Genomic DNA, 109,182 nt, shown 5'->3' on the forward strand with positions numbered 1-109,182 from the left:
GCAGCGACGAACTCTGTTCAGAGATGATGGTTTTCACAATTGTTCTTAAGCTGTGATTTCCACTACAGATCTGTGGCTGGATTGTTAATGCAGCGCCGCCTGAGGGCCCGAAGATCAAAGCCATCTAATATTGTTTTTTTAGTGTTATCCATTATGTACAGAGATTTACTTGGATTCTCTGAATCTTTTTCTGATATTATGTAACATAGATGATAAAATCCAGAAAATACTTCTAGATTGAACCCCTCCACATCCTCACTACTGAGAGACACTGACTTTGATGCTGTTTTTCCCAATCATGTTACTGATCTGTTGCCAATTAACTTAATAAGTTGAGATGTTCTAACAAATATTTTTTTTTTGAGAATTTTTCGCGTCTTTATTGCCCTTGTACAGCATTTTTTGTTTACTTTTTGCTTTCAACAAATTCAAAATGGGAATATGTTTTTCTTAAAACAATAACATTTCTTAGTTTCAACGTTTGATATGTTGACTTTTTTCTTTTTAATTAGATATGGCTTTACATTGCAAATCATTACATTGTTTTTTACGTCATATATTAGGGTTGGACAGACTAACCTCAACCAGGAGATTAGTATCTCATAAAACAAATGCAGCAGCACTCCCGATTCATTTTCATTTAATTCTACTGGTTTGAATAAGAAATCAGCAAAGGAGCTGGCATGCACTCCCTGACCTGACCCTGTGTATGGTGACCGCCTCCAGAAGAGAACCAGCAACATCTGCAAAGACATCACACACCCAGGACATTGTCTGTTTGTTCACCTGTTATCAGGAAAAAGATACGGAACAATCAAAACCCGGACAAACAGGCTGAGGAACAGCTTTTTCCCCATAGTGCCACGTTGTTTTGTTCACAATACACAGTGTCACAGTTTTTAGGTGATTAGGGTTGGACAGACTAACCTCAGCTGGTAGATTAGTATCTCATTAAAAAAAAAAGGCAAATGCAGCGGCAGCAGCACTCCCGATTCATTTTCATTTAATTCTACTGGTTTGAATAAGAAATCAGCAAAGGAGCTCGCCTTTGCCAGAAGAGACACGTTGACAATACACTGCTTTGCACTTTAAAGTTGCTGATGCCTGTGTTTTATCTTTTATATATTTACGACACTTATTTAGACATCTATTGTTGATTTCCATGGCGATGTCACGTTTCATTTTTTATTTATTTTTTTTTTTTTCATTGCTGAGCTGTTAAGTTACCAACTTCATTTTGTTGAATTTTTACAACAACAATAAACTGCCTTATGTCCTTATGGATGTTTTGAAATGCAAATAAGTACATTCAAATTGACCTCAGCAGGTGTAATTGCCAAAACCCAACTTCTCATGTCCAATGGTTCATATCTCAACCTTATCATTTCATGAGTCTTTTCAGAGAGTAGCTCTGGATGTGTCTCAACTTGGTTACTTTGTTAGAAAAGCAAAGAAAATCAGTGCAGAACACCTTAAGACAGTTTTCCATTTTGCCTCAGTCCATCTAAATGAGCTTGGGCCCAGAGAAGGCAGTGGCACTTCTGGATCATGTTTAATTATGGTTTTATCTCAGCGTGGTAGTTTTAACCAGCATTAGTGGATGCAGCGAAGAACTCTGTTCAGAGATGATGGTTTTCACAATTGTTCTTGAGCTGTGATTTCCACTACAGATATGTGGCTGGATTTTTAATGCAGCGCCGCCTGAGGGCCCGAAGATCACAGCCATCTAATATTGTTGGTTTTTTTTGGCGTTATCCTTTATGTACAGAGATTTACTCGGATTCTCAGAATCTTTTTCTGATATTATGTAACATAAATGATGAAATCCAGAAATTACTTCTGGATTGAACCCCTCCCCATCCTCACTACTGAGAGACACTGCCTTTAATGCTGTTATTTTACCCAATCATGTTACTGATCTGTTGCCAATTAACTTAATTAGTTGTGAGATGTTCTAACAGGTATTTTTTTTTAAATCATTTTTCGTGTCTTTATTGCCCCTGTCAAGCATTTTTTTTTTAACATTTTACTATCATCAAAATAAAAATGAGAATATGTTTTATTAAAACAATAATATTTCTCAGTTCCAACATTTGATATGTTGTCTTTTTTCTGTTTTCAATTAGATATGGGTTTACATTGCAAATCATTACGTTGTGTTTTACAATATACTGTGTATTGAGGTTGGACAGAATAACCTCAGCCGGTAGATTAGTATCTCATAAAATTAAGGCAAATGCAGCGGCAGCAGCACTCCTGATTCATTTTCATTTAATTCTACTGGTTTGAATAAGAAATCAGCAAAGGAGCTCGCCTTTGCCAAAAACGACACTTTAACAATACACTGCTTTGCACTTTAAAGCCGCAGATGCCTGTGTTTTATCTTTTGTGTATTTATTACACTTACTTATACGTCTATTGTTGATTGCCATGGTGATGTCTTGTTTGTTTTTTCATGACAGACATGTTCACTGGTCACAATGTATTGATTTTAAAAATCCAAATGAACCTGAAGTGTGCACTTTGACACTGGATGAACCAAGAAAAATACAAGTATTGGATCGGGACTTAGTATCAGCAGATATATCATATTTAATGACTTGGATTGGGATCTGGAGCCAAAAACGTGATCAATACATCCTTAGTATTTAAAAAAAAAAAAAAAAAAAAAAAAAAACAATGACATCCGTTATATCGTTGTGCAAATTAAATTTTAAAATGTAACAATCTGTTTGATTCTGTTTTAGTTTGACATGGTGGTATCAAACTTCTGATGAACCCAAAGTTTCCCTACGTAAATCATCTATTTTACCTTTACCTTCGTACTTGCTTTCCAATATCCACAGGAAATTGATTAACATTTTTATTTGAATTTTATATCAGCTCAAAGCCATATCTGAGAGCTATGAACACTAGACCAAGTCTAAATCCATATTTGGGCTGTTTCAGATTGTTTGAGGGTGGACTTTTGCTATAATATCAGCTGTACTGGTATGTCCCGGGTCTTATAAAATTTATCTATTCTTTTTTTCAATTTTCATAAAAATGAAATTAATATGGAGCATTTGGCTTTTGCCTTCTTGAGTTACGACTGCTGTTACAGAATTTTACAAACCATAGATGTGAACTATAAAGGTGTGTCAGAGAGCTGATTCACAGGAGGGCGATCTACTCGGTCTTCTGAAACTAAATGTGTGTTTGGAAACATCACCATCTTCACACAACCAATGCTATGGTTCTTCTGACACTAACTTTACTTTTCTGTCACTGTAGCTGCAAATCTTTTGAGCTAGAATACTTGTAATCTAATTATCAATGTAGTGACATGGGAGGATGCCCAGACGTACTGCAGAACACACCACACAGAGCTGGCTGTGATCGAGAATGATCAGGAAAACACACAGGTGATGTCATTTAACTCTATACATGATTTGTGGATTGGTTTGTACCGGGTACCGTGGAGGTGGTCGGACAAGACCAACAGCTCCTTCAGAAACTGGATTAGTGGACAGCCAAATAATTACGGAAACCAGCACTGTGTAACTGAAAATTCAGACCATGGTTGGCTTGAAGAGAACTGTAACAAGGAACACTCCTTCTGCACCAGAATTTAAACAATCGACACGTGTCCAATGTATCTCCAATGTTTATATTTCTTTTCACCTTTATAACACCTATAAAGGTGAAAAGAAATATAAACATTGGAGATCCATTTTTCTCATTTTCTTTTGCAATGCAATAATGACTCTTTCCTTGGTTTGTGATCACGTGTTTGACCGTCCAGATCTAAGAGTGAAGACGACCATGGTGAGGATGAAGATTCACTCTGCTGCTGACCTTTCAGATCCAGCTACTAAAGCTCAGATCCCAAAGCAGGTAAAGGTCATTCCCATATTCTCTGGTTCCACAGGCCTCAGACTTCACGTTTACACCTCAGGTATCAGAGTATCAGATCCGAGATGTCAGAGCTGAAGAATCAGATTGAAGTTACTGATGGCAGGTATCACGTGACCTCAGACAAATGTGTACTACATTAACATAAAACAAAATGATCAAAAAGAGCCTTGACTATGTACTCTGGTAACTCCCAGTCCTCAAGTGAATCTGTGCAAAAATAACATGAAATTAATAACATTTTAATTGTACGTTATGTTCCATTAATACGATTTATTTTCTGCTTCCTGAAGTTAGATTCTCCAAACACTACTGTCACTTTTATTCCTTCTCAGCTAAGTGCAGTGCTAACCAACAAGGGTTTACTGAACGACTTCAAACTGAGGTGGACGTTTCAACAGCAAAAAGAAAACAAGGAGCAGACCGAGATGAAGCCAATGGATGAAGACATCTCTTGTAACTGATAATATTTACAAGCTACAAAGATAGAACACATGAAACTATTATTAATGTCGGTAGAAAACTTTGTTAACCAAATTAATTTCTGAAAAACAAAACATGTTGTCATCTTCACTTGTGCCTTATCTGTATACCTGACTCAAATGTTGCTCACAGGAAAGAAAAATAAAAAAACACAATTACTAATATCTTCCAACTCCAAAAATCCTGACCTTTGCAAATCTGTCTCTGCCGTTGTTTTCTCTGCGTGTCAAACATTAAACTTACTTAATTCATTCAATACAAGATGCTCATTGTTGATCTATGGAGAGACTGTTTGCTCGTTGCTTCTAAAATGTTTCAACTGTCTTTTCAAGACACCTTTAGGTATCTTTGTACAAAAGGGTTTTTAGTCTCCTTGGGCACAACACAGGTGCTCACAAAGCGCAATATGGTGTGGCCAACTTGTTTGTTATTTTGATGAACATAAATACAGGTGCTGCTCTGTTACATTTTGCTGGAGATGCAAACTTCTAACATCATTTTACATTAAGTAGAATTTCATCATTTTCTTATAATGTTAGCTGATGGACATTTAATGTTATATTGAGCTTGTTTGTCGAGTGGAGTTCAAATGAAAATACAGATGACTGCTCCATGCGTGTTTTTTTTTTTTTAAATGTATATAACAATGACAAGGAATTATAATGTATGTAGCTCAGGATTTAATGTTTGCTGGTAATGGTAAACATGGACGGAGGAACATGTCATCGTACCGTCATAAAAATGGCTATTTGGATATTTAAATATGGTCATGCAAAAATGTTGCAGTGAAATACTGGAAACTTTTGAGATCAGCAGACAGTTTGCGTCGACACGACTGACTCCAACTTCGCCTGATTTGCCACTGCCATGAGTTAAAATGACAGACTTTATACATGCAAGTATATCTTCTATTATTATTGATTTCACTGTTATCTTGTTGCTTTTAATATAATCATCATTGTTCTTATTTCTGTTAGTCATAGAAGTGCAGTGACAATTTTTGTACTAATAGTAGTAGCAGCAGCATTGAAACTGACCTGTTTTACCTGCAGTTGCAACAAATATACTATCAGTTATATTTTCAATCAACGATATCCAAAGTCTTTCATTAATATTAATTTACCAAATCTCAAATTCTCATAGAAATGTATTTTAGATTTAAGTTGTGTAATTCCAACTTTTGGCAAACATCCAGTTTTCTGGCGTGAACATTCAATCTCACAAAGGAATTTTGATCCTAGAATTTCAATAACTACAAAAAAAAAACTAATTTTATTTCAAACTCATATCACCTCAGAGAATTTATGAATACTAGACAAAGTTTAAAACCATGATCAAGTGGAATACAAATTTTGTTTATGTATTAGTTTTAAGGTGGATTTTGATTGAATGGCTGCTGTCCAGGTAAATGTGTTGTTCTGTTGTTCTTTCTTTTAGTTTTCAGTGACGTCATCAGTGCATTTGACTTTTGTCTTCTTGGGTAAGAGTCAAAGTTCCTTCACAAAACTTTATGGTGATGGTTGTTGGTTTGTAGAAATCATATAGTTCAGAGTCTTCCTTTGAATTATAGAGCTGAGAAAGACCGGCCCGGAGGAGAAAGTACATTTACAGAAGTGCATTGAACTCACCCAAAGTCTAACCATTAACCTCATTCATAATTTAGTGCTGATTTAAAACCTTGGGAGGATTAATTATAGATACAAAGCACATGCCTATAGAAACCCTCAACCAGTTCACATTTAAATGTGTCTTCAGTTTAGAAAAACATTTTGTCTTCACATCCATACCAGAGTCGTTGAGATACGGCGCGTGAAATTGTCTGTAAACATATTCTCACATAAAGTTGTGTTTATTCAAATGACCACAAACTACAACATATTATGATTGGTTATGGCTTGGGAGGTCTGTTAGCAGTTCACAGTGGGAAACTGGTGGCAGTCGGGTATATATACAGACGATCGTAAAGCCTTTTTATCACGTTAATCCAGCCATGGTCTAAGGACAAAAATATGGTGTTTTAGAACGACTTTGTAATACATGATTAAAAAATATTGTATGGCCACGCTGGAATAGTGGCTCATATTTTCAGAGAAAAAGTTAAGAAATATTTAATTTATTAATCTTTTTATTTCATGAGTGTACTCATTGGAGACCGTGATTTAGAACACAGCAAATGATAGTGTTGCACGGGGTTGTGTACTTGGAAATACCTCAAACAGTAAAGTACCGTAATTTCCGGACTATAAGCCGCTACTTTTTTCCCACGCTTTGAACCTCGCAGCTTAAACAATGACGCGGCTAATTTATGGATTTTCCCCGCTTTCACAAGTTTCATGCCGCCAAAAAAATGAGCAAAAAAACACATTCTGTGACGGTGCTCAGTTTTTTGGTGGCATGAAGCTTTCATTAGATCAATGAAATTGCCGAACGGGTTAAGGTGAAACAATGTAACTTTTTAGTTTACTGTTTAGATTAAATCGAGCGCGCTCAAACTTCCCATCATTCTGATTATGGTAGTCATTTTGTCACCCTCATCATGGCAAAGACACGAAGAAATGCACATGATGCAGCTTTCAAGTTGAAGGCGATTAGATATGGCTGTTGGAATAGGAAATAGAGCTGACTCAACACAGAGAGAGCAGACGGCCGAGGTGTTTCAACTGTGCAGATCCGACTGAAAGCCAAAACAATCGCCACCGCAATGAAGTTTGAGGATTTTAGAGGTGGACCGTCGTGGTGTCTCAGATTTATGAGACGTAAAGGCCTGTCCATCAGGGCACGGGCGAGTCTGTGTCAGCAGCTCCCTCCCGACTACGAGGAAAAAGTTTCAAACTTCCGCATATTCACTGATGCAAAGATAGCGGAGCATACCATTGGCCCGCACGACATCATAAATATGGATGAGGTTCCTCTGACCTTTGAACTGCCTCTCACTCGGACTGTCAACAGGAAATGCGAATCATCCATCACGCTGAAATTTTTATTTTTGTTACAAGCCGTGTTTCGTTAAAATCTGTGTAAAGTTCATTTGTTTCAATGTACCAGTAGGCACCTGCGGCTTATAGACATGTTCGGCTTATTTATGTTCAAAATAATTTATTTTTTTTAAATTCAGTGGGTGCGGCTTATATTCAGGTGCGCTCAATAGTCCTGAAATTACGGTAATATATCATAAACATATTAGTATTTTTAAATAAAGAGGATTTTAAAATTATTCAGACGAACCATTCAGAATACGATTTTCAGTGTTTCACAGTTAAATATGCTCTCTATCTTCAACCTCTAGGATTTGGCCTCACTTCCTGCTCTCCTGACAACTTTCGTGAATACCACCATGTCAACTCAAAGATGAACTGGAACGACGCACAGCAATACTGCAGAGTGAAACACACCGACCTGGCGACCTTTGAAAACATGGATGACATTAACAGGTTAAACAGGCTGAGTTATGAGAACGGATATGCATGGATCGGACTGACTGATGACCCAAAATCCTGGAGAGGAGTTATGGGAAATGATGCAAACTCCTGGAGATGGTCGGGGACTGGTAAAACAAGTACAACTAGTTACCACAAGTGGAGTCTATACCAGCCAGATAATTATCATGGAAATGAAGCCTGTGTCATGATGTATGGCAATGGAACATGGAATGATCTTAGTTGCAAGACAACAAGATATTTTGTTTGTTACCAAGGTAAGAAGCATTTTGCATTTATATTATGTTTCTATGAAACTGCTCTCTGTTGCTGAAAGTTTTGAGATTGTTTGGATCTGGTCAAAGTGAGTGGTATATAACACCTTCAATGATATCACGGTATAATGACACATTATACTTAATTTCAAGTTAAGCATACAACATATAGTTGATAATGGCTGATTCTACAAAGACAGGAAGTAACACAATGTCAAAAGTCCTATTTTTTTTTTTTTTTTTTGCTCTTTATGCCTGCACACTGCTGATCAGGCTGTTTGTACTTAAGTACTTCTGTATGATCTTAATGTGAAAATATAATTTCATAACCACTCATCTCCAGATAACCCAAATGTATGTTTTCAAACACCAACAACTTCACACAACTACTGCTATGGTTCATCTCACACTAGCTTTACTTTTCTTCTGTTGCAGCTGTAAATTCTTCAGGCCAGAAAACATATACTCTAATTTCCAATAACATGACATGGGAGGATGCCCAGACGTACTGCAGAACACACCACACAGACCTGGCTATGATTGAGAATTATCAGGAAAACACACAGGTGATGCCACTTATGTCAACAAATCAAGTGTGGATTGGTTTGTACCGGGTACCGTGGAGGTGGTCGGACAAGACCAACAGCTCCTTCAGATACTGGAAGAGTGGAGAGCCAAATAACTACGATGGTTTAGAGTCCTGTGCAATGGAGGGTTTAGACCATGGTTGGCATGATACAAACTGTAACGCGGAAAACTTCTTCTGGTGCTATAAAGGTGAAAAGAAATATAAACCTTGTTAATACATTTCTCTAATTTTTTTTTTTTTTAAACGCAATAATGACTCTATCCTTGGTTCGTGATCATGTGTTTGTTTGACTGTCCAGATGTAAGAGTGAAGAAGACAATGGTGAGGATGAAGATGCACTCGACTGCTGATCTTTCAGATCCATTTATTCAGGCTCAGATCCTACAGAAGGTAAATCTCACTCCCATATTCTCTGGTTCTCTCATGCAAAATCACAGAAACAATTCTGGACCATCCTCCAGACTTCCACATCAGATGATAGGATTCAGTGTGAAGGTTTCAGGCGTCATGTTTACACTTCATACTGTAGTTGTCAAGTTTCAGATATCGGACTTCAAAATCAGACATCAGACTTCTGTTCTGCTCTTCTGCTCCTCGTTTTGGTGCTCAATAATAGACAAATAAGAATAGTAATAATTTCCTCCTATTAGGAATGTGATTGAAATGTTGTCATAACCAGGGTATGAATTATTGAGTTTTGGTCACAAGGGTGTTTAATGAGGTCACTTCGCTCATGAGTATGAGTCAGTGTGAGGTGACTGTGGCCTTGACCTTTGACCCCCAAAATCGTATCAGTCCATCCTTCAGTCTAAGTGAATGTTTGTGCCAACCTTGAAAAAAGCCCTTTAAGATTCCTGAAATATTACATTCACAAGAATGAGGAAGACGTGAAGTCACAGTGATCCTGAGCTTTGATGTCAAGTGAGTAATTGTGTTATATTTGAAAAAGTTCAATTCAGCCGTTTCTGAGATATCCTTTTAATGATAATGGTTCGAATTGGGTTTACAGTAACCTTGACATTTAACCTCCAAACATCTAATCAGTTCAGCCTTGGTACCAAAAAAAACTTTTTTTCTGAATTTGAAGAAATCCCCACAAGTTGACAACGGGAGGGACAGAGGGACAACCCGAAAACATAATATCTCCAGCTTTGACTATCACGGATGCGGAGGCATAACAATCAAAACAGCCTTGATTATTTACTCTAATAATTCTCATCCGTTACGTAAAACTGTTTTCTAACAGCAAAAAATAAAAGGACATAAACAATGTATTAATTGTACATTATGTTACATTACTCCTTTAATTAGTTTCTGCTTTATGAAGTTAGTGTTCACTTGTGTCATTTTTATTCCCTCTCAGCTCGGTGAATTGATAACCGACAAGACTCTACTGAATGACTTCAAACTGAGGTGGAATATTCAACCCAAAAAAGAAAACAAGGAGCAGACAATGATGAAGCCAATGGATGAAGACATCCCGTGTGATGGGTAATATTTACAAGCTATAAACGTAGGATACATGAAACTATGATTAATGTAGCCAGATGACTTTGATATTCAAATCATCGTCTTGATAGCTTCGTTCTCCCGGAAAGATTATAAATAAATGAATAAAGAAACGCTGAATTTGATCGAAGATACTTGGCCAGCCGTCAATATACCTGGGTGACCCGTTCAAGAAAGTCTATATACGAGATACACTGCATGTTGTTTCAACCTTCCACAATCTACTCAGAACTGGGTTGTGGGCTACTGGTAGTTCACAAGGTACAGGTTGGAGACCTCTGACTTTAACAGTACTGTCACTTTTATTTCCTCCAGCTTGGTGCAGTGATAACCAACAAGACTCTACTGAATGACTTCAAACTGAGGTGGAAGATTCAACCCAAAAAAGAAAACAAGGGGACGAGAATGATGAAGCCAATGGATGAAGACATCCTGGGTGATGGGTATAATTTACAAGCTATAAAGGTAGAATACATGGAACTATGATTAATGTAGATAGATGCTTTTGATATCCAATTCCAGTAAATAATACTGTAAAACAAAACATGTTGTCATCTTAACTTATCTTAACCTCAATTGCTGACTTGACTCAGATATGATATAATCAGGGTACCAACTTGGCTTTTCCCATTTGGTAAGAAGTTGTTTCTTTATAAAATGCTTTAAAACGTGCTTAAAAAAACTTGTAACTGCTGTTTTGTAACTGCAACATACACATCACATGCACATATGAACATACACTCTCATCCATCATCAAACTCACATTTTTTGCTTTTCTATTGATATTATTGTTTTTGATGTTGTTGTCATAAACATTTGGTTTTTATTTGTTTTTCATTAGTTTAATGTAGTCATGCTATTTCTGTACTGTATATCCTTTGTGTTTTCTATAAGTTTGTGAACTTTAAACATTACCTGGGTGGAGGCTTTCAAGAGGCTCATTTATTTTTTTGCCTTTCTCTGCTCTGTATGGTATCTTTTTTTCATCTTTGTAATATTTGTCTTTTCAAAATTGTGCAAAATGAATCTTGCTCATGAAAACAATTAATAAAGTGAACAAGATGATATGGCACTCTTGTGAAGAATTACATGAAGTATCTTGCACAATTGATCAGTAACTAAACTTCAGACAGAGATGTAGTGTTTTGCTGCCCTCTGGCGGAATGACCATTGCCAAACTCGTTTTTGCATATTTAAATATGTGCACAATGAAATACAGGAAAAAAAAAAAAAAGAAGATTGGCAGATATGAGTGAATCTGATGATGGGAAATATGCTGCTAACAGTTGAAACAGTTGATTTTAAACCTGAGTATATCTTCTATTTCTATTTATTTAGATATACTAAAGGAGGACTGCACATGAACATAAATCACTCAAAACATTCACGTCAACATCCAATCACTTCACTAGTTTTACCTTTTCAAAGAATTATCAGATATCAATAATCCTTCTGGCATTTCTCAAAAATAGCGATCTTCCATTCTATTCCTGAATTATGGCATTGGATCATTAGATAGCTCAGTGGTACAGTAAAGTTGAACTTTGACCTTTTGGATACAAAATGTAATTTTAGTCTATTAGACATTTGATGGAAATGTTGTTATAATTAACGTATGAATTTGAGTTATGGTCACGTTTTTTTTTTTAAATATTGTGTTATAAGAATAGCACAGATGTGAGATCACAGTGTCCTTTGACCCCCAAAATCGAATCAATTCACCCTTGGGACCAAGTGAATGTTTGTGCCAAGACCGAGGAAATACCCTGATCTTAACAAATTGCGTTCGCTGAATCGGGATGGACGGATTAAAAAAAACCTGAAAACATAAAACGTCCGTCTACCGTTGTCCCGACATAGAGGCATGAAAATACTCGGGCCACTGTCCTTGTATTCGGTCAGCTTGCCTGTGTTATTTTTTTCAAACACTTGAGCTATCCTGTTCAACCTGAGGTACATTTTCCTCTTGCATCCATGAAAACGAAGTTTAGCCACCGTCCCGTTGGCATTAAACAACCGAATTAGCAGGTGCAGTCAGCAGAATCAGGCTGTGTGGAGATGATACCGTAGCCTTTATTTTGAACATGCTTGGCAGTTATCTTCTCCTTCATCTCCTCAGTCAACACACCTCACCTGTGTGCTACTTAAAGACAATAGTTTGCCTGAAAGGTCACTGAAGCCATTCTTTATCACTACTTCTAAGAGGTATTAATAATTTTGTCTTAGCTATTTTAGAAGATCTTTGTAGATTAAGTAAGAATGCAGCATGGGGAGGGAGTGCTAATATCCATCTTTTAATTTCAACACCTTAAAAGAAAAATGTGTTGTTTTAGGAAAGTGGAAGGCCACCAATACAAACACACCATTTCCCTGGGGATAATAACGTGACACAACATTTGATAAACAAACATTGTAAAAGTCACCTGTGCCAGGTTCATCATTTGGATATTTAAACTAAGCATGCAAAAATGTTTCATGACAGTCCTGGATAGTTGAAGTGAGAAGACACGTGCAGATATGAGTGACTCCAACACTGATTAATATGCTGCAGAATAAAGTTCAAATGCTCGAGTATTCATCTGTTATATTTTCTGTTAACGTTCATCCTTAAGCATAATAATCATTACCATTATTTTTACTGTTGTAATAGTAATATTGTCCCCATGTGGAGCCTATTCTCCTAAACAAATGTGTTTCATCAAAGTACCACAAACTGCGACATAAGAAGTATTTGTGCAGCGTGGGAGGTCTGTTTGCATGGCACTAGAAAGATACCTGAAGAACGCCTTGAGGAATTTTTTTCTCACGTAGCACAGTCAATCAGTTGGTCCAAACAATGAACTGATTAGATTTTGGGACGTCAAGCTCACAGTGACCTCAAATAGACCTATTGTCGTAAACCTGATATCTTAGGAACGTTTCTCGGGATTTACTTTAAATTTGACAACAACGTTCATTCGGCCTAAACGATAAAATTATTAGAATTTGGTGGTCAAAGGTCAAAATTTGGGGTCACTGTGACCTAATATTCTTTCCATTTGTCCGTCCAATTCTCGAGAACATGATGTGTCAGGAATGCTTTGAGGGAATTTCTTCAAACGTGGCACAAACATTTACTTGGACTCAGGGAGAAACTACCTAGATTTTGGGGTTCAAAGGTCAAGGTGTCTGTCACATCACAGTGACTCTTGATCGTGAGAGTGCCATATCTCATGAATGGCTATAAGGAAGTTCTTTAAATTTGGGAAAAATGTTGGGTTAGCCACAAAGAATTGCAATTTTTTTGGCCAAAGGTCAAAGGTTGAGGTCACTGTCACCTCATATCTTTGACCTTCTTGTGAATGCAACATCTCAGGAATGCGGAATTTCTGAATATTTGGTACAAATATTTACTAATGGATCAACTGATTCAAATTTGGTGATCAAATGTCACTGTGGGCACGTAGGCTTTGTGTCCATAACTTGAAAATTTCACAACAGGATCAAGTAGGATAAAATGATGAACATTATATATTTAAAAGATCACCTAACTGTGACATCAAAATGGAATTTAAAATGCCTGTATATAACTGCAGCGAGTAGTCAGCAGGTTAGCAAATTCAGAGAAACTGAATACATGAATGGTTACCTGAATTACCTTGGTTGTAAACGTAGATGAACACGACACACTAAGGTAATTTAATCACAGATTGTTTTGTTGTCCATCATGAATAATCAGAGTGGAATTAATAACAGACCCATAAATGTCTTGATTTAAGAAAGGCATCATTTTTCATGTCTAACACATTTGTTTTTATAATTTCAGGGCACGTCATAGTGTATTACTACTTATCCTTTTGGGGTTGTCTGGCTGTAGCAATTAGGACCATTAAACTGTAAATATTTTTTCTTGGAAATCTAGTTTATTGCAAATGACATGTCGTAACTAGCTAACATTAGCTGTCTCAGCTGTCCAGTGCTGCTGTAAATAATTGTTTTTCATTCTTACCTCTAAAACTTTTCAGCAGTGTTTTTTTGTTGTTTTTAACTTTAGGTTCCTTGGTTTAAACGGTTTTGTGCCAATTTGTAATGAAATTACTTATGTTCAACTGGCAGTAAACTGGGGTTGTAAAAGTTGCACATACTGTATTACTATTCAAGTAATGCGATTTAGAATCACCTATTCTGTTGCAATAATTTTTCATTCCCTTTGAAGCTCATCTTCAGATTAAGGCCAAACCTGGGTCTACACAGAAAGTGTGACATGAGCAGGAATTTAGCAGAGCAGCAGCCGCAGTTCCAGTGATCCATGTTTGTCTACGAATATGAGGTGGTCAGGCACAGGATTGAAGTTTGAGTCCAGACTTCGTTTTTATACTATTTTACATATTTACTAAAACAAACAATGCTTTTGATTTTTATTGTACAATTATTTAAAATAAGACAAAAAAGGAAAATGGCATTGACAAAAACACTGGGACCCTTCACCTAATGTAAGGTCAGCTTCTATGTCTTTTCATGTTTTTCTTGGTTCTTTCTCAACCACTTGAATTATCCTGTTCGACCTTAAGGTCCATTGTCCTCTCACATTCATGATCATGCAGGTAGGCCACAGTCCCATGATCCTTAACCCTCCAAATTATATTAGCTGCTGCAGTCACAGCCAGGTTATGACAGTTGAACAATGGCCAGACAAGTGTTTTTAAAGAAAAAGTAAATGTCACAGTAAAGATGACCTTTAACCTTTTAGATACAAAATCCTCGATCCATCATTTTATTATATTAGGCATTTGAATGAGATCTTTGATCACCAAAATGCATTCTTGAGATGTTGCGTTCACAAGTATTAAAATAGAAAATGGGAAAACCCAAAATCAGAATGCCTCTGGAGGCATTCAAATACTGGGATTACTGACCTTATATTAAGTCTGCTTGTCTGTGTTTTGATGTTTTTCTCTGTTTTTTTAGGCCACTTGGACTATCCTGTTCAAGCTGAGGATAAGTTTCCTTTTGCATCCATGACGAGGAAGTTGGGCTATGGTTCCATGGACCTTAAACATCTGAATGATGTTAGCAGGTGTTTAACATTGAATACATGATGAATGAGAAACCAAGATTTATTTCAGGAAGATGTGATGCCAAACATACAATAACATCAAATTTCCAACGTAATCTCTTTAGTTTTCCAAACACCCCAGGTGATAAAAACGTGACACAACATTTGTTAAACAAACATCGTAAAAAATTGTCACCTTTATCAGATCCTCCATTTGTATATTTAAACTAAGCATGCAAAAACGAATCATTTCTGCACTGGATACTTCTGGTGAGCAGACATTTCCTGCAGATATGAGTGACTTGACAGGCGGATTGATTTGCACCTGCAAAGAGTTTAAATGCTGGATACTGTGAGTACATCTGCTATTTATATTCATCTGTAATAATAATAATTAATACCATTATTCTTACAAGTTCTAGTAGGAGCAATGAATTTTACTTTTTTCGCTTTTCTGTTACAATAAGTAAACCGTGAGTTCAACTTTGTGAAATTTAGTAATCTATTTTATTCTATTTTAATAACAGTGTGGAAGTTAAACCATTGATGAAACTAAAGTTTCCCTGCATCCCTTTTCATACTTGCTATTCAATTACCCAAGGAAAATCCATTTATTTGAATGGGATTAAAATGCATATGGTCTCACAATTATATCTAAAATCTACTTTATTAATTCTGAACCAACTGTAAAGATATAGTCAAGCTGACTGATTGTTTCAAGGTGGATTTTTACTGTAACATCCGCTCTACATCAACTGTTTCAAATTTGTCTTTTCTTTTAGATTTTAGTGAAATCAGAAATGGATATGGTGCATTTGATTTCCGTCTTCTTGGGTAAGAGTCAAGACTACTTTTCCAGAATTTCATTGTCATGGTTGTTGGTTCGTATGCACCACACAACAGTAATACATGATCTTCTTTTAAATCATAGAACTGAGTAAAAAAGTCATGTTACAGAGTTAATTTAAGGGCATTGAACTCATCAGAAGTCTTATGATCAACCTTGTTCATAATTTTGTCAGAAGAGGTTATCCATACCAGACTTTATAAAGATCTAATAAGGAGTAATTTCTCTACAAGATGTACAGTGCTGCATGTACTAAAACTGCAAGAACACACAGAGGAGTAATAATTATAGCTACAGGGTATACATAAACCCTTAACCAGCTCTCGTTTAAATCTGTCTTTAGTTTTGTAAAAGTATTTTTTAAAGGTTATCCATAAAAGTCTTATAAAATGATTAGAAAACATTGCAATCATTCATGTGCTTAAACTGCAAGAACAGTTTGTTTGTTTTAGGATATTAGCCAATTACCTGGTCCCGTCTTCTGGAGGGGGCTTGTGTTTTAGGACATTTCCATTTATTTTGTCCTCATGTGGAGCATATTCTGAAATACCAAAGGATGAAGACACGCCGTGTAACTGATAATGTTTACACGCTACGAAGGTTGAACACATGAAACTATTATTAATGTAGCTAGAAGACTTTGTTATCCAAATGAATTGCTGTCAAATAAAACATGCAGTCATCTTCACTTGTGACTTATTTGTATACTTGACTCAAAATGTTGCTCCGAGGGAAAAAAAAACAATTAAAACTGCAAGCAGTGATAACGGGCCCTCGCACTCTGTGCGCCGCCTCCCCAAAGCCGGCTCCCCGACGTGCAACGTGCGAGGGACCGCATATCCCCGCTTAAAGTTGCTATTTTTGTCTCGTTTCCTGTCTCCAGCAGGGGGCGCTACAACTATGACGGAACATTGCTATCAGGTGTCTTGAGGGCGGGACTGCTGTCAAAGATGTAATGTTTGAGAAAGATTGGAATATGTACATAAAAGTTACGGTCAGTTGCAGGTTCATGGCAAGACGCTCAAAATGGCCACCACGACACGGTCACACCGATCAACAAAAACAAATTCATGATGCCGAGACACTTTTTGGGACATCTCAGTGTGATACACAAGTCCAACAAATTTGGTGCACGTAGGTGAAACTAGGTGCCAGAGCTGCAGTTTAGGGGGCGCTGGCGAGCCAGTTGGCCACGCCCACTCGCAAAACACATCACATGTATCGTCTCACCACACCGGATGTATGTGACACGTTTCGTGAGGTTTCAAGCATCCTTTGACCTTAAACATCAACTTCCTGTGTCACGGCGAGACATCAAACTTTGCCGCATCGTCACGGCGACGCCCATTGACAAAGTCGAACGAACGTCTCAATATATCATCGACTACATGTTTAGGTTATTGTGACCCGACTTTACGTTCATGTGATCAACCAGCTCGACGTAGAATGTGAAAGTATGAAAAGTGTCATTTCCAGTGGCCAACAGGGGGCGCTATGACTATGAGCGAATATTACCACACGGGGGTCTTCAGGGCGGGGCTGTTATCACTGACGTCACTGTTGGTTGCGGCTTGGTCAAGACCCAAATTTGTCCTTTGTCAGTAAAGGGCTTTACTCACTGGGTGTGTTTTGTTTGTGATAAATTCATACGTTAATATATGCTTTCGAACCGTGGAAATATTGTGAGGGGAAAAAAGCGACATTTTAGACTTTTTCTCATTCAACTTAATTTTTCATATACACATCCCCGACCTACAACCTTAGATTCTATACAAAAATGTTGATTTGTTGATATTAATATTTTAACATTGTTATTTTAATGTAGTCATCTATTACTCTATTTATACCTATTTATAACCCTATAGTTGTAAAGTGAATAACTAAGTCCTTTATGCTGTATTTTTGCTTTCCATACATTTGTATACTACTATTGAATCTTGTTCTAACATATTCTTAGCATTGATATTTTAACGTGTCAGTCTTTTATTTCATTCAAAAATGATTTTCCTTCTGACAATAATTCCATAATTATTTAGATATTAGGTATGTTTGAGGGCAAACCTGCTTTGATTGACATGCCTAAGGTGCAGTCAGGTTTCAGGTAGAGGTGGGTGGGCAAAGTGGCCTTCAGTTCTTAATCAGATCCACCACTTGTCAAAATCTGGTCACTTCTGGCTTTAAAAAAAGACAAAATGGCAATGGCCAAAAATGTTAGTTCACTAACCAATGGGTGATGGATTGCCGCTTGCCTATGATTCACCTCGTGGCCCCAACCCACCATTTAAGAACCACTGGTCCAAAATATATCAAAAGTACACAGTTTGGCTATAGTTTATAGCTGTTATTGTTTACTTAATAAAGTCAATGTGCTGCACACAATTTGCTGATGATTCGTTCTTGTGTCACGTATTTTCTTCGTCTCAACTTATTCAAGTTGTTAGACTTCTGGCAAGCTATGAACCAGCAATTTGGAGGGTGGGTTAAAACTTCCTACTTTATCATGTTTTAATGTTTGGGTTTTATAACAATAGCCAATAGAAAAACATTGACCTTTAAAACATCCGGGAAACCAAACACCATTACAACCCCACTGGCTATATTTATTATCTTCTGGTAATTTACAAAAGTTATTTAATATTCTGAAGAATTTATACAGTATAATATCCAGAATATTTGTGCGGCTTCCCAGAAATGTGGCTTTTGTTTTAAATGGATGGAGAATTCCATGTTACAGCTGGATTTATCCTAAATTTTCACAAGGACAGTAAAAATGTGGCGAGAGTTAAAACACTTAAAATTACACATGGTTTTTATATTAAATGTCAGTCAACCTTTGCCAAAGTGAATTTTGTATATGTAAATATGTGTACGCTCAAACACAGAGCAGCACTGGGTGCTTCTCAAAAACAACCCTAAAACACCGGTACATATTAGTGATTCTGACTTTGGGAAATATGCTGCCAAGAGTTGAAACATTTTATTTTAAAGCTATGAGTATATTTTCTATCAACATGTCTTTTGTTATAATAAAGCAGCACTGCAGAAGAATATACTGTAAAGCATTACATGATTATGTGTGAGTGTCTCATTTAACTGTTTTCCCTTTTTAGAGAATTTCTGAACAATGGCTTCCACTTCTGTTCCTAAGTTATGGATTTAGATAATGGCCAGAGAAGTGTTTTTGGAGAACATTTATTCCTCATCTCCTCAGACAACTCCCTTTACTTGAAGACAATGGTTTCTTTGAAAGCTCACTGAAGCCACTTATCACCACTTCAATGGGAAATCAACAATGTTTTTTAGACATTTTAGGAGCTCTATATATAATGAGCAAGTATTCAGCATGATGGATGAGTGCTAGTATGAAAGTATTTCAACACATTCCAGGAAAATCAGAGGATTGTTTCAGGAAGGACTGAGGCCACAAATACAAACATAACATTTACAAAGTGCTCACCAGGGGATAAAAACGAGAACACAGCATTTGATAAACAAACATCGTAAAGGTCACCTCTGTCAGGTCCGCCATTTGGATATTTAAAACTAAGCATGCAAAACTGCTGATAATTGTGAAAGTTCACAGAAAGCTGAATTTTCTGTGAGGATCAAATACAGTTTCAGTGCAAAATTATTCAAATTCAATGTTTACCATTCTTTTTTAAGTTTATTGAAGTTGAGTTTCAAATTAGTAAACTCAATTTCAACTTATGCTTTTCAGATTCATTTTCTCTTTACATTTATTCAAGTTAAACAATATGAATTCAAATTATGATATTCAATTTCAGTTTTTTAAAGCAAATATTCAAGTTTAGCAATTCAAATTCAGGTATAAATGATTCAAATTATTTTTTTTATTGACACATATTTCTGCCCATAAGAACGGTTCGAACAGATGGACAACCCGGAAACAAAATACCTTACGGCTACGGCTGTCCCCGGCTTGAAGGCATGACAATACTGGGGCCACTGACGTTACATTAGGTTTGTATTTGTTTCTTGTGTTTTTATCAGTTCTTTTTTGACCACTTGAAGTATCCTGTTCAATCTGAGGTCAATTTACCTCTTGCATCCATGACAAGGACGGTTGGCTATGGTTCCATGGACCACAAACATCCAAATATTATTAGCGGCTGCAGTCACAGGAACATCACGCTTTTTAGAGATGGTCCTGTTCCCTTTATTTTGCCAAAGCTTGCCAATTATTTTTCTTCTTCGTCACTCCTCAGAAAACTCTGAGGTACATCTGTGTACAACTTAAACACAGTGGTTAAAACTTAGTAGTAGTAGTAAAACCCTAGTAGTAATAAAACTTTGTAAATTAAGTAAGAATTCAGCACAAGGGAGGAATGCCAGTATTTTACAGAGCTTGTAATCTTAACATGTTTCAGGGAAAACAGAGCATTGTTTCAGGAAGATGTAAGGCCCCACATACAAACACATAAAACGACCAAAGTTCACCCCAGGTGACAGGGACGTAACACAACATTTGATAAACAAACATCCCGTGGATGTATCGCTTTGAATATTCATGTCCTCTGTTTGGATATTTAAAACTAAGCATGCAAAAAGTTTGTATCACAGTGCTGGAGACTTGAGGTCAGAAGACATTTCCTGCAGATACGAGTGACTCCAACACTGATTGATTTACTGAGAGCAAATTCTGCATGTTGTGAGTATTTCCACTATTAACATTACTCTGTGATTATAATCATTACCATTGTTATTACTGGTAATAGTGGTAGTAATGAAATTGCCTTATTGATTCTTTAGTACTGTTACAAAAAGTATACCATGGTTTGTAGTAGATATCAAGTTCAATAAAATGTAAAAATCTATTTTAATCCCATTTACATTGTGGAGTTTAAACTTTGGATGAATCCAATGTTTACCTGCATGAATAATCTCGCAGCAACTTTGCATTCTATTAAAATCAGCTAAATTGACCAAAATTAATTAAAACTCTTCACTACATATATTATATGAGTCTGGACAAGCATGCATGTAAATTGCAGATTCTGACTTTGGGAAATATGCTGCTAAGATTCAAAACGCTTTATTTAAAACCTGAGAATATGTTCGATTAACATTTATTTTGCTGTGAGAGCAAAGATGGAAAACAGGAGAATAAAGGACAGTAACATAATTTACATCAATTTCCTGTCACTTCACCAGTTTTCCTTTTTTATGGAATTTCAGACATCTGGCATTTTTCTGGCAAGAATGCATACTGAAGTATTACACTGGAAACACAAATCTGATACTCTAAATTTATATTCTGTAAGCTAAAGAATTACTGGCTAAAGTTGAAAATTATATTTATTCTATTAAGTGGAAATTAACATATTCTAATGAATATAGTTTCAAATTATATTGGATGCTTAAATTGGTGTTTAAAGTAAATAGATTCTATTTGTAAATAAAAACAATTATATTTGTATTTGCAGTGAAATTGGAAATGGATTGGAAACTGACTTTGATATTCATCTTCTTTGGTAAGAGTCAAGATTGGTTTGTAATTGAATCTTACGGCTGGCGGTTCCCACTTTGAATGCACCACAGTTAATGAGCTTTGAATCATACAGCTGAGATATTTAACTGGAAAAAGACAATAAGTTCACAGGTCGGTAGGGCTCAATTACTCAAAAAAAAAAAAAAAAAAAAAAAAAAAATCTGTGGAGCTGCATAACTCCATCAAAACTCAATCAAATTGCTCCAATTAAAATCTGGCTTTTTTTTAGTTTTGAAAAAAATAAATAATAATTCAGGTAAAATGTTGTTTCTGCAAACTCGTGAAATAATTTTTAATCTAGATTTGGTCTGAGGTTATGGGAACATTTCCATGACTGCAATCACTTCTAATCTCTATACTTGTCATTTATTTTGGTAGATGACCTTTAAAATCAAAATATTTCCACCTTATTTCAAGTTATAATACTATTATAAAAGTTCATGCATAATCAGTGCTGAGTAATGTTTGGATGTTTGAACGGACTTATTTGAATTGTATATTTAAGATTACTTCTCATATTTTAACAGGGTAACCTATGAGATTTAAAAAAAATAACAGTCTCATCACTTCATGTGATTTATCATAATGTTAACTAAAAGCTACAATACATCACACTTTAGTGGTGATCTGATATGTGAAACAAATAATGTTAACAGGGTTTTTAGTTTGTTATGAAGAATTTTTAAAAAAGCTTGAAACAGGAGCATTACTTTATCTATAATAATGTTTGAGTTAAGCTATTTGAAAAAAGTTTATTTCTATTTTCAATGTGAATAATTCATGTAAAACCAGAAGGTAATGCATTTTTGTCAAATTTTTAGGGGATTGAAATGGAATAGTTGTGACACGTTGAAAATACTGCAGTAAACAATACCCGCAAAGTTTCTATTTTTTAATGTCTTATTTCATTAATCATCAGGATTTGGCCTCACGTCCTGCTTTCACCTCCCAACTCGTAAATACCACTATGTTGACATCAGAATGACCTTCTACGAAGCTCAGAACTACTGCAGAGAGAAATTCGATGACCTGGCAACGTTTACAAGCAAAGACGATACGAACAAATTTGAAAGACCTAGTTTGGTCACAGACCCGGCATGGATCGGACTGTATGATGACCCGAAGTCCTGGAGGGAAGCTCTGGGTAATGATACCAACTCTTGGAGATGGTCAGCGACTGGTCAAACAAGCAAAGACGGTTATTCTGATTGGTTATCAGGTGAACCTAACTTTGGAGAAGGAAAGGAGACATGTGCGAGAATAAACAGCGCTGGAACATGGGAAGATGGCTCATGTGACAGGAAAGACATGAGTGTTTGTTTTGGTAAGAAAAAAAGAATATTGTAAAAGGTTTGAACTGTCACGAAAAAAATAGTGAAACTAATTCTGTGTGCACTTACCCTTACACACACACACACACACACACACACACACACACACACACACACACACACACACACACACACACACACACACACACTAGCTAAACCACATGCCAAGCTTCGGATCCGTCCATGTGCTGAAACAGTTTGCAGCAGGTTGTGGTGAGACTGCATTTAAAAAGTTTAGACGGTGGTGTCAATTGTAGTATTTTCAAAACCAGGAACATGAAAAAACAATTACACTGAAATGTATCAACAAATTGTATTTCATCTTGAATATAAACTAAAACTGTTCACGTATCCAATACGTTCTGCGATTTTTCGGTGAGAATTAAAAAATATCAACGTTGCGCTCGTCACTGTCACCAGTGAAGGAGGGGCGGGACAAACGCAATTTACCACCAACGCTGGTTGCTGATTGGTCCGCGCTTTCGAATGGTTGCACTTTTACCACTTTTTTGTAATTGCTGGTATGTGAGCATGGCGATTTCTCCATTTTATAAAAAAAACAAAAAAAAAACAGGTTAAGCTCGTTACCTGCTGTGCCTTTTTCAGTCTTGGACAGTGACATTCTGCCCATCTTGAAACGTGAATGCCACACAAAACAGCTCTCCAGGCTCATTGCCACATTGCTGTAGGCTTTGAAGCATTTCAGGGATTTGCGTTGCCCATTTCCCGAGTTTGAAACAAAATTTGATTTGGCCATGGCCATGTCCGTGAAAACAAATCATCCATGCGCACAGACTCGTGAACAAATTTGGAAGACTGACTCACAAAGAGGATATCTTTGATCCCCCCCTAATATTTCAACATCTTAACAACAACATTTTGCTGCCAGGTGGCCAACAGTTTAAAAAAAAAGAAAGAAAAAAAGTCACTTTTCTCTTCATGCGCCTCTCACCCATAAACCTGTTAGCAGGAAAATATTCTCTAAATGTTTGAAGCGTTGCATGCGGAAATAAAATGAGCATTATTTCTTGAAATAAAGAATGTGCTATATTTTCATTTGCAATGATATTTGACATATGAGATTAAACTGGGAATTTTTTTTTCACCTCTTACTGTTGTAGATGGAAATGCAACTGAGAAAACCTATGTGTTGGTCACAACTCCACGATCATGGAAGGATGCCCAGGCATACTGCAGACAGTTCCATACAGATCTGGCATATATAGAGAACGCTGAGGACAGTAAAGCCCTCAAGTCCTCAGTTTTTTCATATTTTGCGTGGATTGGTTTGTCCCGAATGCCATTTACTTGGTCAGACCAGAGCAACAGCACCTTTAGATACTTTGACTTTGATTCTCCAGATAACTTTGCACACAAAGAGCAATGTGTGGCTGACTCTCAAAATGGTGGTTGGAATGACCGAGATTGTGAAAACAACCTGCCAGCAATCTGCCAAAAAGGTGAGGCGCACACAATGTTTTGGGTTTCTTCAAGTCTCATTTGCACTTCATTACGTATAATTATCATGTCTCTCTTTGATTGTATGTGTATTGGGCTCACAAGATGTCAAAATTATGACGACGATGAGGATGAGACTGAAGATTCAGACTGACGCTGACATGACAGATCAAGCCATCAACACCCAGATCTTCCAACAGGTACAACTCCTTCCCTTCTTCATTGTCTCTCTTCCTCCATTTTAAAGCTGTAAAATCATTTAACTGCTCCAGAAAACCAAAAAACTAAAAAAACGAAGATGTCTGCTACATATGTGCTGATGTTTTATGGCAAACATGCTCATTCAGTCTAGTAAATCATGAAGTTTATTTGGATGTATCGTAAAGGGTAGCAGTGTTTTATTCAACCTCGTGTACTTCCCGTCAATGCTTTCTATTGTGGCTCTATGCGTTAACGTTCCACTCTCCAACTCATTGAGATTAAAGGAAATGTGAAGTTGCACAAAACAATAATAATAATGACATATTTAGCATGTTTTTTAGTTAGAGCAAAAGTATAGCAGAAATAAACTGCCTGGCATCGGCTAACTGCATTAGAAATCTCTGCGGGGTCACTTCTATCTATAATTTACATCATAAATTCGATATTCGGTCTCAAATAGGGGTATGTTTGATTGACAGGCCTGCGCTGCAGTCAGGTCTTTGCTATAAACGGGCGGGCGTAGTGTAGGTTCCTAATCACATCACATCAGATCCACCACACTCCTCCCCATCATGTGCAAATATTGTCACTCATGGCTCTATTAAAGTGATTAATTAGTGTGTTACCAGAGGATTTTCTACAAATAGAGATTTGAGAATCTTTCTTCTCCTTCAATAGATAAGTGAAAAACTGAGGAACCAAGGATTGACTGATTTCAAGCTGCACTTGAAGATCCAGTCCAGAAAATGAGAAAAAAGAATGAGAGTCTTATATAGTCTAATGGTGTGAAATAAAAAGCTGTACGTTTTCATGAGTCATAGTAGTAGTAACAGTGTCATGAAATTAAGTAAAAGGTAATGTGCACCTGTAATTTTTGGACTTAAATAGCCATTTTAAAACTGATAGAATTCAATTAAAGTTTGTGTATTTAAAAAGTGTGATAAATACTGGATTTCTGTTTAATATTTACATTTATACATACATATATTTACAATAACATTTTAAGTTAAAGTTGTTTTCTGGAAGACTAACCCACTGTATCATTTTGCTGCAGAATTTTGCTTTTATTTACTTATTATTAATCAATTATTTTAGAAAGAAGTGAGTGTGTAGAGTGTGTGTAATATTTTAAAATAAAGGACTTTCATTCAGTTTAAATTCAATGAGTCGTTTTATTTTACATCCACAACTTTGTAAGATGATTACATTGGCTTGCTTCCACTACCTCAGACGTTCAAAGGAGGTAAATATAGGTCCTTTGTAAGCATTTGCAAAGACAGGAACATAATATCAGTCAAATCACCGATTTGATTTACCTCCGGCCACCAAAACCTCACCTGTTGTGTCTTACGGAGGTAAATTAGACATTTGCAAATCAGATTGCCTTGCACATCTTCAGTGAAAAACCCTGAAACCTAAAGCCAGACGGGAGAAAGAACTGTTTTACATTTCTAAATCTTAGAACTTAATGTCACCTTGCCAGCAGCAGAAGAACAGGATTTGAGTCTTTATTTAGGTCGATGAATTTAAAAAAAAAAATAATTATCAGGCTTGCAGAGCTGGCTGGCTTCTGCCAGAGTGTTTAGCTGGGCAGCATCATGACCACGGTCAAATCTGGAAGCAGCGTTGGAGTGTCACTAATCAAATTTACTCAAGTACGAATCATGTTACACGCAACATTAACACTTTATTTTCTGCCTTATGAAGTTAGATTCCCTAAAACACTAGTGTCAATCATTCCCTCTCAGCTATGTGCAGTGCTAACGAAAAAGGGTTTAATGACCGACTTCAAACCGAGCTGGAAGATTAAACCCGTAAAAGAAACAAAGGGGTTGAGTATGATGAAGCGAATGGATAAGGACATCCTGTGTAACTGATGTACAACCTGCAAAGGCTGAATGCATGAAACCATAATTTATGTAGCTAAATGACCTTCTTAACCAAATCTAGTGATTTAAATACTCCTTTCATCCTCACTGTGCCTAATCAGCATAAGACAATATCAAGTGTTAGTCAGAAATAAAACAAAAAACAAACAGGCACACTTGCACATTTCAAGTGACTAAACACCAGATTGAAAAGTAGGTTTATGCTGCCCTCTTCAGTTGAAAAGGCTGTTTTACCTCTGACATCTAAAGTCACAGCAGCCAGAAGTCAACAAGTCACCAGACATTAAGGCATTCATCTCTAAACAAGCTATTTTCCTTTTTTAATATGCCATTATTTTGCCATAGAAACTTCTGCGATGTGTGAATATATAAATGGTTACCTGTTTTACGTAGTTTTAAACTATTCTATTTGGGTCTGGTTATAGGCTAGTGCTATAATCTTCAGTGGAGGGTTGCAACCGTATGAGTTTTTCACAGTATAATAACCGCCTCAGAATATCACGGTGTGACAGTATCACTACATATGGCATTTTATTAATATAATTATTATTATCAGTTACATAGTTGAAATGCCATTAGGATTGCTGTAAACAATTGTCAAAACAGTTGACAGGTCACAGAGCTTTTCCTGAACTTTTTTCAGGAATTTCAGATATAAATAGCTCCCATTTGAATCTGGTTTTTATCGTCTTTGAAGAACATTTTTCCTCATCTTAAAAACTAATTTTAACAAATTTGGGAAGACATGACTGGAGGAAATATGTGTCCGAGCTTCCCATCAGGTTCGGATTTTGAGTGGGTGGTTTAAAAAGCTTCCACACAATACATTTACTATTTCAACATATTCTCAACAACAACACCACCAACATTTTGCTTACAGATTTGACAACAGCGTGGATAAATTTGAAGATTCGGAAAGTGAATTCTTTTAAAACTTAAAAATGTGTTATATTTTTAGTTACAACCATCTTTGACGCTTCGGATTAAACTGGCTAAATTGGTTTTACTTCTTTCTGTTGGACAGAAATGCAACATTAGTTGCTATTAGTACGTCACTGTTTGGCCAGTTATGAGTGCAAAACTCCTCTTACCCCCCTGCAGGTCAGGGTGTCAGGCTGGTTGCAGGCCAGATAATCTAATTGGCTGTCTTACTGTCCTCATATGTTCTATATTAAATAAATCAAGAATGTCTTTGTACTTCAGCTTTTTAATAGCACAGGGAAACCCTCTAGAAAATCAAACACCACTTCAAAGAGAGCCCTTACAAACCTGTCCAGCCCCCGTCATCCCGTGTGACAGTAAAAATCAAAAGATATATTGCGCTAATAAATAACCCCTCCATGGTGCCAAGCTTGGAGAAAGGTTTACAACTGGTTGTAAAAAAAAAAAAAAAAAAAAAAAAAAGCAAAAGGAAGGCTAATGATCTGTAAAATCCCTCTTACCATTTGGTGCAATCCTATATTTGGACTCAATGTTGGGGGACACATAAATGCAGAAAATTAGTCTCATTCACTGTGTGGGAAACTGTCCCAAGCTGGGCAAAGGGATACAGTCAGACCGAATTCAAACTCCCAATTCTCAGAATACACCAACTCGGGTACTGAGCCCAACAGTAACTTGGAGAGATATTTTACTTTACTCAGATATTTTCATTTTTATGCTGCCAGCCACAATTTGCTCCATAATGAGCAACTACGTACTCATAATGCTGCTGATATTAAACAATTATTGAATAGTGTATAAGACATAATAACATTAGGTAAAATTTACATGAATTTGTTATACACAAGAGCTCCGCTGTCATTGCAGGTTTCTATGGTTACCATTGCTCTTCATGCTGCCCGCCTGTCTCTCAGCGTTCATCTGGTGCCACCGTCCGGCCAAAATGTATACAGTTTCCACCTCTTTCGCTGTAAGCACCCAAACCTGTGACGATGTTCCTCACCAGCAGTATAAGGTGCATGCTGTACTCATAGTATACTAAAGCAGTGCACTGTAACAATAGGAAATAACAGGATTGTGTGGGACACAACTTAACAGCAAAAATGCCTCCGATTTTTTTTGCCAATAAACTGCTGGGCATAACTAATAAGTCTTTTGTCCCTGTTTAATCATTTCTCTTGCATGTAAGCAGTCTGTCAGATGGTCGATTGGCCCACTTTGGTTCAGACTGAACTGTTCCAATTACTCTTGGAGGGATTTGTTTTTAATGAAATGTCATGCTGACATTCAGGGTCAATAGGGAGCTCACTGGCTTCGTTTCCTCTAGCTCCACCACCAGGTCAACTTTCTCTTAATCTAATACACACAGTCCTTCTCCTCACAGGATTAGATATAACTGTGGTGAGTTCCTGGCCTTTCGCATAGAGCGCCACCGTCAGGCCCAAATGTGTCCGAAACTTTGGTTTAATAAGATCCTGATGAGCCTTTGCTGTACAATGCCATTTAGCAAATGTTATCAAGCAAACACGCTAATGGTGAACACAGTAAACATCACACCTGCTTCACAACAATGTTGGCGTGTTTCAAAATGCCTCTTTGCCAAAACACCGGGCTATTAAGGGGATCGAAGCATCGTCTGGCGACAAGGTAAAGAGCTGAAAATATTCTAAATATAACAGATAATTGATTTTTTTTTTTTTAGGTGGGAAATATATATTTTGTTGTTGACCCAGTCCTCAGGAGTCTCTAACTTCCATGCCGGTACAGCTGCCTGCCTGCAATCTACTGTAACACGTAGTATAGATAAAAGAACCTCACACAGCCCCACTTCAAACTGTCCTTTTAACATGCCTGCAGACTCTTTTTTTTCTACTACTTCAATGCAAACAGATAAGTGTATCTCGACCCTCTGCCACATCCCAAAAAAATAAATAATAATAATTGAGGAATGGCTGAATTCACGCACTGTAAGAAAATACAAATAAAAAAAACGACCTGATTGAATTTTGAGACCGAGTGAGCAAGATGGAGAGCAAGAAAAGTAAAAAAAAAAAAAATGCGAGCGATGGTAAATGGGACAGAGGAAGGAGGCGGAAGACGAGGAGCCGGGGAGGATGGATGAAGAAAGAGAAAAAAAGGAGGGCAGGGGGATGACTGAGCTGAGGGAGGGAGGTCCGGCAGCAGCAGCAGCAGGCTGCAGGAATGTTTCACATGCCTGTCCTCTGCATGACCTCGCCTCCCTGGAGTGTGGGAGATACTGGGAGTAATTAGCCTCTTTTAACATTGGAGCTGCGCCTCCTTTCCCCCCTCAATGGGGTTAGCAGTGGCATTGAAAGAGATCAAGTGTATTTATATTTTCAAACAAAATAGCTTTAGTCTCCTTCGTTGGCAGTACGGGCCTTTAGCACACCGTGTCTTTTCCAAGGATAATCTTTAGACGATGCATATGCAGATTCTTTTGTTGTCTTTTTTTTTAAGTTGTTTCCAGTCATTTTCAGTTGAGAAATGCTGCAAATTACCACTGTTAATATGAAGTGGAACAGATTTCACCCCCTCATCCCACTAACACATCTTGCAGCTGACCTACTTTATATCTCCCACTTGATTTAATTATAGATTCTCCTAACTGCAAATATTTCTCACTTAGAGTCAAACATCAAGAACCGAAGTGGACGTGAATGAAGAGAAACAGAGCCTACAAAGCATTGATTTTGTAAAAGGCCACATGGTTTTAATCATGAAAATGCCAATAGTGGGAAATTAGTGTTATCTATCTCGCTTTGATGCCATTTACTTAAAACAGATGAGTTTCCCCTTTTAAAAACCTGACTGTTCTCCAGCGCAGTTGCGCTAAGGGAGAGGGAAGAGTATTTCACTTTAACCACGTTTCACATTGATATCATTCACATCCAGCAAAAAAAGACCAAGCTTATTTACTTGTTTTGCACGTTTAAAAAAACTATTACCTATTATTACCAACTATTATTATTGTATTGCCGAGGTTTGGTAAATAACAAATAGATCCTTTCCATAAACAAGTTAAAAAAAACCTGTCATTTCAGCATAAAAAACACAAAAAAGGGAGTGTTACCTGCTTTTTGCCACGGCACGACCGGTGGTACATAAAGCATTGACTTGAATTGACTGAAGCTTTTACGCTTCAGAAATTCCGAAAATCTTGAAGCTTTTACCTCCATATTAAAACCAGGTGTTGTTACTGACAGCCCAAACTGGCAGACTATAATAAATTAGTAACACATAGTACTTAACATAATATGTTGTGTATATTTATATTAGTTTCTTAGCTGTATATATGTTTATTTATGTTTTATATGCCTATTTATGTCTGTCTGTTTTTTTGTTGTTTTTTTGCACGCTGAGAAAGAAGCTACAACCGGAGGCAAATTCCTTGTATGCGTAAACATACCTGGCCAATAAAGCTGATTCTGATTAAGTCAGCTGACAAGACCATGAAACTTCACAAATAAATATATTCCTTAAATAACGATGGACAGTTTGGATGCACTCGTCTTAAATCGTTATGAATTACTTTTTAAAACAGTCTTACATATTAAAGCAGCTCAAAAATTACAGCGCATCGTTTGATAAAAAAAATCCTGTGACAAATCTCTAAAATGTACATTCCTCAGAGGCTTCAGTCAACAAAAACAGCGTATGTTTATCTTTGTTTATGTATGTTTATCATATCACAAACTGAGAATCCTGCCTTTATTGACAGCTCTTGTTTGGATACCTCAACACTCCTTCAATCTAGCTCTACTTAAAAGGAATAGTTTGCTACAAACAGACTACACAAACAATATGCGTCAGCCTAAATAATGAGGTTCCCTGTTGTTGTTTTTTTTTAACATTGGAAAAAGCCAGGCTAGTTTTTTCTTCTTTTTTTTCTTGCTGCTTCCATATTTTGAGTATACAAGTGTGCTAAGCGCTCTTACTAATGTTAAATAAGTTGTGTAAAGCTTTTTTTGTGGCTCCAAAGGCTCCAATAATGATGCAACTTTGCAACTGCTGTCAACCAAAGGGAAGTTAAAAAAAAAAAAAAAAAAAAAGTGAGCTTACCTGTCCTCAGTAGGCTGCTTCTGGTCTCCAACGGAGGCTGATAGCGTTTAGTTTATTCAGCTAATATCGCTGCATTCGCTGTAAGTCAGCAGAACAGGAAAAAAAAAATGTATGAATGTATTCCTTGTCATTGTAGACAGTTCAAGTATCTAAATTAACGCAGGCAAAACGCGGCGCCTACATTACCCACAATGCAACTCGACCGTTGGTTTGTCCACTCAGGTGCTCAGGTTGTGTTTAAACTAATTAGGAGGTGAGTGGTACATTTTTTTTTTTTCCCCCAAATATCGCCATAATTTTATCAACCTGCGTGAGGGATAGTTGAACGCAGTTGTTTTAAAACCACATTAATTTTAATAGCACGTGTGGAGGGATTAAGTTAAATTGCAGCAAAAAAAAAAACTTTAGGAAACGGAACAAAAAGGAAACGAATTACGGGCTCGAGTTGTTGTAGTCCACATTGGGTCACGCAATGCACAGCAATGTGTACTTCCGGTTTATTTGTAACATCTGTTTGTGTCAATTAAAACTTAAAATCTTTGATGTCAAAATGATCCAAAATAGTTTGTTGGAAAATAAATAAATAAACGTAAATCATACCTCCAAATTTAAAAAAAAAATATATATATATATACGTATATATACAGATGTTAAAAAAAAAAAAATACAAACCGGGCTCCAAACGCACCACCATAGGCAGCTGGTAGCTTATCAAAATAAAATCCAATATTAACACACTAAAATGTGTTTTTTTTGTTTGTTTGCTACATTATTTTAGTGAAATCCTAATCCTAAATCTGTTAAACCAGGCATGAGAGTTTTGATGGCTTAATATAAAAACTTACGTAAACAAATATTTTCCGAACTGTTTTTCTGCCTGATTAATCCTACTTGTATTTTTTTAGCGGATATTTTTAGTGTTTTTTTTGTTTTGTTTTGTTTTGTTTTCTCAAGTAAAGGGACTTGTTTCCAGCGCTGCTGCTGTGATGTCAGACAGCGGCTGGGTCATATGAAGGGCAGCGGCGGAAGGAGGTTCACCGAGAGTTCACCCGCATACATTAGGTAACGCCATCGCTCGCTGTGACATAACGAGTATGGAGCAGGTTGAGTTGAGACATTCGTCAATAAAGAGGAGATAAGAGGAAGAAGAAGGAGTCCCGCAACAAACTTTGTTATGCAAAACAGCCCCGCAGACCTGGATGTGCTTGAACCGCGCTGCGTTGCGCTTGGAGGAGTCCAAACGCAGACACTTTTTTTTTTTTTCCTGACCAGTCTGTGGAGAAATATAGATCTGTTCCTGCGCGCACACGCCCCTCTGAAGGCAACGCAAGACATGCTTCTACCGTTAAACACCGTTTGCGTCAATTAGCCTGCAGAAACGATTGCGGTGCGTGACGGGTTTCCCACGCGGACAACGTCTCCACACGGACCTGGATCATGTTCGACTATATGGAATTTCAAGCTTTCGGTCCCGGAGAAATCGTGGACTTCTACACTACTTCCAGCCCCGCGTGCACGCTGCAGGAGCAGGACGAGGATCTGGCAGCTTTCTTCCCGGAGCTGATCGAGTCGGATTGGCAGGAGCACCGGTGCTCGCAATGTAGGTGGAAACTGATGACGGTGCCAGACTTTTCATGCCTCGTCCTTATTTGATCAGATACTAGTTTGCGCTGCGTTATAAGAACCACCCTTGCACCATAGGATGCACTGATAAGTAGGTCCATTGTAGATAATGCATGTATAGTGGTAGAAAACAAAAATAGATCTGGACCGTAAGCTGTGGGATAAATCTGCTGAATCAATCAATCACTGCAGTCGAGAATTGTATTAATAAAGCACCTCTCATACAGGTTAATGCATACAGATGAGTGACAGTCTAATAACTCGACAGTGTAAATGTAAACAGTAAAACAATTCGTGTTGAGAAGTAAACATTTCAATCTAAAAAACAAAAACAAAAATACAGAAATCAATCAGGAAAGACTCATGAAATAGATAAGAAAGAATAGAGCATCTTAAAATTACAATAAATGAGTGAATGACATAAATAGTGGTCATTAATCCTTCTCATCAAAATCTGAATCAGGGAAGTTTTTCAATAAACAGAAAAAAATAGAATGAAGCGCTTTAAAAAAATGTTTTTAATGTATTTCAAAGTGAAACTGATGAGCACTTTAAAATAGATGTAATACATTATGCTCTTAGTTGATGATCTCTAGACTGTGTTGCAATCCAGAAATTCATATTCACATATATAAAATGACTGAAAAATGTTTGTTTATTCGGTTAACTTTCCCACACCTGAATGAAGCTCCTGAATTTTGGTTCAATTTCACTGGAAGTCTGCTCATATGGTTTATAATTCACACAAAAAAGAAGTCGTAAGGAGATAAAAGTATTTAAATCACGCACAGATGTAATCATATGAAATGGGTTTTCCGTTGCAAATATCATTTTTTTTGCACATTATAGTGCGTTAGAAACTTTTTTTCTTAAAGTGTGTACCTGCTGCTTCTAAATACTGAATGGCTTGAAGTCATTCAGTGCCCTTTGTCTACACGCTGCCATGCTTTTCAGGAGCTTCCTTTCATAACAGCCGAAGGATCTGCTGAGAAGCAGGAAGCAGAGGAAACTGTATTAGAGTCCACGAGGTGGTCTGCGTTTGGGACAGGGCCGGTCAGTTTGGGGTCACCACGGGTTCACCGGACGGTCACCAGCTCAGGAGGTCAGAGGAGAGCCAGACCGTTGCCAGTGGTGGAAGAAGTACTGTTGTTTTGTTTTTTTTTACAAAAGTAAAAGCGCCACAGCAACTGAGAAATAGGGATTATTAACAGCAGAAGTACTCAGAAAAACTGGTTATATTATTATATCTGACATCATTAGATTGTTTGATTGATTAAAAGAAGGGGAAAAAAAAGTTTATTGGGTTGTTTGGGTCTCAAACAGTTACCCAAATGAAACTATTTCAGAAGTTTAGAGAGAATCGTGACACAGAGCCCCAACTAGACTTTAATTACAGCAGTCCGATGAATAAAAAAGCCAATATCTTCCCTTTAAATTGTAGTGGAGTTAAAGTATCAGGTAATGCTCAGATAAAGTCCAAGTACTTCAAAGTTATACTCTGTGTGTTGCTGTTTCTATGTCTCAGAGTCCAAAAAAAGTCTGTTTTTTAAGGGAACGAACCCCCAAAAATGAAATCTGCTTCTCACGTTTTTGACTCGCTGAAGGTACTTTTTGTTTTATTCCAAGACGACATTAATGAATGAATGTTTGGGCTTTTGTTTTTCCAACAACCTGAGTCATTCTTTTAAATGCTTCATTAATTAAACGTACATTAGTGTCTGAGGGGGACAAAACATTTTTTTTAACCAAAGACATAAAATAACAACAATGATTAGACTGCTACTGAACTGATAATCAATAAATTGTTTGTTATTTGTCAAGCAAAATAAGTTCCAATTTGTCAAATGTTAGTTTTTAAATGCTTCTCTTTATTATATGCAACACTAAACTAAATTGGTTTTGAACATTTGTTTGGTTCTGTTTAATCTGCAGATTAATCACTTCTCAAAATAATTTGGGATGCATTTTCTTGGTTGATTGTTTGGTATAAAATAGTAAAAAAAAAAATCCATAAAATTTTTCTTTGCTGACTTTTTCAAAAGTTTTGTTCAAGCAAAAGTCTGAAAACCAAAGATATGAATCAAACAATGATATAAAACAGAAATAAACTGCAAATCTTCCTGCTTTCCAGAAGCTGGAAACTGAGATTTTTTTTGGGGGGGTCATGTTTTGTTTAAAACATTTTTTTTTTTTAAGCTAATCCAAAAATAAATGTTTTCTCCTAATGAATTGTGATTTGTGGGGTAAGTGAGGTTAATCTTTAAAACTAGAGGCCAAATCTTCACTTTTAGTAGCAGCACATAACTAAACATAAAAACATAGCATATAGGTTTCTACATTTCTACCAATAGCAAGCTAAACTTTTACTTTTTTTTTCAACAACATGTCGTCTTATCTCTCAGCCTCTACAAAGTTTAACACCCTAAAAAGTCTGTTGATTCGATGTTTGACTCACACAATGCTTTGTGGCATACATCAAACAACACCACCTAAATTGGGATGGGAAGAGGGGGGGGGGGGGGTAACCCAAATCACTTAACGCCGCCCCACCACACACACTTTCTGCTCCTCCGTCCTCCCAATCTCGCTGCCTCTCATCAGTCAGTTGGGCTCGTGGCATGCTCCCGCATTGTTTTGTGTCCTCGTTTGACCAGCACGAAATCCAGGTTCAACCAGAGGCCGCGGGTTCAAGGGGATGGAGATGAGCACATTTTTCTCTTTTTTTTTTTTTTTTGTCCCCTTTTCAAAACAGCTTTCTTCGTTTTCTGTCAGGGGAGCCCGAGCGGTCGGTGGAGGTGATCAGAGAGCCCGGGGGGGTTGGGGGGGGGGGGGGGGGGCAAAGAGACTGGAGCAAATCTCCTCTCTCAAAAGTGTCTCTTCAAAGTGGGGAGGGTTGCGTGTTGTGATTGACGGAGTGAAATGAAACTGGAGAAATTGGAGGTAAAAAGCCGGGACGAAGTGGGTCACTTTGTACCTCGACACGAGGAAAGCTCAAATTTGACATTCAATTTGAGACTTTTGAATTCGAGCCCAGATTTGACTTTTACGGAGAATCGAATCTGGTATTTTAAGAGACATTTTTGGAGAATGGAGAATGTAATGATACATAACATCATTTCATTTGGGAAAACTGAGCAGTGCGAGTCTGAATCATCGGGGGTGGGGGTGGGGTGGGGGGGTGATGCCTTTGACGAGTTTGAGATAAAGGGTGATAAGATCGGTGTAGATTTACATTGAAATCCCTGCCCAGTCAGCAGTAAAACAGTGAACGGGAGGTTTTTCAGAGCCAACCTCTAGTGGTCCTCGGCGGTATTGCAGCCTGTGACGACATTCCCCGGTAAAAAGCACATGCGTCGCACAGTTAGTGACGCGTTCTCCGTCGTCCAGCAGTGGTCGTTCAGCCAGAGAGGGTGGGCGGAGCTAACGCAACAAAACTCGCCTCCTCAGATGCCAACTAACAGGTGACGACGACAATGTTTTGGATTTCTGGGAGGTGAAGTCCAAAAATACACCTGCAATTTCAGCTAAGTGCCACATGGAGGCCGCCAGTCTGTCATTTTCATGACAATGTGATTTTGAGATGTTTTCTATTTGTACTTTCACAGGTGTACGTTAAAGCCTGAGGAAAGGTTCAAAGGTCATAACAACATTACAACTCATCCTTTTCGAGATGCGACAGGTTTAAAGATAATTTCACGTATGCCAAAAAACTAACGATTAGCTCTGATTTTCATTGGGTAACAGATTCTACAAAGTGTCAAAAAAAAATAGCTGTTTAAACATCGCTACAACAGCTTATGATCACATATTACAAATAAAACAAGCCAATCCTTTGTTTTCAAAGTTGCAGGAGCAAATAATTGTTGAAAAAAAAGGACCCGAACCTTTCAAATCTGTCGGCTCGAAATCGTTCACGCGGTTCCTCTCCCTGCTCTGACTGTGTGTCCATGTTGTGTGTTTGCAGCCGTGGGAAGCCGGAGCTCCAGCTCCAGCTCGGACGACCTGTTCACCGGCCCCCCGTCCCCGCCTCCGCCTCCACGCACGTACAAGCCCTGTTTCGTGTGTCAAGACAAGTCGTCGGGCTACCACTATGGAGTCAGCGCCTGCGAGGGCTGCAAGGTAACGTGTCAAAAGTATGGCGAGGGAACGCAAAAAGTCTTCACGCAAGACAGTTCTCGCCGTCATCCTTCGAGGACTGCGAACTGTTTGCTTTTTTTTTTTTTTTTTTTTTTTTTTTTGCTACGAAACTGCACGACTTGAGCTTTCAAACAAACGTCAGTTCAAACCTCGTAGTCTTGATTTAATCCCGATCGCTTCACAAGTATTAAATGTTTTGTGGACATGTTTGCCCTCCTCAAAATGTACCAAGAGACTTTTTTTTTGGGGGGGGAGGGGGGGTTTGAATAATATCTACAATCAATGTTTACATGGCGGTCTATTGTGTTCTGCTGTATTTCCACAGGCACCAATATACATAATCTCTGAAGTGTTCTATGAGTAAAAACGAACCTTTCTATTGCAGTTCACGCGCTGTCTTCGTGAACTTCAGTTATTGATATCTTCTCGCCTCTCCTGTCGTGGTGCCTCCGCAGGGCTTCTTCCGCCGCAGCGTGCAGAAAAACATGGTTTACACGTGTCACCGCGACAGGAACTGCATCATCAACAAGATCACCAGGAACCGCTGTCAGTACTGCCGGCTGCAGAGGTGCTTCGCTGTGGGAATGTCCAGAGAGTGTAAGTCGGCGGCTAACCACAATTAAAAAGACTTTCACAATACACAAAATGATTCATCTGCCGTCACAAGATGTGAATAATTATAGAGGGAATTACGAAACGGTAGATAGTGGATTCTAGACTCTGGAGTTCAGGTCGTAGATTATGATTAGAGGACGTCATAAGAGGTGAGTGAGGGGTCACTGGGACAGTTATAAATGTGAATTATCAACTCAGTTTGTGTTTTTGCGCAAGCAGATGCACATTTCATAAATGCAAGAGCTGCATAGACCACAGGAACCAGCTTTAATGTGGAATAGAGGTAGATTAATTCACACATTGTTTATTTCTAAGGGTGAGAATTTGGCATGCTTTTCTTAAAGTTAATACTTTACCACAAGCAAATATAAACTATCATTCAAGTGAGTTGAATCTGTATTCCTGATGGTGTTATTTGGATGTTTATTGTGACTAATTAGCAAATCTGCAATGTGTTATATTTTAATCATGTATTTCTGTCATTTGCATCCTTCCTGTAAGAGATCTTGGAGGATCTATTTTTTGTATTATTATTATTCTAACGGACACAGCAACAATGAAAAACTCGAATTTTACTGAGAGATCTCAAACATCCTCTCAAGTTTATTCTAGATTATGAGAAAAAGACACAAATGAGCTCTCGAAATCACATGATCTGTTTTCGGAGGATGTGACTTTTTATTAGCTTCTTTTAACGTCATAAAGATGCAGAACTTCTTTCAGCTTTAAAAGATCATATAAATAAAATATTGAAACAGTTGTCGGTGCGGCCCGATTATCAACGTACATTCAGAGCAACAAGCTCTCTGGACATTTTACGCCCTGGGCTTCACCATTCAGGCAGCATGCAGGCCGCCCTAACGTCTTTTGGAGAGGTTATTGGGGCTGACAAAAAGAGCCAGTGTAGACACTATTCAGGCCTGAATACACTATGGTGATTTTCTAGTTCAAAAACAAGAAATGAAAGAAGTAATAATCTCTTAAAAACGATATAATGTAACTTCTATATGAAATAAATAGGATTTGTAAAAGGATTTCACGTATAATGTATTAATAATAGTACAATTTTACATATTGTTGTATTTACTAGATTAATGCAAATATAAATAAAGGAGGGAAATTGAACAGATTGATTCTAGTACGTTACATCGTTGTGGGGCTCTCAGTTAAAACCTCCACAAAAACAAAGCTCAACCTTGTCTTCAAATGATTAAAAAAAAAGATGCTTACAATTACGTTTGATTTATTTCATATAAAAATCAAATTGTAATATGTAACATATTTAAATGCAAAAAAAGAAATCATCCACTTTGCAGCTAGAAACTCGTCAAACCTCAGAAAATCCAAATTCGTAGGAAGTGCTAAAACGTCCTCTTTATGATGTGAAATATCCCTTTAAAATAATGTGTTTCTCTTTTTTTTAAATGACCCAGTGAGAAGCTGGCTGTGAGCTGCGGCAGCGCTCTATAACAACCCCACTGTACAACAGAAACAAAGTCAAAGTGTGTTACCCCAGCTATGCAGTGACCTAGATAACAGTTTGTGTGTGTGTTATGTGGAATGAGCTGGAGGAGGTGGTAGTGACGGATCCACCCACAACCACATGCTCCCATTGTTGCTGTCAGACACACGGACATTACATAAATCCATCACATGTAGCGGACAGTAGGACGCTACGTAACCGCTTCAGTCAGCCAGCCAGCCGGTCGGCGTGTGATATGATCTCACTCGGAGTGTTGACCACTAGATGTAGGACATCCATGAGGAGGAGGAGGAGGAGGAGGAAGAAGAGGAGGAGGAGGAGAGTGAGATTGAGGAAGGCAGAGACGGAGGTGTTGCGTAATACCCCCTGACATGTGAGTTTAGCTGCCTGAGCTTGAGTCAGCGGGACGCACCGAGAAAATAAAAAAAATAAAAACCGCGTTGACACCGTTACCGTAGCGATTACGTAAGGGTAACCTGGTTTTAGGGCTGCGTTCGCCCGGCTTCACGTTCCCCTGCACGCGGCTCAGCGCCGACAGTTTCTCTCCGAAGAAACCATCTTCCACCCACAGAGAGAGAGTCGAAGCGCTCGCGGAAAACACGACGGAAACTCGGAGTCGATCGAGTTGGGACGGAGGCAACCAATAGGCACTCAAACACAGTCTCAGCTCGGAGGCAAATTCCCAAATTGTCAAACTTTTCCTTTACATATAAATTAAAACATGCAAATCACGTTGCTTCTGCATCTTATTGACTAATAATCCAAACGTCCTCTAATTTAACAATCGATGCATTTTTAACAATTTGAAGCCTCAAGAAGCTCTTTGGTAACATGAAGTTTTATTGAAATAAAGAATAATACCCAAACAATAAAAATTGAACAGCTTTCCTGAACATCTTTATATAACCTGGGTCCCTCCAACCCCCCTATTCCCTCCCCCAGCGGTGAGAAACGACAGAAACCGGAGGAAGGGGACGAAGGAGGCGGTGAAGATGACCATCATGGAGACGTACGAACTGACGGCGGAGCTCGGCCTGGTCGTGGAGAAGATCTGCCGGGCTCACAGAGAGACCTTCCCCTCCCTCTGCCAGCTGGGAAAATACACCACGGTGAGTCACGGCGTGAGGAATCGGCTGCAGAGATTTCCACGGCCTCCCGGGAAATGTAGGATTGTCAGCCGTAATCTGTAGCAGGAAGGGATTTAAGATATTCGGGGGAGCGGCGGGGCATTTAAAGAGCTGCAAATCCGATTATTATTATTAAAAGTCAAAGCCGTCGGAGGATTTCTTCCTGTTAAAAGAGAGTTTTTCCTTTCCTCTGTCGGAGGTTTTTCTCCCTTAAATGGGAGGTTGTTTTTTTTTCCTCCTACCTTTCGTAGGGAATCGTTGAATTGTTGGGTTCTTCTGTATAATGCTGTAAAGTTCTGTTGTAAGAACTTTACTGTGTTAAGTTCCCTGAAATAAACCTGCGTTGTGAGAGAAAACAACCCGACACCATTAAGTCTTTGAAAGCATTTTTCCCCCAAAGCTTGAACCTGAACATTAACAATGAAGAACAAACACCTCACTGATCCTCTTTTGTGTTTTTTTGGGGTTTTTTTCTCCTCCGTCCAGAACTCCAGTTCCGACCACCGGATCCAGCTGGACCTCGGGCTCTGGGACAAGTTCAGCGAGCTCGCCACCAAGTGCATCATCAAGGTGGTGGAGTTCGCCAAGCGAGTGCCGGGCTTCACCGGCCTGACCATCACCGACCAGATCACCCTGCTCAAAGCCGCCTGCCTCGACATCCTGGTGGGTCCACACCGACATAAGTTCTTTACTGTAGGATCTGCAGGTGGCTCCTCCAAAAAGGAAAGTGATTGTCGTTGCAGCTTTGTGACAGTGGCTGAAATGATTGTTTTATTTGCGGTAGATATAGTTTTTTTTTATTTATTATATTTCGGGTTAAATTACACAAATAACACTTAAAACACTTTCTTTCTTTTGGTTTCGTTCCTTCGCTCTCTTTTTCCTCTTTTCATGCAGATCCTGAGGATCTGCACCCGCTACACCCCGGACCAGGACACCATGACCTTCTCGGACGGGTTGACGCTGACCCGTACTCAGATCCACAACGCAGGATTCGGACCGCTGACCGATCAGGTCTTCACCTTTGCTGGGCAGCTGCTGCCGCTGGGGATGGACGACACGGAGAGCGGGCTCCTCAGCGCCATCTGCCTCGTCTCCGGAGGTGCTGGATCAGTCTTTAAATATGTTTGAAAAGAAAGGAGAACGTGTGCGTGAAAATGGTGAAATATTTTCCCCCCGAACAGACCGGCAGGACCTGGAGGAGCCGTCGAAGGTGGAGGTGCTGCAGGAGCCGCTGCTGGAGGCGCTGAAGATCTACTCCCGTAAGCGGCGGCCCAGCATGCCGCTCATGTTCCCCAAGGCCCTCATGAAGATCACCGACCTGCGCAGCATCAGCGCTAAAGGTCAGAGGGCGTCAGCATTTTGTGCGTTTGCAAAAGATGAAAAAACGTCCCTTTCTTGTCACGGCTCATGCTGTAGTCTATAAACAGTAGCTGCTGTGTGTGGGCTGAGTCCAGGTGCGTTGTGGGTTTTTAAATCAGTTTTGGTCTGAAACGCCGCATTCCTGGAAGCATTTGGAGCCGACGTCTGTTGCGAACAATCTTGCGGTGGGAGGCGGTAAATCTCTCCGCCGTACATTATTTATTAAAGTCGTGTGTGCTTTTCTTTTGTTGGTTTTACCACAGGAGCCGAGCGAGTGGTGACCCTGAAGCTGGAGATCCCGGGATCGATGCCGCCGCTGATCGAGGAGATGCTGGAGGATCTGCAGATCCTGGAGACGCAGCAGAAGTCGGTCAGCACGCCGTCGCCTCACCGCACGTGAACTTCCTTTTCGTTTTTTCACTGCGCCTGAAAGAACTTTTACTTCACTAACGGTACAAATGCAGTTCAGAGGGGTTAACTAGCGACTTCCCTCAGTTAGTCGTCCAGAGACTGCAGATAAGAGTTTAAAAAAAAAGGAGAGCGATTCGGTCGTCACGTTAACAACTTCTCTGCTGAAAGGAAAGCCAGTTTTCCGTGAGCTTCAAATCCTGCTTCGAAGGAGGAAAAAAAACGGTGAAACGATGCAGTAACGTTTTAATGTTCGTTTTTTTTGGCCATTTTCATAAACACCTCATAACCTCTGAGAATCACTCTCTGCCTCTCTTAACTGTATTTATATTCGCATGAGATGTCACATGGATTAATTTTTTTTTACCTCATTACATAACAACTTTAGCATTAGTTATAGTCAGATAGTAAATATATGGATATATAAACAGTGTTTTAAAAAAAAAAAAAAAAAGTTTTTACACAAAATCTACTGTTTCTATGTTAATTTTCCTTCATTTGTGTAAAAAAAAAAAAGAAAAAGGGAAATAAACAAAATGTTTTTTTTACTCAAAGGTGAATGTTCCTAATTAGCTTGAACAAAGTTCACAAAGTAACGTAGCTGGGTTGATAAAGGAAAAGGACGATTTAAGTAAAATTAAAATAAGTACATCAAACGCAGCATTGTGCATATCAGCTTGTTGGAGTCAGAAATCTTTGTTGGTGCATTTTGCTGGAAAGCTTCTCCATTATTTGGCAGCAGGAAACCGTATTTTTTTTTTTTTTCTGTTGGTGAGCTAATGATACAAAACTTTAAACCTTCTTCCACTTTCTAAGTGGACAAATGTATTTTTCCACGTCGTCGTATAAAGCTGTTTATTATTAGGGATGAATATTTCTGAAAAGATCATTTGTTTGTCGTTTAACCAAGACGCGTATAAAAACGTTCTCCGTTTAGGTGTTTTAAGACTTTGTGGCACGATGTCGGATCTGATGTTTGTTTTCTGTAGCGCCATCACCCGGTCAAAAATATCATCGTCCGATATTTCATGATCAGATACCTGCAAAACTAATGACGTTCCCGTCATTCCCAGTGTATAGCTGCATCTCCACTGATGGTACCAACTGGACTCGACTCGACTCGACTCTACTCGCTTTTTGTGTCCGGTACTTTCCCGGATTTCGTCAGATAGCACCGCCTGAAGGCGGCGGCGTTACCATAGCAACGCCGCAAGAAGCTGCCATGATGCCATTTTCAAAATCAACAACACCAAAACGACACACGACACAAACTTTGACAAAGAGAGTCCTTCGCTCTGTGGAAGCTCGTCGTCCGCTCACATTTTAGAATCGGCTACCTTCGACACAGGTGATAATAAAACAGTAGCAGGTGCCAGAGAACATCCACGGGCAATTCAAAATAATTTAAAAAAAGCAAGTACAGTGGAGCCAAGTCGGTGCTGTAAGTGGAGAAGTGGATTAGGATTTATTTTTTTTTTGAAATGGTGAACCCCACCAATATTACGCAAAAAATAAATCAATTCAGATATCAGTATGTTGGCTGAAATGGGGTTAATCAAACATTTGTGACCAAGATATATAACGAAAAGCAGGATGTTTTACAGTTTAATGATAAATGTTGTGGTCCGAAATGACGTCCGTGCGCTGAAACAGTGAGCTTGAAAGGGAATGTAAAGATTGAAAAACCACACAGTTTTCTAAATCACCCCAAGGATCTTTTTCTGCATTATGTTGTTTGAAAGTTTTTTTTATATCAGCGCTTATCGGAAACCGATCCGCCTTCGAAAGGATAAAATTGGGTGACGAAACAGTCCGACAGAAAGATTGATCGTCCTCTAACGTGAAGATTGTCCGATGGTAGCATTTAGCTCGAACCGCCGCGGTGCATCCGTGCCTCGCGGAGCTGCTAGCACGACTGAAGAAAGTCGAGTTTCAATGAATTCTTGTCTTAAATGCAACATCGTACTGTAGGAATTAAACGTGATATTTTAGGGAGAAAAAGAGATCATGTCTGAAATGTGAGAAAACAATAAGCTGTATATCTCAAACGTCTGAACGAAAATATGTGAAATCAGAAACTGAGCTGTCAGTGGATGAACAAGCGTCCCGTGTGCTGTACGATCTCACGTGTGCCTCCTGTTTAAACGTGCCAACATTTTCCTCAGCTGGAACTTTTTTTTATTTTTCTACAAGCGTTTAAATTTGAAACGACAACTGTGATTTCATTCATCTTTAATATACCGCAGTATGACTTCTATATTATACATTATTACTAAGCAGATCGCATTTTCATATCTTTGTTTTGGTCCATTAAAGTCTTGTGTATTGACTTTCATTTGACTGTTTCATGTTTCCTCTGAAGCTTAGAGCTTTTTTTTATTATTATTATTTTTTTTCTTTATTTACTGAGGGGAAGCAGTGGTTCTATTTTTATTTCAGGAGGCTGTGAGGTTGTTTGAGGTCAGATCAGTTGGTCTCTTCTCAAAATTAAGGTTCATACTGCCCCCTGTTGACCTTGCAAGGAACTGAACACAACAGCACAAAATAAATAGAGTAAAAGATGAATCAATTCATCTTATTTAGTAGTAAATAAATCTCCAATTTATAGAATAAGAAGCTCCATAAGACAGTGCTGGTTAAGAGAGGGACTCTACTTGTCATATTTATTTAATCACTTTGATAAGATCTATAAAAAAAAAAGTCGTGAGCGGGAAATTTCAGAACACGACTAGAAATTGAATGGAACAAAGGAACAAATGTTGACACATCTGCAGACTCTTGATGATTTATGTGGTTAACATTTTTATACAAATGCAGTGTTTAAGTACAAGTAAAATAAATGTTCCATTTTATGTTTCTACTTTTAACCCACTACACTACAGATAGATATTGTACATTTTAATCTAAAATAGTGTATTTATCTGTTGCTACGTGTTACTTTTCATTTTAAATTATTTTAAATACATTTTATTTCTGTACTCCTAACAACTGTTTTAGGGCCAAAGATGCCAAAATTCCACAATAAAAGTCAAAAATGGAAAGGTTTGTTTAGCTGAACATTATTTTGTAAAGTATTTCTTTACATTTTGACCAATTACAACAATAAAATTATACCTGAGCAGAAATAAACAGTATTTACAATCCAAATAATAATAACAATATAATGATGAATCGGTCAAAGAGGACATTTTCCTACAGAACAGGTATTTATTTATTTAAGTACACGTTGCTCATAATATGTCTGTATGTTTTATTTTATTTTGAACAACTGGACACTCTCTGAATTAAATAGTGTTTATTCAAAGATAGTGGACATAAAATCTTAAAGTAGTTTGACATTCCTGACGCAGATTATACTGACAAATCCCTTTTGGATCAAAGTGCACAAGAAAAGCTTATTTTCAACTGCCCAGCTCTTTAAAATAACAACAAAAATGTGATTATGTACAAAAAGGATATTTTCATCACCTTGAAAATGCATCAAGAGTGCATGTTGAAACTACAGCACTGAGCTTTTGTCTCCCTCTTCTGCCAGTGAGAGTAATTACAAAAACACAGGCTTCCTTAGAGGCTCCACTACAGCCCACGACTGCTGTGGCTGTAAGTCAGTGGATAAATTGTGAATAAATGAATTAAAAAGCATCACAACCCCTTCGTAAAATCGTATTTCTTTTGGTCCCATATCATGTAGAAAGTTTCAAATTGGAAAATGTTCAAATATCTTAGCCTTATTCAAGTTATTATATACTGTCTCACCAGACACCAGATTGAAAAGCTCTTTATATTGTAAATTTACAGACGGATATATTTGTGGGTGATATTTTTCAACAATGTGTGAACTCGCTAGTCTTAGCTAGTCCCGCGCTGTAGCTTCGATACAGTGCACAAAAAGTGCTAAAAACATTCGACCTGGTTTCCACGTCTGCCCGATCTGCAGTCAAACATTGTAATTAAAGTCAAAGTCGGGCTTCTTATCAGCTCTTCGAAAGTGAGGTGAGCGAGGAAACTGTGGCTCGTACGGTTCTGCAGCGGCCGAGTTAAAGCGGCCCGACTGCCGAGTCGTCTGGTCCTGAGAATTTTAAGTGCTACGCTCAGACATCCGGGGAAAAAAAACAAAGAGAAAGCTTCACACGATGGTGAACCACCACAGATTAAAAAAACAACAAAACAGTTTAATACGAGAAACTTCTCATGAATGAAATCAATCACAAGCTTTAAATTCTGATCTCGAACTGACAGATATAAATTAAAATCGGCTTCATCCTTCGTTAAAATATGCAGACGTATTCAACTATCTTTGGAGAGTCACACCGTCGCGTCGTATTTGTAGAAGAAGCCTGAGAAACCGAGGACGTGCGAGGTGAACGCTGTGGAAACACGTTTCAGCCTTTTAAGTTAAAGTGCAAACAGATGCATGTGTTTACTTTGTCCTTTTATAGTTTTATATGTTAAATAAGTATATACTCTGTAATTAAGGTTAATTACATTTAAAGCGACTGCAAAGTGTCGTTGCAAATAAATCTTCTCCATCTGCTTCTAACTTCTGAGAGTTACTTCTTTTCTTGGTCGTTTCTTTTCTCCTTGACCCTAAAATTAAAAAAAATTAAAAAATAATACATGAAATAATATTTTCTATGTTAAATCATGTTTTTATCAAAGTCACACTTTATACTTTCTAACCACCAGGTCTTTAACATTTTGTAACTCATTTCAGAAACCAATAACACAAGACTAAAATCTTTAAATCATGTCTCTTATATTTTGTAAATTGAGGACTCAAAGTGATCATTGCCATTAAAATAAAACACATTACAGGTTTTCTGTAAAAAAAATAAAAGGCCCACCTTGAAACAAATGACAACAAAACCTGTTTTTTGATGACACATGAATGAATTTTAGGTGTCGAATCAGACTGATAAAATGTTGTATTTCCACTTCACCTGCTGCGTGTTGCTTCGTAGTAGCTGTTCTCGTCCAGAAGCTCCTCGATGATCCCCTGAAAACATTTAAACAGGAAATGACATCACAGACAGCAGAGAGACGTTCAGTAAGACTACGAAGTGTAAAATTAGACACTTGATCCCGCAAGAGGAAACAAAGTTGAAACACAATGACAAAAAAAATCAAACAAAACAAATCGGAAAAATTCTAAATATCTATAAAACTAAAAGATTGTTGTTGTTTTTTTTATATCTATTCGTGGTTGATTTGATTTTTGATGACACATATTAGCTTATCCAATTACTTTTCCATGTTTTTAGAATAATATGAAGCTACAGCCAGCAGCTAATAAGCTTAGCTTAGCATCAACACTGAAAACAGGAGGGAAAAGTTAACCTGGCTCTCTCTGATGATTAAAACTCAGAAATTAACACTTAATATCTTGTTTGTTTAACCAAACCAGAAAGTCAAGTGCAAAAATTGAGACTGACAGACAGAGATGAGAGTGGTATTATTAAACTTCTTATATAACTTTTCCCTGAATGTATCGGTGAAAGAAAACATATCCAAAAAAATTACATTTATGTATAAATTCAATAAGAAACTGACCTGCATCTGCTGATATGTAACTCCATCTTTGAGATTCACATCAACTGTCAGAAGAAATAAGAGAAGAAGCTTAATTTCCTTCCATCAGAATACATTTTCAACAAATAAGGTTAGTGAGTAAGGTTTGTGTCTGTTACTGTGAGTTTAGGGTGAAGCAGTAACAGTGATAATTGCACCTGTGCTATCGGCAGTATGAGGGTCTCCTGTGAAGTGATGGACCAGAGGCCACCAGTCCGAACCGGTTGAACCCGACTCCATCAACTCGGTGGACGCCTGGAGGAGCTGTGACGGGAAAATGAGTCCAAATTTGGTTATTTGTGATGAATGAAACTGATGAGAAGTTGAGAAAATCAGTGAAAAACTGTCAAGTTTTATCCAACAAATGTGTGATTTTTAGCAATTTGGCCGGTTTGTTACTACAAAGGTCAGCTGTCGTCAAACACGGGTTTCTTTTACGCCAACCGTCCGATTGCACTGGGACCGAGATAAAATAAACCACTTTATTATACTAAGGAAGTTAAAAGCTGACTTACATTGCAGTACAAATATTAGTCGAGCTGAACGGATCAGAGTCAAGAAGCTAAAACAGTGAATCAACCAAGAAAATAAATAACATTGTTTATGTCCTTTTCCAACCAAACAGCCCCCGAACATTCCTCAGTTTTGGCCTCTAAAATGTGAGATTTACTGCTTCTTTTTGTAAGAAACTGAACATATTTGGGTTTCTGACGGTTGGTTGTACGAACCCAGCAAATTTCTGACATCGCTTTGGGTTTTAGGATTCTGTGAAATGCCTTTTTAGATTATTTTAAACAGCTGCTTTCATGCACAGATTGGACAGCGTCTGAATGAGTCCAGAACTATGAAGACATACACCAATTAAAAAGCCACCGGTTGCAGCCACAGTGAGGTCATTTATCTAAACCCCCTCCCTCCCCCTCCACATCTCCATGAAATACCATCATCACAAAAGCGCACTTCTGAATTTCAACTCGTCACTGCAAACCTTGCTGAGCTCCACTTTCAGGTCGAACGGATCGCTGCCGACGTGGAAGAGGGACTTTTTGAATCTTTCGATGAGGCGTCGCTCGATGTTGTGGTGCGGAGCTGGTGGGAGCTAAGAAACGAAAGATAAACCAACGAATACCAACGCAGAGAAAATGGGACCGCCGCTGTCAGACGTAATCTGCATGTGTGACTGTACTTGTGTGATGAAGATGATTTTGTGCAGCTGCACGAGGAGCCTCTGGATGGGATCGTCAATCTGACGAAGCTTCTTCTGGGAGACGCAGATCCCAGCCGACACTGAGGAGGGAAAAAACAAACACACGGGGAACAGGCGAGGTCCGAAGAAACCGGGTCAGACACCTTTCATAAGAGAGTTTGTATAACATCGTAACTTTATCTACCGTCTCATCTGGTCAGGAGGTTTTCAAAAAGCAGATGGTGAAGCTGTGTCGTCAGGTTTGAAATGCTACCTGGTCTTGGTTTCATCTCCGCAGCGGTAAAATCCCCACTGAGAGAAAAAAAAAAAAAACAGGAACAGATGAGGTCAATAATGCACCGAGAAGACATCTTTATTTCAAGAAGATTGTTTTCAGCAGGTTTTCAACACATGTTCAAATGTTTAAGGTGTTGTTTTTTTTTACTTACCTGGACAGAATTTGATTAGGTGTAACAGAGGCAGTGGACTGAGAGCCTTTTAATCAAAGCCAAAAAAAAAGGACTTCAGTCATGAAAAGGTCCAGTTCATACTAGTTTGATGAAGCGGGTTAAAAAGAAGAAAACATCCAAGTTTCTCTTTTGGCAATGAAATTAAAAGCCTTTATTCAGATGAATATTTCATTGTGAAATTCGGGGAAAACAAGCACAATGTTTGTACATGTTAACAACCAACTGGTGCATGATTGTGTGTGTGTGTGTGTGTGTGTGCGTGTGTGTGTGTGTGTGTGTGTGTGTGTGTTAATAATAAGGAGTGACTTTTGCTAACAACACCGAAATAACTTGTGGGGAAAAAAAAAATTATTGTCTGCGATTTTCACTAGACAAGTTGAATGGAAGTCTATGAAGCTGGATCTTTGTTTTGGCGCCAGCCTCTACTGGCAGTCGGAGGTATTGCAGTTTAAGGCACTTCTGTTTATGGCAAAGATTTTCAGATCCGGAAGCCACGCCCACTTTTATATACAGTGTGTTTACAGGTTGTGCGCTGAGGGTTTCACCATCTGCCACATTTCACCAAATTTTATTTAAAAAAAGTCTTTATTCAGATGTCTATCATCTGAATAAAGACTTTTTTTTAAATAAAATTTGTTGGAAGAGTAACTTGGATGTTTTCTTCATTTTAAAATAATAAAAAAAAGTTCAAAACAAAATACAGTTTAGATAAGTGAGCAAAATCCACAACATACAAACTAAGAAAATAAGAGTAGCCTTAAAACAAAAAAAAGGTCTCAGACTGTCGGTTCAAATCCCTGAATTCCTCCACAACAACCAAGAAGACATTATTGAGCTAAACAAACCATGCAGAAATTTGCAGCGGCATGAACATTAATCGTAGAAAACCCCCAACAGGATCGTGAACATTCTCACTCAGCTTTAACTGAACTGACCGTCGTGTTTTCCCGAAGAGGCGGTGGTGTTGCTTTTGGTGTCGGATGGTTCGACGTCCTCATCTGAAGCATCGTCTGAAAAACACATTTACAACACGTCGTCGTTTTTGGGTTTCAAACCTTTCACCGTCCGCGTTGCATCCTGAGCGGTTTGAGTCACCTGCACTGATTCTCTGCTGGCTGCGGTTCGACCTGCAGGCCGCAGGAGATTCAGCCTTCATCAACTTCTGCAAAATGTGAAGCACTTCGTTTATACGGAAACCTTTTAATCCAACAATTACAATAAAAAAAAGTCCCCTCATGATTTTCCAAAATCGGAATATACCTGCGACGGATTCGAGTGGCAGCAGTTCGTCCTGTTTTGGTGCCTTTCGAGGAAGTACTTCTGCGCTCGTTTCCGGTCTCTCTCGGCTTTCCTCTCCAGTGCATTCTGGGAAGTGTAGAGGCCGTCCATCAGCCTCATCATGAGGTCAGAGATCCTGGAGCTGATGGCCACGATGTCCGGCCGCCGCTCTGAGTCGGGACTCAAACACCTGAAGGGACGGAAGAGAGCACTGTGTGAATTTGTTGAATGAACAAGTGACAAAGAGCAGGAAATAATGGAAGATATAGGGAAAGTACAAGGACGTACATATGTATTTCCCATCAGGCGACCAAGATCCATTTTAATGTTTATCTTTTTTTTTTTTAAACACGAAAATAACACCGGAAGTGGGATGTAATTTTTGTTAATAGCCTGCTTTTGTAAGACATATTATTCTAAACTATCAAATGCATCATATAAAAGCAGCATTTTTAACGGCACCCCCTTCAGGTGAACATACAATCTTTTCAAAATAAAAGTCTCACCATCTGATCATGTCTGTGACTCTCTCCGAGAAAGCTCCTTCCTCGACCGGCTCGTAGACGGCTTCGACAATCTACCGGCGCAGAAAAAGAGGAAAAAAAGATCGATAGCTGACGGCGGAAACAAAAACATTTGAAAATGAGTAAAAACATGAGTCTTTGTGTGTGTGTTCACGTTACCTTGCTGGCCAGTGAGAGCATGTTACTGCTGTAAAACGGAGGCTGTAAAGTGGCCATCTGATAGACGATGCAGCCCAAAGCCCAGATGTCGGCTTTCTCTCCGTACGGCTCGTTTTTCACCACTTCTGGACTGCAACACGCAAACACACACAAAAACAAATCTCCTCTTTTTACTTTGTTGTATTTCCTGTTTTACTTTGTAATCACTTGCCTCTGTGTCTTGATTTCCTTCAATTCCTGCCCTTGTGTGTTTACCCCTTGTGTGATTGTCTGCCAAGCCCTGATTAGTTTCAGCTGTCACTTGTTGTCCTCCTCTCCCTCGTGTATTTAGTCCCTGTGTTCCCTGCTTTTGTTTGCAGTTCATTGTTTTTCTATTCCCATGTCTGATTCTGCTCTGAGCCTCTTTGTTTCTGTTTGTTTTTCAGATTCAGCACCCGCCCGACCTGCTTTTAGCTTGTCTTACTTCATGAGCAAAGCTTTGCGTTTGCTTGAACTTCCTGCCTCTGTTGTCACGCGTTCAGCTCCTCCCTTCCTGTGAAGGCTCTGAATCTCTCAACGTATCTCCTAGCCACAAAACCCTTTTGTCCTCTGTGAGTCTGACAGTGTTACAGGAGGGCAGTGATACAGCAGAATGGCACTCGTTTAATCCTAAAATCCAGTTTACAAATCTCTTTATGGAAGTAAAATTGGGCCAAAATTATTACTTTCCAAAAATGGTTAAAATGTTGTTCTTCATCTTTACCTGAACCTAAATGCAACCAGTTTTTTTTTTTTTTTTTACCCTCTAATGGAAACAGAGTCCTCAAAATGTGACTGTGTGAATATAAGTGTACGAAGTTGTCCCGAGGACCATAACCACTCTTTTGAGTTCATTTCCTCACCAGGAGTAAAGGATGGTGCCGACCACCGACGTCAGCTTGCTGTTCTCCTGTTTCTGCTTGGCGAGGCCGAAGTCGGCTTCGGGCAGAGTAAAAGAGACGAGTTAAACTTTTTAGAAGGACACGAGCCGGGAAATGTAGTAAGAAGAAACTGAGTAACACGCTCACTGATGGTGACTTTGTCCTTCTCCCCCAGCATGATGTTGTTCGGTGTGAGGTCGCGGTGAACGATCCTCTTCTCCTTGTGGAGGTACCTCAGTGCCAGACACATCTGAGGGAGCGCACGATATCAGTTCTTAAATAAACCTCGGAGACAACTTTGGGGGACGACTAAAAAGTTTCCAATCGCACAATTGTCTCTTATTTTTTTGGGCCAGTGGAAGTGATTTACACTTCAGGTTTTTATCCAAAACTTATTTCCAACAATTACAGAAATAGATCTGACTCATTTTTTTACAGCATGATAATAAATTCAAAAGAAAATGTCACTTTTTTTTGTTTTTGGTGACTCTTCTCACTGAAGTAAATGTTTGTATACTCACAGCACAAGCACCTCTATCATGTTTGTAATGTGTTCATCAGAAATCATTTTAAACATGGTATTTAACAAAGTTAATTATATTTTTTTTTAAAAGCAAATTTTGTTGGGATATTTTTTTCATACAAGGCATAGAAATCTAAGAAATTGTGGATGTTTCGGTCCAATTTGCTGATTTAGCAGTTAAATCTGTGTTTGGAGTATGAATTTATTAATTCAGTTGTGGGATCATATTTGCCAATTTAGTTTGCTCATAAAAACACATATCTGCATACACAGGATATTTGTTTATGAACTCTACGTCACTCTACGTCAAAAGTACAAAAGTACTGGGTTTAAATTATATTTCCGGATTAACAGGTCACAGTTACATTGTGGAGATAAAAGACAAGCTGCTGTCGCTTTTTAAAACAACTGCTTTTTGTCAGTTGCGTTAACATAAAACTACCAAAATAAAATGCAGCTGATATTTCTCCAGACATAAAAATTCATGTAATACCAGTACTTTTCCAAGTAAAAGTTTACTTCCCAAACGAGCTGTTTACCTGTATGAATATATTCCAAATCCTGTCTTCAGTGAGCTGCAGCTGCTTCTCCTTCAGGGAGTTGAAATGTTCGGCCAGCGGAGCTCCTTCGATCAGCTCCATCACCACGTACAGCCTGTCACCTAGAAAAGGACAACGTGGAACGCTTTGAAAATATCGTCACTGCTTAAATCACAATCCTTTCGGGATAAAGTGAAGGTGTCATCCTCACCTTCCAAAAATGTCTTGTAATATTTAACAATGTTTGGGTGTGTCATCTAAAAAAGGAGGGAAAACAACTGACATTAACGCCATAAAATATTATTTTAAAAATGCGTCTGAATTTAAAGTTTCGTGCCTGTTCTTTGATGATCGTGAGCTCAGAGATGATTTTCTCCACGTTGCTGTCTCGGGACCGCTTGTCTTTGCCGAACGCCGGGTTGTGCAGGTTCACCTCCTTCAGAGCCAGCAGGTTCTGGCCGCTCTGCTTTTGGACCTGCGATCAAGAGTGCATTTTACAAAATGTACTAACTGCAGATGTTTTGCCAGTTCTGAGGATGTTTTACTGCACCTTGAAAACACTCCCGAAGGCCCCGGTGCCCAGATGGTCCAGTATGGAGTAGCCGTTGATGACTCGGAGGGGAGGCCGGTTCTGGTCCACGGCCTCGATGCTCTCTCTCAGACCGTCCAGCTCCTCTTCCTGCGGGGGAGACACAGGCGGCGCTTCATTCATTTGTCAAGTCAAAGAGTCTTTACCTGATTTATTTTATCCCAAAAACAGTAACATATATTTAGATTTTTTTTTTTACAGCCCGAAACCAGCTAAAAAACACCAAAGAAATGAGCCCATTTTTTAGAATGTGTTTTCTTACGGTGTAGAGTGACACTTTGGTCTGCAGCCCTTCGTAGGCTGTGAGGTCCCGCACGTAATGTCCAACATCAATAAACAACTCAAAGAGGTCTGTGGGAAAGAGTCTGAAAGGGATAAAAGATTACAAAACAACAGCGAGGTTTTTCTTTCTGTGGCAGACGTCCAACGGTAGCCAAGTTTTAAAGGATTTATGCATGAAATTAACTTTTTTTTTTCCACTTTTAAACTCTTTAATTTCATCACCTTTTAAACAGATGTCGGTTTCTTTCCACGCTGAAGAGAAATCGGAGGGTGCGGAAGGCGTAGCACTGCAAACAGATTAAGAAATATGTTATTTTCTGATCGTTTATATCACCTTTATTTGCATTATAATGTAATTTGATGCACACGTGAAGCCGTATACCTGTAGAGGAGTGACCTTTGGCCCAGAATTGTCTGGTGAAATCAACTTTGCGATGACGTAGATGCCATTTTCCTGAGAAAACATTTGACACACAGTTCGATGCTTTGATGTAAAAGGTGGATTTCCTCCGTGCTGCTCTTCAAGTCCAGTCGGGAGCTTTTCTTTACCTGCACGACGTGGTGAGCAGATGCGTCATCCAGACTCATCTCGGTCAGAGCTGTGCAGCAGGCTGAGAAAAACATTAGAGGGGAGTTCACTTCATTTAAGCAGTTATACTCAGTCTGAGCAGCAGCTGTGAACATTTATATCTCCGAACAGACTGGAGACACTGACGCCTTTAAAAATATAAAGTTGAAGGTCTCTGTAGATAGTTTACAGTATAGTGTCATCAGACATTCAGAAACAGGAAGCCTACAACCACTTCCTGTGTCAAATTATCTCAGTGGGCCTGATTCCCACTTCAGGAAAACACGGTTTACATTCTCAGCTTGTGATAAGACTCCTCCGGGAGAAGACGTTTTTTTTTATTTTTTTTTTTATTCTGTCCTGATACAGAAAATGTGACTGGATCATTTCTAACTCTTACAGAAGAAAAAACGCAGTGTTTTAGTTTCCAGTTTATGTCCCTCTGACCTGACCGCAGGGCCGTCGCGTTGTCCACCTCCTCCTGCGGGCTCAGCTGCTCCCTCACATGCTCCCTCTGGAGGCGACCGGCTGCGTTGGCGCTGGAGAGCGTCTCGATGGACGAGTGGTCGGAGACGTACTGCCGGTCACTGCGAGAGTTATTTAGTTAAGCGTATGGCGCCGGGATAAATACTGGAAATGGCTTTGTCACTTGTCTTAAGTAAATGATGAAATAAAAGGTAAAACTGGAGGAGATTCTGTTTTCAGACGAGTGGAGAGCTTTTTAAAAAATTTAAAAAAAAACTAAAAAACAAAAAGCCCCCCCAAAAAAACCACAGCATTTTAATGTAACTCATGTAACTCAGGTGCTGATTTAGATTAACGTCATATAAATGACTAACCCAAGACTTCCTTCGAATCACGTTGCTGCGCTCCGTTGGCACGCAACATGTGCAGTCTCTGAACTTTATGATCCCCACTCGCCTGTTCACCTCCAAATTTGCCTGATTATGTTGGATTGTGTTCATGGGAGTCCACCTCAGTTGTGATCTTTATCTGCTTGTTTATTTCTGTTTGTGTTTTTGGACTTTTTTTTTTTTTTTCTTGTAAACTAACATTGTCTTGAGTGTAGCTCTCTTTCCGTTGTTCATTTGGGTCCTCCTCCCTCTTGTTAAACATTTCCTTTATTTTAGTACCCCATCACCGCCACGAAGTTTAGGAGACTTTTAAGAGACAAATTTTGAAACTTTGTAAATGCATCAAGTGACAAAATCATGGGATTGTACAATTATCCCAACGCAACCGACAGCATATTTTCATGAGGCCAACCTCTGCACCTCTGCATGGTAGACATCCATGATTTCTAAATTCAGTTTGTAGGCTTTCAGGCCATAAACTTGTAGTCTTACATCAGTCTAATAAATATTGCATTAAAAAATGTGGATCCTCTGTTTTTGGAGTCAGCATATATTATTAGCCTTGACTCAGTTTTGATCATTCACAAACCCAAAACTGACAGAGGTGACCCATTAAAACCACTGAAAACAGTTGAAATGCACCTCAACTCATACGATGTCACCTTAATATATCAAACACCTGCTCGGGGCTCTCACAAACCTGCCGAGCAGCCGGAGGAGCTGCTGCACCCCTCCCCAGCTCCGGATCTCCGCCCTGGCGTCGGGCTCCTCGCACAGCTGCACCAGGACCCAGGCGACGCTCCACAGCAGCTTCAGGTGCCGGCCGTGCAGCAGGCTCAGCAGCACCGGCACGCCGTCCAGCTCCCTCACCTGGCTCCTCACGCGCCGCACCGGGGAGAGGAGCCTCAGCAGCTCGGCGCTCATCCTGCAGGAGACATGAAGTTTAGAAAATCGTATCATTTTTGGTGTGTGTTTTTACAGAAAAACCCCTCTTACTCCACGTCTCTTGTAGGAGTCTATCTCCACTTCTTTTCTATACTCTCTATACTTTTATGACTGATTTATAACCTCTTTGACAGCAGGTCATACTCCTGAAGTATCACAAGGAGGCTCTCCACTATCGGAAGCTCCCCGATCTCCTTCTTGCATTCTGGACTGCAAAAAAAAAAAAAAAAACACTTTTAAAAAGACATGAAATCATGTAAATGATGTATTTTATTTTATAATGCTTTGGGTGAAATATTTACTTACCTCTCAGCCAGAGTGGTGAGTGCCAGGAGGGCTCCCAGCAGCACGCTGCTGTCTGTTGTGGCGAGGAGCTTCACCAGAGTCTGGGAAAGAGGTCAAGTTGGAATTTTTGGTATTTTTTTCCACAAAGAGAAATAAGTTAGTGACAATAGATTGAGTGCAGAGAGACAACACACACTCGTATTTACACACATCTCTGTAGTCTTTATTCCAGTGCACCACCAGAAATGTGAGTTTACATACATTAAATCACAGATAAGCACTATATATCTTCCAGCCGTACCCTGTGAGCGCCGCTCTCGATGACCCCGACCCTTTGATCCTCATCCGCAGACAGCTTCTGGAACAAGTCTGTGATAAAAGAAATCACCGCTGATAAGGACTGACAACGGCTCGAGACTATTATCAACGTCTGGGACGCTGCTTTTCAAGAAAATACTCGCAAGTCATCGTGACCAGCTGCTGCGTCCCGAACGCCCGCTCGCCACCGGACACGTAGACGCCGGCGACAGACTCCATGTACTGATAGAGAGAAAAAACAGATCAGGGGGTCAAAGAGACATCACCAAAACTGTTTTGGGCATGTAATATAATATATATTAGACTTTACTCTGGCCAGTAAATGAACGCCTCGGAGCTGATGCAGGATTTTCTAAAAAAAAAATTAAAAAAATAACACAAAGAGGTGTTTATTGTTTTTAAATACTATTTATAGATTACACGCATAAATATTAAAAAGTATTTTTTTTTTCAATCTGTACCTGATGGCTGGGATCTCTGATCAATAAACGCAGGCAGATGAGAACTCTGAGGACGGACTCCGGTGGGGCGCGGTCAATCCATTCACTATGTTAAGAGGTCAAAGGTCATCATTAATGTCAGCCTGGTCTCTGAGGGTGAGAAGATTGAAACGCTGAGAAGATTGTTTGCACCTGCAGAGGCGGTTCTTCACCAGAGACGTGAGGATGTCGGAGAAGAGTTTACGCAGCGGGTGGCTGCTGAAGCATCTCTGGTCTCTGTACGTGATGCTGGAAAAGAAAACTGTGTTTAGGTGTGTACCTTTATCCTATTTTGTTTTTAGCTTGCTTCATGTTTTAATGACTTTATTTTAATGTTTTAATCACTTGCTCTTACTTGTTTTTGAATGTCCTTTTTCCTGCATTATGTTTTGATGCTTTTAATGGTTTTATGTGAAGTTCTTTGAATTGCCTTGTTGTTGAAATGTGCTCTACAAATAAACTCCCCTTGCCTAGGACTGAAAACTACGAGCTGTATTTTGATTCTTTAGGTAAACAAATCTTATCATTAATGTTCAGTTATTACAAAACCACATGCAACTCATTGAACAAAATACTACATTTGGGTGTCAGGTAGGTCACATAACAAGAAAATAAACAGCCAAATAAAAGTCAAAGTTATTGGGAATAGTAGGTTAAAAAACAAGGCTAAGAACAGAAAGATTACTTAAAAGGCACAAAAGTTAGATTATATGATTTATCCAATTCAATACAAATGTTTTGTTGACCAAATTTAGGGCATGTGATCGAACCTCAAAGTTTTCCACAGCACTGAAAACGGTCAAGAACAGAAAGCTGGCGTCCAATGTCCAAATTCATAATCATGTTCAATTACTCTCTAATCCCATAGCCCCCGATTTAAACCAATTTTTTTTTTTTTTTGCCTGTTTCAGGATTTCAGAGGCTTAGCAAGCTTAATTTTTTTTTTGTTTTTGTACATTTGATTGTCTTTAAAAATAAAATTTCTGATATTCTGTATTCCCTGTGTGTTTTTGTGATCCTAACATATACTTTCAGACAGAATTTCCAGTGAATCTTCTAGTAAACTATTCGTTGTTTTTTTTTAATATATTATAAATTCCTTGTTAAACCTGAATTTTTCCAGTTCAGAGGCCTCGTCGATGACGTCGCGCTCACTCCTCTGTCTGCTGGTGTTTCTTGGAGAGTGCGTGGCTCTGCATACTTTACTGTGACTCACAGCTGCCACCTGCAACACACACACACATACAGATCTGAAGAAATGTGAGCTGGTTTTGTTATATTATCAAAATGTCTAGACGCTGTTTGCTTCGGTGCTGCGTCATTTTTGTTGTTGTTCACCTCTTGTCTGGGGCCGCTTTTGGCAAGCAGGGACTGGAGCCTCCTGAGATCATGAGATGCCCTAGAACATGGGCTTATCAGGTGATTTGTTTTTTTTTGTTTTCTTATCAGGGAAACTGAATTTCAAATTGTCAAACAGACCATTAAAATTGCTGCAAGGAGAAGGAGATAAAACAACAACAACAACAAAACAGCTTACTTGCTTTGGACTCCTGTCGATTTCTGGGGCAACTTTTCTCCTTGTCTCCTTTTTTTAGCAGAGTTGGACATTTTCCAGCCTTGCACTTTGTTTCCATGAGGAACCTTGTGACACAAATAAAAAAAATAAAAAATTCAACAAGGGCTAGTTTACACTATTTTCTATTTGACGAATGTTAAGCAGTTCAATTAAGCTGAACTCAACGGAAAAAAAAAAAAAAAAACACACACGTTGAGTCCCCCACTTATCCTCCAGCATCACAAAACGAGCACTGGACACTTCCGTTTGAATCGTGAAATACGATTTTTTTTTTTTTGCCTCACAAAAATGCCCTTAGTCGAGGTCACAAGCGACACAGTTTTTAACACTTGTAACCGCAGACGCCCCTTACATTAGCAAATAAGAGAAAACAATGCTGACTTTCCTGTTTTTTTTAACCAATCCAAGTGAGCAATATTAGACGATGCTGGTTGCTATGGAGACAACTGACGCTCTTCGCATTCCGTCACCAGAGTATTTTTTATTTTTTATTTTTTTAATTATTTATAAAATACTATTGGGACGATTTTACACTCACATCCCCACCCCCACCCCCCCCAACACCCAAAATACTCACATATAGCGACATATTGTAAATTAACTGACACTAATAATGTAAAATGACAACGTATCAGCACATTTATTGATACGAAATAAACGGGGAAAGTGTTCAACTTAAAGGTATATGAACAAATTAGGCCCCATTAGTGTTTTTAATCATAGTGAGTGGAAGATTAAATTCGCTTTAATGTGTTAAAAAAAATATATATATATATACTGTATATCAAAATTCTTGCCCTTAACGCTTGTGGCTGCTCGTTTATCGCGAGATCACGCCGGAACTGAAAAGAATCGCACGTTATCGCGAGACTTACAGCGTTCCCCCTTCTTCGGGGGATTCACGTATGGTAAACGTCGTTCTTTCGCCGTAGCCGCGTTGAGGACGAGAGGCGTTGCGCGCCTCGTCGTGCGCAGCTCACGGCGGAAAAAAAAAACACCCTCAGCGCGAGAGAGCGAGAGCGAGAGAGAGAGAGGGAGAAGGGGAATGTCGGCTTGTTGAATGATCCGGATTTTGAGGCGGCAGGGAGCGTCAACGTTATGGGTGAGACCGCCACGGGAGGCTTTTACCGCCGCGACTTGACACAGAAAACCCCGTTGCGACCTTCAGCTCGCGACGGTTTGAGCAACACGCGCGCGTGCTTTGTGCGGTTGGGCTTCGCCGCTTGTTGTCTGAGCAACCAACGCCCAGTCGTCCGCCTCCGCTCTGCATTGTGGCTAGCTCGCTGGCTAGCTGTTAGCCTCGTTTTTTTTTTTTATTATTATATATTTATTTTTTTTTTCTCGCTGGCGGGCTGTGTATAATAAACCCGACGGGGAGTGTAATTTCCTGTCTTTTTTTTATTTATTTATTTATTTATTTTTTAGCTCCGTAGTAAAAAAAAAAAAAAAAAAGTGTGTGTTTTTATGAACTATCGCAATAAAGCCCCGGCGGAGCTCCGAGCTGTGTGCTGAAATGACAGCCGTTTTGGAAAAGCTTCTTCTCCACCTCCGTATCGCAGCAATTTGATTTAATTTAGTGTCGCTACGTTGGAATTAAATTAACTCACGTTCGTGTTAACTTTTAATGCTCTGGACCATAAAAAAAAAAAAAAAGGAGGAAACGATAATAATTCTCCTGCTTAGGTTTTTTTTTTTTTTTTTTTTTTTTTTTAAATTTTGTATTATTATTTTTTTATTTTATTAACGTGATATGACAACAAATAGTGCGCAGTGTGTGTCGTCAGCAATGCCTCTTTAACTGTGTCGTTCGTGTGTGATCAATAATGTTAAAGTGATTAAAGTGCCACGATTGGCAGCATGTAGGTTAGGAAGTCAATGCCAGAGCTGGGAGATGTGCCAGATTAGGTAGGAGGAGGAGGTGGAGGAGGTGGAGGAGGAGGACACACGGGCTGCTGTCTAATCTGGATTACAGTGGATTTTAACACCTCAGGGTTCATGTTTTGACTCTTAAAGTTTACTCTTATGGCCTCTGTGTCACAATTACCTGTTTTGTTTTTTTCCAACTGATGACTGGTACACGATTTACAGGCTTCACAAGCTGAAGCAGCGAAAAAGGTTGTTGCTAAGATTGTACAGTCGTGTCTGTTGTGGCAAATCAACACGTTGAGTATCACTACAAGAACTACGTGTAGGGCTGCTGGGTTGTTGTTGTTTTTTTTTTTTGCAAGAGATGCTCTGGCGTGAGAAGCAATAAATCCTCTCCTGGCTGCTGTAGTCAATGGACCTTGATATTTATGATGCCAATGACATTAAAGGAGCAAGTGAAGTGGGCTATGTCCAACAACTGTCTTGTGTGTTGTTGCAGTTGATCGTGAGCCATTTTGCCCTCCTCCTCCTCCCTACTTGGGGAATTGATTCTGGAGAGAGTGTATTGTTTGTCAGATAGACCTGAGATTGATTCCCTGTCAATTTCTGTTTTTGTTTTCTCTCTCTCTCTCTCTCTTTCTTTGTAACCCCCTGGAAATAACCGACTCCTTCTGCACACATCGGGGACCCACGCAATACCGATCCAACACAAAACAGCTGTAAGTATAGAAACTATGTTCAAGAAACGCACAGGAATCTTTTTTTTTTTTTTTTTTGCAACCGTTTTGTACAGACAAGCATTTTTCCTGAATACAAATCAGGATGTGTTATATGCTATTTTTATATAATTGCGGCATCTTGAATTTTAAAGTGTAACGTCCTCTTTTAGTCAAAACTAAAATAAGCGAAGTAAATATGTGAAGCTGTCAAAAAAAAAAAAGTGTTTTTGTCCAACTTTGACTCTACTTGAAGGGAAATTTAGGAGCAACACTGGGAACATTGAGGTCGGGAGTTAAAGAGCGATTAGATTACACGGCGGTTTTAATGTTTGACTTTTTATTTTTACTGTCTTACAGCAGCAAAAGAATCTGGAAGGATATGTGGGCTTTGCAAGCCTCCCCAATCAAGTGTACAGGAAGTCAGTGAAGAGGGGCTTTGAGTTCACCTTGATGGTCGTGGGTAAGAACACACGCTGCTCAGCCCTCCGTTTGCCCTTGTTTTGTTTGAATCATTTCATTGTATTCCTTGCGGTTGGCATTTTAAAGTCTTTGGCTGTGGTTTTGATTTTGAAAGAGAGAGAGAGAGAGGTGTGTGTGTGTGTGTGTGTGTGTGTGTGTGTGTGTGTGTGCGCGTGCGGCCCTATTTATACACAGCAGCCCAGGCCTCCAGCTTTGTAGTTTTTAATTGCTGAGTCAAAGAGGATGGGGGGACATTGGCATTAATCTTGATCTCTGGTCCTTGACACTGTCCCCCAGAAAGAAAAAAATAAAACAACAACACACATTTTTGGTTGGATTTATCTCCAGCTGAACTCAGAGAATCGGCAGCGGGACATTCTTTAAAAAAAAAAAAAAAAAAAAAATGCTTGGATGTGGTGAGTTGACTCTCTGGGCCAAGATCCTTCCTCGGCTGATCGGGGGCCCTGTTTGGAGGGGAAAAAAATGCATCCTAGGGGTCAAAACCATTTCCTGTGGTGGGACCGACAGAATTTGTACCCAGCGCCGCTTTGCAAAAGCACCACATCTCCCATCGCGCTCGCAAAACACGGCTTCTTTATTGACTTGGCTGTCAAACGGCCGATAGATTTCCAAACATGTCAGCGGGTCCTGCTGTTACAGTAGAACGTCGCCATACAACAACCCCACGTCCTCTGAAGTGTTATTTATAAAGCTGCTGAACGGTGACCGAGTGGTCCCCTGAGACCTGTTAATGCTTCAATCTGGTTTGCACGGGGGGAAAAAAAAAATATCTTTACGTTGGGGGGAAATTGCAGAAAAGATTAAAAGAATGGCATTGCAACATGGGGGGGGGAGTTAGAGGAGCTCCTCTGGGCTTTCTGGTGCTTAAAAAGCTCGCCATTGTTTTTTTTTCTGTTTTTTTTTTTTTTATGGTATCGCACTCTTGCATGGACACACACACACACACACACACACACACACACACACACACACAGATTATTCAGCTTTTCTTGGCTCTGATGAGCTGTGAGCCCACATGTCCCCGCTGTGCCCACATGCAACGCAGTGCGTCACAAGTGTGGCGCGAAAGAGGAAAAAGAGGAGCGATGAGGGGGGAAAGTGGGGATGGGGGAGGGGGGGGGGGAGAGAGCATCGCCGCCAGCGACTGTCACGTCCCTCCGAGCCTTCGCGAGACACTCCACCCGACAACCTGTTCAGTTCGCACATGACAGAGCAGCTCCGTAGCTTCCTGTTGCAGTAAATTTAACGAGCGCGTGCCCGTCGCACGTAGTCACATAACGCCATAAAGTGTGTGACAAACAAACGGCACCCCCCCCCCCCCCCCCCCCCCCCCCCCCCACACACACACACACACACACACACACGGCGTTAAATATTGACCTGCGACCGTCGGCCAAAGCGGCGCCAGCGGCCATTTTCCGCTAACGATCCTTTTCATCGGGGGGAGCTTGGAAACCGGGCACACAAACCCGAGAGGTCTTCCCAGACCACACAGCCAGTCAGCTGCACATAACAACAACCATTGTTGTTTTTCTTTAGCTGTTAACCCGAATGGATTGATATCCTTTTTTTGGGGGGGAGGGGGGGAGGGAAATGTCAGTCACGTCGCTGAAGCAGACAACATACACACTCGGCCTTTTGATCGTCTGGAGGATGTCAGCAGCAGAGCTTTGTGAGGATGTAATGCTTGTGGGGTTGTTAACATTTTCTGTTCTTATTCTTTTGGTGTTTTTTTATTTTTGTATTTAATTTAATTTTTTTACAGGTGAGTCGGGACTCGGGAAGTCCACGTTGATCAACTCGCTGTTCCTAACAGATCTGTATTCAGCAGAGTATCCGGGCCCCTCGCATAGAATCAAAAAGACCGTGCAGGTACTTTTTTGGCAAAAAAAAATAAAATAAATTTAACGTTTGAGTTCAAATTGTTGCATTCAGTGTTAAAATGAGTTAAACAAACCCGTGTGGCTTTAAGATTCAGGTGCAGCTTTCCAACCCGCATTTTCTGACATTTCGGTTGACGATTGACAATTTGGCTGAGTCACGAGCGCATGACGGCAGTCAGCTGAGGGGTTTCTAACATAAATCGAACATAACATCTTGAAAACACGGATGAAGATACTGTTTATAAAACACAATGATTTACAGCATTAAAACGTCAGAGAAACAACATTATTAAAAAACAAAATACCAGAATAATCTTTGCCTTTTTTCGCGCCATATGTCATAGAAACATACGAATACTGTAAGAAGGAGAGAATTATGGGGTGAGATGTGAAAAGTTTGTGTTATTTTTAGAAGTCTTTTGTCGATATAGTCGTTGACAGCTAACTTCATCTATCAAAAAAACCAACATCAAACATTTGCTGATCTCTTTATGATCTGCAGGAAGCTCTTAGTTTCACCGTGATTTTAAACAAGTCACGTCATCTGTCACCGCTAAAAAAACAAAACAAAAAAAAAAACGCTTTTATCTTTATCTCCCCTAATTACAAACAATGTTGTTGTGAATCTCGAGTGCTGCACTTAAGTCTGTCTGGCTCCTGACTGATTTCCTGACACTTTTTTTTTTTCCTTGTTTCTCAGCATAGTTAGCTAATAGCACGGTGTGTCGTGGCATGTTGCTACATGCTACCAGTGTAATATGCAGTCTGTGATGCTATCGGCTTTTTTTGGTTTTTGGTATTAATGAAACAAGTTTTGTGGCAGAAGTTAACAGAATATGAATGAATATGAATTTTTTTTTTTCTTTCACCCGTGTCAGGTGGAGCAGGCCAAAGTTTTGGTAAAGGAAGGCGGCGTCCAGCTGCTGCTCACGATAGTCGACACCCCGGGGTTCGGAGATGCCGTCGACAACAGCAACTGGTGAGGTTTCACGGCACCCGCGGCTCCCACCGCAGACGTCGGCGTCTTCCGGGGTATCGTATCTTAACGGAAAGTATGATTTGTGCGATGCAGCTGGCAGCCAATCATCGACCACATAGACAGCAAGTTCGAAGACTACCTGAACTCAGAGTCGCGGGTGAACAGACGACAGATGCCCGACAGCCGAGTCCACTGCTGCCTGTACTTCATCGCCCCGTCGGGACACGGGTGAGTCTGCCAGACAAATTCACCAAACCAAGTTAATGCTTTTTTTCTTTTTTTTTTGGAGGCTTTTATGCAAAAACGCCTGATACCAGTCATGTTGTTAGTGTAGGCAGATTCAGTGAGAGTCAAGCTCTTAAAAAGAAGATGGAGGAAGGATGGAGGAAAGGAAAACATTTGCAAAGGGTGCGAAAAAACAGTGACAGGAAATGAGTAACAGTGAAAGGAGGGAAATGCAGAGTCAACAGTCAAAGAAATAGCTTTTGTGACGAGAGGCAAAGTCGTGGGGGTTCCTGACGGCAGCACAGACCTGTCAATCAAACAGACACCCCCCCCAAAAAACACACCTTTTCGAAGGTAATTTTTTTTTGCTTAATGACGGGATTATTTTTAGATGGACCTCCAGAAAACGAATAAGAAGGAGCGACTTTTATCTTTACCGAGATAACTCGCAGAGAAATTGAATTGACTGACAATCATATGAGACCAGTTGAATGGGAGTCTATGGAGGCTTTTTGGAGCCGACCTCTGGTGGCACTCGGTGGTATTGCAGCACTTCCGCATCGCAAAAAAAAAAAATCACAAAGACAGGTAGTCAGTAAAGCACTTCCTCCCTTTTTTAAATTAAAAAAAAAAAAAAAATGGCTTCCAGACATTGTACTTAGATGTCCCCTTCTGCGTCTGGAAACATCTCGAGCGGTCGGACATGCGGTCGTGCCCGGCAGCTTGTGAAATGATAACGTGGGACTGAGTCAGCGTGTCTTGCAAAATAAGGGTTAAAGCATGAGGCTTGTTAAAAAAAAAAAAAAAAAAAAAAGGCGGGGTAGGGGGGCTGTGGGGAAAGAAACACCGAGACGCTGGCGGAGCGCCCAGCAGATGATACTGATCCTTGAATGTTTCATAAAAAACGATGACTGTGGAATTTTAATCACAATGTTCACAGGCGAGCGCGTCAGTCGGTTTGGCGGCTCGGATCGTGTCGCCTTTTCTTTTTAAGAAGTGTTTGTGCGACGCGTTTCAGTCAGTTTAGTGGTTACGTTAAAATCAAAGCTCAGTCGAAGCCTCTTGACCTTTTTAAGGGCCGAACAGTGTCGCGTTTGCGATTTTGTTGACATGCAAATCACCACCGTTGCGTTCCCAGCTGTTAATGGTGACTTCCTGATGAAGAAGCCTCTGTCCTCCTCTGTCCTCGTGTTGTTTCCTTTTGTCTCCTTCCTCCGTCCGTCTGTCTGTCCTCTGTGTGACACATTGTGCGGGTACAAGCCGGAGCTCAGTACCCACACAGAGCGTTACTCCAGCAGTGAGGATGGGCAGCATATGTACACACACACACACACACACACACACACACACACACACACACACACACACACACACACACACACACACACACACACACACACACACACACACACACACACACACACACACACAGCTGCCAGTTATCACACCAGCTGACTGCTCCCACAGGGCAGCACAATGACGGACAGCTGACAGACGCTCCCCCCAGGCTGAACTCTGGGTTTGACTTTAACATGTCTGCAAAACAACATGTATGACCGGAGCAGCAGCTGGAGAGCTTATTGTCTCGTATCAAAACGTAAACAATCATATTTCTATCCATCAAATCATTTCATGTCCCTTTTTTTGGATCGAGGTCACATTAAGGAAATGGATTATATTGTTGGGAGTTATTCTTATATCGCTGGGATGTACTTAAAAATGTTGACTTAATAAACAAAGTAATCAGAGGTCATATTCTCCCTTCTGGTTTTTCATTATGCTTTTTATATTTGATCAGTGTTGTAAAACGTCGATTGAATATCGTTCTCCGTGATATTTAAAAGGCCTTAACAAAAAAAAAAATCCTGAATTAGAATTTAAATTTGTATTGTATTTTTGTTTTCTTCTGTTGGTTGTGTTTATTATTGTCTCAAATATATGTTTATGTTCGCCAGATTTTTTTTTTTCCCTGTTACAAAATATGTAGTGTTTGTTTGGAGCAGTAAAGTAACATAAAGTAGTTTAAATAACCAACAACCTAAAATATCTACAGCAGTAAAAATGCTAAATAATTGAATAGTATTAATCTAAAAACACAACAATAGTAGGGGGATACACTAAATATGCATTATGGAATATTTTAATTTGCATTATTTGTTTATGAACGCTGCTTTTATTTTTCCGGACACCATAGCTTGGTGGGATGAGCAAAATCACCCACATTAATAATCAGGATCTTCAGTGAAAAAACATTCTGTATGAATGAAATAAATGAAATATCTTTTTATTGCTGCTTTTCTATCAGATAACTCAGTTGTTGTAGAGCAGCTCTGTTCTGTACTCTGACCTGCAATGCTGTTGGCACCACGACAAAACATCCATCCTACTCAAAGCACTAAAAGCATCCGATTCAGCCTCGGGGGGGAGGGGGGGGGGCGCAGATTATCGACCCAGGGGGATGTTTCCACTCGACACACAAAAAGATGAATAATCAAGAGGATGTGATAATATTTTGTAACAAAATCGAAATCTGTTACCTTATAATCATGTAATGTTAAAATGTTTTTTTTATCCAGCTTAAAGAAAACGTCAACGACACCGTTTTCAGGTCCTTTTTTTTTTTTCTTTCTTTTTTTTCTGGTATTTCCACATTCGGTTTCAGCTCAATTTATCTTTTGTCTCGTCGAAGGAAGATTTAACCGAGAACCAGTCATCAAATGTAAATCCAAGAGCCAGTCGGCCACCAAATATCTAAATTACGGCTTTAACGAGAGGAGTTAACGCCGCAACGGTTTGCTGATTTTCATTTATATTCCAGTGAGGTTGAAGCACACGGACTGAAAGTCTTTTTGGGCCGTTCCACTCAAAGCTGTTTTTCTTTCTCTCTCCGCAGGCTGAAGCCGCTGGACATTGAGTTCATGAAACGGTTGCATGAGAAAGTCAATGTCATCCCTCTGATCGCCAAAGCAGACACTCTCACCCCGGAGGAATGCCAACAGTTCAAGAAGCAGGTCAGTGGTTTCCACAGCTGCATACGGCTGCACACAAACTATCTCAGGGTCCTTTTCCTTTTTTTTCCCTTCCTCTTCTCTCCCGTGGTCGATTGTATGAAGCTGTGCGTCGCGATGCACAAATCAAATGCAAGAACGCCCTCTTCGGCGGGGTACATGCGTTCGTGCAGGGATGACCTTACATCCTGCAATTCTTTGTTTACATGCATTTAGATACAAAATACTGGGACGTCTTTAACATTTTTTTTAATTTTTTTATAAATGACTTCATAAAAACAGTAATTATTTTATAAATTACAAAATGTCAACATATTACGGGATAAGAAGCTATACTTCACATAAAAATAGACATTGCGTTCCACCACATAGTTCATACTCCACAGATTAGACTACACTGCATAGCTTAAAAACTAAATGTTATGCCAATAACTTCTGTTCTCTGAAGGAGTCGAGCGAGCTACAGCACATTGCGCAGCCAGTTCTCTGTCTAATACGACATAACGCAGTCTAACAATACATTCAACAGCTTAGGTGTTCCTCATATTGCACCATTTAAGATGACACTTGAGACAACATATTACACAACCGAACACAGCCTCTTGTTTAACATGTTAATAGCCAGCTAAAATTTTCCTCAAGATAAACTCCTCTTACGAGAGCTGAAGGAACTTGTAACCAAAGATCTTTAACGCTGTTCAGTCTGTATTTTTAACTGCGCCGGAAAGGTTACCATAACAACACGATCCCGCTCCTGATCAAGCTCTCCAGAACCGCCTGACATAAAAAATAATAAAAAAAAAAAATTAAAAAAAAAAGATAATAAAACTGTATCGGAACATTCCCGAAGACATCCAGGATTGTATAGAACAGCACAGAAGGGACAACGCAGCAAAAAGACAATACAGGGAATATTTTAAAAAGGATTTATGTGCAAGAATCACGAACGTGACTCCCACCAGGACGACACTTCACACCACAGATGGCCCTCCTGCTGCAACTTCTTCTGCACGAGGTTGAATTCATACAAATTCCTCTTTTTGAAACACGACCGTTAAACAAGCCTTTAAACGAACTCTAAATTGATGGACTCATATCAGTTTGCCGATAAAGACAACCGTGGCTCCGATGATGCAACGATGGACATATTAGGGTTTATTTCGCAACACCCAGTCTGCCCTTTCGTAGATTTCAGCTCTGAAGTGTGAAACAGCCACACGTCTGACTGATGTCTGTTAAGTCACATCATCAGGTGGTGTCACTCATTTATTTTATTTTTTTTGACCAACAGGACTCAGCAGAGTCCAAAATCATTTACACAAAGATGTGCGAGTCCTCGACTATACACAGATTATGTAGCTCCTGTTGTCACATATCATATAATAACACGATATCAACTGAAAACATCACGATTATCAACTTTGAAGCAGTAAAAGACGGATTTGTTCTCTTTTGATGAAGATGATGCCGTTTTCATATTTTTTCCTCCCGACTCACTACGAGCCTTTTGTTGTCGTTCTGGTTTTGATCTTCTGCCCCCCCCCCTCCCTCCGACAGATCATGCGGGAAATCCAAGAGCACAAAATCAAGATCTACGAGTTTCCCGAGACGGATGACGAAGAGGAGAACAGACTGGTGAAGAAGATCAAGGTGCGTGCACTGCAGAGTCCACACTTTTTTTTTTTTTTTTTTTAAATCACGAGATTCATACACTCGTATTGATTGCGGTGAATGCCTTTTTTTTTTTTTTTTTTTTGTCAGGACAAGCTGCCGCTGGCCGTCGTAGGAAGCAACACCATCATCGAGGTGAACAGCAAGAGGGTCAGAGGGAGGCAATACCCCTGGGGGGTCGCTGAAGGTAGGAGCGCTCAGTTGGTTGAAATCAGACAGAAAAAAAATGAAGGAAACAGATTTTATTTATTTATTTATTTATTTTTTTAAAGAGACTGAAATTTGTGTCATCTCGGATATAAAATAACGATCCAGATGTTCTGAATCTGTCCGTCATGTAAGAAAAAGTTCTTGCCTAAAACGTTTAAGCCGAAAACAGGGACTGAATGTTTCCTCGCATCGTTTACTGCATTCGACTCGTGTTTGAAGTACAAACGAAGTTACGTGTTGTTGTTTTATTTTTTTTATTTTTTTTTAATCTTTATAATTAGCTGACTGACGTCTTCTTCTCCCTCCTAGTTGAAAACAGCGACCACTGCGACTTCACCATCCTCAGGGATATGCTCATCAGGTACGGGGGAAAAAAAACAACGAGGAATTTATTGCAGTTCATAAAATAAACTGTTACGATATGTTGGTTTCTGAGGAGAGCGGTGTACAAAAAAACAGCAAATCGAATATCACTTATTTTAAAAAATGTAAATAAAAAATGGATTCTTTATCGTTCCTTTCTCAGAACTCACATGCAGGATCTGAAGGACGTGACGAACAACGTCCACTACGAGAACTACCGCAGCAGGAAGCTGGCGGCCGTCACCTACAACGGCGTGGACAACAACAGGGTTAAAGGACAACAGTGCACCAAGTAAGTCCTGACAAAACACACCAGAGACAGCAGACGTAGTTAAATGGAGGAGTGAGCTGCTGGTTTTCTTACCGATTTATTAAGCCAATCGCAAATCTATTCAATTTGAAAAAGTGCTTATCGAAAAGGCTTCTCTAATTAGGGAAATCAAATGTTTGATCCGGCTGAAATTAATTCAATTTTTTTTTTCAGCGTTTATAGATCCAGTCATTTCTAAAGCCAATCAAAACAAATGGAATAGTCAAAAATTGTCATATCGACATTAAAAGTCCACTAACTGATTTGCGACTTTTTGATCCGCTCCCGTTTGCCCAGCTAAAGCTACCGCATTACGCGTTAATACAAACTCAGCACTTCCTGTATATGTTTCAAATATGTATATATTGTATATGTATATATGTATGTTTCCTGCAGACGGAGTTGACAAGGCTTTTATTGTGAAACATCGGACGATAACACTTTAGATGAGCAGGATAATATTATCAACTTTATTAAATTAAAGAAAATTCCAATATCTAGGCTAAATGATTGATTATTGTATGTAAACTTGTGTCCGCAGTACGCAACCTTAGAGACAAGTGTCCGTAACACACGATGTAGGACATATTTAATGCGAGGTGAATCCGAATCTATCAATTTATCCAGAGTTTAATGTTACAGAATCAGTTGGGATTCATGTGTCCATCACATTTTATGTATTATTTAGTGTGCAGTGAGGTTTTTTTTGTAGATATTATGTTCAACTAAATACATTTATTAATGCAACGTGATAGAAAAGAGAAAGTGATTGCAGACGGCCGTGTTATCACATTACGTACTCATTCTTTCTGTTTTTATTCAAGTAGCAAGAAAAAGCAAAGCTGGAGGATCATTTTTATTCACTGACCTCTGACCTCTGTTTGCGATATGTGAAAAGCAACCGGCGGCTTTTTTTTTTTTTTTTTTTAATAAATGTCGTATCGACCCGCTGCTCTACTTTGCATAAAAATGAATGCCGTTTCATTTTCCAATCACAATCATTGACGCTTTCGCACTAATATAGACACATAAACCAAACGGCTAACTCACGAAGCTGAAATCGTAGCTCCACGCTGCTAACGCACAGCTAAACGTTCGACACACAGATCGCAGTTTTATTCTTTTTGTTTTCCATCCACAGTAAAAAAAAAAAAAAAAAAAAGTAGCATTATTTTAGTGCACGACCTCATCACTGCATGCTGTGTGTGTCTGTGCGTGCGCGCGTGTGTGTGTGTGTGTGTGTGTGTGTGTGTGTGTGTGTGTGTGTTTGTTTGTTTGGATGTGTTTTCATTTTCTTTAGACTTGACACAGTTGAAGGAATGTAAGTGGTCATTTTTAGTTTTTTTTTTACTATTTTTCCGACCCTTGTCTGTGTGTCCTTCTTCTCCTCCTCCGTCGGCCGGTCGGGTCTTTTTCATCTCCTCCTCGTTGACTCTGCTCCTCCTCCTCCTCCTCCTCCTCTTATCTTAATGATAGTTTGACAGCCGGGACTTTGGGATGCTTTTAGTTCCCATTTTCCTTCCTTTTTTTTTTTGTTTTTTTTTTCTGCCTCCACCTGCTGCCGCCGCTCCTCTCGGCCCCGCTCGGGTTAACGTGCCGACGTTCGGAGCGGTTACCGAAGCTCACGAGTCTGAGGCACAAAAATCTGTTTCCAACCGGCCTGTCGCTCATCTCGGAGAAGGCATCTGTAGACCGACCACAGCTGCTCACGAAGCAAAATACAAATAGACAGGATCTATGATAGGAAGCAGAAAAAAAAATCTGAAGTCCATCATTGTTAAAGCTCCAGGAAACTTTCAAACTTTACTTTAAATATAAATGTTTTTTTTTATGAAAGGGATCAAGTTTAAAGAAAAATAACTTTAGTCATTATTTCAGAGAGCTGGACTGACACTGGATTTTTGGGGCCGATTACCGATATTAATGATTTAATACATCCTGATATCAATATATTGACCTTTTATATATATGTACTGTATATTACAAAATATATAAACACATTTTTGTAATAAGCCCTCAAAGACATGTAACGCAGGCAGGACATTTATTGTCCACTCTTGACATCCATTCAGTTCAGTTTTTATTTTAAGAGTAAAATCTTAATGCAAATGGTCCCAAAATAATTTACGAAAAACAATGAACACATAGAAAGGAAACAAATGACAAAAAAAACAAACATTAAAAACATCAATGTTTTATAGCGGGGGGAAAGAAAGTAGCAACCCTGGATTAGCATTGTGCACTGAAATAGTATACTGGGAATTTATTAAACATTAATTAAAAAAAAAAAAAAACACACAAACAGAGGAACTTATAATTAATCCCAAAAATCTTAAAAAAAATAAAGAGTTTTAATATCAGTGCATATCAGACAACATGTCCCCCAATACCAATAAATATTTGAAAAGCCTATATCAGTCTGGTTCATAATTTTTTGTATTAATATTTTAACGCCACAGAACACTAATCTGCCTAATCGACACTAATATGTGGGCGTGGCTTCATCAGATTTGACTGACAGGTGGCACAAGGAAGGAAAAAAAAAAAAAAACACCCAACTAATATTAGATCTTGATTTAAGTTGCTGAATCCTGATTGGTCTACAGAAATACATGCAAAGCAACTTTTACCAACTGGAACGCCCACTGCAGAAAAACAAGTGGAAATCTGAATTTATAGAATATGGGACCTTTAAAACTGAGCATCGCAGAGGGAGCAGAAGTTGGTATTTAAAAGTGGTTTGTTTACTTCTTTGTACAATTATTAGCTTTGCCTCATGATGCCTAAAAAAAAAAAAAAAAAAAAAAAAAAAAAATGGATCAAAATTTACCTTTAAATTGTTATTTTCATAGTTCTTGAGGTAACCGCTCCACATGTTTCCCGATGGGTCTCCGTTCACTCACACTCACTACTAACATTTAACATTTAACCCGCCACTTCCACTAACAAGTCAGGACTCGCAAGTTCCTCGCATTAGCTCCCGGACCTCCTCCTCTGGTACTCCCCCCTCCCCCCAGCAAAAAAAACAGTCATGCCTCCTGGTTGGTTTCCTGTTCCTGTCGCATCCTTGTCGGATTCCTAAATCCTCTCCCGTACTTCTGATTTCCCCTCCTGCATCCCGACATGCTGTGTTTCTGTGGATAAACGGGGGGGTGGATCGTGTTGTGAAAAGATTTTCTCTCCCGTCAGCTCTGGAGACGAATAACTTTTGTAACTTTTCCAATCTCGCATTATTTTTTTTTATTTTTTTTACCGTGTGCAGGAGTCCTCTGGCCCAGATGGAGGAGGAGCGGCGAGAGCACGTGTCCAAGATGAAGAAGATGGAGATGGAGATGGAGCAGGTGTTTGAGATGAAAGTCAAGGAAAAAGTGCAGAAGCTCAAAGACTCTGAAGCAGAGGTAACAACACACACACACACACACACACACACACACACACACACACACACACACACACACACACACACACACTGAAGTTCTTCCTCTTGTGTTTTTAGACGCGCGTCAATGTGTGTTTTGTTTATTGCGGCAAGTTCAAATCGCATTAACGGACAAACGTTTCAAAACATATTTAAAAAAAAAAATCAAAGAACGTGCTGACTGTGCAGAAATGTTCACCATTTTTAGATGAATTGATTACTCTCGGGGTGAATACATTAGCGTTTCCCCTGCCATTGTATTGTATTCCCGAAAGAAATACAAAAGCAAAAACGTACTCGTAGAACTGCAGTTGTGACCAGTAACTACTGCTTAGTTACTTATTTCCACGTCATTATAACTCGGTATGATAATATTAAAAGTAGCATGCAGCTTCTTTTTTTTTTTTTTTTTTACTACTCCATCTCGTGTCTCCCTCTCTCCCTCCCTCTCTCCCTCTCTCCCTCCCTCCCTCCCTTCCTCCTCGCAGCTCCAGCGGCGCCACGAGCAGATGAAGAAGAACCTGGAGGCTCAGCACAAAGAGCTGGAGGAGAAGCGACGCGTGTTCGAGGACGAGCGGCAGCAGTGGGAGATCCAGCAGCGCCTGGAGCAGCAGAAAATGGAGGCGTCCAGGTACGACGGAGTGTCACGCGTTCTGTGCTTTCCGGGCGTGCACGTAAATGCAGCTTCTTCAGATTAGCAGATTCGTAGTTCGATCACGTACACACGTGTACTAAAAAAAATAAAATAAAAGGCATCAGTCCGTTCCAGTGTCTCCTTATTTCTATTTTATCCCGGTCACACGGCATATATTATCATCTCATCTTGTATTTTTTTGGTTTTTTTAAAGGATTAATCAACACAAAAACAAACTTTTTTTTAACTTTACAAACTGATTTGGGCTCTTATAAGATTAGTGGGTCCTAGTTTTGAGAAGTATGTAAAACTTTTGGTATCAAAAAGGAAACACCTGGATATCAAAGCACCTGCTCAATGGATTTAATACAAGCTTCACATTTTTATCGGTTATTGACAGAAGTGGGCAGTTTACACGAATAATTCATAACACAAACACGACACTACCGCAACAGGGACTGTATGCATCTGTGAAATGGGATGCAGGTTTGTGTGGCATTGTGGGTAATTTGGAGGGGGACCATATTATGTGTAACACTGTGTAATAAACACAGTGTGTGTGTGTGTGTGTGTGGGGGGGGGGGGGTGGCAAGATGATTCAACTCTTAAATTTATACTGACGTTACAACATAAAGGAGATCAGTGCAGAAATGATGAGTCAGTCAATCAAGTTGATTGACACCTTGTTGATGTTTTATACCATATTTCTTTTCTCTCTTCTTTTAATTTAGAAATATTAACTGTTACTGTAGTATGTGATGGGTGGTTAATTAAACTAAATTAATTAAATGTCCACGATGGATTATACGACATCATCTTCAGCGCCTCCTCGGCCAACGACGGCGTGGTTTTCGTGGTTTCGACATTAATCGAGAAATGAAAAGCTTTATTAGCCTTCGGCCCGCTGACGTCACTCGTGTTTCCAGCGTGACCGTGACGATTCTCTCCGACCAATCAGTGCTCTGCAGTGATTTTTTTTTTTTTTTTGACGTCGCCGTTCAGTGTCGCTTTTGCATGCAGCTTTAATGGAGGTGATTTTTGACAGGTCGTATCCACAACTTTTGTTCCAATGGAACACAAAAAAAAAAAAAAAAAAAAAGTCGAGTTGATTCGGTGCCAGCAAAGGTAAAGAGAGGGTTTTTATGTTGACGGCATACGAATGCATCAGTCCGTGGTGTCCGTTTTCTCACATCTTATTTTACACTTACAAAGTGATTTATGTTGTTACTTCATGACGGAATTACAAAATTTAAATAAAGTTACTGGTATTTATTTTCTTTTCTTTTGTGTGTCTCCCTTCTGTTTCAGGACTCTGGAGAAAAACAAAAAGAAAGGCAAGATCTTTTAAAGGACAGTCGGCAGGACCACCCCAGCTCCAGTTATTATTGTTTGCCAACGTTGCCAGTCAGGACACCAGTGTGTGGCACTGACATCACCCCCCCCTCCTCCTCCTCCTCCCCCCGCCCTCCTGTTCTCCTCCCTCTCCTCTTCCTCCTCTTCCTCCTCCTCCCCCTCACTCTCTCCCTCCCCCTCCTCTGTCCCTGCTCTGTCTGCCAGCACAGCGGTGCTTCTGCTCCCAGCCACCAGAGGGTGCAGTTGGGGGGGGGGGCAGCATTTTTGTGTGTGTGTGTGTGTGTGTGTGTGTGTGTGAGGGGGTGGAGGGGGAGGGGTCAGAACGCCATCCCTGAGCCCACCCTCCCCTCCCCCTCGCTGCCTCTGGACTCATCATCAAGGAATGTGTTTACCTTAACGACAGGAAAAAAATAAACCCCATTTTAGTAAAGGCCAAACCCATATTATTATTATTATTATTATTATTATTATTGATGTTATTATTATTGTTGTTGTTATAACTGAATACTGTCCCCGCCTCCTTCTCTTGTTTTTTTATTTTTTTATTTTTCCTTTTCTTTCTTTAGTTTTTTTTTTCCTTCCCAAGGTTGCTTTTAAAATGAGCGGTGTGTACAGATTCATGGAGAACAAAGACAAAAAAACAAAACAAAAAAAAAACACTCATAGGTTACGTCTGACTGTCGTACAATCAATTTCTGGTGAATTTGTATTTGCTTAACAGGAACAATGAAAGTAACAGTGTGTGAACGTTTTAACCTGATCTTCCATCACGTATTAAAAGTAAGAAGAGGAAGCAGGCGTTATAACCCATCCCGGAGTGTACCTGGTAAAACCCGTAACCCTCGTCCCATCCGTGCAACAAGCTAAAACGAAGCGGTATCAACAGAAAAACAATAAATAAACAAAATGCACCTTGGGCCTTTTTTTTTTTTATATATATATATATAGATTTAAAAAAAAAAACAGCTTCTTCTTTTTTCTGAAATATAACGCTTTCTTTTTTTTTTTTCTTTTTTTTTCCTCATCTGTGTTTAGCTATTTCCCACTAGCCTTGAACCACCATTTATAAACGTCATACGTGTTATATTTCACTTTAGTTTATTTTTATATATACCGAGCCAGCTGAAAGTAATAACTTCTTTTGTATGTTTTGAAAAATCCTCAGAGACTCGACAGCAGCATCTACTGTTACAGGAAAAAAAAACAAAAAGAAAACACACACACACACACTTCTTTCACACTTTACAGTGAATCCCGGGCGCATAAGAAAAAAAACAACACAAACATTACTTTGGTCACTGCGGAAACGATCAGTGGGAAAATGAAGAGTCAACACCACATTTTGCTTTGGCTATGTACTCCATCTCTGTATTTTTAATTTTATTTTTCATTTGTAATGTACAAAGTCACTTAATAAACCTGTGATGATATTGAGGAGTGAGACTGGGTTTATTTTGAGGTCATCTTATATCATTGAAATATAACAGTTACGTTTTTTGTTTCCCCCAGATGCAGTTATGTAATTTCACCGCTAGATGTCACTGTTCGTCTGCAAGTGTTTTCAGCATTAACACTTTCTAAACTGACATTTTTACATAAATATTAACTGAAACAAAACAAAATCGTATTGTAGGCAGTCTGAAATTAAACAAAATAAATGAATGAAACTCCTGTTTTTTTTCCCTCAGTAGTCTTCAGTCCACCCTGCGGGGAGGAAATCAGAGGTTACCAGGTAGATATAAAAAAAAAAAATGTAATTTTCTATTATTGTTTGTTTTATATTTTTATGTGTGTAAATCATACCTTGATCCTCAGAGCTTCTTTTACCCATCAGACCCACAAAGGTTTGGAATTTATGACCTGGAATCAAGAACATCCTTTAAGGACTTCACTTTTGTTTAAGTGTTTGAAATATACAACAAAATGTGAAATAATACTTACGTTTACGTGCTGCCTGCAATTTCCCTGTTTAGAAGGAAATAAGCCAATGATCTGTCTCTCCTTACAGCTGGACGCAGCAGTTATAAACACACACACACACACACATATATATATATATATATATATATATGTATATATATATATATATATATATATATATATATATATATATATATACACACACAGTACTAATACAAAGTATTAATAGTGTTAAATCATGCACTCCTACCAGAGCCTTTCTTCCCCATGAGACCCAGATATTGGCGGGGTCCTGGTTTTCTGATCATCCTCACTAATATATCTGGAATTGCTTCGGAGTTTGGCCTTTTGTTCTTGTAGAGACAGAAAAAAAATGGCATCAAACAATAGTACTTAATATCAATTTCCAACTGCAATCGAGTGATTTTTTTTTCAAATTTGTCTGTTTCAGGGACAAACCTCCTTTCTTAAAGTCTTCACAAATGCTTGTAAGTTTGATAAGTCTTACCTCTTCGATGTCCTCTCTCCAGTTTTCAGCCTCCATCTGTCGACAGAAAACATTTGACAGAAGCAGCACAAGTATCAGAAAAAGTTGAACCGTCTCCATCGCTGCAGCGCGTGCGTAATTTCACCCAAATTCGTCTGCATAAAAATGATTTTTGATTTCAGTCTGGCCTGCAGCCAATAATACATATTTGTGAGCAGGTATAGTCCCGCACCTGTCTGATGGATTAATTTGAAATGCTGATAGAGAAACCGGCCATGTCTCCCCCCCCCCCCCCACCCCCCCTTGATGATGCGGCATTGCGCCAAGAACGAGCCCTTTACGCACGCGGCGCTTTTACGCACCAGCTCGGGCAAATTATTCCGAGTCATTCATTTTGACGTTATATCTTAATGACTTCAGAGAGGGATCACGACGTGGGGAGATTCCGGTTTCTGAAATATAAGTCAAAGTAGCTATCATAAAGTTTATGTTTTTTAAATATTATTATATATGCACATTATAAAAAGGAGATAACCGCATCATATATTCAACATACTTTTATAACAAATAGGCTAATCACATTTTATCAACAGGATGATTTAGCTGTATAATAATTACTTATGCTGCATGGTGGAATACGTTTTCGTTTCTTCGTTTGGATCCTACATTCTACAGCTGAATTTAGTTTTTAGTAATTGTACCTCATTTTACAAACAAAGGACCAATCGGGCTGTAAAAATTATATTAATGAATAAATGAAACAGAAAATCTCGATCAAGAAACAATAAGCTGAGCCGATGTTAGACTACACAAAAAAATGTTTTCTGAAAACTCATTTTAAAACTAAGTTAAAATAGTTTTACTGATTTGGTCCATTCATAAGTGAGTATTTTGATCATATTAATCACATCAGAGTGTGGAGGGAGGAAGCTGTGAAGTCACTAAACATGAATAAAAAAAGATGTAGAGTGCATCAAAAGTACATTGAATGAAAGTAATCTGAACAAATCCCTAAAAACAACAAAAACAACAATATCCTGTCCACAAATTAAGGACCGTCCTCAAGTCTCGCGAGAAGTGGCGAGCTGGTTTTGCTCGTTGTAAAGTAGTATTTGTAAACGTTATTCATCTTTAATACACATAAAATAGAGATAACAGTGGGTTGACACTTTTTTAAAAAAAAACACATTTACTAGCGTCTTATCAGTAGATATTTGTTTTCCTAATGTGATTAGTATGGATTAATTTGTAACTAATTTGAATATTGTTTTCATTTATCAACCTGCTCAAAGTACGGTTTGCGCTTTTCTTTTGTGCCTCGAGGGCCGCCGTAGACAGCAATTGGCACTCCCCCCCCCCTCCCCCCCACCGTCTTTTGGCCCCCTCCGGTCATGTTTGGATGCGAAGACGGAAGTCCGTTAAATTGACAGTTCAGTCAAAGCTTGACCTTTTAACATCGAGACAAACGCCAGGTCGAGTAATGCTGAGACGTCAGTGGTCGTGGTGAGTTCAGGGCCTCTCGTCGAGCATCGGGAACAATGGCTTTGCTGCGTTCACACTCTGCACTGCTGTGGTTCCTGATTGTTGTGACGGGTCATGTGACCGAAGCCGCCGAGAGAGCGAGGCGGCGGATGAAACTGACCGAGGACGAGGTCTGGGGCTCCCGCTACGACCACGCGACCAGCGTCGGTTCCTGGGGAAAATTTCCCGGAGCCGGCCCGGAGCCCGGTGACCTCGCGGCCGCGTTTAAAGTCCCGACTCTGGATGGGGAGTTTTCCTACCAGCCCGGCGCCCCGGGGGGGTCTCTGGTCCTGCACGCCTTCACCAACAACTCGGCGTTTCTGGAGTGTCTGTGGAGCTCGGAGTCCTCTCTGACCAGCCTGGTTCAGGGTCTGCCGGACGGCTCTCAGGTGCTCTTCATGTCCCTGGACGACTCTTCGGTCAGCGATGTGCTCTGGATGAGGGAGCAGCTGCTGCGGGCCGCCATGCACAGGTGACCGGGGAGGAACCACTGCCTTAGGGGGTGAACTGGAGGTATGAAGGTATTTTTGTGTCTTTATTATGCAAGCGAAACAAAAAAACAAAAATACAAACAGTTTTGGAAGCAAATTTCTCGCACTGCAATTAAAAATCAAGTTTGTAAGTAAAATATATATATATTGAGAACTAAATTACTGCATTGCAAACCCATTTGCTCTTACAGTTTTGTTACTTTTGGTCATAGACTTACGAATTTTGCTTATTAAACTGGACTTTTTGGTTGCAAATTGAAAACCTTTGGTCACAAGTCAAAAACCTTTGGTCACTAGTCCAAAACCTTTGGTCACTAGTCCAAAACCTTTGGTGACAAGTCAAAAACCTTTGGTCACAAGTCCAAAACCTTTGGTGACAAGTCAAAAACCTTTGGTCACTAGTCCAAAACCTTTGGTCACAAGTCAAAAACCTTTGGTCACTAGTCCAAAACCTTTGGTCACAAGTCCAAAACCTTTGGTCACAAGTCCAAAACCTTTGGTGACAAGTCAAAAACCTTTGGTCACTAGTCCAAAACCTTTGGTCACAAGTCAAAAACCTTTGGTCACTAGTCCAAAACCTTTGGTCACAAGTCCAAAACCTTTGGTCACAAGTCAGAAACCTTTGGTCACAAGTCAGAAACCTTTGGTCACAAGTCAAAAACCTTTGGTCACAAGTCAAAAACCTTTGGTCACTAGTCCAAAACCTTTGGTCACAAGTCCAAAACCTTTGGTCACAAGTCAGAAACCTGTTCTCAGTTTATATATTTGTACTTACAAACTTGATGTTTGATTGCAGTGCAAGACATTTTCTATTAAAACGTTTTTTTTTTTTTTTTTTTTTTTTTCTCACAATAAAGACACACAAATACCTTCATACCTGTAGCTCCGTCCAGGGGTTGATACTCAACTAGAAAAGTGGTGTTTACCAAACAGGTTACCTGTAGTGTCGGTGGTGGTGGATATTATTCTTGATTTTAGCAACAAATCGCAAAACAACAGAGTAAAATAGTAAGAACATTTTTAGTAATAGATATGTAAAACTGAAAAAAAAATATGTAGAATTAGTTGATAGACATAAAATTGTCAACTATTTTTTTTATAATGAATTCAACATTTTAAGTAAGTTTTTAATGAAAAAAAAAAATAATTCCCCAATTACAGCTTCTTAAATTTGAATTATTTTCTGCTGCCTTCAGTCTTTTGTGATAATAAACTATTTTTGTCGTTTACATTTGGTCGAGACAAAACAAGACATTTTAGTAAAAACCCTCTCGGATCACTTTATTGACTTTATAGTCCATAAAGTCCCATAAATCATCATCTTAGTGTCCAAACTGAAGCGAAACCTGGTGAAGCTGCTTTTTACTCTTTTAGCTGCTCAACACTGAAACGAGATGCTGAGAAGACCTGAGACTTCAATAAAGTCTGAGTGTTTTTCATCTGAGACTTTTAGTTGTTTTTAACTAACTGACTTTGTTATTTACTGACTTCTATTTTCTGTTTTTCTGGTATCCAGTTTTTCTTTGTAGATTAACGCTGTCAAATAAATGCAGTGAAGTAAAAGTACAAAGGACCATAAAATGGAATTAACATAAAAATTTGCCCTGAAGTGTTTATTTACTTCCCACCAGTCTCGAGGTAATTTTGTGCATTGTTTAATTTCTGCTGCAGAGAGATCCAATAAAGCTGGAAACTAATAAGCTATTAAAAAGTTCTCACTGTAAGAGCAGTAAAAAAAAAAAACTTTAAAACCCATTAAAACAAGTTTATTGGACGATAAAACGAGACTCAAACAGTCTCACAGAGACTAAATCTGTTGCTTCCCAACTGTCAGGAGCATCAATCCTACAAAACAAAAACCCTGCAAAATAATCCAACATATCAAAGGTGTTAAAAATAGAGATAAATATAGTTTAAACTGTCCCAAACATACTCGAAACCACAAGTGGAAAATAGGCAGCCATGTTTGTATTTATTGGAACAACCAAATCTCAAACAATGCTTCATTAGAAATTAAATAATAGCTTCTTTTTTTTTTTTTTTTGGGGGGGGGGGGGGGGGGGTATTTACAGGACATTTTGCTCAGGTTGTGTAATTGTCTGTAAACTGTAAACTATTTTCTCTTCTTTTCGTCGTCGTGTTGACAATACAGACTTCAAGTCCGAGTATCGAACCTTTGACTGTATAAATAAATCCGCGCTTCGGTGTCTTTAAAGAAGTCTCATTACTGTTCCCGCAGTAAGAAGGAGGTTCTGTCCCGGCTGCACTTCTGTCCGTTGCCCGTCTTCACTCTCGGGAACTGGATCCCCGCCGTGTTTTACTACTGGGGCTGCAACGGACACAACTGCGGCATCTCCCAAGCTCGCTTCACCTCCCAGGGTAACGAGCGCTTCTCGAGCTGCCTCGATCGTCCTTTTTTTGTGAAGTCGGCAGTTTGGTCGATCTGTTTGACGGTATATCTCGTGGTTGTTATTATTGCCCCCTCTCACACCCCTCCCACCTCCCCCCGCAGGGTGGCACATGCCCATAGTCATCAAGAGACTCGACGCCAGGTTCGACTGGCTGATGGCACGCTGGGCTTCGAAGTCGTACCCGCTGGCTGACGCAGGAGACGGGTGCCGGGCGTCCTCCTCGGTGGAGGGTGCCGTGGCCTGGGTGTCCGAGGGCAGCTGCTCTTACTTCACTAAGGTCTGTTAACATTTAATCTTAATAAGGATGATGATGGTGACGATGATGATGATTGACAGCTGCTCTTAGATCGCAAAAAAATCTGTGATGACGCCCTGAGAGGAAAAAAAATATCCATTTGAAGACTTTAAAGCAGGAACTGACCTTCGTCAGCAGAGTGGAAAAGATTTATATTGATTACACTCGAACAATTACGATCAGGTGATGATGTAATGATTGTAACAGGCGTAATACATTTATGCTTTTTGGCCGGCATTTCCCTCATAGATTACTCATAGAAATTTATAGCTTTTTTTTTGATGGTCACAAAGAAAAAAAAAAAAATCAGAACTAGTAAAACAAACCCATCACAAGCCCTGACTTAAAAGATTATTGATGTATTATTTGATATAAGATTATTTCAAACACAAATATGCACATCTGTGGAGCTGGAAACAGTAAATAACATGTTGTTAATTCAATATCTGTCAATTTCTGCCCTTCATCCCATCTTCTCCATGGAGGGTGTCAGTGATGGTATAGAGGTTGTGTGTGTGTGTGTGTGTGTGTGTGGTGGGGGGAGGGTGGGGCATTGAGCCTTGTGGTCGAATCGACCTCCCCTTCAGCACATTTTTAATCTCGCATCCTTTTAAGCTGCAACTACTAATTGGCTCGCTGTAACAAAAGGATCATGAGGGCTTAAAAAAAAAAAAAAAAAAAAAAAAAAAGTGCCTTTTTAGTTGGTTTCAGTGTGAATGTTTCACAGGCAACTCACAGGTCTGTTTTAAAAACCCCTCGAGACGTGACCCTCAGTACGGTCATGAGGACTCGGTCGCCGTCTGAAACCAATTTTTGATAATTGATATCTAGCAAGGAAATTGCCAAACATTGTCTGCTTCCAGCTTCTTAAAATGTGAGTTTTTGCTGCTTTCTCCTTTGTTTTCTATCAATATACATTAAACGTTTTTCGGGGGGTTTTGAAGGAAGCAGCTTGAAGACATCGTTAAAAGCCTTAACTATAAATCAGTTAAATTTGAATTAACGAACAATAAAAAAAAATAACATGAAGTTGTTGTGTCACTATTTATTAAATTGTTTTGGCCTCCAGGTTCAGAGCATGGCCAGATCCAACGCCTCCGGTGTCCTCGTCTATTCGCTCGACGGTAATGCGATCCAGGATATGAACTGCGCCGGGGACGAGTGCAGCTCGCCGCTCGGCATCCCGGCTGCCATGGTGCATCACGAGGCCTCGGTCGCTCAGGCGCTCCGGTAAGTCCGGCTCACCTGAAGGATTAAAATTGTCCCGATGTCGACGCCTCACATCCTTTTTCCATAGATTAACTGTTCTTTTAGAAGATTAGAGGAAATCTGCCCCCCCCTTTCTCTCTCTCTAATAAACCTCCGCCCACTCTGTCTGGTCACAACTTTAAATCATTTAATTTGAACACCAGAGTGTTCAAATCATTGTTTTGGGTGGTAATGAAGTATTTTTAGCTCGTTTAAAAAGCCTTTAATCTATTTTAGTCTTTTTTTTTTTAAAATTTGACTTTTTTTTTTTTTTTTTTTAAAGTTTACGATCTAATGATGTTACAATATGTGAATTTGTTTCGTAGGTTTGGACAGCAGGTGTTTGTGTCCTTCCAGACCACCCCGTCCCCAAACTTCTTCATCGGTGTCGACCACCAGGGGGCGCTGGCTGAGATGGGCTGGTTTCTCTACCCTACATTCAGCTTCATCAACTGGCAGGCGCAGTGGTAAGAAGAGGGGAGGCTTTAGAAAATAAAACACTTATTGTTATATTATTACAAACTGCTGCACTGTTTCATTAACTGTATTTGGTTTTAATGTCAAGTCTGATGGACTGCAGAGGATTTAAAATCAGAACACATTTGCCCTCAAACAGGCCAAATAATTAACCATAATAATAACTAATAGTAAGTAATACATTATTATATTTGATTAATTCTTTATAAATAAATATAGACATATATATTTGAATGAGGGAGACTTGTAGACTGTATGTAAAAATGGATGCAGTTTTCGGGTCTGAAAAGTGAAGCCAATGTCGAAGTGCCGTAAAGTGTGATACCACTGAGGGCCACCAGGGGGACGGCTCCAAAAACAACCTCAATTCCAATAGACTCCCATTTAAAAAAGCATCAACTTTTCTCATGAAACACAAAGTCAGTAAATGTTTACCACAAGTCATCATGGTGTCATTAGATAAATCCGCTCCTTCTGATCAGGGTTGTTGTCGTCCTTCTGAAAATACTTCCAGCATTCATTAGATATTAAGTTTAAGTTATTACTTTCAGTCATAATGCGAGTTGCAATCCTGAGGTTGTTTTTTTTCTGAACGTTGTTTGTACAGTTTGTAATTTTATACTGATCTTCCTCGTTTACCAGACTAATTATTAATCTGTGTATTATTAGACATAAAAATAACCCCTAAAAACTACAAACCCTCTGATAAATTGTACATAATTGTATTCTCCCAAATCTATACTTAATGTTTAATCCTTTTTCTTTCTCAATTTGTCCATATCTTGTATTTCACGAAAAAAAAAAAATTTAATTGATATTTACTGTATACCCATTAATCTTTCTTTTTTTTTGTCGTTTTTTATTTGTATTTTCGCCACTGACTCGTGACTTGTTTTTCCGCGTCTCCAGGTTTGATTTCTCGGCTGATTTGCAGACCAAACTCCAAACACCAGCAGAAGTTGTTTGTGTCTTTGACAGAATCCAAATGCAGGGCAAGATAGGAGCGGTGGCCACCGTCGACCTGCCTCAAGGTAACTTCACCAACGCCGCGGCACAGAAGTGGAAACATTACACCAGACTGGGTTGAATATCAGAGGAAACGCACACAAAACAAAACAACAACAAAAACAGATTCGGGTCTAACACTGATGATATATTCCATTATTTTTGACATCTCTCAGTGTGAACTCACCTTTTGTTTGTAATGCACGAGGAGCATTTTAAGGATTTTTTTTTTTTTTAATGCGCGTACTGCAGGCGTGTTGGACTTTGACACGCTGGAGCTCGATGTGTCGCTGTCGTGTCCCGGCCGGAGGGACTCGTCCTGCGCTCAGTGGGATCACACGGTGCAGCTGTTCGTGTGCTGCGATCGCCTCAGCCCGCACTGCAACATGGAGCTGGGCCGCTGGATCACCGCCTTCCGCAGGTGAGAGGTGCAAGTAAAACACGCTAATAATAATAATCATAATAATCATAATAATGATTCTAATCAGTTTGAATGAAATGAAGACATTAAACTGCGAGTCTTCTGAAAATGCCTCATCTGTTTAAATTGAAATGCTAAAAACGTCCGTTTTACTACTTTAATAATTAATCCACAAATTAAAGTGTCGTCCGGATTATCCGATGAAAAAAAAACCATTATTTCAATTTTTTTTTTTGTCTTTGCTTTCAGTGTTGAATTTGATCCTAGTTCAGGCCAGGCAATAAATCAATAAAGTCATTCATTGTGCGTTTTAGTTAACATCATGTCGTTTTTAATAATTCGGATCAAGTTTAGACACAAACACAATATCTACCTTTCTGTAAGTCTTCTCTTGTCGTTTTAGTTGATATATGTGTGATGGTGTTGTTGTTGTTGTTGTTTTTGTTGTTTTTGTAGAGGTATCGGCCACTGGCTGACGGACGTGTCCCCTCTGATCCCGCTGCTGGACACCGATAAATGCACCTTCACGATGAAGACGGTGGCGTGGGCGATGCCTTGGATCGTCTCCCTCAACCTGAGATTCGGTCTCAGCAATCAGACAGGTGAGCGCCGCGATAACGCCGCCGACGCGTTCAAACTCGCAGCTGTAAAAACTCGGGCAGTCGGAAGTACGATGGAAGTACGATGCGAGGTGCGATTAACACAAATTTGTAAGACTCGAGAAACTTTCCAAGTTACGTGTCTTGATCGACGTCAGCGCTCTGGTACGTGAACATTTCCGATACCCTGAAACTCGAGCGTTAAAAAGCGCCCGTCGTGTCGCGTCTCAAACTCAACGAAGACCCTTAAAATGCTTCAGAAAGTCGACGGCGATGAAGCGACGAGGGGGCGGAGCTTCACCGTCCAAGACCGAAGGCGCGTCAAGGACGTTGATCAAGCGACATAACTTGTTCATGCTTCACCTCTGAATACCGTGAGACAACCGAGATGAAAATTTATTCTGTGTGAGAGGTTTTGAAGCTGCGAGGCGTCTCTCACAGGGGGGACATATGACCACATCAGGAAGTTAGATATTGTATTATTATTAGGCCAATTATCAACACAATTGATGCAGTTTTGAAGCCTTTTCTTTCATAACTCGGTCAAATCTGAACCCACGATGTACTTGTGTGGATTCAGGCTTTCTGAGTTGCTTCTGTCGCTTCATGTAATCACAGAGTAACTTTCATTATTATAAATCAGCTTGATTCACTAATAAAACATTTATAAATTCACGTAGGACTCGTAGAAACTAAGATGACCTCCCCCCAACTGAGAACGATGACGAACATCATCCCCGAACATTTTCTGTCCACTTTTCAGAGCAGGAATCGGAACAGACTGTCTGTCAGTATTTCCTGGAAGAAAGCTTTTTAGTTCCAGGAAATACTTTGATTTTAAGTGAATAAACAGAAATCTGTCGGGGATGATTAGTGACTGGTTGGGAGTTTTTTTTTTTTTTTTTTTCTCCTTCTTAAGACATGCCGTCATGTGCTTATTACATTTTTCTCAAATTAATTCTGTTATGTTTTACATTTTTTTTGTACTTGTTATCTTATCTGTGACGGTCTGCAGAGCCTGTTAGGAAACCATTTCTGTTCATGCAACTACTGCTGCTACAATTTGAATTGTAAAGAGATGTCACAAAGCAAACCGATTCGGTACTATGACTCTACATCATGATTTATTCACATTTTTGTTTTACTTTTTAAAACTCTAGACCATTGGTCTGATCCAGTTCAGTCTTCCAGAGACTTGTGCATCGATTCGATACAGTATAATAATGTATTTCTTGTAAATATGGGGTGTAATGATATAAGTACGTGGCACGTGCCCCACGGTTAAATTGTGGAATTGTTTCTGAGATTGTAGTCTGAAGTGTATATTTTTGTTATAATCTAATCAAGTCAAAACAACGCAATCGTACTATTTTCGACGGTTGTTCTGTTTCAAGACGTTTCTCTCTTTTTGAAATGAAAGGTTTTCGTCCACTGAAAAGCTAGTGGGGCTTTTTATTTCAGTTTGAGATACAGGAGGTTTGTATTAACAGTTTAATGCAGTGACTTCAATAGTGAAAACTGGGCTGCAAACATTTTATATCCTCACTTGGAGAACAAAAAAAAAATTGATGGAGCTCTGGCAGCTCTACGACTATCTTTTTTTTTTGTTGTTGTTGTTGTTGTTGACATTTTTAGTATGCTCCGTCACAGATTACTCTACGGAGAAGCTCCGCCCCTTCAGAGTGACGACGCTGTACAGCGGGGGAACCTTCGACAAAAACTACAACAAAAAATACCAGCCGGTCAAATTCCCCATCCCGGCATCGTCCGAAAAGGTATCGGCTCCACCGACAATTGCAAAAAACAAAATACCGTACAACCCCGTCCTTCCTGTCCGATGAGCATCCTCATCGGGTCGCGTGTCTTGTTTTTCAGGTGGAGCTGTACGCCGTCATCACGGGACACGGCAGCGACGAGAACGGCTGCGGAGAGTTTTGTGTCACGTCCCACCACTTCTTGATCAACGCGGTTCACAACAACTCCCACATATTTGATTCTGCAGGTGAGGAAGAGGACGATCTTAGAGGAACATCTACTGCACGTCACACTTCACGGGGAAAGGAAAAAAAAAAAAGCTGAGTCAGTATGAATGAGAAGCCCTTACATTAGTTAGAAATATGACAAATTTAAAACGTACATAACCACAAAGACATCATCTCGGTCGGATAGTTTCGCCTGCTTTCCTTTCTGGGGTAAAGAAATTCAACTTAGAAACTCAACATTGACATTATTAGATGTTTATTTTAAACCTCTTTTTGGTTGGAATCAGACAGAAAGTGAATTTTGAAAAGCAAAAATGTCAATAAACACATAGCAGATATAAAGATAATAAACATGTTGGGGCACTAAAAATATGAATTAATTTTCGTAATGACATTTTTGTTATACCTTTAAGTCATTAAAGTCAGCGTAGTGTCCATTATAACTTTTTTAGTATTAAGCTCTCAGAGCTCAAGTTTACATCTTCAAATGTCCAACCAAAAATCGGAAAGAGATTTATTTATTTGATTAATTCCCAAAACCAACAACCCTGTCGTTGCTACTTGGTAAATGACTGAAACGCTTCCCTTTTTTTTTTTTATCAACTAAATCTTGTATTATTGATCAGTTAAATCAATACATTTGAGGACTGGGCATTAAACTGCTTTCCTGCGCGGGTTTTCACATGTTTTTGCCGTCGTGTCGGGACCGTTAGGAACAGCTCTGGGCTGCGCGATGCGGGTGAAAGAGGGCGCGGTACCCAACGAACACGGGACGTGGCTGTACGGACGAGGAGGCTGGTGCGACGGCCTGCAGGTCAACCCCTGGAGGATCGACATCACCCACCAGGTCGGTCCATTCAACCAACAGATCTTCTCATTCGATCCACCGTTGCCTTTTATTCAAAGCGTCCACTGCGTTATATTGATGTTATATTTGACGGTGGATAAGTAACCCGGGAAGGCAATTCAAAGTGCTTCGCATGAATCCATTAAAAGCATCAACACGTAAGGCAAAAGAAAAAGGATGTTTAAAGACAATTAAGAACGGTTATTAAAACATTAAAAACTGCATGTTGTTTTTTTGAACAATCTCTGGCACGATCAGTGAAGTTTCTATTTTCTCCTCGAAAGAAACTCCTGTTAAAATCAAGGTCTTGCTGAAAGTCAAGCACTTTGAGGGAAGTAAAGCCATTATAATTCAGGAGTGCTTTATTATTTTGAAGTGAGTTAATGACCCTGAAAGCCTCTGATGTAATCACACAAACTCCTGACTCGTTCTCTCATGTTCTCAGCGGTCATGTGCGGCACATTCAGATTTTCTAGTGGATTTGATTTTGTCTACGTGACTATGCATTGTTCATAATGTCAGGTTTGGGATTTTTTTTTTAATGTTTATGTGTTATGAAGTGGATGGATGGATGGATAGATATATAGATGGATATATAGATGGATGGATAGATGGATATATGGATGGATGGATATATAGATGGAGGGATGGATGGATATATAGATGGATGGATGAATGGATGGATGGATTTTTTGTTTTTTGTTTTTTTAATTTCACTTTATTAATCCCCGAGGGGAAATTTGGATGGATATATGGATGGATGGATGGATAGATATATAGATTGATAGATGGATGGATAGATATATAGATGGAGGGATGGATGGATATATAGATGGATGGATGGATGGATGGATAGATATATAGATGGATGTATAGATGGATATATGGATGGATGGATGAATATATAGATGGATGGATGGATAGATATATAGATGAATGGATGAATAGATATATTGTAGATTGATCAATAGGTGCAGATAGACTCTAGATAGATAGATAGATCTACAGTCCTCGTGTGAGACTGACACATTACTTCATGTCATTAAATAGCTTTTATTCCTACCGTGTGGATCATTTGTTTCTTCCTGTCCTCTTTCAGCTGAACATGAGCTGGCTTGAATCCAACACCGTCGTCTACTTCGGCCTGTTCGACGGCCAGGATCCTAATCCAGCTCAGAAGCCGGGATACATCATCATGTCCTCGTTCCTCATCTTCTATAAGTGACGCCACGCTGTCAAACAGAAGGAAACAATGAATGTAAAACCAGTTCAAAGATTAAAATGTCTATTTTCCCACATCTTTTTTTTTTTTTTTTTTTTACATTTCCTTAACTCTCGTTCCTATTTCGTTAACTTTCATAGGCACGATGTAAACCAGCTTGTGAATGAGGCAAAGTATGAGCTGCCACACTCACCCAGCAGTTACACCATTTTCATTTTTTTCTCAAGACGTCACCCCTGAAGTCAACGAGAAGAAGCCTTAACGGCCAGATAGGCACTCCATACGCTGCGTTTGTGTCTGGAGCTGAAGGGGTTTTGTTCTGAGAGCGGCCACTTCTCCGTGATTACATGTCATCACGTCCAATTTGAAACTTTGAAATGTTAAAGAAAGTGTTTCTCGGTGACTCATCTTCCTGCCGTGCTGCTTACAGGAGGTGAACCGTCCGAACTTCAACAACAACGAACATCTGCATGTTTACCGGCTTTTTGATATTTTGATTTTTTTTTTTGGACACTGATGAATTAATTGCAGATGTAGAAAATTAACTGATATTTAAAACTGCTCCAGCGAACGACGAATTTCTGCTTTTAAAGTTCTTCAATTCCCTAAAACTATATTTTTTTGCAGGTATATTGCCAAAATACATGACGTAACAAACGTGGATTTTTTTTTTTCCCCTCTCAGTTCCTCGTAAGTTGTTTAATATGTTGCTTTAAACCAAAAGAAATGGTAATAAGGGCATTGACCCTCCAGCTACGTGTGATCGAAAAGTAAACATGTATTTGGTTTGTTATTGGGTTGATTTTTATTTTATTTTCCTGTGACGAACAACGTTACGAAGCAAAAAAGTAAGTACCAAACACCATTTTAACTTAAGAAAACAACAACAAACTGATATAACACATCATTTGACTTGGACCCCACAGGAAGAAGACTTTTTGTGATAAAGGAAAGAAGGTCAGTTTATCTTTAGTTAGGAAAAAAACCTTGTTTTTAGTGTGTGTGTGGGGGGTAAATGTCCTTTCTGCCCTTTAAACACTGATAGGTGTGTGTGTGTTAAGGTCCTGATAATTATTGGTATAAATTGTATTTTGAAAAATGAACAAAAGCCAAAAAGTAAGAAAAAAAAAAAAAAGTAAACAGATCCCTGGTGGCCAAATCATGTAACTACGACAGGACGAGCACGTGGTACAACAGAAAGACGTCACGGGGTGATCTCCTGAAAATAAGCACGTGGATTGAATAGAGAACAATGTTCATATGAAAGAAAGCTGAAAGTTTAATAAACCAAAAGTGGCGAGTTGTATAATATTCCTCGAGACAAATACAAACTGTCTGAATAAGGCTGATCTTGGCCGTTATTGTTCAAACAGTACATAAACGATGAGACAAAACGTCACTTCTGTTCTGCCTCGTGCGTAAAACGCTCCCAGCTGCAGTCTGTTTGGAGACGGACATGGATCCTGCTCGTTATGTCCATTTTAACTACGTTGGAGTACTTTGAGTTACGTTTTCCAGTATAAGAGTCTGTTTGAAGCAGAATCACAACAATAATGTCGAAACTGTGCGATTCTGTGCTCGGCTATGTTTACAATAATACTATATATGCATGCCATATTATATTCCTTGTATACAATCTCGTATTAATCAACTATTAATCCTCAGGCTGTTTCTGTAGAGGTCAGCATGCTGCTGTGCATAATAACAAAGCTGGAACGGTTGATGGCACGACCACTAGTTTCACCTCCTTATTTCTTACAAATCATGAAACAGGAATAAGTTACTGACCTGAGCAACACGTCACCATACATGATCTTTTTGGTTCCTGTACTATAAGACTGGGTCAGGGAGAGTCAGGAGGTCTGGACCCAGAGCTCCGTAAACGGATTATTCTGCAGCTGTTAAATAAATATCTTGAAGCCGGACATCTTCTCCTATTGCCTCATTGAAAGAACACGCAGGACTGGAGGCCGACACGTGTTGGCTTTGTACGAGCAGGAGTCCAACGAAACACATTTTAACAATACGAGGAAATAATGAGCTCTTTAAACGGAGTGTGGTGGCTCTTAAAAGAGCCTTTGTGGTGTTGATGTGGAGCAACAGAAAGTTTAAGCTCTCTCTCCACGGATGCGGCGGGCCAGCTGGATGTCTTTGGGCATGATGGTGACTCTCTTGGCGTGGATGGCGCACAGGTTGGTGTCCTCAAACAGGCCGACCAGGTAGGCCTCGCTGGCCTCCTGCAGAGCCATGACGGCGGAGCTCTGGAAGCGCAGGTCGGTCTTGAAGTCCTGAGCGATCTCTCTCACCAGGCGCTGGAAGGGCAGCTTGCGGATCAGCAGCTCCGTGGACTTCTGGTAGCGGCGGATCTCTCTCAGAGCCACGGTACCGGGCCTGTAACGGTGAGGCTTCTTCACGCCGCCGGTGGCCGGGGCGCTCTTACGGGCGGCCTTGGTCGCCAGCTGCTTTCTGGGGGCTTTGCCTCCGGTGGATTTACGAGCGGTCTGCTTGGTTCTTGCCATCGTTTCTGCTTTCGCTGAACAGGAAATACAAAAGTGGTGAAAAACGGGCGAGAAGCCCCGCTCTTAAAGCGTTGGAGCGGCCGTGAACTGATGACGCTGCTTCAGACCTCCGGCTCCTGATTGGTGGACGGCTCCTCGAGGAGCTCAGCACCGCCTCTAGAGGAGCGCGGCGCCGCTGATTGGACAGAAGTCTTTTCAAACTTCCCACCAAAACCTGAGCGCGGGCCGCCCTCTGCTGCATCCTCACTGATTGGTCCGGCAGCAGCCGTCCAGCGCTCCACATGTATAAATAGGAGGCTGTGGGCTGTTGAGCGTCACAGTTTCTCTGAGCTTCGACTTCTAGATAACTACAGCAATCATGAGTGGACGTGGAAAGACCGGCGGCAAAGCCAGAGCGAAGGCGAAGACCCGCTCCTCTCGTGCTGGACTCCAGTTCCCGGTCGGCCGTGTTCACAGGCTGCTCCGTAAAGGCAACTACGCTCACCGTGTCGGTGCCGGCGCCCCCGTTTACATGGCGGCTGTGCTGGAGTACCTGACCGCTGAGATCCTGGAGCTGGCTGGAAACGCCGCCCGTGACAACAAGAAGAGCCGTATCATCCCCCGTCACCTGCAGCTGGCTGTCCGCAACGACGAGGAGCTCAACAAGCTGCTGGGCGGAGTGACCATCGCTCAGGGAGGTGTGCTGCCCAACATCCAGGCGGTCCTGCTGCCCAAGAAGACCGAGAAACCCGCCAAGAAGTAAAAAGCTGGTGACCTGCTGGAAACCAGACCCCCAAAACGGCTCTTTTAAGAGCCACCTACTCCTTCAGAAAGAGCTCTGATCCTAATTCATCTGATGAATCATATCAAAATGTCTTTATGATGATTATCACAATTAATCTCCTAAAATTTCTGTCTTGTTTTTAACAATGATTCTGGAAAAACATCATGTTTGATCTTGAACTGTTTCTCAGCATAAAGTGACATTTATGATATTAAACCTACAACAAAAGAGTATATCCAGAAATTATTATAGGAAACAAATATGAAAATGTGTTTTTGTCATCAAAATGGGATTAAAGTGAAGTTCTGAAACTATTTGTCATGAATTAATACTTTATTTTGGACCTGAGGTGTTTTGGTGAAGTTACTATAAACATGAACTGATTCTCTAATGAACAGCGTTGATGAACTGGTTGTTCCTGGAGAATATTCAGAGGTTAAATCTTCATATGATCTGCAACATTTTGTGAATTATTATACTAAATGAAATAGAAATAATGTGTAACATCACTTCATCTGCATGTTGTAGAAAATAAGATGAGAAACAAGGAACTTTGTGAATAATGAACGAATGATTTTTTTTTTCCAACAGATATTTCTGTTTAAAACAAATAACTTGGACTTTTGACTCCAGTCTGATCAATGAGATCCACGATGACATGATTATTTGTAGAATATTTATACCCAGAAATGATGTTTTTTTTTTTAATTTAAAAAATAAAAAAATGAAAATATGTGAACTATTTATAAAAGTGAAAAACACAAAACCAAACGTGTTGTCATACAAAAATGGGATTAAAGATATTAAAGATGTGAAAGTATGAAGTTAATGTTTCAGATTGGACCTGAAGTGTTTTAGTGAAGTTACTAAACTGACTGAACGTGATTCTCTAATTATGAATAAAGTGTTGATGAAGTGGTTGTTTGTATGAAGGAAAGATCTCTTTGAGGAGGATGTGGTGGCTCTTAAAAGAGCCTTTGACTTGTAGAAGTTGGAGAGTGATGACAGCTCACTTCTTCTTGGGTGCTGCCTTCTTCACTTTGGGTTTAGCTGCTTTCTTTGCGGGGGATTTCTTGACCGCAGCCACCTTCTTCACCACCTTCTTGGGGCTTTTGGATGCTTTCTTGGGGCTCTTGGATGCTTTCTTGGGGGCCGCTGCGGGCTTCTTGGCCTTCTTGGGGGACTTCTTGGCGACTGCTGCTGCCGCCGGCTTCTTCGCCTTCTTGGGGGACTTCTTGGCGGCTGCTGTGGGTTTCTTGGCGGCGGGCTTCTTCGCTTTAACGGCGGGTTTCTTCGCTGCCGTCTTGGGCTTGACATCGGCCTTCTTGTTCATCTTGAAGGAGCCGGAGGCCCCGGTCCCCTTGGTCTGGACCAGAGTCTCCTTGGCCACCAGGCTCTTGATGGCGGTCTTGACGCGGGACTTGTTCTTCTCCACGTCGTAGCCGGAGGCGATCAGAGCCTTCTTGACGGCGGTCGCGGACACTCCGCCGCGCTCCTTGGAAGCGGCCACAGTTTCCAGGATGAGCTGGGTGACGCTGGGACCGGTCTTCTTCGGCTTGGTGATCTTCTTCTTTGCTGCTGCTGCTTTGGCCGGAGCGGCGGCTGGAGCTGGAGCTAGTTCTGCCATTTTCCAATGTTCTCTTCCGTTTCTTTGTCGCGCTGCAACGAGTCAAACTGCAAATTCTACGAAGTCCGGAGCAAGTGGCTGCTTTTAAACACACCATGAGAACCGTGGAGACTCAGCCCAGCGCGAGGCTCCTCCGTGCAGGATGAACGGCGCCACTTGTGTTTTCTCTTCGGCGATAAACGAGTGAAAACCCCGTGTTGGAGCAGCTCTGCGGGCCGACAGCGGAGGAGCAGACAGCGGACTTGCGCGTCTTCGTGTTCATCTCATGCGGAGCTCTGCTGCTTTCCGCACTTTGTTCCTGGAGCCTCCAAACACCACCGATCCGCGGCGGCGCGCGGCGCTGCTCGTCGGCTTTTCGCCCTCTTTGCTCTCCTAAAACACTTTAAAACGCACCAGAGCTCCTTCAAAAACGGGTTTCCAGCTCGCTCACATGTTCGTTCAGAGACTCCGAGTCGAAACAAGAACGTGTCGAAGACCACTTTGGACTAAAATGAAGCTGTTCTGGTGGCAGCAAACACACCGACGATGGTGGAGGCTCCTGTCGTCGTCCAGCCAGACTTCCTATCAGAGCTGCTCGCTGTCATCAATCTTTCACTTCTGAACTCCGTCAAACTCAAAATCATCCGACTGACGAACACTTTAATGTCTCACTGAAAACTGTTTTACGAGTTTCCGTGTTTTCACTGTGAACGATGAATGAAAACATCAAACAGCTGCAGTCTGAAAAAAGAATGAATCCAGATGTTGCTGGAATACAGCTGTTTACGTGTATGGAAATAGACAACGGAAAGAGGGATGTTGTGCTGCACTTCAAGCAGCCGAGCAGTGATTCATCTGGAGCAGCTGCACGCAGTCAGTGTCTTTAATGATGATGATTAAAAAGAGTCATGTGACAATTTGAAGATTGATTAATAAGTCTGCTGGTTTCACTGATTCTGAATCTGTTTAGTTTGAACCGTCACGCGGCACAAATGAAGCTGAATCACTCGATATAAAGGACAAACAACAACAAAGAGAGAGAAATCATTTTTCTGTAAACGGTCTCAACGGTTGTTGTCGGTGCTTTGTTCACTTCCACGTTTGTTGCTTTTCACGTACTTGTGCCTGATGTTGGTCAGTAGGTGGCGCCAATGTACCGAAGCTGTGTCTGAGCGCCATGAAAGTCCACAGAAGAAGATGAACGGGTCTGTCCCTGTCTTCTAACACGTCCTCAGACAGGATTTAAATACCAGGATCACAGGACGGAAGTTTTATTGTGCAGTTAATCTCTCAAACATTAACAATGAGCGGCAGAGGAAAGGGAGGAAAAGGACTCGGTAAAGGAGGCGCTAAGCGGCACCGGAAAGTCCTCCGTGATAACATCCAGGGAATCACCAAGCCCGCCATCCGCCGTCTGGCTCGCCGCGGCGGCGTGAAGCGTATCTCCGGTCTGATCTACGAGGAGACCCGCGGTGTGCTGAAGGTGTTCCTGGAGAACGTGATCCGTGACGCCGTCACCTACACCGAGCACGCCAAGAGGAAGACTGTGACCGCCATGGATGTGGTTTACGCTCTGAAGAGGCAGGGCCGCACTCTGTACGGCTTCGGCGGTTAAACTCACGTTGTCCGTCCAACAACAACCCAAAGGCCCTTTTCAGGGCCGCCAACCTCCTTCTTTAAGAGCTCATTTCTGACCAACAATATTACTGTACTAGTCTGCACGTGACTCTTATTATATATATATAAATAAAATAAAACATGTGACCCTCTACCAACCTAAAAGTCCTGTTTTAACACTAGTTAGCTTTAAATTTCCTGAACTTCCTAATTCTTTCTTTCTATTTAGTATTTCATTTTGTCACTTTTCTATCTCATTAGCAGATATTGGTTAATTATATATTTTCCATAAAAATTGTTCTATTTGCATTCATTTAAAAAGATAAATATATATATATATATCTATAGATATATATATATATTTTTAAATTACTCAACTTCTTGCCTTTTTTATTTGTGTATTCTTTCCAGCCCACTTTATTTCCTGGGGAAGGGGAGGGAGTAGTGGGGAACGGGTTGGAAACTTAAAAAACGGATTTGACTGTACTCCAGATGTAATCATGCAGTATTCTTGGTTCAACTGGAGTTAGGAAGAATGTTTAACAAGTATATTTATAAAGTAAGCTTTTTCAGTCACCAATTTGAAACCTTTGTTTCATTTTGTTTTGTAAGTTAACTTTCTATTATCTGCTCTTTCCATCAGTTTTGTACCATTGTCCCTCTTCAGCTGAATTTATTTGATAAATAAAAAGGTTAATCTGTCAATAAAAATTGGTAAAGCTTACGTGGCATTAAATATCATGTTTCAGGTGTATAATTCCGGCAGTTTATCAATCACGTTTTATGTACATTTTCTTTTTTGTACCTTTTTATGTTATTTAAATATATACATCTATATATGTGTATATATAGATATAGATATAGATAACTATATCTAGATATAGATATATCTATATCTTTATCTTTTTAAATGAATGCAAATAGAACATTTTTTATGGAAAATATATAATTAACCAATATCTGCTAATGAGATAGAAAAGTGACAAAATGAAATACTAAATAGAAAGAAAGAATTAGGAAGTTCAGGAAATTTAAAGCTAACTAGTGTTAAAACAGGACTTTTAGGTTGGTAGAGGGTCAAATATGTTTTATTTTTTATATATATATAATAAGAGTCACGTGCAGACTAGTACAGTAATATTGTTGGTCAGAAATGAGCTCTTAAAGGAGGTTGGCGGCCCTGAAAAGGGCCTTTGGGTTGTTGTTGGACGGACAACGTGAGTTTAACCGCCGAAGCCGTACAGAGTGCGGCCCTGCCTCTTCAGAGCGTAAACCACATCCATGGCGGTCACAGTCTTCCTCTTGGCGTGCTCGGTGTAGGTGACGGCGTCACGGATCACGTTCTCCAGGAACACCTTCAGCACACCGCGGGTCTCCTCGTAGATCAGACCGGAGATACGCTTCACGCCGCCGCGGCGAGCAAGACGGCGGATGGCGGGCTTGGTGATTCCCTGGATGTTATCACGGAGGACTTTCCGGTGCCGCTTAGCGCCTCCTTTACCGAGTCCTTTTCCTCCCTTTCCTCTGCCGCTCATTGTTAATGTTTGAGAGATTAACTGCACAATAAAACTTTCGTCCTGTGATCCTGGTATTTAAAACCTGTCTGAGGACGTGTTAGAAGACAGGGACAGACCCGTTCATCTTCTTCTGTGGACTTTCATGGCGCTCAGACACAACTGGTTTGGTTGATTGCCGCCACCTACTGACCAACATTAGAAACAGCAGGACTCCTCAAAGACTGTGAGCGCAGCGGCTCTTTTAAGAACGACCACCCACTCATCTTAAAGAGCTCCTTCCTGTCATTCCTGAAAAGTATTATCCACGTAAAGCAACGGATAAATTCACTACAACACATTGATGTTTGCTTCAACCAGGTTCTCGATCTTGAACACTAAATAAATGAAATGCACGTCAAAGTTACCATGAAGTAAAAACGACCTGTATAGACTTTAGGTTTGAGGTTTGACCTGTCACCTCACCTTCTCTTCAGATCGCAGCTATCAAAGAGACTTCTTTAAAATTGCTGCAGTGAAACTTCTGACTGCACATTTGTTGTCTCTTTAGTGAGTACAGATAAGCTACACTTTGCATTTTTGGATGTCGGCTTTCCATTCGTTTTACATCCTGGAGAAGAAGTATTTCCATGGATCAGTTAATGCAACACATGTATAATGAACCTGCCTGGACCAGTTCTGTATCAAAAGTACAACATCTATTTGAATTTAAGCAAATATCCTCCACAAGAAACAATCCTATAAATCCACTGACAAATCAAGACTCGGCAAACATTTGGTACGTTTATTTCTGATTTTCTAACATCGTGTTTGTTGTTCTGGAACTGAACTGAACTGGATGTTGGAAATTGAAACGACAAAACTGTTGCTCTTTTCAGTTTTGGTGATTTATGTCAAAGATAAAACTTAATTTAAATATTTGGACCTCGAGTAAAGAAATATGGTACTTTTTAGGGCCCGAGCACCGAGCGTCGGTGTGAAAGCCCGATTGTATTTCATAAAAATATTCTTGGTAGTTAGTCGTTCGTCGTTCTTCTCCTTACGTAAAGTGATTTTCCTTTTTGAAGGCTTTATTATTTTCAAAAACTCATGAAAGTGGATACACGTATATCTCCTGGCAAAAAATTTAGTATTCTAGTGGAGTCGCGAGTGGGCGTGGCCAAATGCCTCGATAGCGCCCCCTACAGAGATGCCCCTGCGGCCACATTTACCTAAATTCACGAAATCCGGTGGACACGTGTATCACACCGAGACGCACAAAAAAGTTACACTGCACCATTACGTCAACTCGACAGGAAGTCCACCATTTTGAATTTAGTCGCCATTTTGGGCAATTCTGACACGTTGTACTTTGTCGAACTCCTACGAGTGATTTTGTCCGACCGACTTGAATTTAGATTCTATGGATAGAAAACATGTTTGGGATTAAAAATTATATAAATAATTCGTTTTCATCGATGTGTGTGCCCGTAGTGTGGTGGCCATTTTGAGCGTCTCGCCATGGAACTACAAGTTGCTTTAAATCTTATGTACATGGACCGACCTTCTCCAAACATCACAGGTATGATAACAGCCCCGCCCTGGAGACACCTGTGGGGTAATATTCGCTTATAGTCATAGCGCCCCCTGTTGGCCACTGGAAATGACACTTTTCATACATTCACATTCTACGTCGAGCTGGTTGATCACATGAATGTAAAGTCGGGTCACAATAACCTAAACATGTAGTTGATGATGTATTGAGACATTCGTTCGACTTTGTCAATGGGCATCGCTGTGACGATGCGGCAAAGTTTGATGTCTCGCCGTGACACAGGAAGTTGATGTTTAAGGTCGAAGGGTGCTTGAAACCTCACGAAACGTGTGACATACATCCAGCGTGGTGAGACGATACATCTGATGTGTTTTGCGAGTGGGCGTGGCCAAACGGCTCGCAAGCGCCCCCTGCTGGAGACAGGAAACGAGACAAAAATAGCAACTTTAAGCGGGGATACGCGGTCCCTCGCATGCTGCACGTCGGGGAGACGGCTTCAGGGAGGCGGTGAGCTGGAGTGCAAGGGCCCGTACATCACTGCTGCAGTTTTAATTTTTATTAAAATTTGATCTGACAAAAATCATTTGATTATTATTACAAACACCCAGTATATATATATATATATATTTTTTTTTTGTAATCTTTTACACGGTTGTCTGGCAGAGACGGTTCAGTTAACTCCTTTGTTGTCATGAAAATATCAACATCTGTGAAAAACTGAAAGTTTAATTTTGTAGTGTAAAAACTGAAAATTACTGTTTATATCTATGATAGAAAGATGTGATCCTTTTATATTTCTTGAGGATAAATGGCTTGTCACACCATATGATGCTTTTATGCCTGATTGGTGAAAAACATTTAAACAGAAAATGATGGCAGGAATAGAAAACAAACATTAACAACATATTTCTTCGTGGACAAGATTAAGGCCTGTGAGCTGCAGTCTGACAAATAGTTTTCAAAGATTTGTTTTTAATTTGTCAACTACTCATTTATTGATTTAGAAAACTGTACAGCTACCTGTGTACAGACAAAGAGACGGGGTCTGCTTTTAATCAAACGTATTTTTCATGCCATATCCTAATTAAATCTTAGCATAAGTTTGTAAAAAATATGCATCACTGAGTCGGTAAAATGTGTTTTGCCTTTGTTCGTGGGGTTGATTAATTAATCTCTAAATTTCAGGTTCTAGTGCGCCATTATCTGTATTTAATCTGAGGGGGCGGGGCTTAGACTAGAAGTGGGTGGGGACTAACCTGAAGTTGTTCCTATAAACCTGAAATGGTTATGGGATGAAGATAAAATTTCAGTATTTTGAGTCATTTAATTATTTGGGATTTTAGTGGACTCTTATTGGAGAATAGTTAAGGGTTCAGCTCTTCCTCTCTACAATGCTCAGGTAGACGGATTATGTCATAATCAATAAATCAGCATTTCATGTTTCATATTAAGCTGTTAGAGTGACTAAGACTCAGACATTTAAGCACATTCATCTTTTTTTTATGAACTTTCAACAGCGATGGACCAAATCAAATGTCTAATTCTGCTCATTTCAGGTCAGTGCTGTTCTTTATTTATTGCGTACATGTTGTTAGGATTAGCAAAGAAAAAAATGAACAACAAACCTTTTACTGAGACATTATTTATTGTCATCATTTTTGCAACATTTACCCCTTTATATTAAGAAAAAATTACATTGATGAATCAATGTTAGTATTCAGATTGTTTGTTTGTTTTTACTTTTCCCGTAATGCTTTTGCTTTTCCCTTATTGTCTTTGCTTTTCCCTTTTTGCTTTTGCATTTCCTGTAATGTCTTTACTCTTCACGTATATCCATTGCTATACCTGTATTGTCTTTACTTTCTTTGTCTTGTCTTTGCTTTTCAAAACCTAAAGTATTCAAACAAATGGTCATACCGAGACTAAGTAACTAAACACAAGTCACAAACAAAGAAGGACGCTGTTTTGAATTCTGAGGAAGAAACATTTGCATGATCAGGATGTGAGCCTCATTAGACCTGTTGGAGAGGATAAAGCTCAAATGCAATTATCCACTGACCAAACAACAGTTGGTAAGTTTCATCAAAATTTCTAGCATCTCATCCAACCTGTAGAGGTTTTCTAATCGATATATTGATTCTGAAAACTTCACAACAAACACCTGTACGCAGTGAACAGTCAAAGTGGCTAAAAATCTTAAGTATTCTTTTTTTTTTTTTCAAGGATCCGACTGGGAACATTTGATGAAGTATAACAAAGCAAATTGAGACAGCTATTGCAGGCTGTAGCCCTTAACCTTTTAAGCCTGAGAAGCCCCCAATTGGGGGAGAAGATTTAGCCAAACTATTATTAAAATATGGACATATATACTGATATTTACACATCTGAACAAATCTCACAAGTGTTTCCTTTATTATTACACCAACATTATTCAAATAGACCTTGTGGTTGCAAAGATATACTCTTTTTATTATGGGTATGCAATTTTCGAGCGGAGGCCTAAACAATAGGTGTGTTTTTAAAAGGTTAATACCACCAAATCTTCAAAGTTTAATCATTAAACTGAATTCAATTTTCAACTTCACAGTACATATCACAACCTGTGAAGGTAATAACCGCCAAGTGAGATGAGATGGCAAAAAGTATTTTCTTTATTTTCACATTTAAAATGTGTGGTAAATGGCTAATGGTAAAATGGTAAAACATGTTTAAAAACTCTCGAATTCATCCTCACACAAAGGTGAACGATTAAGGAACTACTTTCCTGTGTTTTTGGGGATGACCGTGATGGATATGCAATGTTTAAATTTGGAGTTATTTAATTGAATTAGTGCAGTTCACATGCTAGTTAGTATACTGCATGTAACATCTTGCAGTAATGATTTAATATGCATATATAGTGTATATATATATATATATATATATATATATACGTATGTATGTATATTTTTTTTCTTCCTATGACTAAAAATGTGTTCCTGTCTTTTCAGTGTTTAAAAATTAGTTTTACTACAAGCTCTTGTTTAGAGTAGCTTTTTTTTTTTTTTTTATTGCTGATCAGCTGTTGCTGCCATGTGCTTTTTGCCAACAGATTATGAATTTATTGTAAAATAGTAGAGTTGAATCAACAATAATAGCACAGAGGTCTTGATGCAGTAATACAGAATTATTATTATTTATTTATTTTTTTTACTATAAATCTGGTATTTTGATACTTTTCGTTTGAGTAATGGGGCGAATTTGATTTGTTATTTTAATTATTTGTGTTTTCTACTGTTTTATATTTCAATGCTCACAGAGTGACACCGAACCCCGGCAGCATCCCACAGCAGCTGAAAGCAAACATTTAGCAGGCAAAGTTATGTGTTTGGTTTAGATGCAGTGATCTGGATCTTTCAGTTGTTAAAAAGTACTTTGCATAACTTCTGTGTTAATTGTCTGTGCTGTATCCTTCCTGGGTATTTTTGTTGTTGTTGCCTGGAGTGCTTTAACGGTAGCATGAAATAGTTTTGTGTTTTGTGTCACTGAAAACTGAAGTGAAACGATTTGATGTTGCGAATGAGCGTTTGAAATACAGCTATAATTTAAAGTTTTATTTCCATGACAATCGTGATGAATTTATCCTTTAGACCATTGCTATCAAAGAGACTTCTTTAAAATTGCTATCAGGAAACCTCCGACTGCAAACAAATGTTACATTTAGCTCGCCCAGATAAGCTCCACTTTCCATCTGTTTTACATCCCGGGGAAGAAATATTTCCATAAATCAATAAATGCAAAAGATGCACAATGAACCCGCCTGAACTATTTCTGTATTAAAAGTACATCTATTTAAAAGGAAGCAAATATCCTCCACAAGAGACAATCCTCTAAATCCACTGACAAATCAAGACTCACCAAACATCAGGTAAGTTTGTTTCTAATTTTCGCTCACAACATCTCAACGTTTTCTTTCCATAATAATTTATTTAATGCAGTAAAACACTGGCTTGATAGAGAAGTTATAATTGTTTTTGTTGCTGCATTTTTGTAGTTTTTGCTGTTCTGGAACTGAACTGAACTGGATATTGGAATTGAATCAATGAAACTGTTGGTCTTTTGGTGTTTTATATCAAAGTTAAAACTTTATTTAAATATTTGGACCTCTAGTAAAGAAAAATAGTACTTTTTTAATTTGACCAATTTGGTCTAATTAAAAAAAGTACCATATTTCTTTTGATTTCATTTGGTTATAATCACAAACACCCAGAATATAAATATATTTTTTATGTTTTTACATTTTACACGGTTGTCTGGCAGAGACGGTTCGGTTAACTCCTTTATTGTCATCAAAATATCAACATTTGTGAAAAACTGAAAGTTTATTTTTGTAGTGTAATGACTGAAAATTACTGTTTATATCTATGATAGAAAGATGTGATCTTTTTATATTTCTTGAGGATAAATGACTTGTCACACCATATGATGCTTTTATGCCCGATTGGAGAAAAACATTTAAACAGAAAATGATGGCAGGAATACAAAACAAACAATAACAACATATTTCTTAATTGACAAGATTAATGCCTGTGAGCTGCAGTCTGACAAATAGTTTTCAAGATTTGTTTTTAATTTGTCAACTACTCATTTATTGATTGAGAAAACTGTACAGCTACCTGTGTACAGACAAAGAGACGGGGGTCTGCTTTTAATCAAACATATTTTTCATGCCATATCCTAATTAAATCTTAGCATAAGTTTGTAAAAAATATGCATCTCTAAGATGGTAAAATGTGTTTTGCCTTTGTTCGTGTGGTTGATTAATTAATCTCTAAATCTCAGGTTCTAGTGCACCATTATCTGTATTTAGAGTGTAATCAGAGGGGGCGGGGCTTAGACCAGAAGTGGGTGGGGACAACAAGGGACACTAACTCTGGTAGAATTACAGTTTCATTGTCCTTTTACAATTTCAGTATTTTGAGTTGTTTACATTGTTTGGGATTGTAGTGGACTCTTATTTAACTTTTATTGGAGAAGAGTTCAGGGTTCAGCTCTTCCTCTGTAATGCTCAGGTAGACGGATCATGTCATAATCAATAAATCAGCATTTCATGTTTCATATTGGGCCGTCAGAGTGATTAAGACTCAGACAATTCCACACATTTCTTTTTAATCAACTTTCAACAGCGATGGACCGGATCAAACGTCTAATTCTGCTCATTTCAGGTCAGTGCTGTTCTTTATTTATTGTGTACATGTTGTTAGGATTAGCAAAGAAAAAAAAATGAGCAACAAACTTTTTACTGAGACATTATTTATTGACATTTTTCCAACATTTCCCCCATTATATGAAGGAAAAAAGTACATTGATGAATCAATGTTAGTATTCATATTTTATCCAACAAATTACTGACATTTTGAACTTCTTAAAATCTTTACAATTCAGATTTATATTTAATTCCCCGCCTTATGTTCTATATAAATTTATCACTGCATTCTTCTGCCTGTGTCTTTTCCCCCCACAGCGACATGGACTCTGTCCTCATGTGTCTCCCAGCATCAATACTTTCTAGTCAAAATGCCAAAAACCTGGTACGAAGCGCAGACCTACTGCAGAGAGAACGGTTTTGACTTGGCCACCATAGACGACATGAAAGAGATGCAAACGGTTCTTCAAACTGTCGAAGGCAAATACGATGACGCCGTGTGGATCGGACTTTCAAAAGGGACGGATGCTAAATGGCACTGGTCTCTGGCGGACAAACATTTCTACAAAGATGGAGAAAGAGATTATCTGACCTGGGGCCAAATATCAACTAACAACTGTGTGTTATACAAAGATGGGAAACTTTTGATGAATAACTGTTTTTACCCACAGTATTCAGTTTGTTTTGATGGTGAGTATCACTCATTTTGTTGTCACACATTCAAAAGCAGACATGCAAGTTTGTACACCGTATGTTCATGTGCACAGATATAACAGAGTACAGTCCAACCGTGTTTGTATTTTAAGTGGGACGTCTGCATTGGATTTATTGAGGTTAATCCCTAAAGTTGTCTTATTGGTCACCAACTTAAAAGCTGCGCTCACCAACCTCAACGATGTCAGTCTCATTGGTGGAAACCTGCCAAAGGTTACAAAAACTAGTCCAAGTGATCCAAACTTGGCCTCTTATTTGCAAAGATAATATCGTACCGATTCTTATATTTATCTTTATCTCTATCTGTATTTGACTTTCATGAGTTTTTCGCTGTAATAAGAGGTCACATGGTAGTGCTGCTGTTTTCAAACTAAATTGCATTAGTAGAAGATCAAGCTGACAATAACATCAAAAACACAAACCTTAATAGAGCTGTTTGCAACTGATGCTGACAACGGCAACATCTTCCTGTTATATTTAGCAGAAAAACATGACAGAGACCAGTATGTTCACACTACAAAGCGCCTGATTTGGACAAAAGCCCGAGACTACTGCAGGACACACCACACCGACCTGGCCAGTGTGAGGAATGAGGCAGAAAACCAGATCATTCGAGACGTGGCTGCTGGTGATCGGGTGTTTATTGGCCTCTTCAGAGACCCGTGGACGTGGTCAGACCAGACTTACTCCTCACTGAGATACTGGAGAACAAGCCAAGGCGTTGGCAGTGCGATTGGTAAAGAATCGTGTGTTGCTTTGTTGAAAAGTGAATCTGGTCGATGGGGAGAGCGACGATGTGGAGAAAAGCTTCCTTTCGTCTGCATCGGTAAGTAAACGTTTTAGATTGACTTTGATTGGGTTTGGGTCAAATCCTTCATCTTTCTGTGGCAGATTTACTGTTTAAAAAAGACAAGTTGACGTCCAACTCTGTCTTGGTTTATCATGATGACAATAATGAACAATGTGCATGTTTGTCTCTTTGTATTAGGTCCCATTGTGAGGATCTTCAAGGTGAGGATCGACTCACACGGATCACAGTTGGACCTCAACGACCCGGCAGTGCAAGACGGCATACTGACGCAAGTGAGTCTCACACAAAATGAAATGTGCTGTCTGATGCAGAGTTAATGAAAAGTCACAGTCTGTCTGTTTGAATGGACACATGAATATCATATCCAAATTTCATAGTTTTTCTTTCTACTTTCAGTACTGCAGCATTTGTGCACACCACATTTCACATACTGTGTGTTGGGACGTACTAAATCTTTGTCTGTTGTACTAAATAGTTTATTAGTATCGCTACTGGAACACACCACATGCTGCCGTTAGTAAAGCGCTATCAGAGTCTGTGGACACGCTGAAGTAAATTGTCCACAGACACTTTACGTCCTTATTTAAAAGCCATTGTCCCTGCGTAGCTACATTTACATCGTTACCACGGCAACCCATGCAGATGGATTAGTGAAGCAAATCCACTTTGCCTGCAGTCTGAACAACACCTGAGACCTGCGACTAGACTCATAAAAAAAAGAGTTCAATATACTTTTAAATTATTAGGAGCTCCTGAAGTCCCTGAATTAAAGTGACTTTAGCATCAGTGGAAGGAATAACGTTCGTGTTAGCTTGTTCTTCTACTGTTATTTGCAGCTAAGTTATTGTTTTTGTCACAAACACAAACTCTAACTGCTGAGAATATAAACAGTGCTGGCTAGCTAACCTGCCGTCACCAGGTTGCAGGAAGTTTCAACACATTCAGCTAAATGAGTTGATTTCAGTAAAAATCAGACAGACACACAGTTAAAGAAATCTAATCAACATCACGTTATTTAGCTGCATCCGCAGAAATTTAACTGGAATCAAACTTCAAACCACCTCCAAATGTGGTTTTGATCCCATTTTCAAGAATTACAATTCATGTGTTTTATTGTTCAGACTTTCAAAAAACAATCTGAATAAAATCTGGATATGAGAAAAAGTGTATTTGAGCTGGTAGACTGAACAAAGCTTAAAATGCTGCTCCATAAGTCTTTGCTTCTCCCAGGTGGGCAAAAACATTTGTTACTGCAGGTTTCAGCTTTGCTTTTCTTGTGTTAATTTTCTCCTCAGTTAAAGCAGCGCCTGAGTAACGCCAACGTGACTGGTGTCCAACTACGATGGAAAAAGCATGTAAATGGAAGTGTTTTCACCAAGGAACCAAATGGACGTGGCTGAAGAGATGAAAGAATCAGAGGCTGTGTGACTTTAAACGTTTGCAAATGTGTGTTTAGTCATAGTGAAGTTCACAGAGTCAAACCGCTACCAACAAAGTTTGCAGCTTTACTTTTAGTTTGTGGATTGTTTTGGTTTTGCTGATTATTTTTGCTTTAAAACAGCAACAAATGATTTAGTGTGGTACATTTTTTTATTTATTTTAATTTAACGTGGACTTAC

General features: G+C 39.5%; 10 protein-coding genes across 12 annotated transcripts; 5 read left to right on the forward strand and 5 right to left on the reverse strand.

Moving 5' to 3' along the window:
* Positions 1 to 32,581: 32,581 nt before the first annotated feature.
* Positions 32,582 to 45,467, forward strand: LOC138193729 (retinoic acid receptor beta-like). Its single transcript, XM_069141925.1, has 8 exons — positions 32,582 to 33,058; positions 37,046 to 37,200; positions 37,674 to 37,815; positions 40,259 to 40,425; positions 40,930 to 41,106; positions 41,341 to 41,545; positions 41,628 to 41,786; positions 42,069 to 45,467. The coding sequence occupies exons 1-8, from the start codon at positions 32,896 to 32,898 to the stop codon at positions 42,203 to 42,205; spliced, it is 1,305 nt and encodes a 434-aa protein (XP_068998026.1). The 5' UTR covers positions 32,582 to 32,895; the 3' UTR covers positions 42,206 to 45,467.
* A 564-nt stretch (positions 45,468 to 46,031) lies between these two features.
* nek10 (NIMA-related kinase 10) lies at positions 46,032 to 59,523 on the reverse strand. Its single transcript, XM_069141930.1, has 36 exons — positions 59,447 to 59,523; positions 59,217 to 59,320; positions 59,018 to 59,078; positions 58,789 to 58,904; positions 57,833 to 57,928; positions 57,662 to 57,746; positions 57,511 to 57,552; positions 57,344 to 57,422; positions 57,184 to 57,251; positions 56,904 to 56,983; positions 56,721 to 56,807; positions 56,353 to 56,577; positions 55,246 to 55,385; positions 54,780 to 54,841; positions 54,613 to 54,684; positions 54,453 to 54,517; positions 54,211 to 54,313; positions 53,910 to 54,038; positions 53,697 to 53,834; positions 53,571 to 53,616; positions 53,360 to 53,481; positions 52,445 to 52,547; positions 52,280 to 52,355; positions 51,399 to 51,528; positions 51,222 to 51,292; positions 50,698 to 50,905; positions 50,533 to 50,599; positions 50,373 to 50,447; positions 49,417 to 49,462; positions 49,242 to 49,279; positions 48,968 to 49,068; positions 48,770 to 48,880; positions 47,940 to 48,045; positions 47,764 to 47,807; positions 47,154 to 47,209; positions 46,032 to 46,800 (listed from the first exon to the last, which is right to left on the reverse strand). Exons 2-36 carry the CDS (start codon positions 59,285 to 59,287, stop codon positions 46,764 to 46,766), a joined length of 3,156 nt encoding a protein of 1,051 aa, XP_068998031.1. The 5' UTR covers positions 59,288 to 59,320; positions 59,447 to 59,523; the 3' UTR covers positions 46,032 to 46,763.
* Positions 59,524 to 61,254: 1,731 nt separating this feature from the next.
* On the forward strand, positions 61,255 to 77,804 carry LOC138193730 (septin-7-like). Of its 2 annotated transcripts, XM_069141926.1 has the most exons (14): positions 61,255 to 61,840; positions 62,198 to 62,300; positions 64,086 to 64,192; positions 65,082 to 65,182; positions 65,276 to 65,410; positions 68,301 to 68,418; positions 69,973 to 70,065; positions 70,177 to 70,273; positions 70,606 to 70,657; positions 70,823 to 70,951; positions 72,270 to 72,290; positions 74,232 to 74,367; positions 74,876 to 75,018; positions 76,330 to 77,804. In XM_069141926.1, the coding sequence occupies exons 2-14, from the start codon at positions 62,291 to 62,293 to the stop codon at positions 76,367 to 76,369; spliced, it is 1,182 nt and encodes a 393-aa protein (XP_068998027.1). In that variant the 5' UTR covers positions 61,255 to 61,840; positions 62,198 to 62,290; the 3' UTR covers positions 76,370 to 77,804. The 2 variants fall into 2 exon arrangements, with proteins under 2 accessions (XP_068998027.1, XP_068998028.1); XM_069141927.1 differs by lacking the exon at positions 72,270 to 72,290 and having other exon boundaries at positions 61,271 to 61,840.
* LOC138193731 (protachykinin-like) lies at positions 77,788 to 79,012 on the reverse strand. The gene is made up of 5 exons (XM_069141928.1): positions 78,803 to 79,012; positions 78,545 to 78,647; positions 78,316 to 78,339; positions 78,178 to 78,234; positions 77,788 to 78,078 (listed from the first exon to the last, which is right to left on the reverse strand). Exons 1-5 carry the CDS (start codon positions 78,899 to 78,901, stop codon positions 78,059 to 78,061), a joined length of 303 nt encoding a protein of 100 aa, XP_068998029.1. The 5' UTR covers positions 78,902 to 79,012; the 3' UTR covers positions 77,788 to 78,058.
* Positions 79,013 to 80,152: 1,140 nt separating this feature from the next.
* LOC138193704 (uncharacterized) lies at positions 80,153 to 92,093 on the forward strand. Of its 2 annotated transcripts, XM_069141891.1 has the most exons (13): positions 80,153 to 80,774; positions 83,033 to 83,172; positions 83,306 to 83,481; positions 84,569 to 84,729; positions 85,074 to 85,214; positions 86,134 to 86,255; positions 86,482 to 86,650; positions 87,107 to 87,252; positions 88,900 to 89,024; positions 89,125 to 89,251; positions 89,945 to 90,078; positions 91,178 to 91,336; positions 91,441 to 92,093. In XM_069141891.1, exons 1-12 carry the CDS (start codon positions 80,320 to 80,322, stop codon positions 91,301 to 91,303), a joined length of 2,022 nt encoding a protein of 673 aa, XP_068997992.1. In that variant the 5' UTR covers positions 80,153 to 80,319; the 3' UTR covers positions 91,304 to 91,336; positions 91,441 to 92,093. The 2 variants fall into 2 exon arrangements, with proteins under 2 accessions (XP_068997992.1, XP_068997991.1); XM_069141890.1 differs by lacking the exon at positions 91,441 to 92,093 and having other exon boundaries at positions 91,178 to 91,374.
* Positions 92,094 to 93,330: 1,237 nt separating this feature from the next.
* On the reverse strand, positions 93,331 to 93,819 carry LOC138193706 (histone H3). The gene has a single exon (XM_069141893.1). The coding sequence runs from the start codon at positions 93,817 to 93,819 to the stop codon at positions 93,409 to 93,411; it is 411 nt and encodes a 136-aa protein (XP_068997994.1). The 3' UTR covers positions 93,331 to 93,408.
* A 331-nt stretch (positions 93,820 to 94,150) lies between these two features.
* LOC138193707 (histone H2A-like) lies at positions 94,151 to 95,264 on the forward strand. The gene has a single exon (XM_069141894.1). It carries the CDS (start codon positions 94,178 to 94,180, stop codon positions 94,559 to 94,561), a length of 384 nt encoding a protein of 127 aa, XP_068997995.1. The 5' UTR covers positions 94,151 to 94,177; the 3' UTR covers positions 94,562 to 95,264.
* Positions 95,265 to 95,319: 55 nt separating this feature from the next.
* LOC138193705 (histone H1-like) lies at positions 95,320 to 96,251 on the reverse strand. The gene has a single exon (XM_069141892.1). It carries the CDS (start codon positions 96,207 to 96,209, stop codon positions 95,592 to 95,594), a length of 618 nt encoding a protein of 205 aa, XP_068997993.1. The 5' UTR covers positions 96,210 to 96,251; the 3' UTR covers positions 95,320 to 95,591.
* A 1,240-nt stretch (positions 96,252 to 97,491) lies between these two features.
* On the forward strand, positions 97,492 to 97,881 carry LOC138193708 (histone H4). Its single transcript, XM_069141895.1, has one exon. It carries the CDS (start codon positions 97,492 to 97,494, stop codon positions 97,801 to 97,803), a length of 312 nt encoding a protein of 103 aa, XP_068997996.1. The 3' UTR covers positions 97,804 to 97,881.
* Positions 97,882 to 99,003: 1,122 nt separating this feature from the next.
* On the reverse strand, positions 99,004 to 99,340 carry LOC138193720 (histone H4). The gene has a single exon (XM_069141915.1). It carries the CDS (start codon positions 99,338 to 99,340, stop codon positions 99,029 to 99,031), a length of 312 nt encoding a protein of 103 aa, XP_068998016.1. The 3' UTR covers positions 99,004 to 99,028.
* Positions 99,341 to 109,182: the final 9,842 nt, after the last annotated feature.

The sequence above is a fragment of the Embiotoca jacksoni genome, unplaced genomic scaffold (genome assembly GCF_022577435.1).
Source record: "Embiotoca jacksoni isolate LCO1_2020_lvr unplaced genomic scaffold, fEmbJac1.0.p SCAF_93, whole genome shotgun sequence".
Classification (NCBI taxonomy): Eukaryota; Metazoa; Chordata; class Actinopteri; family Embiotocidae; genus Embiotoca; species Embiotoca jacksoni.

Excerpts from the sequence above, each read along its gene's own strand:
- LOC138193729 (XM_069141925.1), top strand. The coding sequence starts at position 32,896 with ATGTTCGACTATATGGAATTTCAAGCTTTCGGTCCCGGAGAAATCGTG. Across the intron at positions 33,059-37,045 it reads GGAGCACCGGTGCTCGCAAT|CCGTGGGAAGCCGGAGCTCC; the intron begins GTAGGTGGAAAC and ends GTGTGTTTGCAG. Across the intron at positions 41,787-42,068 it reads GCGCAGCATCAGCGCTAAAG|GAGCCGAGCGAGTGGTGACC; the intron begins GTCAGAGGGCGT and ends GTTTTACCACAG.
- nek10 (XM_069141930.1), bottom strand. The coding sequence starts at position 59,287 with ATGTCCAACTCTGCTAAAAAAAGGAGACAAGGAGAAAAGTTGCCCCAG. Across the intron at positions 57,929-58,788 it reads TCTGAACTGGAAAAATTCAG|CATCACGTACAGAGACCAGA; the intron begins GTTTAACAAGGA and ends TTTCTTTTCCAG. Across the intron at positions 51,529-52,279 it reads GGCACCATCCTTTACTCCTG|TCCAGAAGTGGTGAAAAACG; the intron begins GTGAGGAAATGA and ends TGCGTGTTGCAG.
- LOC138193730 (XM_069141926.1), top strand. Across the intron at positions 65,411-68,300 it reads ATCGCCCCGTCGGGACACGG|GCTGAAGCCGCTGGACATTG; the intron begins GTGAGTCTGCCA and ends CTCTCTCCGCAG. Across the intron at positions 70,952-72,269 it reads AAAGGACAACAGTGCACCAA|ACTTGACACAGTTGAAGGAA; the intron begins GTAAGTCCTGAC and ends CATTTTCTTTAG.
- LOC138193731 (XM_069141928.1), bottom strand. The coding sequence starts at position 78,901 with ATGGAGACGGTTCAACTTTTTCTGATACTTGTGCTGCTTCTGTCAAAT. Across the intron at positions 78,235-78,315 it reads ATTGCAGGCAGCACGTAAAC|GTCATAAATTCCAAACCTTT; the intron begins GTAAGTATTATT and ends TCTTGATTCCAG. Across the intron at positions 78,079-78,177 it reads AAGAAGCTCTGAGGATCAAG|GGTGGACTGAAGACTACTGA; the intron begins GTATGATTTACA and ends TCCTCCCCGCAG.
- LOC138193704 (XM_069141891.1), top strand. The coding sequence starts at position 80,320 with ATGGCTTTGCTGCGTTCACACTCTGCACTGCTGTGGTTCCTGATTGTT. Across the intron at positions 85,215-86,133 it reads ATCAACTGGCAGGCGCAGTG|GTTTGATTTCTCGGCTGATT; the intron begins GTAAGAAGAGGG and ends CCGCGTCTCCAG. Across the intron at positions 90,079-91,177 it reads GGATCGACATCACCCACCAG|CTGAACATGAGCTGGCTTGA; the intron begins GTCGGTCCATTC and ends GTCCTCTTTCAG.
- LOC138193706 (XM_069141893.1), bottom strand. The coding sequence starts at position 93,819 with ATGGCAAGAACCAAGCAGACCGCTCGTAAATCCACCGGAGGCAAAGCC.
- LOC138193707 (XM_069141894.1), top strand. The coding sequence starts at position 94,178 with ATGAGTGGACGTGGAAAGACCGGCGGCAAAGCCAGAGCGAAGGCGAAG.
- LOC138193705 (XM_069141892.1), bottom strand. The coding sequence starts at position 96,209 with ATGGCAGAACTAGCTCCAGCTCCAGCCGCCGCTCCGGCCAAAGCAGCA.
- LOC138193708 (XM_069141895.1), top strand. The coding sequence starts at position 97,492 with ATGAGCGGCAGAGGAAAGGGAGGAAAAGGACTCGGTAAAGGAGGCGCT.
- LOC138193720 (XM_069141915.1), bottom strand. The coding sequence starts at position 99,340 with ATGAGCGGCAGAGGAAAGGGAGGAAAAGGACTCGGTAAAGGAGGCGCT.